At 43.3% G+C, this 122,852-nt stretch overlaps 1 protein-coding gene across 4 annotated transcripts; it reads right to left on the bottom strand.

Moving 5' to 3' along the window:
- Positions 1-20,390: 20,390 nt before the first annotated feature.
- On the bottom strand, positions 20,391-75,320 carry ipo8 (importin 8). 4 transcript variants are annotated; one of them, XM_067254639.1, is made up of 25 exons: positions 75,158-75,320; positions 74,440-74,521; positions 74,071-74,227; positions 73,696-73,854; positions 73,311-73,467; positions 73,085-73,174; positions 72,864-72,958; positions 71,516-71,600; positions 57,137-57,271; positions 56,944-57,043; positions 56,673-56,749; positions 55,563-55,679; positions 55,352-55,441; positions 54,876-55,041; positions 54,543-54,703; positions 54,268-54,393; positions 54,102-54,177; positions 53,630-53,755; positions 42,915-43,012; positions 41,938-42,033; positions 32,679-32,899; positions 32,250-32,455; positions 30,433-30,651; positions 21,269-21,398; positions 20,391-21,142 (listed from the first exon to the last, which is right to left on the bottom strand). In XM_067254639.1, coding segments are annotated over exons 1-25 (3,054 nt in total). In that variant the 5' UTR covers positions 75,242-75,320; the 3' UTR covers positions 20,391-21,141. The 4 variants fall into 4 exon arrangements, with proteins under 4 accessions (XP_067110740.1, XP_067110741.1, XP_067110742.1 ...); XM_067254640.1 differs by having other exon boundaries at positions 54,111-54,177; XM_067254641.1 differs by having other exon boundaries at positions 54,102-54,165.
- Positions 75,321-122,852: the final 47,532 nt, after the last annotated feature.

Here is a 122,852-nt window from a genome sequence, read left to right as displayed (position 1 = left end):
GCAAACTAGAAGAAGGTGACCCCAGGCTAGGTTCTGGGGCCTAAAATGGCTGACTCCTAACTGCGTAGGTAAAAATCACTACGCAGTTGATAAACTCCGCTTGGAACTGGTTTTCTCCAAACAGATGAGAATGTCTGGTGGGGGACTTGACTTGGCAAACTAAGTCTGAGAAAGGAAATGGTTTTCCTGGGAAAATAGGCTGTTATTGCACTTATTGCACAACAGCCTATGGTGAGGTCATCAGGCTCAAAAGGGCCTGTCAAGAAAGGGTGAGAAGATGAGACAGGGGGTAAAGAGTAGGGGTGAACGTACTGGGAGCTTTATCTCATGGGACCACTATCATTGCCAGTAGTGATCGGTGATGCTGAACCAGGCCCGAATTAGGAGAGATAGAGAGAGAAGCAGAGTCTGTTATGATGGGATCCAAGGACATAGGCCTGGGACATTAGAGGGGGAGTACTTGAAAGATGGGGGATTCAGCTGTTGAGAAGTTCAACAACATCCTCACTAGCCAAAGCAATGCACGCAAGGTGGAAGGGGGGTGAGGACAAGAAAGTCCAGAACTTTCCAGTATAGTGCCGTCATTATTGTGCAGGGCGGGGGATTATTCTCATTTAGCCTATAAAACATGAGTTTTGGGGCATTGGTCTTTGTCTTTTTCGTATGTCTTGTGAATGCGCTATTGCCTTGCCGAAATAAACCATCGAGCTGCCTTGAGCTGTTAAAAGATATTTAGTCTCTGACTCCTTTTTCTACTACCTTCTACGGACGTCTTGATTTCTACAACAATGTGAAAGAAGGTTGAAACTGAGAAACAAGGTCATACTGTTTGATATTTGATGCGTAATAAATGCCGGCTATATAATCTGAGTAAACTATTCTATATTTATTCTTCTCTCTCTTCTTTTTGAAAAGTTCCTTAGAAAGGCAGCACTTCACTTTACCTTATAATAAGTGCCCCTTACATAATTTGGCAAGCCAGTGGCCAAGAGGAGAAATTAGATTAAATTAGTATTTGTTTACATTGCCAGTTAAACCTGATTATACCTAAGTAAAAGAGCAAGAGAATGGAGTTAAAGCTCTAGTTGAGTTTGAGTCTGAAAAAAAAAAAAAAAAAACACTGCTTTTGCACTGCACCACAACATGGTATCTTGTACATTTGTATTTTTTGTAATATTTGTATTTTTATATTGTAATTTACGGCAACTTATATTTTATTGTATATTTAATTCTATTCTAATCCCACTTAGTACTGCTAGTTTATGTACCCTTAGTATAGTTAGTCCACATATTTAAATTTTAGGTATATGTTTATTGTATGCACCTTCCTGCCAAAGCAAATTCCTTGTCTGTGCAAACTTTCATGGCGAATAAATCCCTTTCTGATTCTGATTCTGAGGAATCAGTCATAGGACTAGCTAACCTCCCACGATATTGTCCTAGTGTTGGAGATCCTAACATTATGTGGCGTATAGATAGGGTAGAAAGTAGGTTCTACTTCTGAGAAATCCCTACTCACAAGGCGAGCAGAGCTCTTGCACTCAAGTAACAGCTCAAACTCTGATAGTGAGCCAGATTCTGATGACAGTAGTACCCCTTTAGTCCGTAAAGCACACACAAAATTTTACCCAACCCAACATTCTTCTCCTATAGTCACCACGAAAACAAGAAAACAAACTGTAACACAGTCAGCTCAAATCCACAAAGGAGCTCAGACAATGACATATTTAATCCACCTGAAGTACAGAGGATCATTGTAGAGCATGTTATTAAAAATGACAACTTTGATGCCTCAAACCAGGGATCTAAGTGACTTCGTCCTTTTTCAGGCAAACTTCCTAAACCCCCAAATGAAGCTGACTTTCAGACATGGTCTCTCCACGTGGAGGTTATGATTCAGGACAAAACCCCTGTTGACATGCAGCGACGTAAAATCCTAGAAATCCTGCTTCCACCAGCCTCTGATTTAATCAGGCAGCTAAGCCCAGATGCAGCTCCATGTAATTACGTGAAACTTCTTGGCTCAGCATATGGGTTAGTTGAGGATGGGGAAGAAATCTTCGCAAGGTTCTTTAGCACTCATCAAAACACAGTAGAGAAAGCCTCAGAATACCTGCAGCGACTACAGGTGCTGATCACTACAGCTATATGGAGGGGTGGCATTGCGAGAGCAGACACCAATAAACAGCTGTTGCGACAGTTTTGGCGTGGATGCTGGGACCAGCCCCTGATTCTAGCACTGCAATTAGGGCTTAAAACTGAAAACCCGCCCGATTTCTCTGACTTCCTGCTCCAAGTTAGAATGGAGGAAGACAGGAGAACTGCAAAGCAAGATCGCATGCAACGCCATTTAGGGAGCACAAAGCCCGGGTCCTCTTTGAATATGCAACTCGTGCATGAACCGCCTTTCTCTGATGGTGCTAGCGCAAATGTCCTCCAGACATACATCACAGAAACTGAAGCTTTACGGAAACAAGTCGCTGAACTAAAAATGGAACTCACCAAAAAGAAAGATCAAAGGAGGCAAAACCATGCTTACAAAGTCCAGAACTCAGCTCAAGGAACCCCCTCAGCGAGGATAGCCGAAATTCAAGCCCAAGAAACAGTGCCAAAATCCAGGCCAAAGGCTTGGTTCTGTTTCAAATGTGGCAATGATGGCCATCTAGCAAGACAGTGTGAGAATCCCCCAAATAAGCTGTTGGTGGATCAGGAAATATAATGAACTCAAAGCAAGACAAAATGAATGGGAAAGCAAATATGGGCATTTAAACTGGACAGGGAGAGTGGAGGGACTAACTGCACCCGGAAGAAAAATTGAACGTCCCACACAAAGCAAAGACACAAAAACAGTCATCTGTAAAACACATTCCCCAGCTCAGTCATTGGATGGTGCTCTCCCAAGAGGGTTGATAGGGCCAAAATGTACATCGCCTGTTGTAGTTGAAGGGGTTCAGTGTGATAGCCTTCTAGATTCAGGTTTCCAGGTTACCACAATTTCAAAGTCTTTTCATGAGAGTCACCTTCCACATCAGCCCATTTTCTCCATTCAAGATCTCTTAGACATAGAAGGTGCTGGTGGTCAGGAAGTACCCTATCTAGGTTATATCCAAGTCAACATAAACTTTCCAGAAGACATGATGGTAAAACCTGTAAAGATTCACACCCTTGCGCTTGTTGTGCCTGACCACAGAACAAACATGGATGTCCCCTTGTTGATAGGCACCAACACACTGGACCCTCTGTACGAAAAGTGTGCACCTATTCAGGATGATTGTGTAACACATTGGACCAAGGGTGGTCACCGTTCCCCACTTGTGAAACATTTGTATCACAGATTCAAAATAAATCAGCAAAATGGCAGGGTTGGGACTGTGAAGCTGCAGAGCAAAAAGAGTGTCATTATTCCTGCAGGAGACAGAGTGTCTTTAACTGGATACGCAAGGCACATCCCAGTACCAACCGATACACCCCTTATAGTAGAGCCCCCCCCAATCCAACTTACCTGCTGGGCTCTTGTTCTGTAGCTACATCATGACAAGCCCCCCATCTTCATCCTTCAAGATACCTGTTCTGGTGAAAAATGAAACCACACATGACATCAAAGTGTCAGCGGGTCATAGCATTGCAGAGTTATCTTTTCCTAAAGCTGTGTCATCCTTACCAGCTCATGACGACAAAGTCACATTGAGTGAACCGTCCCACCTTACTCCATCTTTCGTGACGTGCAACTCCATGCATGTGTCTGATTCTGGTAAACTCACCGTTGATTTTGCAGACTCTCTTGTCTGAAGAGTGGAAGGACAGAATCACCAGGAAGTTAAATTCGATGTCAGACGTTTTTGCATTCAACGACCTTGATTTTGGTCATACCACTGAGATCAAACACAGGATACGCTTTTCAGACCCATCTCCATTTAAAGAGAGGCCCAGACCAATCCATCCGTCTGACTATGAGGCTGTCAAACGTCATCAAACAGTGCGTGTCCACTGCAGCGACGCAAATCGCTTGCCATCGCTCGCCCTCCCACAGTTCACCACGCTCGGGGGCGTTTCAAACAGATTAATGTAGAATGTAGTTCTCTAAAGTCACTGTTGTAGTTGTCATGGCCAAGTGTGCAGACTTGGGTTTACGTACTCGCAACATCGATCAAAATACAACTTGTATACAAACTACAAAACTGTTTAATAGACATACACGTTGACAAGTGTAAAAAACGTTTTATTATATTACTCAAAGTCTCTGCTAATCTGTCGATACGATAGGGAGTTCCAGCCGGGCTAGCTAGCAAGTTACCACAGAACGAAGTTATGTAATGTGACTAGACTGAATTTGAAAGTACAAGCACCAACAACTTCGGCAACCTTGCGCCATGCATCGTTTTTTATTAACATCTCTGTACGAATACAGCTATGTATCGCATAGGACTGGGTAAGCAACCACACAAACGATTAGTTTCTCCTCCACCTTGAAACCTAGAAATGTTCACCATGGTTGCTACGTTACGAGAAACAAGAAAACACTCCGATTGGCCATCGCTAGTGAAAATCGCTCCTCATTTGCATAAAGTTGAGAAAATCTCAACTCGGTCGCATTGCGTCGCTACCCACAATGCACCACGCAAGCGATTCGCCTGGCTCCATTGAAAAAGAATGGAAAACATGTTGTCGCTTGCATCACGTCGCTGCAGTGGACATGCACTGTAAAGGAGCTTCAAGATGCGAACATAATACGTGAATCGGAAAGCCCCTTTGCTTCTCCAATTGTTGTGGTAAAGAAAAAGAACGGTGACATCAGGCTATGCATTGACTACCGAAAACTGAACAGACAAACCATCAAAGACGCATATGCTTTACCCAACATAGAAGAAGCCTTCTCAGCCTTGAACGGGTTCAAGTGGTTTTCTGTTGTGGATCTGAAGTCTGGCTACTATCAAGTAGAAATGGAGGAGGACAAGTGCAAAACATCTTTCGTGACACCTATGGGGTTCTGGGAGTTCAACAGAATGCCACAGGGAGTTACGAACGCCCCGAGTACTTTTCAGAGAGTAATGGAGGGGTGCATGGTTGGAATGAACTTGAGAGAGGTCTTGGTCTTTCTTGATGATATCATTTTCTCGACTACACTTGAGGAACATGAAGATCGATTACTCAGAGTTCTCCAGAGGTTGAAGGAATTTGGCTTAAAGCTTTCACCTGAGAAATGTAAATTCTTCAGAACATCTGTTAAATACCTCGGCCATGTTGTGTCTGCTAGTGGGGTAGAGACCGACCCAGCCAAGATACCTGCTTTGACGACGTGGCCTAAGCCTAATAACATCAAAGAGCTGAAGTCTTTCCTGTAATATCCGGCAAATCCAAGGAGATTCATAAAGGACTACTCAAAAATCGCAAGGCCTCTGAACGACTTAACAGCTGGCTATCTGCCACCAAAAAGGAAGTCAGCCTCCTCACATGGCAGCTCAACACATCTCTCAAGTGTAGATTTCAGAAGAGCATTTGATGAGAAATGGACATCAGCCTGTGAAGACGCATTCCAGACGCTCATTCAAAAGCTCACAAAAAGCTCAGATTCTTGGCTTTGCCGACCCGAAGAAGCCTTACGTTGTACATACAGACGCAAGCACTCATGGCCTTGGTGCGGCCTTATATCATTTACATTTACTTTTACATTTTAGTCATTTAGCAGACGCTCTTATCCAGAGCGACTTACAGTAATTACAGGGACATTCCCCCCGAGGCAAGTAGGGTGAAGTGCCTTGCCCAAGGACACAATGTTATTTGGCACAGCCGGGAATCGAACTGGCAACCTTTAGATTACTAGCCCGATTCCCTAACCACTCAGCCACCTGACTCCCCTATCATATCAAGAGCAGGAAGGCAAATTGAGAGTAGTAGCCTATGCGAGCAGAGGACTCAACCGCTGTGAACGAAGATACCCTGCACACAAGCTCGAAAAATCTTTAAAGTGGGCTGTGTAGCAGAGCCAACAGACAAACCACGTACCATCACACCTTTCCCCTACCCCCGACAAGGAGAAAGGGGGTTTTCCCCCTTGTCCTTATCTCCAGAGCAGGAGCTTCAAAGCTTCTGGCACAGCATGGGGTCAGAAGGTAGACCAAAATGGCCTTACAGTATGGAGACAAAGGATTTTAAGGAAGAACTAACTTTTCTGGATTTACAAACATATTCTCAAGGACTACATGGCTCATGGACACTATTTCAAGGACAGTAGTTGATGTGTTATAATGTATGCTTTCCCTTTAATGCTGTGTTGATATAATTTGATGTTTAACTTCCTTTCCTGTTATGATAAATCAGTCAATCTTGATATCAAAATGATTCTAATCTACAAACTAAAACATTTATTAATGTTGTATTGTTATATTTTGAAGTATAAGCAATACATGGACATTTTAAATAGCTGAACTCTGAAAAGTTATCAACCACTTCACACCCATACGTCAATCTCAGGATGGATGCCCAGGTGGGAGTAACTGACAAATCAAAGAGTTCACCTCCAAAAGGATACCCCCTTTCGCAAGGATTATAAAACCTCGACGCACAAGCAATCCTTGCTTTTTCGCAAGGATTCACCGGAAGTGTTCGCGACACATCTGACCTATCCTTCTCAATCAGCAACTCAATGGACCACTAGGAACTTGAACGAAAGATTCCTTTGCTCTAACCGTTTGACAACAACGAACGGAATTTTGACTCTTCTTCTTCAAACTGACAACAGTAACTGCGATATTGCTACATTTCTTACTTGTGAACATTGGCATATTGTGATTTAATTTGTTACGTTTGATTTTAGTTTGTTAACATACTCTCCCATTGTTCTCCAGAAGCCTATCTCTCCCTTCCCCCTCCCCACGCGCTCTCAACCTACCATCTTGCACCAACCCTCATCATAGTTTAGGACCTACTGTATATAGTTCAACTCAACTCTCGACTAACCTATAACTTCTCTGGTATTTGTTCATTATAATTACATTTCTTAAATAAATCATTGTTTTCCAGTTTTGATTTTAACATCCAGTGTAGAGCTGGAAAGAAGAACCAAGATGCAGACGGTCTCTCAAGGCGTCCACATCCTCATGACAAATACCAATCTGACTTCACATCTCAGGATGAGGATAATCGCATTCAACGCTTCCATGCCCAGTTTCTACAGGACGACAGAGGAGCTGACTTTCCATCGGATGCTGTGAAGGCAGTGTGTCAGAGGCACCAGCACATCTCAGCAGCAAGTACAGAGCAGGACTTCCAAACACCGGTACCAGTTGAATGTTTGGCAATTGAGGCCTCTGCCATCCCTGTAGGATTCTGTCAGACTGATGTACTCGGGTCATGTACGTTGCCGCAAATGTCACTTCAAGATTGGGCACGTGAGCAAAGACAGGATCCAGCCATCAGTAGAGTAATAGAGCTTGTCAAAGCAGGAAATCGACTTTCATACAGGTTGAGAGGCAGAGAGGTACAGTTGATGTTGAGAATGATGGAGCAGCTGGTTTTCTCTCCAATGAAGTCCTATACCAAAAGCGCATAAGTCAAGGTGAACCTTTCCATCAACTTGTCTTTCCAACAAAATACAGAAAGACAGCTCTAGAGAACCTCCATGATGCTGTCGGACACCTGGGTACTGACAGAACTTTGGACTTGGTTCGTGCCGGTTCTATTGGCCTCGTATGGCCATGGATGTGACTGAGAAAATCAGGACCTGCGAGAGATGCATACGGAGAAAGGCATGGGCCGAGAGAAGCGCTCCCCTGGTGAATATAAAAACAAGCCGTCCTTTGCAGTTGGTCTGTATGGACTATCTTTCACTGGAGCCTGATGGAAAAGGAACAAAGAACATCTTGGTCATTACAGACCATTTCACTAAATATGCAGTAGCGGTTCCAACAGCAGATCAAAAGTCAAGAACAGTGGCGAAAGCTCTATGGAACACATTTTTCATTCATTACAGATTTCCAGAGCGGTTGCACAGTGACTGTGGGTGCAGCCCAGCTTAGCCCATTAGCTTAGGACCTCAAAGTTCTTTCTTACTCAACACCAAAGTTCAGAAACAAAAGTCTGTAATCCGAAATTCTTCTTTTGAAAGTTTACTTAAAATGATTTAAGTAATACAGTATAAAATTCAGGATAATACTTTTCTAACAAGTTAACTGGCATTAGTGTAGGTAAAAAAGACTGTTGCTCCAAGGTCCAATAGCTTCTGACTGCTTCGCGGTGTTTCTTGTTCTTTCATATCAAATCAAACAGCCAATCAAATTACGTTATTCTTAGCGTCACTGATAAACTATCAATATTTTTCATTTCTACATTACACATGCAACACAATTTCTTATAGTTCTCATAAACACTATTCAATCTTAAATTCTCAATTTACAATTATTATTCAAAACTATTATTTCCACAGAAATGGCTTCAAAAGTGACCAAGGTCGCGACTTTGAATCAGCCCTGATCAAAGACCTATGTATGCTGCTTGGCATTAAAAAGACGAGGACAACACCTTACCACCCAAGTGGAAATCCTGTGGAGCGGTTTAACAGGACACTTCTTGAGATGCTGGGTACACTTGAAGAGGGAGACAAAGTGAGGTGGAGGGATTTTGTGCAGCCCCTTGTCCATGCATACAATTGCACTAAAAATTATACAACTGGCTATTCCCCTTATCATTTAGTCATTTTAGTCATTTAGCAGACGCTCTTATCCAGAGCGATAATCGCTGATGTTCGGTCGCCAACCAAGACGTCGACATAGCTTTTGGGCTGAGCCCTGAGGGAAGCAGTAAACTACCCCACTCTGAATACGTCAAGAAGCTGACGGAGAGAGTCTAACTGAAAGCTACCGACTGGCCACTGAACACAGTCTGAAGAATGCTTTATAACAAACAGAGATTTGACAGCAAAGTAAGAGAGTCCACACTGGTAGCAGGAGACATAGTCCTTGTGCGGAATGTGGGCATCAGAGGGAAGCATAAAATCGCTGGAGTGAAATCATATACACTGTTGTTAAACAGATCCAAGACTCCCCTGTCTATGTCATCGTCCCAAAACACACAAGTGGACCTGAAAGAGTTCTACATAGAGACCTACTTTTGCCATGTGGATTTTTCCCATCCACTGTCAAAGAAGTACATCCCAGGGAGTCCAAGTCCAGACAGAAACGTGATCACGCACCTCTTACGGTTGATGATGGAGCTGAAGAAGATGGAGAACTGTCTGAAGAGCAGGATGAGGTTGAGTATTACTCCCTTTATGACCAACCTTCGACTTCGACTATTGCCGAACAGGATAGAGGATTTCTACAAGAAGAAACCAGACTCAAGCAAAGGTCTCATGCAGTAGAATTCCCTGAAGAGGACACCTTGATGTAAAATGAGCCTCTCTGCAAGTCAGGAGGCTAATGTGAGTTTTGATGTGTCCACACTGAACCCTGCAGCTCCAGCATTTGAACATGAGGAACTTGGAGGCGATGGAAATAGTAAATCAAGTCAAGTTCAATACTCACCTGCACCTGAGATTGTACGAGCCAAAAGAAGTCCTCCTAATGTTCCTGCAATGGACATGAGTGAGCATTGTAGTCCTAGAAATGGACCACAAAATGGATTGGAGATGACAGAGGAAAGTGGAAATGTAGAACACACGGAGTCAGAACAGACAGAGGTTGTCTCCGAAGATGAGGTGGCATTGAGAAGATCCTCTAGGGATAAAATAGCTACCAAAAAGCTGATCTACCGCTGAAAACCGCTGACCTATCTGCTGAAAACCGTTTTTACAGCAGAATGATCGTGAGCTGAAGCTTAAAGATATTAAAGATAATAAGATAAGTTAAAGATAACATTGAAGAGCTAGCTAAAAGGTTTTTCCCACCAAACCTACTTGCTATGTATTGATGATATGTGTACTCCATAAGTGTGAAACAAAAACCCATTGGAGTTGAACGTGAGTTTAATGATTTGAAGCCATTCCATGCTATGTTGAAGCTATGTTACTACGTGATATGCTAGTGCTTAGGTTTCATGTATGTAGTGAATGCAAAGATTTAATAAGTTATATTCCCAGATCTTGTAAAGTTATTGAGAGATTAATTGAATATTGCCCTGCTATGGTGGTTGTTTTTTTTCTGGGTCCATGATTTGAGGGTTGGTTCCATTGGACGAGTTCGCCATTGGACACGTGCAGCAGAAGAGCAGAGGGCGTGCACGGTCATCTTGCCTGCAACACAGACTGTTTTCTACTCACCATTCCTTCATTGCATCATACAGATAAGAGCGAGATCTCACCACACAAAAACATACTACTCGGGTAGATGCACTTTGGTTTATTATTTTGGGGTTATTTCATCAAAGCTCTGAGGTCATTGTATTTTATTTTCTCAACTTATGTGAAAGAAGGTTGAAACTGAGAAACAAGGTCATACTGTTTGATATTTGATGCGTAATAAATGCCGGCTATATAATTTGAGTAAACTATTCTATATTTCTTCTTCTCTCTCTTCTTTTTGAAAAGTTCCTTAGAAAGGCAGTACTTCACTTTACCTTATAATAAGTGCCCCTCACACATGCATGTCCATCTTTATCCGAAGCGAAGCTAGAGAGAGGATGCAATGGGAAATTTCCTACAGAAAGCTAGATACTGCTTTAAATTGAAAACGGAGACGATCTTTTGATTAAAGACAAGTTCCTTAACCTCTGTCAATGTCACCAATAAAAAGTAAATACTCTTCAGTTACGAAGCATTTGTTTGTAGATAACGAACGATAGTTATTGCAGGAAGTACGTAGCTAGCTATGTGACCTAGTTTCGTTGTTCTATGGCAGCTATGATGACAGTCGTAGCGTTGTAAGCACTCTTCACTAGAATAACCATAACTTTAAAACAACATATCATATTTGTCAGCCTTGAGTAAAGACAAGTTTCTTAACATCTGTGTTCAATATCGTCAATTAAAAGTAAAAACCTTTCAGTTACAAAGCGTTTGTTCGTAGGATTAACGCCAGCTGCAGCAAACATTTACGCGACCCCGGTTTGGCTGTTCGTGACGGTCAACTATGAGTGTTGAACCTCGATTTTTGCAGATTTCTGTGAAACTTGCTAAAAGAAAAATGATCTAGTTAGATTATGTACACTTTAAGCTCAATGTACATACATTGTTTGGCCAACTTGGTCGATTGTGGAAAAAAGTCAAACCGTTTTTAGTTATGGAGAGCCATCGCGCTAGCTCTATTATGAGAGGAATTGCGTTTCCACTCATCACTTCAGTGGTCATAACTTTTAAACAAAATAGTCTGTCTTAAATCTGTCTGCTGTTCTGAACCACAAAATTACGCACGTTCTAACTTATCCTCTATCTTGTATTGAAAGTGGTAAAAAATTAGGTTTTCTGAAAATGTATTGCAGATGGAGAAGATTTGTCAAAATGGCTCTGTGAAATCGTCTTGACAAAGGATGATTTGCCTTACATAATCATACAAATATTTATATCATTAGAAAGTCCTAATTCTTGTCTTCAAAATGGTATAAACAGTTCAAGTATATTATTTGATAAAGTATGCAGACTTTATCAAATAAAGTTTGAACGGTGTTCCTAGCTTAAACGGTGTGAAACTAGTAAGCGAGCAAAAAAAGGGAGGAAAATTGATAATAAGTATGCCTTTTTTTTTGTCATTTTTTAGCAGACGCTCTTATCCAGAGCGACTTACAGTAAGTTCAGGGACATTCTCCCCGAGGCAAGTAGGGTGAATAACACAATGTTATTTTGCACGGCCGTGAATCGAACCAACAACCTTCTGATTAATAGCCCGACTCCCTAACCGTTCAGCCATCTGACCCTCTGTATGCAGAATAACAATAGTGTTTTTGCTTTCAGCAAACATTAAAAATTACAGTTCATAAACGGACCCATCTGCAACTGACGCAAGCAAGCACACCCTACAATTTCCCCAGAAATTTTACCCTCTCTAGTTGGTATTGAGTTATATGTTTGGTAATAAAAAGTTAAACTGGCAAAAACAAAAAAGTGTGTGTGTGTGTGTGTGGGGGCATCATAAATGAATTATGCTTAGGGCACCAAAATGGCAAGCAAGCGGCACTGCCAGTAATCATCCTCTCGTCCCCTCAGGGAACAGCCTCCACCAACCGCTCAAGGCTCGGCTCTGCTACTAGCCTCAACCAACCGCAACAGTTTTGGCTCTGCTACCAGCCTCCACCAACTGCATCAGGCTCGGCTCTGCTACCAGCCTCCTCCACTCAATTGGGCTTGGCTTGCTACCAGCCCCGCCTCAATAACATAAACATATCACTTATTCTATCGCTGGTGTGTTACTGAACTTGTGAATTTAATTATAACTTGTGTAAGAAATGGGTCCATATTCAACAATGGATAATCAAAGAAACTCTGACTTTCTTTTCAGTTTATAGGAGTTATGATCAGTGAGGCAGCATTTTTACCTTCATCATACGGACTAGGACCAAAGAATAGTTACAGTTTCTCAGTAAATGTGCAGTCAGTGAAAGAGTAGATTTTAGACCTAGCCTCCACATCATAAAAAGAGACCTGACCTTTCTCATAGTCCATAAACACGGGAGTCAGGTGGCTGAGCGGTGAAGGAATCGGGCTAGTAATCCGAAGGTTGCCAGTTCGATTCCCGGTCATGCCAACTGACGTTGTGTCCTTGGGCAAGGCACTTCACCCTACTTGCCTCGGGGGAATGTCCCTGTACTGTGTCGCTGTAATGTAAGTCGCTCTGGATAAGAGCGTCTGCTAAATGACTAAATGTAAATGTAAACACCCCCCACCTTCTGGGGCTTCTGTCTCAGGGAGAGGACAGAGGGGCCAGTAACTATATACTTGTTACCTGGACCAGGACTACAATCCAGTATCCAGACTCGATGTGATCTTCCCCATCCTGTTGATAGACTCTCTGACCACTCCCGTATCCCACCAAGTCTTCCCCTCAACCTGTACCTCATAATAGAACCTCCCTGAAGAGAAACCCTGCTTTCCCAGGATACAGACAGAATGATCAAATCTCTCTGGGTTGTCCGGCTGATCCTGCTATTATGTCTTCATCCCTCACTTGTTTCCCATCCTCAGACATGATGTGATTCGGATGTGCTACAGCGCAGGGTCCAGAGTCACATCCACGGCATACTATTTAATCTTCTTCAGTTTAGACTCAGACAGATTCTCCATCTCTTTATCGAGTGTCTCCTCCAGCTGAGACACAGCTGCCCCCACACTCAGACCACTGTGGACACTGATCTCAAACCAGTCCTTGGTGTGTGGAGGGGTGCCTTTTTTCTCTGCTGCTTTCTGCTTCTCCTCAATCACCTCAATAAGCTCAGCCTGGCTTCTCTCGATGGAGCACGCCAGAACAGTGAAGACCTGAATCAATCAATCAAACTTCAATCCAACTGTATTTGTATATAGCACATTTCTTGCCAGGAGGCAACACAATGCGCTTCACAGAGGGGAAAAGGGGGGGGGGGGGGGTAAGTGGGATACAGACACTTATGTTTGACCCTAGCTTTCCAGAGGGAAGCAAAAAAAAAAGATCACCGGGCCGGTATAGGAGAACTGTAAATATTCTTCCCTTACCCTTCTGAAATGAAACGATCGAGCACTCTGCTGGAGAATGTGAAGTGCCAACATATTTCAAAGAACACACAGTTCATTCATTCTACATCATAAGAAACACGACACGTTATACAAAAAAATAATAAATAAAACAAATAAAACACACAAAGCATTTAAAAGGAAGCTACTGGAAAATGTTGGCCTAACTTACCTGCCTAAATGGGCCTATATTGCCTGAAACACCATAAGACACAAACAGCATACAGTACATGAGAAACATTCGAAGGTAACAAACTAGTAGAGATGCTGTTGGCTTGTAAAGCCCACTCAGCAGCAATAGTAAAGAGACACAGATCACAAAGTATATCCTTGCGGCTGGCTTTTAAATCTCGCTGAGCAGAATGGTGAAAAGACACTGCAGACTACAATGTCCCTATCTATGCTGTTGATTTTTAAAGCCACAATAAATATCAAAGGTAGAGTAAAGAGGTATGACTGATGGGTCAGAATGATCCGAAGATAACACAAGGGTTAAGATCTAGCTTAAAGGTTTCCACAGTTTCAGCCATTCTTAGGTTCTCTGGCAGAGTATTCCAAAGGCTGGGAGCATAAAAAGTAAAAGCTGACTAAACACTGTCTTATATCTCTTGCTCTGCATCTCTCTTGCTGGTCTCTACTGAGTGTTTGATCTCCTGAACCTTCTCCAGTTGGTGATGGTAGATCGTCTGCTGCATATCTCCCCTCTGTCTTCATCAAAGTCAATGCTTTGTATGGCAACTTCATGTTACCAGTGTGCATCACTGTGTGATATACCTTATAGAGTGAATGAGTAAAGGCCGATATATGCTTCTGCGTTTTTCGAAAAACGGACACATGGGAACGCCCTCTACGAGCTCTCCGTCAGCCCTCGGAGAGCCCCGGAGAGCTCGACGTGCACCTCCTGAATTTTCTAACTATCCGTCGTAATTTCGGAGAGCTACGGAGACCCCCTTGGCTGTGATTGGTCAGTATTAAGAACCGCTTGCGTCAGGGGCGAGGGCGGGGTTGCCGTGATAAACAGGATGAACAGAATCCTTTGACCGCCATCTGAATTAAAATGTGACGAGAAATGGTCAGTGTAGTTGCTGAAAATGTGTTTGATGAAACGGCTAATTTGTAAATTTGCTCCGACTTCTCGATAACCTAGGTAAATAAACACTCCACGACGACTTACGAAAAAACGCCCATCCGTAAACGGAGACGCAGAAGTATATTTCGGCCTTTAGGGTGTGCTCTGTATGTGACAAATAGGGGAACATACAGTCAGGAGAGGTTTGTATGTCTCTCAGACTCTCCAGTTGTCTGTGAGTGGTGTACAGGGTGATGCACAGCTTTGTCTGCTCAGTGTTGACTGTTGTTGACTGAAGGAGAGTGCGGTACAGTCTAGGTGTGATGGTGAGGCTTGTTTACCTGATAAATGATGGTGAGGCTTGTTTATAAATGTTCAGTCCTGGTTTTGTGATGTACAGTGCTACAGTACAGACAGAGTACAGGGTTTAGGTGGGGTTGGGCACCAGTTGTATTGTAAGAAACATAATAGGTGCTAAGACCACTAAGGTTGTTATAGAGCTTCATAAATGGTGAAGCTAGTTCTGGTTATGGCACTCGAGCTGTGCGTTATGTCATCAGCTGATGTCACAAAATCACCTACAGGAATGCTAATTGAAGGTCCATGGCTTCCCCCTTAGAGGTCCCCCTTACAGGTCTGCATGTATTTACATATCCAGACACAAATGCCCACACATCATGCATTGCTATGTACTCCATCTCCAGCTTCTCCTTACTGTCTTCTGTATCATTACTACATGAAGCTATTGAGCTGTGAAGCCTTTTGACTTATAAAATCTACAGAGGGGAGGGAGATGGGTAAGAAAGGAGACATTTCGTCAAGGTTGTATGCCTTAACCCTTGTGTTATCTTCGGGTCATTGTGACCCCCCACATGTTGATACAACTTCACCTCATACAAAAATAAAGTGAAGCATTTTATTTTAACCGTCGAGCTGTCTCACACCACCCACAGCACGAAGGTTAACCCTTGTGTTATCTTCGGGTCATTCTGACCCATCAGTCATTGTGACCCACCGTCGTATTGCGACAACTTTACCGCATACAAAAACAAAGAGAAGCATTTTCTTTTAACCTTCGGGCTGTCTCAGACCCCCCACATTGCGAAGGTTAAAATATATATATTTTTTTTTTGTATTGGGTAAAATTGGGTAAACACAACGATGGTTCGTTGTGAACCTTTGGGTCATGTGACCCGAAGGCAGCACAAGGGTTAAAAGAAAAGCTTTTCATTTGCTTTTACATTTGCTTTTGTATTGGGTAAAGTTGTCGTTGTGAACCTTCGGGTCATTGTGACCCGAAGGCAGCACAAGGGTTAAAACGCATCAGTATTTGAGGAGACACTGCAGTGTTCTACACCATCAGGTTAGCTCAAGCCGTGAAATACTGAAAATGTTTGTCATACAGTCACACCATCAGTAAACACACTACTGTGACAATTCATTCTCTGCTTTTAAGTCATTCATTATTTAACAGGATTTGATTGAGAGATGAAGTTAGGAGGATCAACTGGAAGGTCAATTGTTTTATAGCTTTGAGGAAATGAAACCCCTCCTGTTCAGTTGACTTGCTAGATATAATTCAGCCTTGAAAGGGTTAGCTTTGTTCAGGACAGAGGACTGGGAGGGGACTAGCCTCTTGTCATTATCTCACTGAAACTAAACTAAAGTCATTCTAAACTCAGGGAACTCGTTCTACTTAGTTTAGTTAGTGTTTAGGTTGGATTATACACATATCAGAGACAGCACAACATAAGTACCAACAGGTGAGAACAAATATTCAATCTGACCTGATAAATGTAACCTCAGTTGTATACAATAATGATGTGGCTGTTAGACTGACTGTTACATGACTCTGTAGAACTAAGCTCTTCTGATCCTTGATATTCAGCTGTATTTTCTATATGCACGCTTTGGATTAAAGGTTCTCCTAAATTAATGGAATGTACATTTTATAGCAGTGTTTTATGTAGCATTTCTATATTGCACTATTTTTGTAGGCTATTTGTCATTTTATGGAAGTACAATTTATACAATTATACAGTTTTGTTAATGAGTTCATAGGTTCACAAGATTCATAAACTAACTTTTGGCTTTTTACTCGAAATGGCTTCCAGCAGCAGTCTCCTGTCTGAAGATCAGTTCCTGTGTTCTGTCTGGATGTGATCACAGATCCTGTCTTTACTTCATGTGCACACAACTTCTGCAAGGCCTGTATCACCAAGTACTTGGACAGCAGTTACCTGTGTCAATGTCCCATGTGTAAAAATACTTTTGATAAGAGACCAGATCGCTTTGTCAATACTTTAATCTCTGAAAGAGATATCCGACAGTGTTCAGGTCTCCACTGACTCTGGAGAGAAGCCAGGCTGAGCTCATTAAGGTGATTGAAGAGAAGCAGAAAGCAGCAAAGAAACAGGTGTGGTATCATGAGAGGCTAGACCACGGTGCGGGGTGTAGGGCAGTGCGTCAAAACCGGACAGAGCAGGCAAAAGTGGGTTCAAACAAAGAAACTGGTTTATTCACCAACAAAACAACGTAGGTCAGGAAGCAAAACATAAAAGTTACTGTGAACACAAAAAGTTGCTCTTCGCCTTGGATCCTACCAATGGATTCTCAACTTAAAGTTCTTCTGGCATCGACCTCTGTTTGTGCCAGGTACGCTCTCCCTCGCTTGGTATCTGTGTCCAGCCTTTTGTCCTCTCTCCCTCCCCCGCTTGAGCTCCCGCCTCAATCAGAGGACTGAGGCATTTGCACCTGTCGGCGTGGTGCATTCTGGGAGACGTACTTCTCCCATCAGCCATCTTGTGGCATGGTAGCCACTCACAGAGGGAAACATACCGCCCCTCTACCACACGTCCTCTCGTGATGCCACACAGGCTAAAGGGTTGATTAAAGATCTGGAGCAGGATATCACTGAGCTGAAGAGGAGAAGCACTGAGCTGGAGCAGCTCTCACACACTGAGGACCACCTGCTCCAGAGCTTTGCATCCCTGAGCACTCCTCCACTAAGCAAGGACTGGTCTGAGATCAGTGTCCACCGTGGTCTTGAGTGTGGGGGAAGTGAGGAGAGCTGTGTCTCAGCTGGAGGAGACACTCAATAAAGAGATGGAGAAGCTGCCCGAAGTCAAGCTGAAGAGGATTAAACAGTGTGCAGTGTGACTGGACCCTGATACAGCACATCCCCATCTCATCCTGTCTGAGGATGGGAAACTGTCTGACAACCCAGAGAGGTTTGATCTTTGTGTCTATGTTCTGGGAAAGCAGGGCTTCTCCTCAGGGAGGTTCTACTATGAGATGCAGGCTGAGGGGAAGACTGATTTGGATCTGGAAGTGGCCAGAGTCTATCAACAGGAAGTGGAAAATTACAGTGAGTCCTAAGAATGAATACTGGACTATATGTCTGAGGAATGGAGATGAGTATGAAGCTAATGCTGGCCCTACTGTCCTCTCCCTGAGACATAAGTCCCAGGAGGTGGGGGTGTTTGAGGAGGGTCTGGTCTATTTTTAAGATGTGGAGGCCAAGTCTCATATGTACTCTTAAACTGGCTGCACCTTCACAGAGAAGCTCTATCCATTTTTCTGTACCTGTCTGAATTATAGAGGTGAAAACTCTGCCCTTATGATCATCACCCCTGTCACAGATTGAAAAGCAAATACATGGTTTTGCTGGCGATAGTGATTTGGATTACAAAACATTTAGAATCAGTCTCTCTTCTTCTCTTATCGTGTATAAAGGGACTCTGACTTTGAAGCTAGTCTTGCTAAGACACAACTGACACGATTTGTTGTCATTCTGAAGTAAATGATCGCTCCTCTTATCTGAATGACAAGAAATCAGACCAGAATTTATGTCATACCGTTGGTGGATATGGGTCCAATTTATGCCTCAATCTATAAAGAGACCTTAAAAAAATCTTATCAATGCGTATTGATAAGATTTTAACGATTCCGACTCCTTATCAAATCCTGCTTATCGATTCGATTCCTTATCGATTCTCCCCTCTACAGCCAACTAGGTCTGTGCGTCCTGCAGCCCCCCACACACACACACATTCGTTCTAAACAAATTTCTCAAACTGGCTTTGACTGGCTCTGGAATGAGACAATACCTACCACCTCTAGGCCTATTCAGGCCTCTGTTTTCAAAACAAAATCTAGCCGGAGATAGAAACTTTCAGTTTCCTTGTGTTCAAGCTTCTATTACTCAACACCAGTAGGACTTACAGGGGTCCTAACAACAGGGGAAATAACTTCAGTGTCACCTTTCAAAAGAGACCATTTACATGCATGTACTCCAAATGGTTCAACAATAGCTTTCAATGTACTTTGGGTATGTTGTTTAGGCGTTTTCAGGCACATTTAACAGGACTATTAAAAAGTTAAACAATTAAAATGCTAAGTTTAATAATGGATTAAAAATCGATATGCTCAGATTAATAATGGGACACACGAACGTTTGCTGATAACACACGCTGCCCCGATAACGTGAAATGATCAATAAGATCAATACTAATGGGAGACGAATGCTGGAGCTAAAATGTATGCTTCAAACGACGGGACAGAAGATAATGTCGTAAGACGAAAACTGGATGTAAGACACCTCAGGTTAAGCTGGGTGGAAAAACACCACGATACAGGGTTGTCTTGACATTTTGCCTCTCAGTAGGATACTGAGAGAACATCACATATTTACTAAACGCTCACAAGAGATAACGAGAGGCACCCACGAGAACTCAGACCTTGTACGAGGAACAGAGGGCAGGGCAAACTGACATTTTAGGGGTTTGGGAGATGAACACACCATGGCCGGCTAAACGGCCATTTAGATAAGGGGCGTTCTGTGCACTATAAATGCTGTCTGTATTCAATTGTTGAGTAGGCTCTCTATCTTGTGCTCGGAGAGACCTAACCGTATGTGCCCCTGTACTTGATCAATAAAATCATTTACGTTTGCATCTGAAAACTTGGACCGACTCCCTGTTTTCATCCTTCGCACCTGTTCGGCTAAAAAGCTAGCCACCACAATAACTAGATCAACTACACACAACAAAGGCAAATTGCTTCACACAGTAACAAGTGGTCGTGATCACTTTTGAGCAGTTTAGCTAACTACCTTAGATAGTTAGAGATGAAGCGCGAACGTTAGCTGCACTGCTGCATGCATCGAACACATGACGTTCCGGTAACTTCATTCCATGCTGTGTGTTCAAATGCTTCTTCATATTTGTAGTATTTCCTCACTTTGACGAAATAGACTTTTTACACTCGTTACAAGTGGCGTTGTTGTCATTTTGTCGAGTGAAATACAACCAAACTTTAGAACGCTTCTTCCTAGTTGCCATGTTTGCTGCAGTCTGTCTGAATAAACTATAAAAGTTTGCGCATGCGCAACGGCACAGAGAATCGTTAACAGAATCGATAAGGAATTTTGCTAACGATTCCAAGGAATCGATTCACTGGGAACCGGTTCTAAACAAGAACCGGTTCTCGATACCCATCCCTAGATTTGAATCTATAGAGGAAGTAACAAAGTCTCAGAAAGACTGGGATGGGTGAAAGCCAGGCTTCCAGCATGATGTTTTTCCCATCTTAAATGTGACAGATCAATTATCTGTTTTGAAAAGGGTGTGGAGGGGCTGCAGGGATAGAATAGGTAACAACAGCAAACAGCTGAACACACCTTTGCTAGATGTTAGATGATTTTTATGACATTTCTTGAGTTAATTCAGAAACTGTTACAAAACAAAATGAAGACAAACAAAAAGAGAAGTATTTGTTCTCTAATGATCATAACCAGTGATCTTTCACACACTGGGATCAACAGATAGTGGACCTTTGACCTCCAAACCCAGCTACCATCTATCCATCCATCCTCTCAGCAGTGCAGTCTGCAGCCTGACAGTGTAAATGTCTCTGATTGTTGCCATGGAAACACACAACATATCTTCCTCACTACTGTGACAATGATAGAAAGTCAGGCTATAAAGACACAAAGATTGTATTTACAGTATCACACATACAAACACTCTGTCACATACACTCACCCTGTCACATACTGTACACACACACAATTCCAAAATCACAGACCAAAGGACTGCAAAGTATAACTAGAATAAATTGCTGGTCAGTGAGTTCTTTTTAAGAGTACACAAACTTGCGCAGCTAACACACACAGTCCTGTCTGGGGTGGAATAGTCCAGCTGTGGTCAAGCTTTTGAAGAGTGTGTGACATCCTGGTCTGGTGATGGAGTGGAGCGGTCCAGTCTCTGGTAAGTCTTTCACCAGTCTGGTTCTGATGAGGACATCCATTCTTGATGGAATCAGTAAAGTCTAGTTCTGGCTGGTCTGAGCTGGACTGAAGCAGTTCTTTATACTTTCCAGGATGAGGCTAGACCAGTTCTGCTGCTCCATCACACCTCCAGCCTCAAGCCATGCTCCTCACCCCTCTGAAACAACAAAGAGAAATTATCATGTCTTAGGACCAGAGCATGATGTCAGTCTCCTGTCTTATATTGGCTCATGGTCTAGACTCCTCTCTTCCCATTGATCCGTGGCCCAGTGAAGTGTCTCACCATTGGCCCTTGGTGGCCGTGCTCCTCCTCTGCTGGGACAGGCTGTAGATCTCCTGCAGCTGTTTCTTCTGGTCATCACTGAGTGGCGCTGTGAGTGACTGGTACCAGCCTACATCTGTACTCTGGACCCCTGCAACATGTACACTGGGTAAGTGTGTAATATGCGCAAGTGTAGGACAGGAGGGTATTCCAGAAAGCGGGATTAACAAACTGTGAGTCTCACCTGGAACCCTGAGTTAATTTACCCTAAAATGGTAAACTGTCATTTCGGTTGCAGAACAGCTGATTTGAATTTGTTAAGCGTGTGAATGAGGTCTGTAGCCAACATCAATGGAACTCCGTTACTAGTGTAGCACAGTCCACAGACAAAGCACGGTACCATCACACCTTCTCCTACCCCCAAACGTACAATCACCCCCGCTTGTTCGTAGGATTAAACTGAGGTGAACGCATCACTCTCTGATCTATTCCTCTCAATTGGCACATTCACTGAGCGCCCGGAACTTTGACGAGAGATTCCGCTTTCTATTCGTTGGACATAACGAACCTTTGACTCCTTCTTCAAACACACAAAAGTAACTGCGATTTGCAATATTTCTTACTTGTGACATATTGGCATGTTGTGATTAAATTGTTGATGTTTGATTGTATTTTACAAATGAGTTAACTTAACCCTTGTTAAGTCAGTTGCCCTTGCTCGTCCATTGTTACCAGAAAGGCCTACCTGTCCCTCTCTACCCCTCTACCCCTCTCTCTCTCCCTCCCCCCTTCACACACGCTCTACACAGCCATTGTGTTGCTCGCCCTCATTTGCATACAGCCACTGTACTACTCTGACTAACCCATAACTTATCTGGTATTTGTTCATTATAATTACATTTTCCTAAATAAAATCATTGTGTATAATATTCGCGTATCACTCACGCTATCTGATCTGCTCTACTTTCATAGAATTCACTACTTAAGATTAGACTGATTATTACGAAGGCTATTATTCAATATTATTCAATAAGGTTTCCTCTGTCCCTTTAACAAATAAGAGGTGGTGCCCCCAAGAACTACATACTTTATTATAAATTAAGTATTGCTAATCTTAAACGAGCAAACCCCGCTACACTAGCTTCCACCATGGCACTCGGCGACAAAAAATGTTCTACTTCACCCCACGTATTAACACTTCAAGTGTTAATACGTGTTTATGGTGAATCTGAGCACATATTCATATAATCATCTCTGTCTTCACTCACCACCTGTCTGGAGGAGATAAAAGTGTGGATGAAACACAACTTCCTCCAGCTAAACAGCTCCAAGACTGAGGCAATTCTTGTTGGCACTTCACATCAAATCCAATCATCCTTCATAACCAGTATAACCATTTCTGGCCATGACATTCCCCTCAACCCTAATCCTCTCCAAAACAATCTTGGTGTAAAATTTGACCCACAACTCACATTTGAAGCCCATATCAAAATCCTCTGCAAGATTTGTTTCTACCATATCAGAAATATTGCCAAACTCCATTCCACTCTCACCTTAGCTGATGCCGAAAAACTGGTCCACGACTTTGTCTCCTCCAGACTGGATTACTATAACGCACTTCTCATCGGGATCCCTAACAAAAGCCTACAGAGATTGCAGTATGTTCAAAACAGTGCTGCAAGGATCCTGATGAGAGTGCGGAAATACGACCACATCACACCCATTCTTCATTCACTTCATTGGCTTCCCGTTTCTGCCAGGATTGAATTCAAGGTCTCCCTTCTCACCCATCAGTGCATCCATGGAAATGCTCCCCTCTACCTGAAATAACTACTGACCCCTACAACTACATTAGATCCCTCCGCTCAAATTCTAATCGCCTCCATCTCCCCAGGACTGAGCTCAGCACCAAGGGGTGTCCGGGCTTTCTGTTCTGCCGCTCCTCGGATCTGGGATGCCCTCCCCGACCATCTGAGGGCACCACAAACCACTAAGACTTAAAAAAAAAAAGGACTAAAACATTTATAGCTGTAGTACGCTCTCAACGAAGGCAGTCGCATTTTCTTTCCCTCTCCTCCCCCTAACCTTCCCTGCTTGCTTCCCTGCTTGACTTCTATCGTATTGTCTAGTTATTCACGGAGAAATGCTCTGAAGTTTCAATCATTTGGATAGTTTTTGAAGATATTACTCAAAATCAAATACTACAAAAAGGAACAACCTGAGAGGACTGAAGCCCAAGGAGAACAGAAGTATTTTGGGCTGCCCTCCAAGACTGACCACAGGCAAGCAAACTAAAGCTTGTTCCCTGTAGAACTATGGCTTGTAATGACTGCAAACAACTTACTCAGGATAGTCGAACTGGAGCTAAGAGTCAGAACCCTCTTAGATATCAGAGAGACCGAAGACTTCATAGATTCCATGCTACCTAGCCCGGAGGCTAAGCTACCTGCCAATGAGCCACCCTTGGAACCAGCTTTCTCTCCACCGGCCGTTGGACCGGATGAGTCATGGCCTGCTCTCGGCGCTAAACCAAGGAGGCCTAGCGCTGCTTCTACCTTCATCAGAGATGGGACTGTCACCAAGGATAAACAGCAAAAAAAGTGAGGCAGAAACTCTTCCCGCATCACCTCTCCTCCTGTCACACTCAAACAGTTTCGAACCACTGGGAACTTTCTCTCCCTTGTGTGTGGAATCCAAGGCGAAGAGGCACAGGAGTGCTAGCCACGCAGCTAACAAACATGAAGGGCCCAGATCGCCGACACACCATGATGGTAGCTACTACACACATGCAAATCCAACACATCGTCGTCTGCTGCGACCGGGAGTCCCCCATTTCACTCCAAGCCCCTCTCGGACCACTCGGGGCGCTGTTCGACCCCCTATCAAGCCTAATCAGACAACAATATCACAGGATTATCAAGATCCAAGGTATGCTAAGACTACCCACAGCCCATCAACACTTAGAGGAGCTAACACTGCTAGCACTATAGAATCTACTGCTAGCACTAACGCAGTGTCTACCCTTGGTCTAGCACAAGGTCCTATCATTGCTAACCCAAATAAGATAAGAACTGGCCCCGCAGCTACTGATAAGGCAAACGTTAGAAATGCAAACACAACACCACATATGGCCACTATCTTGATTGGAGATGCCATGACAGCACATGTTAAACTGGCAAAGACAGAAAATATTTGTCTTAGCAACACATCTGTCGAGGAACTGTCCTCAGAGGTACAAACAATCCTCAACAATAAACCAAACAACCCTAAGATTATCATCCACACTGGCTCGTTTGATATCCTACACAAGAAAACTGGCACTGAGATACTTAAAAAACATTTCACCCAGCTACTGAACACACTTAACAGATATCAAGATGTATTCATCAGTGGACCGATTGCATGCTTTCGCAGAGGAAAAGAAGCCTTCAGTCGACTACTATCTTTCAACACATGGTTGGCATCTGTCTGTCTGACACACAAACTGAGATTTATCGATAACTTCAATGTGTTCTGGAACTGTGCAGACCGTTTTCAAGCTGACGGACTCCACCCAAACCGTAGAGGATCTCGACTACTAACAGCAAACATCAATCACGTGCTCCTGACCACAAATCAAGCTTCTCTCCCTATCCCTGTTGTGTCTAAGCTGACTGACGCATCCCAAACAACCTCCCATGGAACAGAACAGAACATTCAAACAGCCTCCTGCAAGGACATGGGCCCTGCACAGATCTGCACCCCCCGGATGAATTCCCTTGTGATGGAACAGCTCAGTGACAGAGACTTTCCCAAAGAAAAGCTACGCTAGGACAGCCACCATGCTATTTCATTGGACATACCGGTCATCATCACAAACAGAAAATGGCATGGTAAAATGCATGGTTACAAACCTGAAAGTAGTGTTAGAAGTCACAGAACTATCCATATTCTTCCAACAGATTTATCTACCCCTGTTTTATCTGTTAATACCCCACAGATGAAACTGGCCCTTCTAAATGTTAGATCACTAAATAACAAAACATTCCTAGTTAATGATCTGGTCAAAGAAAACAACTTAGACTGCATCTGTCTAACAGAAACCTGGCTAAACAATGACACGGCAACAGCAACTTTGATAGAAGCGTGTCCGCCCGATTACAGCTTTCACCAAGTTTCAAGGACATCAAAAAAAGGTGGAGGAGTCGCAGCTATTTTCTCCTCTAAACTGTTGTTCAAAATCACTGAGCTAGGTGAATTCACATCATATGAATATCTTGCTATAGAGCTAAAAACCGAATCAATACTTTTTGTTATTATATATCGGCCACCCAAGCACTCGCCTATCAATATTCATACAAGAATTCTCTGAACTATTATCACTATGTGTCACTAGATATGACAAAGTAGTTTTAAACGGAGACTTAAATATCCAAGTAAATAAAAAATCAGACCCAAGAACTATTGAGCTCTTAAATCTCCTTGACAGTTTCAATCTAACTCAACACATAACAGACCCAACACACCGGCACGGAAACACACTAGATCTAGTGATAACAACTGGACTAAATATCAATAATATTTCAATAACTGATCTACCCCTCTCAGACCATCATTATATACGTTTTAATGTGGAAATTATCCTAACAAAAACCAAAAAAGAATTCTTAGTCCATAGAAGATATTTAGATGATACAGCTATGATGACATTTTCTGAACAATTTGCTCTATATGAGCCGACTAACCATGATTGCTCTCTGAATGAAATGGTAGAGAACCTCAATGATGCACTATTATCTGTGTTAGACTCTGTTGCACCACTGAAAACCAAAAAGAAGTGCACAAGCAGAACCTCCCCATGGCTGAGAAATAAAAATGTTAGTGAAACGAAAAGAAAATGCAGTGCAGCAGAGAGAAAATGGAGGAAAACAAAGATCACTATCCACTACAATATCTACAAAGATACACTAACCACCTATAACAAAACCATCCGTCTAGCAAGGAGAGAATATTTCTCCAACATTATTACAGAAAATGCCAGAAATTCCAGAGTTCTTTTGTCCACCATTGACCAGCTGCTAAACACTGTCCCTGCCCCACCTCCATCCTCAGCAGTTAAATGTGAAGAGCTTGCTTTGTTCTTCAAGAACAAAATAACTTTGATCAGAGCGAGTATTATTAATAGTGGGGTCGAAACTGACATCAGTAGATTCTGCAACATAACCATGAGCACATTTACCTGTATCACACTTAGTGAACTTTCCAAAATTGTCAGCGAATCTAACTCCACAACCTCAGATATTGATCCTATACCCACAACATTCTTTAAGCGAGTGTTTGATAGTGTCTCAGGTCCGGTGCTAGAGATTATAAACACATCCCTTAGAACTGGCGTCTTCCCAGATGCCTTCAAAACAGCTGTTGTAAAGCCCCTATTAAAGAAACCCAAATTGGATAACAGTCTACTTGCAAATTACAGACCAATATCAAACCTTCCATTTATTAGTAAAGTACTGGAAAAGATAGTTTTAGTCCAATTAAATTCTTTTCTTGAAGAAAATAACATCCTGGAAGTCTCGCAGTCAGGTTTCAGGAAATATCACAGTACTGAAACTGCTCTCACCAAAATAATTAGCGACCTCAGACTAAACTCTGATGCAAATAAAGTCTCTATCCTTATCCTGTTAGATCTCAGTGCAGCATTTGATACAATTGATCACAACATCCTAATCAATAGACTGGAAAAGCTTATTGGGTTCGCGGATAGTGTATTGAACTGGCTGAACTCATATATCACAGGAAGGAAGTTTTATGTTAGTTTATGTGACCATAGGTCCAAGAAACATGTGAACTGCTACGGGGTTGCTCAAGGAAGCTGTTAGGTTCATTACTTTTTTCTCTTTATATGTTACCACTCGGCGACATAATCAGAGAACATAACATAGATTTCCATAGCTATGCGGATGACACACAACTATATATATCCACTGAACCCAACGATGCAACGGCCATCAATTCCATTACCAACTGCCTGTTGGCAATAAACAAATGGACGAATGATAACTTTCTTAAATTAAATGAAGACAAAGTCCTACTATGTGGCCCCAAATCCAAAAGATGCTTATTAAGAATCTTGGAGGCTTAACCCCCTGTCTTAAACCAGAGGTGACGAGTCTCTGTGTAATCCTGGACTCAGATTTGAATTTCAACTCTCACATTAATAAAGTGACCAAAACAGCTTTCTTTCACCTGAGGAATATAGCAAAGGTACGACCATTCATAAACCAAAATGATGCAGAGAAGTTAATTCATGCTTTTATATCCAGCCGGCTGGACTACTGTAACGCACTTTTCACTGGTCTTCCCAAGAAAACCACTGAAAGACTACAGCTCATTCAAAATTCTGCAGCTAGATTATTAACCAAAACTAAAAGGAGAGAACACATTAGTCCTGTCCTAGCTACTTTACACTGGCTCCCTGTTACCTTCAGAATTGACTTTAAGGTCCTTTTCCTCACATACAAATCTCTACATGGACAAGGACCTAGCTGCATTGCTAACTCCTTTATAAACTACACACCAGCTAGAACACTGCGATCATCAAATGCAGGCCTATTAGAGGTCACCAGAAGCAGTCATAAGAAGATTGGTGATTCGGCGTTTGTCAATTACGCCCCAAAACTATGGAACAAATTACCCATAAATATTAGGGAAGCAAACACTCTAGACATTTTTAAAAGACAGCTTAAAACCTACCTTTTTACCGAAGCATTTAAGTAATTTTATCTCAAAAGGGTTTTCCTACTTTTAAAGTTGTTTTCTCTCTTGAACAGAGATCTTATTGGGATTTTAATTTTTGTTTGAATTGTTTATCACTTGTATTATTGTTTTTATTGATTTTATGTAAAGCACCTTGAGCTACAATTCTTGTATGAAATGTGCTATATAAATAAAGTCTTACTTATTTACTTACTTACTTATTATTAGCAGATCTTATGAGTTTGAATGATCTAATTGTATTTTATATTGATTTTTTACCTTGTTTTATAATCTTAACTGTAGCACTGAGATTTGTTTTCAAATTAAAAAGTAGGGATGTCACGAGAACCGATACTACCGATACCTTCCGGTTCTAAAATGTCAAAACACAGACGATGCCCATTTTTTTGAAGCACCGTAGGCACCGTTAGCGACGATGCCAGTGTTAGCAGCATCGGTTCCGGAACTGATGGGGGCAGCATACGCTTCAGTGTTCCAGTATTTGTTGCACTATAAGCATTAATTGCACTTTATTATGTTGTTCTATGCTATATTGCACATGTTTTTATGTGTTGTTATGACATTTTGATATTTTTCAAGTATTTTAGACGTCTGAGTTCTAAATATTTCCGACGGTCCACACAGCGCAAGCTATTTATCCGAAACGGTACAGTAGCTAGCTAGCTTTCGTTAGCTTCCTGGCTAAATTAGCTAGCATAATACTCGTAGCAATTCTACTACTATGCTAGTGTTACTTGTTAAGGCCAAATTATACTTCTCGACGAATTGGTTGAATTAGCCTTCTCATTAGTACATTTTGAAGCCATATTAAAACGTTTGTTGCATAGTTTTTGCACTTTTTTTCTATCGGAAAATATTCAGTTGGAATGTTCGAAATTGCGTATGTGAGACCCGCATTCGAACGATCACATATGTGCGACGCTACTCCTTTACGGGTTAATAAAGAAGTTCAAGTACATGGAATCTTAGAAAACCCTTTTTTAACGTGGTATCGAAATCAGCATCGAGAATCGTGATCTTTTACTGGTATTGGCACCGACTACTGAATTTTTGGTATCGTGACACCCCTTATTAGGGTTAGCCCTTATAGAAATAAAATGTATAATATTATTATTATATTACGAAAAAAGCAACACAACTGTAGCAGCAAAGGAGAGACAATTGGCGTGGGAGACACTTACTGGCAGAGTCAATTTGAATGCAGTAACTTAGTCCATACCAACATTTAACCACACTGTCCGTTGATATTACAGGTGAAAAAGTGTAGGAATGGAATTAAATATCAGGTTAGGTGAATCCCATGGGTGCAAAGCGCACTTGGCAACAGCTTAATATGAAATATGTAAAACATAATACGAACAGGTCTATAATCTCATGATTGTAGCCCACATCACTTTGGTTTTAATTATATTTGACATGATACAAATTCAGTCAGTTTGTGCCTATTTCAACTTGTAGTAGCAGTTACCCCCAACTGAATGCTTTTCATCACAGATTATGTTGATTATGATCATGAATAAACATTGACTGCTGCATCCGAGAGGCCTACATGTACAGTAGCTACTGGTAGTTCTTTCCCCATTTACAGTCTTGTGTAGAATTGTCCATTTTAAATGTACACTGAAGTGATGAGAATAATGAATGGAAAAACAAATAGCACATTATGATTCTGTTGAACAGGGCATGGATGGCATTGCCAGAAAAGAGAGTCTATCAGCCTGCATAGCTGCACCCAGTGAGATGTTCCGTTAATGGCAGGTGAATTCTGCATGTAGAACTGTGGAGTGCACGTCCACGGAGTGCACGTCCACGGTCGGCTGAACCAGGAAAGGACACCCCATGTCTGCCAACTTTATCAGGCTCAGACAGCGGCAGGGGATAGGTAGAAATGCAGAGTTTGTTAAGGAAAACCTGCCAGCGAGCAGGTTAGGTTCACAGAATCAGTTACCATGGACACTGACCCACAGTTTGCGTTACCTCTCTTTCTGGAACGGAAAACCCAGAGTTTGCCTCATCTCAGGGGTTAACCATCTCAGGGTTTTCACTAAACCCGCCTTCTGGAATACCCCCCTGGTAGATTGTGTTTATGTAAGTCTATGTAAAATGTATGCATCAGTACTTCTCTGTGTATGTGTGATATGGAATTTTATGTTGTATATGTTTTAATCTGTAAGGCTTCTGTGTTCATTGTTTAAAGACATCCTGTGACCAGCTGCTGTTTACAGGAATGTAGGGGGATAATTCAGTTGAGATTAAAGGGTCAGTATTATCGGTGTTAATAAATACTTTGTTTTAATACGGTATATTCCACCACAGTATGTGGTGATAGTGTGTATCTGTATGATAGTGTGTTTTTATGATTGTGTATGGCAGTGTGTGTATGATAGTGTGTGTCAGTATGATAGTGTGTCCTCCAGGTGACTCACTCAGCAGTGCTGCAGTGAAGAACTGGTACTCATCCTCTCCATTGTCGTAGTCCAGGGGCGTGCTGTACTCCTCTAGGGCCGTGCCCTCCAGACCCGCTTCATCCCAGTAGTCCTCCTCATCCTCCTCCTCTTCCTCCTCCTGACCCGCCGGCCTGCTGACCTGCTGATGCATGGCCGTGCGTTTCTCATTCAACTCATCTTCATCACTGGGAATCTCCTCTGTTGGTGGAAACAACCCTCTGTTTTTGCACTACATAGACATGAAAGGTGTCAAATGCAGACTAGGGTGTGTTGTTACAGGAAACATATCTGGCTACATCCATGTCGCCCTGTTTGTTATACAGATGTTTCTCTGTTTTTGTTAGCTAGCTAGGCTAGTTAGCTTCCGGGAGATAGCTGGCTTGCTAGAACTGCAGACTAGGTCCTGCAGAACGAAAACACCATAGGCACAGGTCAGGTTGATAATGTCTTTTTATCGCTAGCTCAATACGTTTTCCTGCGATATCAACACCCTGAACACATACTTACTGAACAGTAGGACCATTTAAGCTAAGGTTGTCTGGGTTATTTGGGACAGAGTATCCTCCCTAGGGATGCGTATTGATAAGATTTGAACGATTCAGACTCCTTATCAATTCCTGCTTATCGATTCGATTCCTTATCGATTCTCTTATCGATGTTCCCCTCTACAGCCAACTAGGTCTGTGCGTCCTGCACCCCCCCACACACACATTTGTTCTAAACTGCAAACTGGCTTTGACTGGCTCTGAAATGAGCAAATACCTACCACCTCTAGGCTTCTTCAGGCCTCTGTTTTCAAAACAAAATCTAGTCGGAGATAGAAACTTTCAGTTTCCTTGTGTTCAAGCTTCTATTACTCAACACCAGTAGGACTTACAGGGGTCCTAACAACAGGGGAAATAACTTCAGTGTCACCTTTCAAAATAGACCATTTACATGCATGTACTCCAAATGGTTCAACAACAGCTTTCAATGTACTTTGGGTATATTGTTTAGGCGTTTTCAGGCACATTTAACACGACTATTAAAAGTTAAACAATTAAAATGTTAAGTTTAATAATGGATTAAAAATCGATATGCTCAGTTTAATAATGCAACACACGAACGTTTGCTGATAACACACGCCGCCCCGATAACGTGAAATTATCAATAAGATCAATACTAATGGGAGACGAATGCCGGAGCTAAAATGTATGCTTCAAACGACGGGACAGAAGATAACTAGATCGACTACACACAATAAAGGCAAATTGCTTCACACAGTAACAAGTGGTTGTGATCACTTTTGAGCAGTTTAGCTCTACCTTAGATAGTTAGCGATGAAGCACAAACGTTAGCTGCGCTGCTGCATGCATCGAACACATGACGTTCCACTTCATTCCATGCTGTGTGTTCAAATTCTTCTTCATATTTGTAGTATTTCCTCCCTTCGACGAAATAGACTTTTTACACGCGTTACAAGTGGCGTTGTTGTCATTTTGTCGTGTGAAATACAACCAAACTTTAGAACGCTTCTTCCTAGTTTCCATGTTTGCTGCAGTCTGTCTTCGCGCATGCGTGCGTGAACTTTTATAGTTTATTCAGACAGACGTTCGCGTGTCCCATTATTAAACTGAGCATATCGATTTTTAATCCATTATTAAACTTAGCATTTTATTTGTTTAACGGCACAGAGAATCGTTAACAGAATCGTTAAGGAATTTTGCTAACGATTCCAAGGAGTCGATTCACTGGGAACCGTTTCTAAAAAAGAACCGGTTCTCGATACCCATCCCTAATCCTCCCCCTCCCCTCACCATTCTGGTCCTCCTCTGCTCCCCCAGCCCTGGCTAGCAGGTCTGGTTTGTGGAGGAGGCGGGAAGCATACAGATGATTGAGCCCCAGGAAGAGGAGCAGGACGGAGGGCACAATCTGGGCAGCTACCCCCTCAACCACCGCTGGGCGGCTTGGGAGCTCCATCAACAAGCTCAACCCAATGATGCACATCTTACGGTCATGCAGCCTGGGGGATGGGGTGGGGGTGAGAGAAAGAGAGAGAGGGGGAATAGTTGAGCGGAAAGAAGGGAATGATCGAGAAGCAAGAATAGAGAAAGGTGAATCAAAGAAAATGCTTATAATTTGATTTAAGACCAAAAGCAATACTGTTGTAAGACACATTGTGCAAAACTTATGTATATCACTATAGTGAGGTTCAGGGAAAGCAGCTCTCTCTCTCCTGCCCTCACCCCAGGAAGAACTCTGTGTCGTTCATCCACTGGTTGACAAAGTGTGCCGTGATTGGCTGGGGGTTGTGGGGGAAGTGCATGTTGTCAAGGGTATGCATGAGGAGGGCGGGGTTGTAGTAGAGGGCGGCGATGGCCACCTGCAGACACATGGTCCGAAGCTCACTGGACTTGACCCCCCGTGTCAGCCGCTCCAAAACCGCTTCCACAAACAGAGGGATGACCTGGAGGGAGAGGGAGGGGAGGATGGAAGAACAAGAGAAGGGGAGGGAAAGAGGGAAGAAAGGAGAGAGAAAAGTTTTCAGATTATATCATGTATTAGAGTTAAGAGGCAGACCTTGGACACATAATTTATAGTGCTGTCAAACGATTAAAATATTTAATCTCGATTAATCACATTAATGTCACGCAAAAAAAATGTTAACATCCCCAGAATAGGGTTCAGAGGACATATACCAGATGTGTTAATGCATCAAAGATTTACTGAGATACAGATGTGCTCACATTTGTTGGTACCCTTATAGCTCATTGAAATAATGCTGAATTCCTCCTGAAAGCAATGACATTAATAGCTATTGCATCATGTACTCTATACTTGCATGCCTTTGGTATGTCAGAAAATAAAGTTAAGAAGCTGTGAAAGTAGATTAATTATTGCTCATTCTACATTCTGATTTTCCAAACCAATTTTTTTCTTTAGTCTCAGACTTTTCCAATCTTGTAAATGTATTAATATTATTTAAATGAAGGAAAGTAGTCACTGTGCCGTTTGACACGATTGTGTGCACCACAGTGAACATGGACCACAGAAAGCAAATTAGTTGTCTGAGGAGATCAGAAAGAAAATACACAGGGCTTGAAATTGCGACCATTTTGGTTGCATATGCTCCCTGCTCTACTGTTCTATCCAATGTTACATAACCAGTTAAACTTCCTCTTCACATTCTTAACTTTAATGCAGATTTTAGATTGGTAAACATTTGCCGTCAATAACGCATTGTCACCGCGCTCCGTTGTAAAGTGACAGGGAGCCAATTCGCGTTCAAAATTTGAAGAGGTGAAAAGACGATATGAACATTTTGGGTTGGGTGCTCCTACATTTTTGCTGGTTCTCCTAACTTTCAGGGCTACCAATAAAAAAGTCAATTTCAAGCCCTGATAGACAAGTATGGTAAACGTAAAGGCTACAAGACCATCCTCAACAGGCTTAATGTTCCCGTTTCAAATATTATAAAGAAGTTCAAGGTCCATGGAACTGTAGCTAACCTCCCTGTATATGGCTGCCAGAGGAAAAAGGACCCCAGATTAAACAGAAGGATAGTGAGAATACTTTATATTTACATTTAGTCATTTAGCAGAAGCTCTTATCCAGAGCGACTTACTGTAAGTACAGTACATTCTCCCCCCCCCCCCCCCCCCCCCCCCCCCCCCCCCCCCCCCCCCCCGAGGCAAGTAGGGTGAAGTGCCTTAGCCCAAGGACACAACGTCATTTGACACGGCCGGGAATCGACCTGGCAAACTTCAGATTACTAGCCTGATTCCCTAACCGCTCAGCCACCTGACCCCCGAGAATAGTAGGAGAAGAACCCAGGACAACTGCCAAAGAGATACCAGTTGAACTCCAAGGTGAAAGTACGTCAGTTTCTGATCGCACCATCTGTTGCTTTTTGAGCGCAAGTGGCCTCCATGGAAAAAGACCTAGGAGGACTTTTGAAAGGAAAACATAAAAAATCAATACTGGAATTCGCTAAAATGCATGTTGACAAGCCACAATCCTCCTGGGAGAATGTCCTTAGGATAGATGAGTCAAAACTGGAGCATTTTTGGAGCTCGATGTTCAAAGACAAAGAAAAATAGCTTATAAGAAAAGGACACCATACCATGCCTCAGGATCCCCCAGGAGGAAATGGAAAGCTTTGCTGGGACGTCTGAAATACCCTACTTAGCCTGCTGCCACTGCGACCTGACCCCGGATAAAGCGATGATGATGGATCTCTTCAGTGTTGTGGGGGTCAGGAAAAGTGCCTTTGCAAAGGCAGACCTGGATGGTGGCTCCCATCTTCAAAAAGGCGGACCGAAGGGTGTGCTCCAATTATTGGGGTATGACATGGCTCAGCCTACACTGAAAAGTTGATTCCAGAAAGAAGGGTTCCAACCGATTGTGGAACTGCGGATTCAGTAGGAACAATGTGGAATCCATCTTAGCCATGGAACAGTGGACCAGCTCTTTACCCTTGCAGAGTTGTTTAGGGAGTTTGACCGTCCAGTCTACATGTGTTTTGTGGACTTTGAGAAGGTTTTCTAACATGTCCTCTGGGGAACCCTGTGGGGCGCACTGTGGGAGTATGGGGTAACAGGGCCACTACTACGAGCCACCCGGTCCCTGTATGACCAAAGTGAGAGCTGTGAACAAATTCTCTGCACAAACTCAAAAACGGTTCCGGTGGGTATTTGACCACCAAGGTTGCCCCTTGTCTCAGGTCCTGTTCGTGATATTCATGGACGGAATCTCGAGGTGCAGCTGAAGTGAGAAGGGTGTCCAGTTTGGGAACCTCAGGATTGTCTCTGCTTTTTGCAGATGACGTGGTTCTGTTGGCATCATGGGACCGGGACCTTCAGCATGCATTGGGGCGGTTTCAGTGGCGGATCTAGAACATTTTACATGGGGTGGCAAAGGAGTGGCAAAGGGGTGGCAAGAGGTCTTGGCAGGGTGGCATGGGTAAACGGTACGTGGGAATCCCTATATATGAATGGCTTTAACAAAACAAACACAAAAATACTTTTAAACTACAGTAGATATTGTTTAATCATGCCCTTACACACTACAAGCATTTTGAATTCAGGAATAAGCCCAGTCAGGGCCGGGGGATTCTTTTTGCATCAGCTTAATCTTGCTAACTCCCTCCACAACAATAAATGATCGTTTAGGGTTTTATAGCCTAATAAGCTGTTCTTGTCTTTACTAAAATCAAAAATAATCAAAGGGCAGAGTGCTCTTACAAATCACGAGGGAGCGATTTGACTTTTGGCTAACGTAGCCTAAAACACTCACAGTTTTTGCTGATGCTGAATTGTCTTTAGCATAGGCTACATTACATTCATAACAAATGTAACTTCACATGCGTGTTTGAACTTCACCTTGGGAAACTGACTTCACCTTCAGAGGCTTGTGGGCAGCTCAGTCGCTCCAGTCTTTGCCGGGATGCAGTACTGCACCCCTGTGTGCGAGCCAGACTGTGAACGCCGCTCTGCACGTTTGATGCAGGGACGTAGCTAAGTATTTGAGGGGCAGAGAGCTAAGAATACATTTAAAATAAAATAAATTAATTGTTCACTTTCGGTAAATGTATTGTTCAGTTCAATGTTTTGAGAAGCTTGTGGACATAGTGGTGGTTTGTTTTTACAAGTAAAGTTTTTGGATCACCAAAGTTAGGGGGGCAGCTGCCCCCCTAAGCCCCCTGTAGATCCGCCCATGGGCGGTTTGCAGTTGAGTGTGAACGGCTAGGATGAGGGTTAGCACCTCCAAGTCTGAGGTCATGTGGTTCTCTGCTGGAAAACGGTGGATTGCTCACTACGGGTTGGGAGTGAGCTTCTGCCCAAGCGAAGTTGGGAAATCTTGGGATCTGGGAGTGATGGGAGGAAGAAGCGGATCGGTCAGCAGTGATGCAAGTGTTCTACCGGACTGTTGTGGTGAAGAGGGAGCTGATCCAGAAGGAGAAGCCTTCGATTTACCAGTCGATCTACATTCCAACCCTTACCTATGGTCATGTGCTTTGGGTAGTGACCTAAACAAAGAGTTTGCGGGTACAAGCAGGAAAATTAAATCAAAAGCAAAGTCTGATTTATATTAAATATGGAATAAATAATGGTGTATGCCAATTAGTTGGTTTCAAGTTATTTCCATCCATCCATCATCTGCCGCTTTTCCGGGGGGTCGGGTCACGGGGGCAACAACCTAAGCAGGGAGGCCCAGACTTCCCTCTCCCCGGCCACTTCCACCAGCTCTTCCTGGGGGACCCCGAGGCGTTCCCAGGCCAACGAGAGACATAGTCCCTTCAGCGTGACCTGGGTCTTCCCTGGGGCCTCTTCCCAGTGGGACGTGCCCAGAACACCTCACCAGGGAGGCGTCCAGGAGGCATCCTTATCAGATGCCCGAGCCACCTCAACTGGCCCCTCTCGACGCGGAGGAGCAGCGGTTCGACTCTGAGTCCCTCCCGGATGACCGAGCTTCTCACCCTATCTCTAAGGGAGAGCCCGGACACCCCGCGGAGAAAACTTATTTTGTCCGCTTGTATTCGCGATCTAGTTCTTTCGGTCACTACCCACAGTTCATGACCATAGGTGAGGGTAGGAACGTAGATCGACTGGTAAATAGAGAGTTTCGCCTTTCGACTAAGCTCCTTCTTCACCACGACGGACCGATGCAGAGCGTTGCATTGCATTCGGTTGCGAACCGCTCCAGTGAGAGCTGAAGGTCACGACCCGATGAAGCCAACAGGACCACATCATCTGCTAAAAGCAGCGACCCGATCCTGAGGTCACCAAACCGGACCCCCTCAACGCCCTGGCTGCGCCTAGAAATTCTGTCCATATAAGTTATGAACAGAATCGGTGACAAAGGGCAGCCCTGGCGGAGTCCAACCCTCACCGGGAATAAGTTTGACTTACTACCGGCAATGCGGACCAAACTCTGGCACCGGTCGTACATGGACCGAACAGCCCCGATCAGGGAGTCCGGTACCCCGTACTCCCGGAGCACCCCCACATGAGCCCCCGAGGGACACGGTCGAGCGCCTTTTCCAAATCCACAAAACATGTTTAGACTGGTTGGGCGAACTCCCATGCACCCTCCAGAACCCTGCCGAGGCTATAGAGCTGGTCCACAGTTCCACGGCCAGGACGAAAACCACATTGCTCCTCCTGAATCCGAGGTTCGACAATCCGACGGACCCTCCTCTCCAGAACCCCTGAATAGACTTTCCCAGGGAGGCTGAGGAGTGTGATCCCCTAAAGTTGGAGCACATCCCCCTTTTTAAAGAGGGGAACCACCACCCCGGTCTGCCAGTCCAGAGGCACTGTCCCCGATGTCCACGCGATGTTGCAGAGTCGTGTCAACCAAGACAGCCCAAGGCGGACCTCATCCACCCCAGGGGCCCTGCCACCGCAGAGCTTTTCAACCACCTCGGTGACCTCAGCCCCAGAGATAGAAGGCCCCCCCCCAATGTCCCCAGACTCTGCCTCCACGTCGGAACGCGTGTTGGTGGGATTAAGGAGGTCTTCAAAGTATTCCTTAGACCGATCCAGGACGTCCCCCATCGAGGTCAGCAGCGCACCATCCCCAGCGTTATTATATTATTTATTTTTTATTTTGTTACTTTTAATCATGTTGTTCCTACCTATTACAGGAAATACAGATAGGACAGAGGGCTATACATGGATTAATTAAATCTACAAACAAAATGCTCAGCAGTGCTGAGGGGAAAATGTCATTTCAGATAATTAAAAAGTACATATTAGGTTATATGTACAGTGGAGAAAAATAATAAATATGTACGTATACATAAATGAGTTTGTCAAATAGCACCAGTTCATCATCGTCGTCATCTGTGTCACTGTCAGCCATTGGAGAAGTTGCTAGTCTGACCTGCTGCCTTTTCCCATAGGGTTTTATATGGGGCCGCCTTGCTTTCTTCCCACTGCGGAACCATTTTTTCACAGCAGATTTGGCACATGCAGCAGCAGCTGCATCTTCTTCTTCTGGTCCCTCCAGTGAGATCATCATTAGGTCTTCCACTGTGGCTGTGTTGAGATTGATCCGCCAGTCAGTTTTGACTGACTGGCGGATCCTCTACCTTGGAGGTGGACATCGGCATGACTTGAATGATTTCAATTGTGTGGAGTATGTTGGGGAACTCCTCAGACCACACCCTTAGAATCTGTGCCCATAGTTCCCCCCACTTTAGACCTCTGTAACTCCTGTTGATGACCTTCTTAAGACGGGTCCACTCTGCCATTACGTTTTCTACAGTATTTCCTTGAAATGCTCTAGGAGCAGCAATACCTCCTCATTACCATACTCAGTCAGATCTTCAGGCCAGTGCTTAGGGTCCAGTTTACACATGGCCATGAGGATAGTGTCTGTTTGATACCTTTCATCCAGGCAGGCCACAATGTCATGGATGAGCGGCTCTCTGGAACTCTTCAATCTTTCCTCAGCATCTGCATAAGTGTCAGAAAGCGCTACACCTCTGTAACTACCACACCTACACTCCACCTTCACTGCTCTCAGCTTTGGGCCATCACCTTTCGCCATGTCTTTCAGCACCTCTTTGGAAGTCTCAATAGCCTCCACAGCTGTGGGGAGAGAGATGCTGTCTTTCTGGAACTGTAGAGATAGATGGGACAACTCACTCAAAACATCCATGTAAAGTCCTACATGGAGGAGGAATTCATTGGACTTGACCTTCTTGAGCCATCCTCTCACTCTTGCAGCATCTGCTTTCTTTATATCTTGCCGCTGATCACTTCCCACCTCAGTTAGATGAGCGATGACTGCGGGGGTGTTCGTCTCAAGTGCTTTAAGGGCTCTTCTGCGGTGATCAACCCATCTGGTCCCATCTACCCTAGTGGGTGTCAGGACAGACTCGTCTAGCAGTTCAGCCAGCTGGTCCAGCTCCTGTCTTCTTTTCCCTGACCCTCGATAGAAGGACTTATAGAAAGATAGGAACCCATCAATCTGAAAAAGGAAAACACAAACAAGGCGTTGAGAATCAAAGTCCCACAATGTTTATACTGTTGGCTTTAGGGTCCAGCGATGTTAATTAATACCATGTTTTTTATAATATGTTTTTTTATATCAAAAGTTAAAATTTCACACAAACCTCTTGATTGAAATATGTTCCCTGGAAGGCATTCTTACAGGCTAGCTGTAAACGATGAGCTAAACAATGAATGCCTATTAGCCATGGCATGTCCATTTTTAGCTTTGTGTAGATGCCCTGCCTGCAGCCAAAGTTAACTCTGGCTCCATCTGCTCCGAAACCAACAAGATGATCGGTCCAGTTAGGGATGCCCTTGGAGATTAACAGTGACCGGATGCAATGCAGGATGCCGTCAGCTGTGGCGCTCTCAGTGTCCTCAATTCTATTAGGATGATAAAAACACACAATGTAATTATTTTTTTTATACACCAAACAGAAGTTAGCCACTTCAGAGAAACCTTCTACCTTAGTTACCGGTACCCCCAAAATAGACCAACATGAAAGTTGTAGACTGAGGTGAAAGCGCTCAAAAGGCGCTGAAGGCAGCGCTTAAAAAAAAATCTATGGTTAAACTGGCCGACTATCAGGCCCTGTCACCTCAGGCCCTGTCACGGCTGGTCACAGTCCTGTGTGACAGGGCCTGACAGCCCTAGGCTATGACAGGGCCCGACAAATGAATGATGAAATGAATGAAGTTATCACTCACCATAACGATTGCGTGTTGCTTGGTCGCCTGGTGACGAAAGGCCACGTATTTCTTGATATTTTCACTCCCCTTGATGAAATCAGCTGGAGAATTTGCCTGTGCTGGATTGACGACTTTGGCAGCAACCCGTTGAGCACAAGATCGACAGGCTTTACAAAAAATGTGTGTCTTTTTCTCGTCATTTACCTCCACCCCGAGCCAATCTAGCTTCCATTTTTCTATGGTCGCTGGGTGAGTTAATTTAGTCTTTGGAACCAGAGATGGTAACGGAGACTGTGTTTGATTAACCTCAGGTGTCCTCACACTCGCAGGTCTGATCAAGAAGCGCTCCATTTTCTCTTTCTTTTTTGAGAACGTTCAATAATATACGCACACGCAACATAGGTCAAGGCGGGAATCCAAAACATTCTATGGCAGGGGTGTCAAACTCATTTTAGGTAAGGGGCCACATACGGCCCACTTTGATCTGAAGTGGGCCAGAGCAGTAAAATAATAGCATAATAACGCATACATAACAATATTTTACATTTAATCATTTTTAGCAGGCGCTCTTATCCAGAGCGTCTTGATGTTTAAATAATAGGTGAAGGTTTTTGATGATAAACCCTATTTTAAGGTCTTTCTACAATAAACTAGAAACATAAAGACCAAAAACTCAGAATCAGCCGAGCCGAGTGCACCAGCTGGGCGTACGCCTGGGTGTAACGCCGACGTAGAACTGAAAGTTACGATTAACTTAAAGTTACGACTAGTGCACCAGTTAGACTTAAGCCCTTTATGTGCTGCACCTCACCTGGGTGTACATTTTACGCCTAGTGGGGAACAGGCGTAAGTTGGAAAATCGGACTAATATAGGCTACATGGTAATTATAATGTACAACAGTTTGATCGCACATGCAGCGTGTCTTGTTTATAGGCAACATATGGAAAGGGCATTAAGGCGAGAAAGATTCGTCCGTCATCGCAAAATTCCACTGTTAATTTTATTGGTGATCGATTTCCAAGCTGATTGTTTCTGTTCGTGTTGATAGCCTATTATTAAATTTCCCCGTGAGCACGCTTCTATTCTGAGTAAACAACTCTAGAAGTTTTCTAATATCTCTATCAGAAATGTATTTTCTTTTTCTTTTGTTTTTTTAATCCATGGCTTGTTTTGAAGGGAGATTGGCCAGCTATAGAGTGCGCTTTGGATAGGCTCTTAAATGGGTTGCTTGGCAACGATCGACCCTTTCGCATTTTCAACAAGGACGTGCATCTTAAAACCAGGCGTAGCTACGACCGTGGTCTGTCAAGCTTGGTGCACTTGGTGTAAATTCAAATCACAAAGTCGGACGTAGCTAAGACCGACGTAGGAGTTAAGACCAACTTTTTTACTCCCAGCTGGTGCACTTGGCTTATCTGCCTGGGCTCTCCTCTGCTGAGTCCCTTTCTTTGTGACGCGTTTGCCGTCAAATGCGTCACAAAGCGAGCAGCGAGTGCTGCTGCCTGTGGCAATGAGTGTTTCTGCCTCCGGAGCAAACATCGCATTTAAGTTGTTTTTGAAGCAAATACTGGATCGATTAAAAAAATTACAAAACGTTTGTTTTTTATTTCTTAGGGGCATTTTTGCCCTCGTGTATTTCCGACGCTGCCTATGTGTATGTCTATGTGATTTATGTATGTATGTCGGTAAGGTGTATACGTGTATAAGCTACTGGATGACCTAAATTTCCCTTGGGATTAATGAAGTATCCATCCATCCATCCATCCATATGAGAACCTGGTGTTCTTGAATGTTCCATTTGTTCGGTCTCACCTGGTCGATGGCTCGACCCCGACACTGGAGGATGATGACCTCCAGCAGCTTGGCGGCGTGGCACTCTGCATCCTCCCCCGCATCACTGGTTAGCACCTGTGTGGTGGAAATTTGGAATACAGTTATAATGTGTGTGTTTTATATATGAGGAATGTGTTTTAAGGGAAGTCTAAAAGTTGGTTAAGAAGCTTGATACAGTGAAAGTTGATTCAACTCATTTGGTAGAGATGCCACCTGTAGTTTTATAACACCTAACTAGGAGACGTGAAGTCTAGGGACGGGAAGTCTGGGTGACCTGGGAGAGTTCTTGTCACCTGGGGAGGAAGAGATAGCTGGGAACTGATAAAGCTGCTCTGACCCTTCCTGTTGCATGGGTGGTGTTAATTAAATACTTGTTTGAAGTTGCCCACACAAAAGACAGTTGACCATTTGACTGATCAACTTCTGTGGCTTTAGTATCTACTGTTTTGGGGAGAGATGCCACATCAAAGAACTGTGGGACACTTGGTATGGAGTCAAACTGTCACTGAGCAGTGCTGACCAATCACAGAGTTTGCTACATTGATGGATTGACCATCAGAAGAACCATTTGATCTAAAGTTTATATAAGGTAGCGTTTATGATTGTTCTTCATCACTCTTGCGAATGATCTGTGGCTAGCACCTCCTTCGTTAGACTGATCACAAAGTACTTTGTTAAATCTTATGCTAATGTACAAGCTAAATAAATTAAATTGAAACCGCCATCTCTTGACTATTCAAATCTACACAGTGCCACTAGAATTATTCCACTACAACCTGACAGAGGTCAGAGGTCACAGACATACTTGCACGCACATTACAAACAGTCAGACAAACACTCTCACAATACACAAAGTAAATAAGAATTACACACAGACACACACACACATTAAAGAGACTGTCAGACACATGCATATATTAAGAACACACACATGGCCATACTGTGTAGGAACTCACCTTTCTGCACATGGTGTAGATTACCTCTAGGTGTTTGGGGTTGGATAGGAGCATGTCAGTGTCCACGGTAACATAGTTGTGCAAAAGAGGCATCATGTCTAAGAAGAAAAAAATGCACAACCTTAAACCTCATCATTATCATCACTAGCATCGCCATCCTGCCATTCTACCAGTCTCTGTCTCTATATTTGTGGTGACGTTAATACTGTACTAAGGTTTCATCTTGTTTTTGAATGCATCATTCCTAATAAAGAGCCAGTTGATTTCTTTCTAAAGTATTTTTAATAAAATTATTCTTCATGATAGCAAACATCTAATTTTGCTATCAAATGCATAGGCTTACCTCTGCTCTGACAGACTCTACAAATTGTATTTTAGAATTGATTTATAAAAAACTATGAATTCTCTTGAAAGTCACAATGAAATGATTATCTTAGGTGACTTCAGTAATAACTGGTGATTGTTTATTTGGTAGGTAGAAATTTAAACCTCACTCAGTTATAAATTCAGTAATCCGTAATACATTTACAAGAGTGGATTATCGGACTTCATCGCTGTTGGATTGGATACAATATTTGTCACAAATCCTGAAAAGATAACTCAATCTGTAGTTGTCCCAGATTCTTTCAGTGATCCCTCTGTTATATTTTGTGTCTGAAAAATAAAATTCCTCCTCCCAAATATATTACACTGAGACAATGCAAAAAATATTAATGTAGACTGTTTAATTCAATACCTAATTGATATAAACTGGGATACATTTCAGTTAATTCATTTTAAATTCAAGTAACTGCAGTGTTTCCCACAGATTACAAAGCAATTTGTGGTGGTGGTGGTGGGGGGGGGGTCGCCCCGTGTCTGCCCGGGGGGGTTCAAAATAATTCCTTCATTAATAATTCGTTACACATTACTTTATTATATTAAATAATATTAATAAAAAATTAATCACACGCCCAACCCAAAATACACACATTTAACACCCTATACAAAATTCACACCCCATTCAAGTCATATTTGCCAGAAACGGAAGAATAGAAATGTGTTCCCTTATCCTGAGACCTGCTTTCTTACATTTACATTGTCATTTAGCAGACGCTCTTATCCAGAGCGACTTACAGTAAGTACAGGGACATTCCCCCCGAGGCAAGTAGGGTGAAGTGCCTTGCCTCTGGGGGGCAAGGCACTTCACTTCAGATGTTTCCCCCGTGAAGTGCCTTGCCCAGGGACACAACGTCATTTAGCACGGCCTGGAATCGAACTGGCAACCTTCAGATTACTAGCCCGATTCCCTGACCGCTCAGCCACCTGACTCCTCTTTCTTACCTGCCTGTTCCTACATCTGATTGTCCACCTCACCTATTGCTTCAGCTGGCTCTCTCACAGCAGCATGTTGGATGCTGTCCTCCTCTCCTAGTCTTCAATGCCTAACGAATATCTTTCTCTCCCTGACCCTGTCTTTCTGCTGCCAGCTGTAGGTATGTAGCAATGCTATTGCTAAATAACTATTTAGCTGGTTGGCTCCATGACGCCGGTAAGTAGGGCACGTGAGATTGCTCACCAAAAGAACAAAGAGGAACCCACTTGTCTAGCAGATTAAGACATGTTATTAGGTACCTAGCAAAAAGTAACCTCAACTTTCCTAGACTTTAAGCTATGGTACTAATGCTGAGGGCTCGCTGATATCGCTGTCTGTCTAGAACGGCATATCTATGCGTCGTTGCTAACGTGTGCTGACGTTGTGACTGTGTGTCTGTATGTGAGAGAGACGCGTGAGTGACCGAGAGACCGAGAGACGGAGAGAGAGCAGGGAAAGGAAATGCATCTGAACGAATACGCTGCGTGTTTTAAATAGCGTAAACAAAATGTTTAAGATCCTGTAAAGTAAATTCCATGTTTTGCTTCTAAGTACATTATATACGTGTGAAATGAGTTCCTGAAAGTATGTGCAAAGCGCTAAAACTTTGTCGCACTGAAATGTGGAGTTAGACCGAAGAACAGTTTCTCTTCCGTTTTCAGATCAGGTTTTAATGGGCGGAGCCAAAAAATGCCCTATCTATGTCATTTCGCCCCATCTACGTTAGATCACTGAATGGCTCCTCCTGCTGTACTGTTATTGTAGCTTACATCAGCTAGCTAGCTAGCTTTAGGATGTCTCCCACCACCCGCAACTGAACTCCAGCTGCGCTGCAACGCCATTTAAGTTCCCTGTTGATAATGAAAGGAAAAATAGGTGGATAGATTTTGTGAAGACCCACGCTCATGGAAAGCTTCGGATAAACTCCAACAGCCGCCTCAGCGCCACTGACCATTTCACGGCGGACAGTTTTAACATGAACCAGATACAGACAGGGTTCACCAACACACGGCTTCTCTTGCAGTGCGGAACCGTACCGAGCATTGCCCCCCCGGCTGTTCATCCTCCGATCACACCTGGACCATCCACCGCCGCCAGCAGTTCATCACTCAGTTCTGTGTGCTTGTTATAATTATAATAGATAACCTTTCCAGAGGTATCTCTGCTATAATTAGTGCAAACCGCTAACTTGATATTAGGCTACTCGCTGTAGAATGATGGTATTTTGGTGAAACGGTAACCTAGCTAATGTGCTAGAAGTGGTTGGAGAGCTCACTGTCTGCTGTCTCTGCTGTAAATTTTTACTCCTGTGTTACAGCTCAGGGGAATATTTCATTTATATGCTTCTGTATGTTTCACTCATTGAACAAATACATTCTAATTCTATACTGTTTTGTTCGGCTTGACGTAGCGTTCATTATTTGGGTCGTAGGTAGCTTACTTGAGAGAGGCGGCGCCTTCCAGCGAGGGGGCCGAGCTTCAGCTCCTTCAGGCGACACGCCCCCCCAGTCTCGAACAGAGAAGACTGCTGATTTTATTACGATTTCAAAGCCTGATTTAACATACTTGGTGTTTTTTTTCATTCGAGTTTGGATGGGTAGTTAATAATACATTAGTCTGTGGTGTGGTGAACTTGAAACTCTTTTTTAATTCCACTTTACAGGATCTTTAAAAAGAATACCAAAACGCAATATGTGGCGGCCGGTGTTGATTCTGTTGCGCACCGCCACGAATTAGTGTATGTGTGGGAAACACTGAACGGATACACAAAATATATACATGCTCCCATGAAAAATATTAAAGGTAGACATAGCTGGATCAGCTAACATTGTATTAACCTTTTCAAGCAAAGGGATAAAACCTGGGCCAAATATCGTTCGTCTCAAGATTATGCGGACTGGTAAACCTATAGATTCTTAAAGAATTTATGTAAGCACAAAACATGGAATGCTGAATCTAATTACTATTTAGATAGCTTTTCTCATAACCATAGAATGTTTGGTAATTAATGTAACCCTATTCTCAATAAAATAAAAAGCTCCATAAACAACATACTATTCTTCAAACTTGTTCATTTTTATTTAGACAAATCTTGTCTACTGATGTTTTTCATTTGAGTTGAAATAAAGTTGTAGTGCTGGTAGAAACGGTTTGGAAACCAAATTTGTAAACTTTGTAATACTGTATGCTCTTGCAGATTTATTAAAATTAAACTGTTAAATTCCCCCAATGGAAATGTGCCAGTTACCCCTTTTCAATAGATGGAGACCCATTTCATGTGAATAATTTGTTCCAATATTCAATCAATCTGTTCCAATATTTTATCTCCTTTTCAATCTGGTTAAAAATGTATTAATACACAATTTAGTTCTTCCAAACTTCACTAGTGATGTGTTCCAAACACTTGATAGAGGCCAACTCAAGGGTGCAATTTTTTAGCGATGTTTACAAGACTTTTGATATGGTTGATCATTATCTTTTCTTTGATACGTTTCATTCTATTGGTTTACATCAAAATGCTCTCCTCTGGTTTGACTATCTGCATAACAGTCAACTTAGTTTTGTGTTTTGTTTAATATACACCCTTGAACTGACCCTGTTATGCTATTTTCTTCGGTCATACAAAGACCCCTTTCAACTAGTTGTTGAACAAATGAGTCCGTACACCACTTCTTTTTTCTATTTATATTAATAACCTACTTCAAATATACTCAAATTGTAAGGTTCATTTTGATGCTGATGACACTTATTTACACTTCTAACTCTGACATATTACAAATCCAGAATTCTTTACAGTCCTATTTTAATTAGGTCCAAAACTGGTTTCATAATAACAAACTTGTCTTGAAAAATAAGGCTTACAGCATCAGTGAATTTTTTTACATAAATGTGTTTACTGATATCAAAACTGCCTAAGTAACCAACTGCGATTGAACTAATGCGATTAACAAAGGCTGTGTCTACTACCGAGCACTTGTGCACTTCCGAGCACTCACTTTCAGTGCTTAAGGCGCTTACACTGACAGAACCAGCAGAATTCAGGGCACTGAAAGTACCTGGATGGCGCACTGCAAACGGTCAAAAAATGCAGTGTACAACAATGGACACTACTCGCCCTAAACGGGCACCATATTGGCTACGTAGCGGAAGAGGAGGAGCGCTTTCGGCAGCTTTTCATTTCATTTCTAAAATAATGGGGGACGAAATGACTCGCGAGCAGATTTGAGTCTGTCACTTCCGCCTTAGATTCGCGAATGCCACGAGCAGATTTGCGTCCGTCACCTCTGCCAAGTGGTTAACGTAAGTGTTCCATTTGAGAAAGCACTAATCAGCGATGGAGTGCACTACAGATGTAAGTGCACTGTATTGCAGTGCACTGTATTGCAGTGTACTTCGTAAAGTGTTCGGTAATAGACACACCCAAACAGGGCCGGAGTGGGGCCACTTTTCAGCCCGGGAGTTTCAGGCCCAAGACCGGCCCTTTTTTTTGTATACCAAACAGGGCCGGATGCAGCCTGCTTTGACTGGGGGTGCAGTGAACCTTTCTGGGGGGTACCATGATTACAGAAAGAGATCGTATAATCCTTTATATTGATACAATTTTTGAGACTGCTTAACGATCCGAGTGTTAATCAGGCCGGAGCCAGACGTTGTAAACATTCGGAGCTTTGCCCCAACCTAGGACTTATGGGTTTGATGTGATGCAAGATAGGGACTTCTACACTTAATGCGCGCACTGTGCGCGAGCGAACATTTTTGGCCATTATTTGAGCGCAAAATATTTTTTTTGCTTTATGTAAAATAAACAGACGTTTTTCAATTAGTAAAACCTTGTCTAGTGATGCCATCACTCCGGCCCCAATCCATCTATCGTTACGGTAGCGCCGCCCGTCCCAGCTATCGGTAGCCGATCTGAGAAAACTTTTTGGAAAAGACGGGCTATGGACCCAACCAACTCTATTTGGAAGGGGAGAACTCCCTCACATGGTACAACCCATGCAGAGGCTGAGGTGTCAGAATGCAGAACGTGTGTAGCCTACTTTAAGAGAAGATAGACTAACGTGACAAATGTCAACAAAAAAAAATCCTCGACCAGCCCAAAAGTGAAGCGGCCCACCGGCCCAATAGTGAAGCGGCCCACCGGGAACTCTCCCGATTCTCCCGATTACTCACCCCGGCCCTGCACCCAAAGGCATTCGCAATGAAATGAAACTAAGCAAGGAAATTAGGGAAATTCGCTTTTACAACTGATATTCAGCTGCTTTCAAAGGGGCTGGCTAGCAAACAGAACGACAACATAAAGTGGATATACTTTCAGATATATAGCCTAGATCCCTGAATTGTTACATAAATGTATGTGTTTACTGATGTAAAAACTGCTAGCACATTGCAAACGTACAACAATGTATGGTGAATTAGACCTACAATTATGACAACTGGCTCAACCATTGTGCATGTAATGACTTCTGTTATGAACTAGGTTAGACTAAATTTGAAGATATTTGTTCTGGTAAGGCAATTTAACAGAGGATCAATATAGTAAATTTTGATCCCCATAACAAGCAATTTTTTACTTAGGAAACAGCAGACATAAAATACCCGCCTTCAAGAAAGTTAACGCTTGTCAATGGAGCGATCCCAGACCCTCTGTACAAATTAAATGTACGAGGGTCTGGTTAGGACAGACCCCCCCCTCTCGGCTTGAGGCAACGGCCCCGGTGGATGTATAGGTGGTATTGTATTTCCGATTTGCTACCCGCCTCGTCCGGTCGTTTTTATTCTATTAACTCAAGTAAACATATCTAAATCCATCTCCGCCAATAATTTTTGTTCGATTCTCGAACCTGGCTCATACAACTAGCTTTTTCATAGAATAATTTTCCTGATTTTTGCTAAATTTGAAACCAATCCGAAATGGGTAAACTAGCACCCCATTTATTTGCTTACGTCAAGAAAAGTTGCCTGGAAACGTGCTCGCGGATACGAACAGGGGACGAGCACAAAAGGGAACATCCGCATCAACATCATCAGCTGATTTACCTGAGCTGAATGAGAACAAGGAGAAAGGACTTGATAATCTACAGTTGCCTACCTTTATTGTAGAAAGTTTTACAAATGGTTGCATACATACATGACGGTTGTTTGTAGATTTTATTTCCGTTATTTTAAAGCAGATTTAACCATTTTGTAATGAACGCTATTATGCTCATGGCATGACAAATGTAATTATAGCCTAATTAGTTATAATATCGTTGTGTAACGGGTGTGAACCTGTGAAACTCACTCCTCAGGTATGTAACAGGCCATCCGCATCAACGAATAGCTAGCTTTTCTTTGGCGTAGTTGGTAGTGGTCGCGCTTGGCAAGTCAGAGGTTGTGCGTTCAAGACCAGGTAGTCAGGTGGCTGAGTGGTGAGGGAGTCGGGCTAGTAATCTGAAGGTTGCCAGTTCCATTCCCGGCTGTGTCAATTGACGTTGTGTCCTTGGGCAAGGCACTTCACCCTAGTTGCTTCGGGGGGAATGTCCCTGTACTTACTGTAAGTCGCTCTGGATAAGAGCGTCTGCTAAAATGACTAAATGTAAATGTAAGACCAGCGAGTGGCGAACGACACCTTGTTGTGACGGAGCGTGGTTAAGTCTGTTACATACCGTCACAGTGGCATGTTACAGCATAATTATAGATTGTTGACATGTTATTCTGGAGCAAAGACGAAGATGAATAAATCATGTCTGATAACTACAATATTGTTATGGTCGTTATATTGTTAGAACTTTATGTCAATTAACATCACAACGATGGCATTAACAATAAGCTAGTAATAGTAAGCAACACTCATCATCATTATAATAGCAACATAGGTATAGGCTTCATTTAGCTTGCTTTGCCGAGCTAGAACAACGACGGAGCCAGATATTCAAGTTTACAGTTTCTTTAATCCGACACAATACTTAAGCAGTCAAACTAAAAACACGAAGCAAAAAGAACAAAGTATAGGCCCTGCACTTATAATACTACAGTACAAATAGTATTGATTTTCGTAAAGTTCACATGTATCTGCTTTTTGATCGGACTTGTAACACATTCTGACAGTTTTCTGCAATGCCTTAGCTGTAGCCCACAAGCTCGCAACTGGTTGTCGCAAAGTATGACGTGTACAGCTAGTTGCAAGCATGCACGAGTTTCGGAGCTAGGAACAAGCTTCTGCGCAAGACCGGATGAGTCGGTCTGGAAAGATGACGCGGTCCATTTCGCGCTCTTGCTTGCCTCACTGCGCCACTGAGCACTTTTCATAGAAATGAATGGGGAAGCCATCTTGGAAGAAATATCTAGCTGTGTCTATTAATATATAAGTCTTTGGGTTAGGACCAGGCTTCCTTCAAATGTGTTTGTTGGGTGTACTCAAGGCCTTTCCTGCGAGCACAACCATTGTTCTCTCTCATATATTTATTGGGTGTGCTCAAGCCTTCGACGAGCACAACCATTGTTCTGTTTCATATATATTTATTATTATTTATTTTCCCACCCCTAAAGATCCCTCAATATTTGGACTACATAGACAACGCCGGTGTCAAAAGGTTCGTCTTGTTAGCGATTGCGTTGCTTGTATTTTTATTTACGTTCCGTTTCACGGTTTAGGACCTTACAATGTTTCTGTGGCAAAAAGTGCCTTGTGTGCACAAAGGGAACTCAGTGCTAGCCTAGGTCACAACGTCAGCACACATTAGCAACGACGCATAGATACGACGTGCATAGATGTGCTAGGCTGGCTAGACTGTTGCACACTATCGTATCGTGCCATGGTGTACTAGCAGCATCATACATTTAAGCAATTCAAGACTTGCATGTACAGTAAGTAATTTAAACTCAAGTTTGTGTGGTGCGTCGCTGTTTTTCAATGCCACAGGCTAAACTTTGTCAAAAGAAACGTTTTTCACATCCAGCACATTCAAACAATCCTCTCAGTGAAGTTTGGCTAGCAACAGCAGCAGCTAGCTTGCTCGTAGCTCAATTTACCAAATGGTCGCATTTGGAATTTGTTACTGACAATGATCGCTTCCAGCAAACTTCTTTTGAATAAGCCATTTCCCCCTAAATAAATGTCAAGCTTATTTACGTTTTTGGGGGCATATTTTCAGTTAGGAGATGGTACTGTTTGAATCGCGCTTCCATCTGAAATACTGCCGGTGACAACGTTGTGAGAATAGCTTGTTTCAAAGGGGGTTCAGCTTGTTTCAAAGGGGGTTTGTAATGAATGAATTAATGTAAAAATTACAGTTCATAAACAGACCCATCTGCAACCAACGCAAGCAAGCACACCCAAATTGTACCCTCTCTAGTTTGTACATACTTGACTGAGTTATGCTTCAATTGCTCTTTATGCTGATGATATTGAATTAATTTATTATCCGGGTCATGATAACGAATCTTTCTTGTACAATAGCTGAGGTCTGGGGGTGTGGGTAGGACAGGATGAGCGAGCTGTGTGTATTGGAAATGTATGTTATGTAAAACTGTTTAGTCTGCATGTATACTATAATTTTGTATTTGTGTTTTGAAAATTAGATTCTACATCTCAAGGGGCAGTCCTTTCAATAAAGTCAAATACTTTATGCCCAGCTTCACCAAACACCAACCTCAGCAGGGCTCCAGACTAACTTTTTGCCTTGGTTGCACTGGTGCGTCTAACTTTAGGTGCACCAGCACAAAATTTAGGTGCACCCAAATTTTTCCTTGCGTCGCCACAATTTCAAAGTCACTTTTTTATCACGCTCCATATACATTCATATATATTATGTAAATGATCTTGACAAGAATAAGGTGTAGGTAAATACTTTTTTTATTTGAAGCACAATTATACTGTATATAAAAAATAAAATATTTTAAGTGTTTCACTGAGCTGCCAAATAAAAACATTTTAAGCAAAATAAAACATCAAAATAGAAAGTGCTACTGTTTAAAATTGCTTACCTGAACTGAGACCTAACATTTCATGGCTCATAGCGAGTCCCCCCTTGCTGTCGCATGCCCTTCAGATGGCCAACACCTGTCACACTCTCCCTAACATCAAAATCCTAGCTCTATGGGTTAGCTCCATGGCCCAGCTCCGTAACTTAGGGGTGGGCAATACATTTTTACAAGGGGCCACATGATAAACCTTAAATATGTGGGAGTGCCGCATCAACGATAACTTGAACTTAATCCTGCTCACTATTCATTTGCTCCCATCGTAAAAAGCAGTAAAGTATATATTTTGATTAGCTTCTACTGGTTATCAGAAAAATAAGGTTGGTGTAGGTCAAATAGGAAAAGACTATAGAAGTAATAAACAGTAAAAAAAAAAAAACGATCATTACATCAGTGTTTCATTTTATTTGTAACTAGTTAATCTTCACAACACTCAAAAGTTGTTTTGCAGTATGTTAAACTTTTAGCTTTTTGTATGTTTATACAAAAAGCAATACTTTTTTTCAGTTCATTTTGTTCTGTGAGAGTAATCCAGTGGGCTTGAACAAGTGCATCGAAATCTGTCTGAATGTCTGAGGTGGATATGCGAAGGACAGCTGACAGGTGATGATCAGGGTCTGCAGCTCAATGAGCAAACCACCAGCAGCCTGCGCCCACTGAATCAGTCAATTTCTTATTATGTCTGTGTTAGTTTTTTTTCTTTAGTCCCTTAGTGACGATTCAAATTGTAATCCTTCAAAACAGCGACCTGTTCTCCACAAACTAAGAACACAGCTTTGACTTCAGTAAACAGATACTTAGAAGTCCATGTCTTGCTAAAAACTACATTCTGTATCAACCTTTCGTTTTTTCATTTTAGAGGGCGAACCAACAGCTAACTATCCTGTCGATGAGGTTGCGCAAGCGCACATATGTAAATTGCCTGATCACTGTAGTCTTTCAGGACTACATATTTACTACCGCTCAACACATTTATTTAAATTTTTTGATTTACCTAACGCAGGCCGGATTGGGACAGCCCGTGGGCCGGTTGTGGTCCGCGGGCTGTACAATGCCCAGGTCTGCCATAACTGATTCTCTGGTGCTCAGGTCGTAATTTCAATCACACAGCACGGAGCAGTGCAGGCCTACAGGAATATCTGGACCACAGCCAATCAGAGGCAAAGACCCGCCCCATCTCTGTCTCTGATTGGTTTAGACCACGATATGATCCAACCATGAGTGTGAGTTCCGTCAAAGGAGAACAAACGCTTCGTTCGTGGAGAGGCAGCGGATGCGAGGAGGTTAGGTTCACCGGTGCGACCTAGGAAAAACTTTAGTCGCAGCCGTACAAATTTTAAAATGAGTACAAATTAGTCACACTCTAGAGCCCTGCTCAGTTGTGTATGTGTGTTACCTGTAAAGTAGTCGAAGCAGTCATGCTGGAAGACCTCGTATAGGACCCCTAGCAGCTGCCACATCTGGGGGGAGATGGTCTGACAGGTGAGCCCAAACGCCAGGGACAGGATCTCCTCATAGAACTCTGGAGGAGGTGGTGGGGATCGGGGTGTTGAAGTGTTACATAAGACCGTGAGAGTGCAGGTTGTGTACAGCCTGGACAGGTTGACAATGAACTGTGTGATTCACAAAAATCTTCCTTAAGGACAGAAGGTGCTATTAAGATGTGTGTGCATAATTCCCCTATTGTGGCCTCTTTCAATTCTTCCTCATACTCTTCCCCTCCTTCCTTCTTCCCCCTCCTCATATCACCTTCAGACATAATAATTAGTCATGGTTTGATCAAGCAGTCTCTCTGTATGTCTCTCTCTATCTCTCTCAGGACTTGACATATGTGACACACAAAAACAGAATGACGCGCGCACACACACCTGCCATACCTATGATGGGCTTCTGTAACACCAGACCGATGACCTGCAAACAGATCCCCTCCAACTGTTGAGTAATCTGAGAGTGAGACAGAGTGAGAAAGGGGGGGGGGGGGCAAGCCTGCTACAGTATCAAGAGAGGAGAGAAATACACCTGCTGATATCTCACCTCTTTGTGGTCCTCCATGACAGTCAATATAGTGTCAATGGTGCTGAGAATGCTCAGGGCCATGACAGTCTTGTCCTCACTCTCCTCATACTCCTCACTCTGTAGCACCTTCGTGAAAATCTCAGCCTGCATACACACACACAAAGAATACATATCCATACCACACACATACCTCATTCTCCTCACATATTTTATATATATCTGTTTTAGACAAAAACACACTCAGATAAGAGTGCAAACAAATACACACGGTTCAGGGTCTAGAGGACACTAACCAGGTTCTGCGTCATGTCCACGGCGATGACGGCCACTTCCTGGTTGTACTCACAGATCATCTTCTGGATGACGTTGGTAAGGTCGTCGTTCTCCGTCTCCTTCACAATGTGCAGCAGCTCCTGCATGATGGGTCGGATGTAGGGCCTGATGTAGACTTTAGCTGCAGAGACACAGAGAGGAATGGGACTTAGTGTGTGTGTTTTGGTCCAGATAGTAGCTAAGATTTGATACAAGGATGCTATTGGTATGTGCAATTAGCTGTCTAATGTAAGTAGTGTGTGTGTGTGTGCGCATGTGTTAGAAAGTGTGTGTCTGCTCGTACAGCCTCAGACCTTGCTCTTGGTTGCTGACTAGTGTCTGCAGAGCAATAGCAGCCTCCACTTTGACGGGCATCTCCTTGTCTGCAATCAGGTCCTGCTTGACCAGCTCCACCGCGTTTCTCAGCACCAGCTCATCATGGAATCGCAGTGGACTGAAGGAGTGCAGCACCCAGCATGACTGCGGACACCCCACCAAATTACTCATCTGCACACCCTATGGCTAGGCCTTAACCATTGCGACTGCTCAACTAAGTCCTGTCATTGTCTTTTGAAATTAGTGATCTGCAAAGCTGTCCTCCTGCCACCAGAGTGCATCACAGGGCTCCCTATTGTGTTACTCTGTATAAGAGAAACAGTAGCTTCCTTTTATAGAGCCTGTTTGACCGTCTGACCAGACCGACACACAGAAAGACAGACAGACAGAAAATGAAAGATAGATACAATACACAGATAGAGAGGTATGCAAAGCCAGATTGATGGTGTCTCACCCTGGCTCGTAGGTATCCCAGAGGAGAGTTGAGGAGGGGGAACACGTAGTTCTGTAACATCAGCTCCATCTGATCCCTGTATAACCGCTTCTGTAGAGACACAGGAGAGAGAGACAAACAGAAGAGAGAAAAGCTATTAGAGCTGGATACAACAGATAGTAGATAGTGAAAAGGGCAAAGGAGAGAATGGATAACACACACACACACAAACCTTCAGCAAGAGTTCTGCCAATGAGCCGATGACGTGCAACCCCCCGTCCTTCCTGCGGGGGTCAGTGGTGGGCTCCATCAGGATCTGGTGACAGAAGTCCATCATCTGGGGCAGAATCTGTTGAAGCAAGGAGCAGAGGTCAAAGGTGATCGGTGCCCTCACCGATCACCTTTGAAGGCCACAGGATGACTTTTTAAGTGGGGGAACATCTAGCAAAAAAAATAAGGGGAAGTACTACAGTTGAATAGGAAAAATAAAATCCTGTTCTTCTATCAGAATGAAACTTTACCACATAAATAAACCCAAAAATATAAGATAATTTTGTATTGTGAATTTTTGTTTTCCCCCCAACACAATGTTTAACAGCGATTTTCTCAAAATGACATCTAGCACACGTCAAGCTAGACAACTCTTGGCTCATAATATGTAAAGCCACACAATTTTACATACTGCTTTGTACTTGGAATATCTAGACATTTTCAGAGGGATTTTCAAATATATTTTGTCAATCTCATTTTATGTGGTATAGTATAAAAAAAAGAGGCAAAAACTTTTTTTGCACTTGTCAACATCATACCAACAGTAAAATATGGTGGGGATAGTGTGATGGTCTGGGGCTGTTTTGCTGCTTCAGGACCTGGAAGACCTGCTGTGATAAATTAATTCTGCTGTCTACCAAAAAATCCTGAAGGAGAATGTCCGGCCATCTGTTTGTGACCTCAAGCTGAAGCGAACTTGGGTTCTGCAGCAGGACAATGATCCAAAACACACCAACAAGTCCACCTCTGAATGGCTGAAGAAAAACAAAATTAAGACTTTGGAGTGGCCTAGTCAAAGTCCGGACATGCTGTGGCATGGCTTAAAAAGGCTGTTCATGCTCGAAAACCCTCCAATGTGGCTGAATTACAACAATTCTGCAAAGATGAGTGGGCCAAAATTCCTCCACAGCGCTGTAAAAGACTCATTGCAAGTTATCACAAACGCTTGATTGCAGTTGTTGCTGCTAAGAGTGGCCCAACCAGTTATTAGGTTGTAGGGGGCAATCACTTTTTCACACCACTGTAGGTTCTTAGTCCTAACAGGGGCGTCTCATAGATGGACTGTCCTCACCTCCTTCCTCTTGCGGGCGGCTTTGCACAGGAGACTCTGGGCCTCTGTGGCGGGGAGGGCGTGGTCATCGTACAAGTCTGGAATGCACACAGACCAATCAGTCTACAGAACCACCTGACTATGTCAGAGTGGTTCCTTGTCGTGCCAGGCATTCACCACCAGATGTAACACTACCTCTACAAACACACAAATGGATAAACGGTGTTGTGTATCCTCTTAGTTTGCCTGCCTGTCTGTCTGTCTGTCTGATTGTGAGTTTGTGATGACTTACTGAACTTCATACGGATGTACTCATAAGGGTCCTCCTGCCAGAGTTTCTCATCCTCATCTTTGTAGCACATGAGAGGGAAGATCACCTCCTGACAAATGGTCTGTAGAAAACAGGAGGAAACAATTCAGCTAACCAACACTCAGCTTAGAATAAGTCTACTTTTCAATTAGTATCGTGTGTGTGTGTGCCAGACCTGCATGTGGGGTTTCATGTGTTTCCAGGTGATGGAGTGGGACAGTCCCTGACGCAGGTAGCTGAGGGACTGTTGTAGGACGTGTGGAGTTACATACTGCTTCTGTCTGTGCTGGTCCAACACCTTCAACAGCACCTGGGTGACAACACACACACACAGAATCATCAGCGAGAATGTATTCAGCAGCTCACAAGGTGTTAAATATATGTGAAATATTAAAATAACAGTAAACTTTTATTTTGTTGTTGCTTATAAAATATACTTCCAGCACATTAACAATTTTTTCTACGTACAGACAAGACTTCTCTCACACTACTGGAGACAATCACTATACTACTCAGCCCAAGGAACTGTTTATGTTCCTGTTCTGTTAAGTTTGAATTATATTGTCCTGAGACAAATGTACAGTATTTGTCCATGCATAACTACTAAATACTAAAATAATAAATAGGTAATTTATTGATGTTTTCTAACTTGTTAACTAGCTGGATTTCTGCGTTATAATATATTATACGCATGTAATATAATAAAGTATGATATTGATTTTAGCTTGATTTAGCAATTGGTTTGTTCATAAATCCAATTATATTTTTACTAGTGTACAGTTCCGATGATGCAGTTGTGTGGGGTTCGGTTTTTCACTGTCTAGTATTTTGTTTTTAGGTTCTGTGTTCGGGCTGTCATTTGGTTGTATTGATTTCACCTGTTAATCGTTAGCTTGCCTAATTAAGTCGGGCCCTTGTTTCATTTGTGAGGTATTGTTTGTGTAACAACGTACTGAGCCTACAGATAAATAATATTGAGATTGTGTATAGAGCTTAGCCTTGTATTTTGTGACTCCGACATTTGCCTAGCACTTTGGATACTTTTGCCTTGTGGATTACCAACCTGTTTCCGTCTGACTAAGATTTTTGCCTTGTCCTTTTTGAGAAAAAAAAAAAAGAATAAAAACATCACTGTGTACCCTGCGTCTGGGTCCTCTTCCTTTTCTGGGATCTATCTGGGATCGTGACAGCAGTCAGTGATTAAGATGTCAATGAGACACACAAACACAGATTCCTTGAACTATATATAAGGCACAGTGCCTGTGATGCAGTCGCTGAGTAAGATGTCAGTGACGCACAAATTTCTGGAATTATAGATTGATGTGATGCAGCTGATGATGTCGTAGAAAAAACATCATACTGCTGTAATTATGAAGATGGGTAATGATTATGGATTTAATGAAACTTGTAATCACTTTTCTAGTACATGCTATATTATTGGAAACCAGATGCAAAGCTGTTGACTGATTATTGTTATCCCTAAACAATGGTAGGAGACATGAAGCCCAAAATATAAGGTTTAAATAATTAAAGGATGAGTGGGGGAGAGGAGCATGTGTATGCTTTCATAAAGGACCAGGATGCACAGCTATGACTTATGAGACATATTTGTGACCTTTCGCCCAGGAGCCTAGTGCAGCTGGCTGTTCAAGGTCAGAGTGCGCCAAAATTGGGAGAATTGTCTATGTAGGAAAGTACCTGGTTTGAATCCCCTGAGACAAGGGACGCTTGGTAAGATTACCTAATGTCTATGTAACCAACAAATATCGTAGCATATTAACATACAATGGGGAGAAGACTATATAAGTTAAATTGTCCGGAGAAAACTTCAGTCTGATCCCGGGATCACGCTCACATTCTATTGGGAATCTTTGTTACCCGAGAACCAATAAAACACTTTGCATCAACCCTGCTGAGTTCCAGTGCTGTTTTTAAATCTTGAGAATTGACTGAAGACGTACAGAACTTTTGTTTCATCAAATTGGCGAGCTACAACCAGGAGAAGTTTGAGAGATCCACCACGGGCCTGTGGGAGGAGAGAACCTCGGAACACGCCTTGGCCAAACAAATTTATAAGGTAAGCATTTTTTTTTTAATATATATATATATATATATAAATCTGCTGAATTCTGTGCGTTTCCGAGGTGTGGGTCCTCCCATGCAGGCCAGGTAAACTGGTACAATCTCTTCTTCAAAAGAACCTATTTCTTTTATTTTAAGTAATAAAACTATCAGAGCACTTAAACCCAGGTTTGATGCAAACATATTGTATGTATTTTGTATGTCTTGTACTGCTATGTCACATTCAACTATAATCTGCTGGTTCCTTGTCTGTCTAACTTTTGCTATGGGCTTGATTTGGCTTGCACTGACGGCGCAGCGCTTGCGTTTGTGTATATATAGTGTGCTTTCGTTTTGATATGTGGTATAGATGGTCTCCTGAGACAGAAGAAAAAAAGAGAGAAGCCTGTAGATCTCTGTGAGCCCGTAAGGCTTGACAGAAAAATGAACCACTAATAACCTTGGCACTCCAACCAGGGGAATAGTGGGGTTATCAGGGAGAGAAGCCCGAAAATTATCAGTAAATAGCCACACTGCTTCTGCCCCAGACAGAAAACCACATAGTTATAGATTAAAACAAGTGAACAGTTTTGTAAGCCAATGGAAAGCTCAACTCCAACGTTTCATGAGTTTCTTACATTCGAAAATTGTAGGATGTGCAAGTTGTGAATGAACATATCTCTGAACTATTGATATTTGCGGATGGCTAGAAACAGTTACAAGTGATCAGAGAAGTCTTGTGATTAATATAATCAGAAGCATCAGCGGTTCATTTCTCACAGACTCTTTCTTTCTCTCCCTCTCAGACACACACACATCTTTTCTCTCCCTCTCGAACACGTACATCCACATCCTTTCTGTCTTTGTCTTGTCTCTCCTTCCCAAAAAACCCACCCTTTCTGTCTCTCTTTCCTCTTCTCACACACACACACACTCATTCCCAGTTACACACACACACACACACACGCATCCACAAACACTTTTACACACATTTAAACTAACGTCTCATCACACACACACACACACACAACACACTCATTCTCATCACACACACACTCCTCCACCCACTACAAACACACACATTAACATCCTCTCTGTTTTTGTCTTGTCTCTCCTTCCCAAAATACCCCCCACCCTTTCTGTCTCTCTCTCTTTCTTCCTCTCCCCCACACACACACACACACACATCCACTCATTCCCAGTTACATATACTCACACACACACACATATCTACAAACACTGTTACACACAATCATCCAAATTAACGGCTCTCAATCACACTCACTCCCACTCATTCCCAGTTACACACACACACATACATCCACAAACACTTATAGACACACTCACTTAAATTAACGTCTTTCATCACACACACACACACACCCACCCACACACTCTCATTCGCACACACGCACACACATACCCACTCATTCCCAGACACACACACTCGCACCCTCTCTCCGTGTCTAGCTATTTCTTGTTGTTTTCTCCCTGAGTTGTGCTTGAGTTACCGAAGGCTCTGCGAAAAGAGCAGTGGCACCTGCCACAAGAGAACGACTATTTTCACAACCAGGAGCAAGTTTGTGTGCGTATAGAGAAGGACGCGGCTCCATAGAGAGACAGGAAGAGAGGCACTAGGGATTGTGTGTAATACTGACGGCAATCAGAAGTATCAGGGGACTGTGATTATTGTAAAGTACACACAGAAAAATATTAGCAAGTAAGGTTATTACAGTAATGAACACATTAAGGACCCCAGAGTTCCAATTTTGTAGACTGTGTGACACTTTACAGTAATAAATTGGCATACTAGACAACAGTGATAAAACACTACTTCTTATTTATTCTACTTTGATTAATGCAAACAGACACAGAAGTATTTTTGACAAAAACACACTTATTTACAAAAGCTGAGAAATAACAGAACGCTCAGCTGAAAACTTGGCAGAGTACCAAATCACAAATTCGGCACTAGAAGAGAATTCTTCCCTGACGTGTCTTAGCAGTAACACAATTGGCTTTATTCTACAGGTCCGGCCCAGGTTGGAGCAGACCACAGTAGCCACTATCCTAGCGACTTCCGGTTAAAAGTGCCAGTAGGGCACACAATAGTAGTACGGGATAGGCCAGCCACACATCCATCACTCAGTATTACCATTGTTCCCAGTGGGTTAAGTGGAGATAGGAAGGTGGGATTATACCACCAGACCTCCATAAACGATAGACAAAAGAGGCTGGTGTAGGACCCCAACTTAGCTCCAGTGAGCTAACTGGGACAACTAATGAGCTATTTTGTAGAAATTAAGGAAATCAGGGAAACGGACAACCAACCAGAGTTTCCCAGGTCCTTGGTCAGCAGAACACAACACATTTATACAGGGATCATTCACAGGAAAAAACAGTGGGAAGGCTTTGCACAGCCAGGTGACGGCTCCAGTGGAGGTAAAAAAAAAAAAAAAAAAACGCCACCCAGACAACAAAAAGTGAATTCAACAGTTCATGAAGAAATGGCATGCTCGAAATTCAATTTGGCCGAAAGGAGGATCCTTTGATTTAGCATGCTGTGAGGAGGAGGAGGTCAACATAAAGCCCCACAAATCTAAAGATTTGAAAGAAGACAAGGGAAAAGGAAGTGCTAAGTTGGTTTAGAAAGGAAGGACACAGACGCCAGCAGATGGCAAGAAATAGACGGAAAATACGAAGTGATGAAAGAACCCCCACAGTGCATGGCAACAGAGGGGTCGTGCACTCAAGTCATCACAAGCGACACACACGTGAAGAACAAGAGCAGCACTGGGCGAGAGATGGTGGAAGACTGGGGAGAAGATCCAACCTAAACGACCACCTAGAAGGGAGGGGAACAGAGGATCTAGACGATCCGATCCAGCAATGCCCACTGGTGGTAAAAGGACCTGGACAAGATCCCTTGTACGTGCCATGGTCGTTCATGGACATGATCGGCCTGGCAGGTAGACTGCCTACACTCACTGATGGAGCTAACAAATGGATAACAGCACTGGAAGAGAGCACAGTAGGGGTGACACTGGCTCTGGGAGATATAAAGGCTCTGCTAATGCACACGGCCGGAAAACAGATAACAGAAGAAGTTTTCCAAAATGCACAACAGCCGGAAACCAAGTGACCGGAAACCAAGTGGACAGCGTAGGGTTCAGAGATCCCCACAACCAAGTATGGGCAGAGCTAAGGAAACACTACCCAGAGAAGATGGATCCCTCTAAGCAAGATGGCGAAATGCTGAAAGACGACGAATGTCCATCAAAGGTTCTGCATGCTTTTCAATGCAGGTGGAGTAATGAGACTGGGAGTGCCTGGAACACAAACAACACAACACAGAGACTGTTTATGCTGATGGTGATGAAGGCAATTCAAGATGTACAAAAGTGTCTAGACGGTGTGGTAGGCCTGATGAGAATGGACTGGCCAGAACACGTACTCCATCACGTCAATAACTGCAGAGAAGAAAAACAGGAAGCAGAGGCTCAGGTTCCCGAGAACCCGACACAGGCCCCAGTGATGTTCCAGCCACCACCCCAACCTCCTGCTCCACCAGGACCAGCGCAGGCAGCACCAGTCTTTCCCCCAACTCTCACCCTGCCACCAATCCATGTGCATATTGGCTCGTCAGATCAACCCTGTACGGGAAAGGGAGGACCTTCGCAATGTGGTGGGAAACCCCGTGGGGAGAGGAGGACAAGGTCCACCCCCACAGCAAGAAGGACAAACACAATCCAACCCCAATCCAACTGACAATCAGCGACCACCGGCGTGCTGGGGATGTGGACAACAAGGACATTACAAAAGAGAATGTCCTACAAATCCGCCTGTGGGGCCAGCGGCAGGCTGGCAATAGAGGTGCCTAGAGAAGCCTGAGGGGAAAAAAATGTCGCCAGTTATCTCATTACAACCACGAGAAGAACCCACCATACCAGTTACAGTGCAAGGGCAAGAACATGCCTTCATGGTGGACACAGGAGCGACATACTCATGCATTGGAAGAAATGGCTTCAATCTCCCCCTCTCAAGTTCATCCATCCAAACTGTAGGCTTTTCTGGGAAAACACAAGTGATACCACTTACGGAGCCACTCACAATGCAAATTGCAGGAAAAACTATTGTAGCGCCTCTACTGTACTCAGCACACACTCCCATCAATCTATAAGGAAGAGACATTCTATGCATATTAAAAGCCAATATTGTGTGTACCCAAAGCGGCCTGCGAGTGGAGTTCCAAGAAGATCCCTCAGCGAATCAGCAAACCAGTGACGGTTGAAAAGAAACTACAATATGTCTTAAGTCCACTAATGAATGTAACAACACAAGATCCCCACAGCCAGACACCACCGCTAGCGTACTGGCTACAATTGGCACCACAAGAATCTTCACTGACCCAATCATGGGAAGAATGGGAGCCGTGGATCCAAGCATTAGTAGGGAAACCAAGACCACAACAGATGCCACTGCACTCTTCTTTATGACGAACATCAAGGTCACATGGACTATGCCAACTGTTGGATAGAGTTGATAAAAATAAAAATAAAACTGTCCTCTATCATCAACCAGGATATCTTTGTAGGCCCCGAAGGAGCTGCCGGAGCTATAACACTCCCACCAGAATTAAAAGAATGGTATCAAATACAGGATTCTGCCCCTATGTTACACATTAATTACAACTGAAGGACATAGATCTTATGAATCAGGACCAATGATAAAAGTAACCATACAGGTATTAGAATGGAAGCCCACAAAATAATACACATATCCCCTGACACACGTTATTATAGAATTTCAGGAAAATTACAACGTAGAGACAGCTGAGACAATGGTAGTGAATATAAAAACAGCAACAAAACTATGTAAATGTAAAATGTAAAAATGTGATGTCTACTCTCATGAATATTTGTTAGGACAGGTACCCCCAACGTTATGGTACCCTACCAGAGACAGTACCCTCTCCGACACCACGCTATAGATGGGATTAGACCCACTATTAAGGGTCTAGTGAATGCAGGAGTTCTGATAGAAACAGAAAGCTCCTGTAATACACCCATCTTTCCAATAAATAAGCCACACTCTAATGATTATCGATTGGTACATGATCTGCGGGCTATTAACTCCACTGGAGACTTTCCAAAGGCGATTGTTCTAATGCACACATATTACTTTCCAACATTCCGCCAGGCACAAAATGGTAAACAGTTGTTGACCTGTGCTCTGCATTTTTATGTTTCAGCACATCCAGACTCATGATACCTGTTTGCTTTCACCTTTGAAGGTAAACACAGTACTTAAACCCTATTACCCCAGGGATTCCTGGACAGCCCAGCTGTGTTTGATCAATGTTGGCCCAGGACCTGCAGAATCTGCAGGTTACCAGTACCGTTATCCAGTAGGCTACATAAAGTAAGTAGAGACAAGTTACAATTTTGTCAGATGACAGTTGATTATCTGGGCAGGCGGCTTAGTGGGGATAAGAGACAGAGAGCACTGTCACGGATAGACACCATAGCCAAGGCTTCGAAACCTCAGACAGTAGAGCAAATGCTTACCTTACTGGGAATGGCGAGATACAGCAGACCATGGATTTGTGATTATGCCCTCAAATCAGCACCTTTGCGAGCCCTTACTAGGGCTGCAGGGCAGACAAGTAATGCTGCTATATTGCAGTGGACCGAAGAGGCGGAGGGAGCATTTTTAGCTCTCAAAAGTGACATCCAATCCGCCCCCACCCTTGGCAATCCAGATTAATCGAAACCATTTCATCTATGTTGCGGAACGATCTGGATATGCTACTGCTGTATTGTTGAAAGACACGCCCATGGGGAAACAACCATTAGCCTATCACAGTACATAACTAGATAATGTAGAGGCAAGACTTCCACCCTGCTATCAGGGACTGGCAGCCGCTGTCTTTGCTTTTAAACAAGCATCATCACTGACAATGGAACACCCAGTAACTTTCTACACATCCTATCAACTATATGCCTTACTCACAAGCCCACGATTTGTTTTAACAATGGCCAAAAGGACTGGCTACGAGGTGATACCGTCTGCTCCAGAACTAAACATTCAAAGGTGTGGCACAGTGAACCCAGAAACTACCACACACCTGTGTTCATGTAACTTTGTTATTAAGGATGTGCATGGTGGTCACCATTACACCAGGGGGGTGATTATAGGTCACCTTCAAGTCGTAGGGGGGTCATCATATTTAGCAGCCACAGTTGATAGTGTTACGCGAATGCAAATAATGTGCACATTATAATGTTAGGAAAACATTTTCTGCTCATTTCACACATTCCAACAGCAGACGGACCATTTAGGCATCTGATGATAGACTATGTAGACAAGATGCAATGTATAGGAAGACTGAGATACATCTTGGTAGTGATCTGTCAGTTCAGTAGATGGGTAAAGGCAGTGCCAACTATTCCCGATCAGTAGCAAAATTCCTGTGCAGGGAGGTCTTTCCAAGATTCGAGTACCGACTGCCAAACATTTTTGTCACCGCATGAGATGGCTGCTGGAAGGCCCCTTCCAGCACCTAATTTACAAAGACCCATCAAAGGTCCTCCCCACGAAAAATTTGAAAGGGAGCTGCATAGCTACCTACTGCTCTTAACACAGATACGTAAGGTAGTGTTTTCAACAGGTGAAAGGTGTCACCAAGGAAAGGGAAGCAGAGATTCCAGAGAACCTGCAGATGGTTGCACCTGGAGATTGGGTCTACGTGAAGATGAACATGGAAGACGATCCCAACCGGCTGAATGACCAACAACCCAGACCGCCGGCAGAGACCCATCTCCACCAGCCCTACTGGTCCAAGCCCCGGTGTGGCCACCACCTTTCAGTTCACCATGACCATCACACCGGATCCAGCGGCTCGATGACCCAGGAACCACCAGGCTACGATCCAATGACCAACCACCACCTCCAGGAGTCCAGAGCATGGAAGTTGAAGCAGAGGATCCAACGGGACGAGAATCCCAGATGGAGACACGGATGAAGACACGACAAGCTGACAAGCTGCTCACCGGACCCTGGACCGCTGAGACCACACGGTGGATGGGAGACGTGTCACTGGCCAAGTTTAAGAGCCTCCAGAGACGAGTGTCCAAGAAGATATCACAACATTTCAATATTGCAAGAAGGAAAGGACGGGCACTTCAACAGTGGAGGCGTCGCTACAAGAAAAAGCGTCAGAGAGATGAGGTGATGGCATTTCAGCACCGGAACCAGGTGCTGACTCGCGAGAATGAGAGGCTGAAGATGACGATGGACGGCATTGGGGAAACTATCAACGCATGTACCCACTGAGCCCGCCATTACAAGATTATTACACCTTAAAGTAGTTGTACTCGTTCTCCATCCCATCACCATTTAGTGTAAGTCACAAAGTTTCACAGTAACACACCACTTATGTATTGCATGGAGCACTACCTCACTGTCTCAATTCATTCAAATTCAAATGTATGCCTTCTCCATGTTCCTGTTCCCCTTTTTTGTTTTGTTGTCACCATATTGTATTGTTTTGCTGTCATTGCAGCATTTATGTATTGATGTCATTGTTTGTTTTGTTTGTCTTGTATACTGTTCAGAGATGCCCTTAAAGTTTAGGCCCTCAGCACAGGGATGCAGGGTTATGTGGCATGGGTTATGTTATTGTTAACTGCAACTTACTTCTGCAGGGTACAGTAATGATGCATGACCCTGTTGCTTACTAGCCCATCATATGACCAACAGACCTTGTGTGAGAGATATCTGCAGTCATAATGGAACGTAACAAACACTTATGCTAATAAAACGGACCAATTTTAATATGAGTATTATGACCTCAGTGCTAAGCTTCTCAGTGTGGATGGTGGAGGAGCAGGAATGTACAGTATGACAGCTAGCGATGATTCGGTTTGTCTTATATACTTAGGTAATGATAAGAACAGGTGTTCATGTCGCATTATGAGCATAGTTAACCCTGATGACTCGCGCTGTGTGTGTCACTGGGGCTACGAGAAGTTTCTAATTACCCCAAACCCTTTTACTTAACACCCCGCTATGCGTTGCAATAAGCTGATAGCTTAATCGAGTTTTGGAAAGTAGGAAAGTCCACCAGGCCACCACAGTTTGGCTTCGCACATGATGACCTTTATGTATAAGATTGAAATTAATAATACCCTGTTCTGTATTTTTGATGGTTCTACTGTCACAATGCATATTTGGGAAGTGTATGATTTTGTTGCCTAAGGTGGTTTTGAAAGTTTTTGTAGTCTATCAGAACTTATGTTCTTCCAGTATTGTTTCTGTTGAATAATTACAGCAGTGTTTCCAGTAGGCGTTGTGATGGGACTTTGTAAGTCCCACAGGGGGGAATGTTGTAGAAAAAACATCATACTGCTGTAATTATGAAGATGGGTAATGATTATGGATTTAATGAAACTTGTAATCACTTTTCTAGTACATGCTATATTATTGGAAACCAGATGCAAAGCTGTTGACTGATTATTGTTATCCCTAAACAATGGTAGGAGACATGAAGCCCAAAATATAAGGTTTAAATAATTAAAGGATGAGTGGGGGAGAGGAGCATGTGTATGCTTTCATAAAGGACCAGGATGCACAGCTATGACTTATGAGACATATTTGTGACCTTTCGCCCAGGAGCCTAGTGCAGCTGGCTGTTCAAGGTCAGAGTGGGCCAAAATTGGGAGAATTGTCTATGTAGGAAAGTACCTGGTTTGAATCCCCTGAGACAAGGGACGCTTGGTAAGATTACCTAATGTCTATGTAACCAACAAATATCGTAGCATATTAACATACAATGGGGAGAAGACTATATAAGTTAAATTGTCCGGAAAAAACTTCAGTCTGATCCCGGGATCACGCTCACAATCTATTGGGAATCTTTGTTACCTGAGAACCAATAAAACACTTTGCATCAACCCTGCTGAGTTCCAGTGCCGTTTTTAAATTTTGAGAATTGACTGAAGACGTACAAAACTTTGGTTTCATCAATGACAGTTCTTCTAACAAAATGCACTGACCTAAAGGCTACTGAAATAAAGAATCCACTTTATATTGTCTGTTTGCTAGCCAGCATTTCATCCATACAGAAAACTGGTGATCAATTGGCTGAGCGGTTAGGGAATCGGGCTATTAAATCAGAAGGTTGCCAGTTCGATTCCCAGCCGTGCAAAATGACTGTAGCCTTGGGCAAAGCACTTCACCCTACTTGCCTCGGGGGAATGTCCCTGTACTTACTGTAAGTCGCTCTGGATAAGAGCGTCTGCTAAATGTAAAACCCTTAGAAAGAAGCGGATTCAATGTTATGCCAGCAGTCAGCCCTGCTCACCTGGCGCTATCGGCGTTAGCTACTAAATGACTATAGGCCTACCCCAAAAATATATTTGTGAATTGCCAATTGAAAGGTTGTCCAGCAAGTAAGTCCTCGTTTGATGAGGCCTAAAGCAATGAAAATCAGGCTGAACCATAGTGAGTTGTTTGTGTACACAACAACAATTTCAGGGCTCGACAATAACGATGGCCTGATGGCCCGGGGCCAATAGAAAGTAATGTCCGGACAGTTAAACTAGCAACTCACTGTCCCGATCGGGCCACTACAAAGCATTGATTGAAAAAAAAATCGCATTGTAAAACTTAACATCCTGCATGTTTTGCTATCTTCTAAATGCATAAATAAAAGCCGATTTATACTTCTGCGTTTTTACGGAGACGGAGACAGGGAACGCCCTCTCCGTCAAGGAACGCCCTCTCCGTGCCCCTCGGAAAGCTCTACGTGCACCTCCTGATTTTCCTGACTATCCGTCCGTCCATCATTTTACGGATAGCCCTTGGCTGTGATTGGTCCGTATTAGGAACCTCTTGCGTCAGGGGCGGGGTTGCTGTGACCAACGAGAACAAAATCTTTGACCGCCATTGTAAACATTCGGAGCTTTGCCCCAACCTAGGACTTATGGGTTTGATGTGATGCAAGATAGGGACTTCTACACTTAATGCTCGTGCATTTTTGGCCATTATTTGAGCACAAAATAGTTTTTTTAAGCTTTATGTAAAATAAACAGACGTTTTTCAATTGGTAAAACCTTGTGAAGCGGCCCACCGGCCCAAAAGTGAAGCGGCCCACTGGGAACTCTCCCGATCCTCCCGATTACCCACCCCGGCCCTGCTGGCGCGAGACACTTTTTTATTTAACTAAGATGCACTGTTTCGTCTGTCATGTTCCTGTCTAAAGCAGACAAAAGTGGATCTTTTTTTTTTTTTACACAGGCACCGACAATTTTCGAAAACAATCCCTGACCAGCCATGCTAATAGCAGCCAGCACCTGGGGTCTCATTTATAAACTAATTTATGTGTTGTCAAATTAATGAAGATGGTTTCTTAATGTTCTTGTGTTTTGTCTATTTGCATGTGTTTTCTTAATTTGCAGCGCGGTTGCACATGTCGGCCACCGTATTACGGGCATTCCCGTGATTGGCAGGCAGCAGGTTGATTGGCATGTCGGACTCGGTGAACACTACTGGTAAACAACCAACTAACAGCCTAACATATAACACACGTCTTTCTGTGTGGGTCGCTACACTATTTTTGTACTTTAACTGCTAAGATTCCTTGATGAGATACCTTATCAATCTATTAACATTACAAAAGATTAATACTGCAGTCAGATAGCTACCCTGTTTGCTATTGTATAATGCCTGTTTGAAATACGTATTTCAGAGTAGGGCTAGCCATGATCTAGTAACTTAAAGGCTGGTATTTTGATTGAAGATAATAATGGGGATATGTTTAAGATTGAGATTGGACTCAAATGTGGGTAATTGGATGTGTAGGCCTACATGTTATTTTTTTGCTTAGGGTTCACTTCAAACATTAAAAGAAAGGGTGAGATAGCAGACTTCTTCAAAAAGCTGAGCAAACAGGATCAGGTGGAAATAGACCCCAGTCCTTGCACCACCCCAAGACCTCAGAGCAGCTCCCTCCCCGAGGCTACAGGCACAAGGTCAGAACATACAAGGCAGTCAGTCACATGCCAAGTTTAGCTTGTGTTTGTAGGCCACACATGTAAGCCTACACAAAAGTTTTTTCCAGTTAAACCTCACTTTAAAATGTTGGTTGTTGATTCATGAGTGTTCTTTTGTTGATGGCTGTGGCATGTTTGTGTGAGTATACACTAATAGTTCTGTTTTAATGTAAAAGAAGGATCTAACCTCTAACCTGGATAGACCCAGATTATATATTCATGAAAACAAAGTGACGAAAGTCTCTCCAGTTTGTGAGTAGCCTACAGTACAGTGTGTGTAAGAAAGAAATGAGTCCCAATTCAGATGTAGAGACAGTCTATTCATAGTAAATGTAGAATTTGATTAAAGTAACCCAAGTGGACCATACTAGGCTACGGCTCAGGCTTAAGTGAATTTGATTTTATATTTCTCATATGAATCATTTACACTTCTTAGATGCCAGGCTAAGTTTACACAGACATTTTCAGTCTTGGTCTGTGGACCCCCTGAAGTAGCCCTGGCCACCCCTTGGCCACCTCATATATAAAAGTCTGGTTCTGCCACTGCTAAGCGGCTGGTTGACAATCCATCTACCAGGCCGTTGACCATGCTGGTCAGGAATTTAAATGCAGATGCCCATCGTGTTATTGCACGACTTATAACAACGGCATATCACGTAATTACGACGGGCCAGCCGTTTGCCTCGTTCCCCCAGGCTTTTGAACTGCAGCAGAAGAATGGTGTCGACTTGGGTGCTCAGTATCATACTGATGAAATGCTATGGAAACTTTGATATATTAGCATTGAGGGACCAGAGGTTTCACAGTTTCAGACAGAGTTGTGCAGAGATGGGTGTCAGGGGGAGAGAGCACGTCATGTTTGAGGTTAAAAGTCAATTGTTTTGCTGACTATTACCTTTTTATCACTAGAAATGTGATTTCATTTTTGTTCTTTTTTTATCCAGGATGTGTTTAATAAATGGTTAAACATGTTAACAGAATAACAGAACTTATAAGTCTTTGGTTTTGTTGTAACAATGATAAATTACAACTTTTGGAGGGGGGGGGCAGGGGGGGGCAAGTTTAAAACCCAGTGCAAAATTAGAACTTTGCACAGTGCCTGGTTTTCGAGATAATTGTGGGACAAAAACACAGACACACACTCCTGGCATTATTTGATGGTCCATTTAAGCAATGCCACAGATGGCTTCGCACTTGGGGAGAAAATTGAAGAAATTCAGTGAGGGATCCCTGCCTCCACATACACAGTACATAATGTTTTCTCATCAATTCAAAACCTAAAAAGCCTGTTTAATCAAACCATTCCTAGTTATTTGTCTGAATATGACATGAGAAATACAATGTGCAATAGAGAGTTTCCAAAATTCTGCATCAATTCATGAATAGAGGGTCCAGTGTAAACTCCTGGAATTATCACCCACATTGTACACTTTTCCTACCTGCTGTATACCCATGGCGTATGTCTTGAGGAAGAAATCCGCAAACTCAAAGTATTCCTTAGTCACATTCCCTGGGCTTCCATACCTACAAAACAGGAAAATGTTTTTGTACATACATCTCCAGGAAGCAAATTCTCTGTCTCCATTAGGGATGCGTATTGATACGATTTTAACGATTCCAACTCCTTATCAATTCCTGCTTATCGATTCAATTCCTGCTTATCGATTAGATTCCTTATCGATTCTCTTATCGATTCTCCCCTCTACAGCCAACTAGGTCTGTGTGTCCTGCACCCCCCTCACACACACACTCGTTCTAAACAAATTTCTCAAACTGGCTTTGACTGGCTCTGAAATGAGCTAATAACTACCACCTCTAGGCCTCTTCAGGCCTCTGTTTTCAAAACAAAATCTAGTCAGAGATAGAAACTTTCAGTTTCCTTGTGTTCAAGCTTCTATTACTCAACACCAGTAGGACTTACAGGGGTTCTAACAACAGGGTAAATAACTTCAGTGTCACCTTTCAAAGGAGACCATTTATATGCATGTACTCCAAATGGTTCAAGAACAGCTTTCAATGTACTTTGGGTATGTTGTTTAGGCGTTTTCAGGCACATTTAACAGGACTATTAAAAGGTAAAACAATTAAAATGCTAAGTTTAATAATGGATTAAAAATCGATATTCTCAGTTTAATAATGGGACACGCGAACGTTTGCTGATAACACACGCCGCCCTGATAACGTGAAATGATCAATAAGATCAATACTAATGGGAGACGAATGCCGGAGCTAAAATGTATGCTTCAAACAATGGGACAGAAGATACCTAGATCGACTACACACAATAAATGCAAATTGCTTCACACAGTAACAAGTGGTTGTGATCACTTTTGAGCAGTTTAGCTCTACCTTAGATAGTTACAGATGAAGCGCGAACGTTAGCTGCGCTGCTGCATGCATCGAACACATGACGTTCCAGTAACTTCATTCCATGCTGTGTGTTCAAATGCTTCTTCATATTTGTAGTATTTCCCCCCCTTCAACAAAATAGACTTTTAACACGCGTTACAAGTGGCGTTGTTGTCATCTTGTCGTGTGAAATACAACCAAACCTTAGAACGCTTCTTCCTCGTTGCCATGTTTGCTGAAGTCTGTCTGAATAAACTATAAAAGTTTGCGCATGCGCAACGGCACAGAGAATCGTTAACAGAATCGTTAAGGAATTTTGCTAACGATTCCAAGGAATCTATTCACTGGGAACCGGTTCTAAACAAGAACCGGTTCTCGATACCCATCCCTAGTCTCCATTCATCCTCAGGTAAGGTGATGGTGACTACGGGGCCTCACCTCTCAAACAGCCTGGTCAGGATGTGCATGGCCCACTTCTTACACTTCCACCACACCAGTTCCGGACGGTCATCTTCATCAACCTCCAATGTCTCCTACCACACACACACACAAACATAGACACAGGTTTCGAAAACATGTTCATACTATGAAAAAAACTACAAGTGGAAGGAAGAGAGAGATTGAAAGAGCAGAGCGCGAGTGTGTGTGAACACACTCACTGGAGGAACACTGCGGTCCATCACAGCCCTCAGTATCTCCATCCATTGAGTCATTATAGTGTTGTTGATAAGCTGGAGAGGCAGGGAGTACTGCAGAAAAGAACACACTCTGTTACACACTTACATCCACACTGTCAATGACACACCATGTCTCCCACAACGATGAAAGACACAGCCACTAGTTTAGAGGGGCTACCTAAAACAAAGAGATCTAACAAAGACACACCTGTACGAGTGCGTGGAAGATCTTGAGGATCTGTTTCTGGATGAGGACAGAGAAGATGGTGGAGTCTGGCAGCAGCTGGATTATGAGTTGCTGGATACGGGGTAGAAAGATCTGCATAGCTGCCAGCAACGGCTGCCTGTCATCAGCCTTCTTATACCTGGCCCACACACATACACATTGATCAGCATTATGCAGATCAGCACACACACACACACACACACAACACCCTCAGAAACAAAACACCTAATCAACCAACTACAACTATCTTTGATGACGACTACAATTCCCTGTTGTACCGTCATCAGTGGCCACCAGGCAGAGAGACGGGCACTAAGGAGAGACAAACAGAGCGGAGGAAGGGAGAAGGTGGAGAGGTGAGACTCACTCGTAGTTCTTGACGAGCTGGTACAGGGCCAGCAGACTGCCATACCAGCTGCCACTGTTCTGAGACTGCAGGTACACCCCAATCTTATCCACAATGGCTGTCCAGCGACCAGGGAAGTCGTGCTTTATGATGGCTCGCAAACACACCGTCAGCTGGGCCCTGAGAGATTGAGCGAGCGAAAGGGTCAGCTTCCTTGTCTTTGTGAGATATACCACAAAACGACAACATAACCTTGAGTGGTCGGCTGGTGTCATGTTTCTACAGAGCCAATATGTTTGGATCCCAACACTGGATGTTCAATGCACAAACACCACCACAACAATTGAAGTATAGCTACATTCAGATATCAGTCAAAGCTATGGAGTTACGACCTACCGTATGGACTCTGGGCACTGGATAATGCCCTCCACTATGTTATCTCGAATCTGCTGGCGGTCATTCTCATGGATGTTGAAGGGAAACACCACCTCCCCAATTGAGGGCTCGCGGTCCTGCCAGTACTGGCTAACCATGTTCTTCAGGTAAATGGCCGCTGAACAGGGCCGGCACACGGTGATGACATCACACACTGAACATCAGACGGTACTGTACACTACACACAGTGATAACTACTGGTACTGTCAACTACTTTTCACAAACGCTTACCATTTCATTACCACCACATACTATTTGCACATACATGTCTATTTAATAGTTTATGTCAAAGTCGACACGTAATTGAATATTTAATCTAGTCCTCTTTACCTGCTTGGCGTACGGGGAACTCTACCTGTTCAGACACAATAATCTGGAGCAGGGTGGGGGCAAAGTTGATGATCTTGTAAGACTGGAATACATGAATAAACACCTCCATTGAGTTGTGAACCAACATTTATAAGACAAGACACAGTGAAATCAACCAGTCAGCAATACGTTTTAAATCGAGATAATACAATGAATTTCTTCGAGTTTCCATGAATTGAGATGATCTGTTGGAACGCAAACAAAGTAGTCCGATTTGCAGGGTGTATATCAAATATTTCTTTTTGGGGCATGTCGTCAGAAATGGTAGCTCACTGCATGGGTAAGAGTGTCCGAGAGTATTCTCTTAAACCAACACACCCAGGAAACAACAACACTCGGTTGATTGATTGTGTTACTTGTTTAGCAACTCTACTTGCATATTCTGTTTATCAGTGACAATGTATCACATTATCCTCGCTCTGAACAATATCTGGATTGTGAAGCTGTAAAATGAATTACATCGTTCTACGAGGCACCAGCTTATGTTTCAGCGACGTTTTTCAAACAATTAATGACCAAATGGAAGCGCAAGAGCACGAAAACTAAACTGGGAAGGTTTGGAAAAGTATTTGGTTCTCGATGCTGGGCCCTACAATTATGATAACACGAACCCATTCTTAACATAAAGGATGTATGACAACCCTTTAACAAAACAAACTTATTTCGCTCAAACACCCACCTGATTGAGTTCATTTTCAGCCGCTATTCTGAGGTTGGGATCAATTGTCCCCTTCAAAGCCTGGATAATTCGATTGGGATCCATCTTTATTAGTTATACTGTCAGTTTTGCGCTTTCACAATCACATACATGTACTGGTCTAAATTTGACTAAGCGTTTTGGATGTGTTTACATTAGCCCCGCCCCATTTGACCGTCAATCAGCGGGCGGTGGACGTAAAGCAACAGCGGCGTTTTACGGTAGAACTTCTTCATATGCATCCGCAGGTAGGTGAGTCATTTACTGCCCCCCTAAGTGCTGGAGTATTATGACTGAAGACTGTATAATGATTAAAAAAAAAATTTGGATGTATTGTAGCCTACTTACGGTGTATAAATAGTATGCTTCTGTCAGCTTTAACTAAGCCATCCAATGTTCATGAGTGGTCAAAGAACCTGTAATGGTGTAACCTTGATTTTGCCACCAAATAATCAAAATCTAATAAAGAATATATTGTGCTTAATAAAGTTATGCATTGTGCTTATTAAAGTTCTGTCTTATGATCTGAGAAGTGTGCTCAGGCTTAAACATTGGGTCTCACACTGAGTGTGGGAAGCAGGCTGTTCTTTGTGTCTCTATCTCTTCATTTTCAGAAACAACCTTGAAACTGGGTGGAGATGGCACCCGAGCAGGTGGGACACGTAGGCAAGAACAACTCCCTGACGCACGAGAGAACAAGCTGAACCCTTTTTGATACTTGTGTTTCAAGCATTGTATATAATATGCTGGGGCAGGGAAAGATAGCCAGTTGGACTTCGTGAACCAGCCCAAACTCTGTTGCGGGTAGGGAAACGTAGACAACCCCAGAGCTCTGTACTTGTTGATTTCCAACTGCTGCATTAAAGCTGATATTATCGGACCTCTGCGACTCCAGACCACTCTTTCTAGAACACAGATTTGTGTCATTGAATACCATCATTACATATTGGAATAGACACATAAATTTAAGAATCCTTCACAAAAAATAACCGCATTGCGGTTTTATGCCTCCGCTAGCTAGTCAAGTTGACAATCCTCTCTGTCCAGACTTATGTAGTGTCGTCTAATGGTTAAGGAAATCCAAGCAACAGGCTAATGTGTCTTGCTGTAAAATGTCATTTTTTAGTAAGGAATTATCTTTGCGCAAAATATTATGTTAATACGTGTAGACAATGAGGTGTCCCTTACAAAATAAGTATATTAAAGTATACTATAAGTATACAAAAATGGATAGTACACTTTTAGTTCACTTTTGATATACCTTTAAGAAGTATGTTTAGAAAATAGTTCACTTTTGAGATACTTTTAAGAAGTATACTTAAATCAAATCAAATCAAATTTATTTGTATAGCTCTTTTTACACACAAGCATGTCACAGAGGGCTTCACATATGCCCATAGAACTGCCCCTCAACCAACCTAAACCCTCAAGGAAGACAAGGAAAAACTCCCAAAAAACTCTCAACAGGAGAAAAAAAATTGAAGAAACCTTGGGAGGAGCAATTCAGAGAGGGATCCCCTCCTCCAGAGACGGTTGGTGAGAGAGAGGAGCAGAACACAGGCTAAACATAGTCATACAGTGTCGATGGGTTTTTAAAACACCAAAATCCATTGTTCAACTTTATAGATGTAGGACAGGACCGGGAGACTCGCGACCAGGTCCAGCGTTGGCTGACCGACGACCAGGCAGGTGCTGACAACTCAAACCCCCCACACCACAAGGGATGTGTGTGGGGGGGGACAGAGAGAGGAGAGCAGGGATTAGAGAATGCCAGGAGCAGCTAACAGTTACAGTCATAATAGAATGAGATCCCCACCGGTCAAGTGTGGACTGGTGCAGCAATTTAACAGAGCAAAAAAAAGGGGAATTTGATGCAACCCCACACACCAAGACAGCGACAGCCCCCCTCATTTGGAACATGAAATCTGTTCCAGGGGAAGAGAACTCTAAAATAAGTTATACTTATAGAATAAGGATGGAAGCAACCCGTCCCCCGTTGCCTGCAACTAGTAACATACTTACCTGTAACAGTCGTAGAATTGACTAAACAATAACGTTTTTAACCTAATTTTAAATGTCGAAACAGTATCAGACTCCTTAATTGAGACGGGTAATTTGTTCCAGAGAAGAGGTGCTCTATATGAGAACGCCCTACCTCCAGCAGTTTTTTTCTTAACTTTGGGAACCACCAGATAGCCGGCATCTTGAGATCTAAGTGTCCTTGCGGGGCAATAGGGTGCAAGGAGACCAGAGAGGTACAGTGGTGCCAATCCATGCAGAGATTTGTAGGTTAGTAGTAGAACTTTGAAGTCAGCTCTGGCTTGGATAGGGAGCCAGTGTAGAGAGACAAGAGTAGATGTTATGTGATCAAACTTTCTTGATCTGGTCAATAGTCTAGCAGCAGCATTTTGCACCCGCTGTAAATCTTTTAGGTGGGTAATTGGGAGGCCAGAGAACAACACATTGCAGTAGTCCAATCGGGACGTAACAAATGCATGTATTAGTTTTTCGGCATCATCCTTTGAGAGAAATTTTCGTATTTTGGCAATATTGTTTGTTCCTGAAGCCGTAACCTTAATTACTTCCAAAACATTTTGAAGCCCTTTACTCTTATACTATACTAATAATTATCAATTGGCGTATTAATGGTAAAAAACGAAAAAGCTACTTGAGAAAGAAGCAGACAGAAGGGTTGCATTATGCATTTGAAGGTTATACTGTCAAACTGACTGAAGAACGAAATAACAACGTGAAAAAATGAAGATCGTGTGGCTCATTGGCTGGTCAATTCCCATGATGCAAGGTAGTAAATAGTGTTAAAATTTGCTGATAACTTTGCCGTTTGTTCGAAATACAAATGTAATAATAATAATACATTTTATTTTCCAAGGCGCCTTTCTCAGCACTCAAGGACACCGTACAGAGGTAGATAAAAAACATTAAAAGCAGCAGAAAAATTTGAAATACAACAACATTAAAACAACAGAAGGAAGCAGTGCAAATTACATTACGTGGAATAGGCAGTAGTAAAGAGACGTGTTTTGAGTTGTGATTTGAAATGGGGAAATGAATCAATATTTGGGGTGGTAGTGAGTTCCAGAGATGGGGAGCAGAGCGGCTGAATGCTCTACCCATGGTGGTGAGACGGGCAGAGGGGACAGACAGGTGTATGGAGAAAGAGGATATGAGGGAGCGGGAGGTAGTGGGACCAGATCAGACAAATATGGGGGGGTGAGGTGGTGGATGGCCTTAAATGTAAACAGAAGAATCTTGTATTGTATGCGAAACTGGACCGGGAGCCAGTGGAGCTGTTGAAGGACAGGAGTGATGTGGTGGATAGAGGGGGTGCGGGTTATAATGCGGGCAGCTGAATTATGGACCAGTTGAAGTTTATGGAGGGATTTGTGAGGGAGGCCAAAAAGGAGGGAGTTGCAATAATCTAAACGGGAGGTGACGAGACTGTCTACAAGAATGGCGGCAGTGTGGGGAGTAAGGGAGGGGCGGAGATGGTTGACACGGTTGATGTAACTTCATGAATTTAGTTTTTTTTATGTGTTTGCTTAGAATGTAGTGTTTTGGTGCGTGGTAATTGTCATTGTTGTTCTTGTTTACCATTGTAACCATGAGTTAAATGACTGTTATGTTTGATAAGAAGAGCTGGATTATTACAATGTGAGTGCATGTGCAGTAATTAGCTTATTTCATCTCATAATCTGCAGTGTCACTTGGCGACGGCCGCCATTCTCGTCAAGTCACGCAAGATCAGCGGCGTTTGAGGTGCCCCTAAACATTTAAATATATTAATAAATCCTAGTAAATGGACCTTTATTAAGTTTACTTCTTGATGTACTTACATTAATTGAAAGTGCACTTGAAAGTGTTCAAAAGTATACATTGAGGTACTTTAGGAAGTATACTTCATGAACTGAAAGTGCACTACATAGGTTACTTTAGAGTATTCAAAGGTATATTTTGAGGTACTTTACGAAGTATACTTCATAAACTAAAAGTGCACTACACAAGCTAATTCAAAAGTAAACTTCAAGTACACTACAAGTGTACTTTAAAATGTACTAAATGACCTAAAAAGTGGGCCAATTCACTTTACTTATTACAAAATAGTATAAAAATAAGTACACTGCTAGTATAATGCCCGTTGGGAGCATAAGCAACACAACGCACAGGTGTTACACCTGGTGAGACGCAGGAGGTGCCAGGCCCGGATTCACCCCATAGTGCCCAGAACCTCCTAGTGTTGCAAACTAATCCCTCAAGAATCAAGTCTGAACGTGTCGCTTTCATCGCTAACCCCTTCAAGTTCACTAAGGATTTGCTGGGGCAGGAGTGCAGTGGCAAACTGTCCTCCTCGCAGTTCGACATTACGTACAAGAACCCGCAAAAGAGCAGGAGTTAGGGGAGTGTAACAACCTCATGGAACCCCCTGAACCAGAAGTGCAGTTCGACATGTCGGAGCTGCAGCTAAAGGAAGTCAGGGAGGTTGTCTGCAAAGCAACGGAAAGCTCTGCTCCAGGACCAAGTGGCACTTCATACAAAGTGTATAAGAACTGTCCCAAACTCCTGCTGCGTCTGTGGAAAATCTTGCGAGTCTTCTGGAGAAGGGGGAGGATCCCTGAACAATGGAGAGTGGCTGAAGGGGTATGGATCCCGAAGGAGGAAAACTCCACTCAGCTACATTTACATTTAGTAGACGCTCTTATCCAGAGCGACTTACAGTAAGTACAGGGACATTCTCCCGAAGGCAAGTAGGGTGAAGTGCCTTGCCCAAGGACACAACGTCATTTTGCACGGCCGGGAATCGAACTGGCAACCTTCAGATTACTAGCGTTACTAGCCCGCTTCCCTAACCGCTCAGCCACCTGACTCCCTGCTGACTCCCAGCTAGACCAGTTCCATATCATCTCCCTGCTGTGTGTTGAGGCAAAGGTTTTCTTCAGTGCTGTTTCCTAACGGCTGTGTACCTACCTGGCAAAGAACACCTACATTGACACATCTCTCCAGAAAGGCGGCATTTCAGGAATGTCAGGTTGTCTGGAGCATACCGGTGTGGTGACACAGCTCATTCGGGAGGCCAGAGAGAACAAAGGGCAACAAAAGTGTTGTGGCTTGACCTGGCAAATCCATTCGGTTCCATTCTACACAAGCTGGTTCAGCTGACTTTGACGAAACATCATGTACCCAGCAGGTGTAGAGACCTCATCGCTGATTATTACAGCAATTTCAGGATGTGGGTCTCTTCAGGAGCAATAACATCCAGTTGGCACAAGGTGGAGATCGGTATCATCACAGGGTGTACTATCTCTGTGACATTGTTCTCCCTAGCCATGAACATGCTCACTAAGTCTGCTGAGCCAGAGTGCAGAGGGCCCTGCACTAATTCCGGACAACGGCAAACACCCATCAGGGCATTCATGGATAACCTCACAGTCACAACAGAATCAGTCCCAGGCTGCCGGTGGATTCTGAAGGGACTCCAGATCAATGGTGCTGAGGAAAGGAAAGGTGGAGGACAAGTTCCGGTTTAACATCACAGGCACAGCCATTCCAACTATCACAGAGAAGCCAGTCAATAGCTTGGGCAAGGTTTTTGACTGCTCTCTGAGAGACACAACATCTATCCAGTCGACCTGCACTGAGTTGTATGGCTGGCTGAAATCAGTGGACAAGTCAGGCCTACCTGGGAAGTTTAAAGCCTGGGTCTACCAACATGGCATTCTTCCCAGGATGCTGTGGCCCCTCCTTGTCTATGTGGTCCCTATCTCAACAGTTGAGACCTTAGAGAGGAGGGTCAGCAACCACCTCCGGAGATGGCTTGGGAGCCTGGCCAAGGAGCCTGAGCAGCATTGCACTCTACGGGAACACCAACAAACTGCAAGGGGGGAAGGAAGGGCGACGACTTGTTCAGGAGGAGGTGAGAGCAGCAGTGGAGGAGATGAGAACCTGCAAGGCAGTGGGAATGAAGCAACAGGGAGCTTGGACGAGATGGGAGAATGCGGTTGAAAGGAAAGTGACCTGGGCTGAGCTTTGGAAAGCCGAGCCACAACGTATCAAATTCCTCATCCAGGCAGTGTATGACGTGCTTCCAAGCCCGTCAAATATCCACACATGGGGCATAGCAGAGACACCAGCATGCCCACTGTGTTCCAAGCGAGGAACCCTGGAACACATCCTCAGTTGCTGTACAAGGGCACTTGGAGATGGTTGGTACAGGTGGACTTGACCATTGCTGAAGCCATCAGCGCAGGACTGGCGTGGGCAAAGCAGTTCCAACCCTCCAAGAAAACCATCGCCTTTGTCAGAGCTGGGGACAAGCCAACTCCTGCCAGAAGCCCGTTCCTTGGTCAGAGCCTTCAGTAGTTTAGGCATCGAGGGAGAGAGAAAGAGGAGAGCCATCCGCAGTACCACCAATGCGGCAGAGAGAGCCTCAAGATGGCTGTGGCTCAAAAGAGGGGAGCAATGGAGTCATGGTAGCAAGCTAGGCATCTGGACACAAGCTGAGGTCTGATCAGCCCCGGCTGGGTCACCTGGAGGAGCGCGTATGATGTTGAAAGACCCGAAACATCCAATGATTCCAGGAACTTCACTGAAGATGTGTCCAGATTAGGCATCAGTAGATGTATGTACACAGTGTAAGTACCATGATAATAGTATACTTTTAATTATAGTATAGTATACAAATTAAACTTGAAGTACACTTCTTTTTCGTAAGGGGTTTCATGTTTGCCGTTGTTATCAGATTGGAATGTATCGCAGTTTCTTAAAACCATGGGTTGTTTGTCAATCTGGATCTCTTCATCTTGGCAAAGCCAATTGGCCAACAGTTTTGTCAAGTTTTGTAGGCCTATTTGCAGATTAAATGAGAAACCTGTACAGTCATGTTTAGGGATGGGCAGTATTTATGATATATCTCATATATATATACATATGTATTTCAAATACGTATTTCAAATACAAAATCGGATTTTGTAATTTGTATTTGATAGGTTTGATGGATATAGCTTCATATTTTGTATAAAAATACTTGTTTTGTATTTTGCATAAAAAAATACTGTAAAATACTTTGTGACAAGTCTTCATGACGACAGCGTAAAAACTAGTGGTGGGCCATTATCGGCGTTAATGCGCTGCGACTCTTATCGGCGATAAAAAAAAATATCGCCGTTAATCTATTCTCAAAGTTGGGTTGGGAGCTGGGTCTATACTACGCAAGCTATGATGACTTTCACCTTGATATTTTAGCGCGGATGTATACCTAGCCGAATTGCACTGTAGGGGGCGAGAACGAGTCTTCGAACCTGTGTGTATGCCTTGTGTATGAAATGATCACATCAAACGTGACGTGCTAACATGGATGCAGCTATGAAAGTGCCTGGTTTGCTTCAGGGAAAATGTATTTTTAAGAAGCTTCCCAATGGAAACCTCGACAAGACTAAGGTTGTTTGCACCTTGTGCCATGCGGAATTAGTTTACTGTCGGAGTTCTTCCAGTCTTAAATACCACCTAAACGCAAAGCATCCCTTAGCTAATGCGGAAGATGCCGGGCCAAGCACTGATGCGCAGTCGTCGTTAAACTACGATGTTTGAGTGCAACCGAGGCAAGCCCGTCAGCACAGCTCTATCAGCCAAGCTAACTAATCTAATAAACAGTTAATAAACACAAGTAGGGCCTACATTTTATTGAACATAATTTATTTTCATCACCAATTATCATAGTAGAACAGCTTTCTCAAGCAGTTTGTGATGCATTTTGGAAACAGGAGATGAGCTCCTGGTCTAATGTGCCACCTGGCTTGAGAAACCCGTTCGCAAAGACTTACTTTTAGTCATTATTTGGGTAGCACACATATTCTGAATGCCTTCGGTGGAATTCAAATGAGCCATTTTAATCTATATTAATGGCAAGATTACAGTGAGATTAATCTAGATTTAAAATATTAATCTATGCCCACCACTAGTAAAAACAATGTTCACAGTTCCCGTGATGAAGTCAGTGATGCACACACACACGCACAAACACACACGTCTGGAAGCATAGATAGGGCACAGTGCCCGTGCTGCAGCCAGTGATAAGTTTTTCTCAGTGGCTTTGGTATCCACATTTCTCAGATCACAATTGAAATTCTCAAAAGTACTTCTTTCCACATCATTTTGTCACTGATGCACACCATAAAAGCATACTTTTTCAGTCTTTTGATCAAATTGCTGATACTCTGGTGCAAATGATTATGTAGCCTGCAATTGTCTGCTGTTTCCTACATGATCAATTACTTATTTCCTGGTGATTAAAATGTATTAACCCCACAAACATCTAGACATTTGTTCACGGTGCAGTACAGAGTGGACCCAAACGCAGCATAACATCTTTCGGAAACACTCTCATCCGTCAGCCTTACGTCCTTGGGTCCTGAGATGGACACCTGCAAAATTACAAATTTGCACAGCGCCCGGTCCCCAAGCTAAGTTTTCCCCACAAAAAAAAAAACACTTTAAAACTTGAACAGACAGAAAGACAGACAGAAATTCCTTGCATTATAGTATAGATGCTGCATTTGATTGGTATCTACTAAGTAATTTTCCCAGACTTGAGATCAGTGGTTGGAGTTGGGTTGACAAGTTTAGTTGCTACTTTATGATTACATTTCTAGCTACATAATTTTTTTTAAAGATATTGATCATTTAATAATTGTTGACAAAGTGCTAAAATGTTGAAGTAGCTGTTTAGTTGGATCATGATTTTGCATACCATTGCATGAGTGACTGCCTGACATGTTTCATATCATATTGATGATTAACAGTCAAATGAATAATTACTTAATTATTAATTATTAATAATTATTAAACAAGTTGCTATGAAAAGGCTTCTCCTACCACTGCTATGCTGACGACACGCAGCTGTACCTGTCGTTCCCCCCGACTGATCCGGGGATCTCAGCTAGGATCGAGGCCTGCCTCACAGACATCTCCGCCTGGATGACCAAGCACCACCTCCAGCTGAACCTAGCCAAAACAGAATTCCTCATCATCCCGGCCAAACCCTCCATCTCCCACGATCTCTCAATCCCCCTGGGATCAGCGACGGTGACCCCTTCATCCTCTGCCAGGAACCTCAGGGTGAACATGGGTGACAAGCTCTCCCTCACAGCCCACATTGCTGCGGTCTCCCGGTCGTGTATATTCACCCTCTACAACATCCGGAAGATCAGAAGATACCTTTCTGAGCATTCCAGCTGCTAGTTCAAGCACTTGTCCTCTCCAAGTTGGACTACTGCAACTCGCCAGTCTCCCAACATACGCAACCCGCCCTCTCCAGAGGATTCAGAATGCGGCAGCCCGTCTGTTCTTCAATATACCCAGCGTCTCCCATGTTACCCCGCTCCTCATCTCCCTCCACTTCCCATCACGGCCCGTATCAGATTCAAGACTCTGGTACTGACTTTCCGAGCGGTGAACGGGACTGCACCCGACTACATTAAGTCTCTCCTGCAGCCTTACACCCCCACCCGTCACCTACGGTCTTCTTCAGACAACCGCCTGGTGGTCCCACCGCTCAAGACCGCCAGGTCCCAACACAAGCTCTTTTCCTGTCTGGCCCCCCAGTGGTGGAATCAACTCCCCACCTCCATCAGAGACACTGACTGTCTCTCCACCTTCAAGAAAAGGCTCAAGACGCACTTGTTCCGGGAGTACAACGGTACTTAGGAATGGTTCGCTTGACCCGATGTTAGTTTCCTCAAGGATCACAATGACTCTTGCTTAGAGACTTGTTGCTCTTGTGGTTAGTGGTAACTGATTAAAAAATGTTGTACTTGCTGTGATATATTGTTTTTATTATTGTTGCTTGTTTTTTGTTTTTTTGACAGGTACACTTGCACTTATAGCGGTTCATGTTGTTTAATTGTAACTTGTTTAACTACATGCTCTTATGGTTCTTCCCTTTGGCACTTACTTTGGTTGTTCACAATGTGTGCTTCATGTTTTGGCTACTCGCAATGTTTTTGTGGCTATCTTGTTGTTATGATCAGTGACCTATGCACTTTGTAAAGCTCTCTCTTGGAAGTCGCTTTGGATAAAAGCTAAATGAATAAATGTAAATGTGTGTTCAATTTGGCTAAATGGTTTTGTCCACTGCACTTCCTCCACTGACCTCTTGATCAAGGCCAAACTTCTAAGAGTTTGTGATCAAATAAAGGCTAATAATATTGAGCATGTGTAAAAAAAGTTTTGCATCTGTAGAATTATTTTTAGCATCTGTAAAAAAGTTTTGTATCTTTAGAAATATTTTGTGTATGTCTGGGAAGGTTTTGTACATGCAACATCGACCAAAAACATTTGTACACAAGCAAAACGTTTTTACACATGCAAAATATTATTGGCCCTTATTGATCTCATAAAAAAGTCATAATGTCAAGAGTTGAGTAGGCCTATAAATACAATTTAAACCTTCGTAATTGTGGGTGACTGATACTTGTTTTATCAATTTCAATTTACAAGTAAATTTTGTACATTTGACCACCAAAATTCCAATCAGTTCATCCTTGAGTCCAAGTCAGGTCTGTCAGATTCTTAGTAACTCCCTCAAGGCTTCCTGAGATATTGCGTTCAGGAGAATGGGACGGACGTGAGGTCATAGTGCCCTTGACATTTCACCACCAAAATCTCGCTAATAATGCCAGGAATTGCAATATGTGTGTTTGACATCGACTGCGGCTGCATAAAACGACTGGCGAGTTGCTGCTTGCAGTTGGGGAGGAATTAAAAACAGCTCTGTAAAGTCGGACATTCCAGCGTCTCGTGGTTTGCTGCGTTGACGTCGGTCATGGCCAATCGAGTGCTGTTTGCTTATTTTATCGTTGACGAACTGCGTGGCCACAAATTTAATTGTTAACCAGTGCACTGAAATTTGTCATTTTATGTATTGGGCTATGTGAAACTCTTTCTCCAATCTGCAGATTGATAATACAAACTAATAACAAACAAATTAAATCAAATCAAATGTATTTGTATAGCCCTTTTTACACGCAAGCATGTCACAGAGGGCTTCGCATACGCCCATAGAACTGCCCCTCAACCAACCAAACCCTCAAGGAAGACAAGGAAAAACTCCCAGAAAAACTCTCAACAGGAGAAAAAATGGAAGAAACCTTGGGAGGAGCAATTCAGAGAGGGATCCCCTCCTCCAGAGACGGTTGGTGAGAGAGAGGAGCAAAACACAGGCTAAACATAGTCATACAGTGTCGATGGGTTTTGAAACACCAAAATCCATTGTTCAACTTTATAGATGTAGGACAGGACCGGGAGACTCGCGACCAGGTCCAGCGTTGGCCGACCAACGACCAGGCAGGTGCTGACAACTCAAACCCCCCACACCACAAGGGATGTGTGTGGGGGGGGGGGACAGAGACAGGAGAGCAGGGATTAGAGAATGCCAGGAGCAGCTAACAGTTACAGTCATAATAGAATGAGATCCCCACCGGTCAAGTGTGGACTGGTGCAGCAATTTAACAGAGCAAAAAAGGGGTATTTGATGCAGCCCCACACAGCGACAGCCCCCCTCGGTTGGAACATGAAATCTGTTCCAGGGGAAGAGAACTCTAAAATAAGTTATACTTATAGAATAAGGATGGAAACAACCCGTCCCCCGTTGCCTCCAACTAGTAACATACTTACCTTTAACAGAGTAGACAACGTAGAATTGACTAAACAATAACGTTTTTAACCTCATTTTAAATGTCGAAACAGTATCAGACTCCTTAATTTACATTTACATTTACATTTAGTCATTTAGCAGACGCTCTTATCCAGAGCGACTTACAGTAAGTACAGGGACATTCCCCCGAGGCAAGTAGGGTGAAGTGCCTTGCCCAAGGACACAACGTCATCTGGCACGGCCGGGAATCGAACTGGCAACCTTCTGATTACTAGCCCACTTCCCTAACCGCTCAGCCACCTGACTCCCTTAATTGAGACAGGTAATTTGTTCCAGAAAAGAGGTGCTCTATATGAGAATGCCCTACCTCCAGCTGTTTTTTTCTTAATTTTGGGAACCACCAGATAGCCGGCATCTTGAGATCTAAGTGTCCTTGCGGGGCAATAGGGTGCAAGGAGACCGGAGAGGTACAGTGGTGCCAATCCATGCAGAGATTTGTAGGTTAGTAGTAGAACTTTGAAGTCAGCTCTGGCTTGGATAGGGAGCCAGTGTAGAGAGACAAGAGTAGATGTTATGTGATCAAACTTTCTTGTTCTGGTCAATAGTCTAGCAGCAGCATTTTGCACCCGCTGTAAATTTTTTAGGTGGGTAATTGGGAGGCCAGAGAACAACACATTGCAATAGTCCAATCGGGACGTAACAAATGCATGTATTAGTTTTTCAGCATCATCCTTTGAGAGAAATTTCCGTATTTTGGCAATATTACGTAGATGGAAAAATGCAGTTCTGGTAATTTGCTTAATATGGTACTCAAACGAAAGGTCTGGGTCCATTGTGACTCCTAAATGTTTTTACCATCTGGCTTTGAGAGACTTTGACGCCGTCTAGGTCTAAGGTCAGATTGGAAAAATTATTTCTATATTTTTTAGGACCGAAAATTTGAACCTCGGTTTTATCCGAATGTAGAAGAAGGAAATGTGCAGTCATCCAAGCACTCAACCTAGAAACACATTTTTCCATAGCATGTGGAAATTCTCCAGACTTTATAGACATATATAGCTGAGTATCATCTGCATAACAGTGAAAATGTACCCCAGAGCTTCTAATTATGTTTCCTAAAGGCAGCATATAGAGAGAAAATAACAGAGGGCCTAGAACTGAACCCTGTGGTACTCCGTATTTTACAGTGGAGCTCCTGGATGAGCAGCCATCATAGTGGACATATTGTGATCTATCAGATAGATACGATCTAAACCACTGAAGTGACGTACCAGAAATCACAACATAGTTCTCCATACGTTCCAAGAGAAACTCATGATCCACTGTGTCAAAAGCTGCACTTAGGTCTAGAAGAACCAGGACAGAGATAGAACCCGCGTCAGAGGCTAACAGTAGATCATTGACTACCTTGGCTAATGCAGTTTCAGTGCTGTGGTGGAGACGAAATCCAGACTGGAGAGGTTCATAAAGCTGATTTGAGGAGAGGTGCTCAGTGAGCTGTTGTGCCACAGCCTTTTCTAAATTTTGGAGAGAAATGGCAAATTTGAAATTGGCCTGTAGTTGCTAAGACAACCTGGATCCAGGTTTGTTTTTTTAAGAAGGGGCTTAATAATAGCTTGTTTGAAATCGTTGGGGACTTGGCCAATTACAATAGATTCATTAATAATACTAAGCATGGGTAGTCCAATAATAAGGAGAAGTTCCCTACAGAGTTTGGCAGGGAGGGGATCGAGAAGGCAGCTAGTGGGTTTCGAGGAGTCTATCAGCTCGATGAACGCTTCCATAGAAATAGGGTTAAAGTGAGTGAGAGCCTCAACATGCAGCATGCTTGGTATAGGGGAAAGTTCAGTGTTGATGGCCACTCCTCCAGGACTAGTCTGTAGTTTGTCCCTTATTGCATAGATTTTTTGGTCAAAGAAATCTAAGAAATCATTGGGAGAGAGATCTGAACTAACACAGATTGTACTTTTCTTAGTGAGTTTTGCAACAGTATCAAATAGGAACTTTTGTTCTTACTAATCAACCTAGAGAAATATTCTGATCTGGACCTGATGAGGACTTGCTTGTACTCCATTAGGCTGTCCTTACATTTAGTCATTTAGCAGACGCTCTTATCCAGAGCGACTTACAGTAAGTACAGGGACATTCCCCCGAGGCAAGTAGGATGAAGTGCCTTGCCCAAGGACACAACGTCAGTTGGCTTGACCGGGAATCGAACTGGCAACCTTCGGATTACTAGCCCGATTCCCTCACTGCTCAGCCACCTGACTCCCTCCAGGTCCTTCCAGGCCAGGAGGAAAACCTCCAATTTAGTGGTACGCCACTTATGTTCTAGTTTTCTAGTGGACCTCTTGAGAATGCGGGTTTAAATATTTGCCTTTATTGACAGACTGCAATAGCCTACTATTGTTGAAGAAAGGGTTTTAGTCCGCTTCTTCACTAACCGAAGCTTAATTGAGTTCTGGTTGTATTATCAATCTGCAGATTGGAGCCGCCCCTCTCTTCATGCTGCCCCGGGCGGCTGCCCGGTTCCCCCGTGCCTTGAACCGCTACTCAGCGGATAATGCCCTTATGCATTACCCCATCAATCACATATTGGGGGGGACAGCTGTGGGACTTTCTGTGTTGGGGCATACACACATTTTTTAAATCAAAATTAAATAAAAGTCAGAGTCCGAATGTTTGTAATTGTATAACACAACAAGGCATTTTATTCCATCTGATCGTCAAACCAACGTATACTCACTCTAAAATGATTCTAGCCTGAATTGACTACAAAGTGGCCAGTGACCTCTCCCTACTGAGGTAACGTCAACCCAATTTTTGATATTTTTCTATAAACATATAGTGGCTATAAACATTTTGATTAAATTACTGTTAAAGGATTACAATATTCTAATATCAAGTCTTGAGCAATTATAGTCAAAGTCATGCACTAATGAGGGACAATGCTCTTTATTTTGTACAAATTTAAACACTACAGAAGTTACTTACTGTGGAAAGTAATTTGTCAATTTACTTTTTTTTCTCAAAAAATAAACCCTCTGATGACATGCTCAAGCCACATATTATTATAAATACACAGTTTGTAGGTCAATGTAGGCTTATACAGTAGGTTCTATTTTGTGCTGTATTTTAACTAGATTCTTCACACACTTGACACTTTATAAATCAAACACAGTTATACTTTTAATAACTTTTCAAGAAGGTTTATGAAACTAAATATACAGTACACAGTAAAGCCACTAAATACAGGCTATTAAGTCACAAGGCTACATTTAAATATTCATATGAAGATGAACCAGTGCATACTTTGTAACATGCCACCCTCAACACTTATGAAAATCATCCAAACACATTCTTGCGGATGTCACTCATAGCTATTAAGCTTTTGCAGACTTGTTTTCTATCAATTCTGTCCAACCTATCTCTGTGCACATGAAATGTTCACTGAAAATGTATTTAAATTTTCCAGACTGGTTAGAAAAGCTTCCTAATTCATTGACTGCGTTGAGCGAGTTCCTGACAACCAATAAAGCTGAAATAGTCATCTGAGCTAAGGTTTATGCAGTGTCGACCACAGTGGATATATGGAGCCAGAGGTTGCTCCCTTCTCAAGAGAGCCTGTACTGCCTGTACCTTGCCGGACATGTTGGCTGCACCATCGTAAGTCTACCCTCTCAACTGTGAGATGGGCAGGTTCAGTCGGAGCATTACTTCAGTGGCAACTCTAGCAATGCTCTCTCCAGTTGTGGAGTTAGTTTCATACAGCCCTACAAACTCTTCTGTAGGATCTAGATCTTCATCTAAATACCTTATACATATGCTCTTGCTCTATCCCAGCAATATCTTGAGTTCCATCAATGATCACAGAATATTGCACTACAGGCAAATGTTGTACTTCCTGTGCTATTTCTTTGATAATTATTATCTGGAGTATTTCGTTTTGGATCATTGGACTGAAATTCTGTTTCTCTGCAAGCCAGGAGACCAGCTTGGGATCATCCTCTGCCTTGTACTGAAGTAGCTGTTTAAAGTTTCCTTCATTCTGCTCATGACCTCTGAAAGCATTGCCCTACCTCGCCATATACTGTATGGCACCAACTATCTTCAAAAGGTTTTCCCTGGCTTCTTCTTGTTGTTTCTTTTGTGCACAACATAATCTTGCAGTGATTGGTTGGGCTTCATGTATGTCCGTGGTCACTGCATGTTTATGGTTCTGGCTTTTCCCATGATTTTAACATTTTTCAACAGCCTTCCTCCAATTCTTGAATCCAACATTAATAAATGCCTTTATAGTAATTTTTGGCTTCTTGCCTCTGAATGCCGTACAACAGTTTTTACTGCCTACAAAACTTCCCTGTGCTTTGGGCACAGGGCACTATTTTGTATCATAAACCGGGTGGTTTGAATCCTGAGTGCTGTTTGGCTGATTGGTACCTGTTGTATAAGAGACTGTATACCACAGGTATCATATGTTATCTATTTTTAATGCACTATTTGTTTTGGAAAGTCGTTTAGTACAGCAATGAGGCATCTCAGGGTTTCGTGAAATATGGCCAATAGTACACCAGAGCTAAATGCTGTATCCAGGCACTCGAAGGAGGTGAGGGCTTTTGGGGTGACCAGAGAGATGTGCCTGCTTGAGCGCAGGATACGTGTTGGTAAAGCGGAAGTAACCAGGGAGCATAGATACAGAGATGCTTTGCCTAACATACACTTATAAATTAGTTGGTACCAGAGAGATAGGTGCGGGATATGTAATGAGGGTCAGGCAATTAATGTATAGAGGTTGCAGTGGTGGGTATTATATCGGGCTCCGGTAGCAAAACAGATGGCGCCGTGGTAGACCACGTCCAGGGGTGGGGGAGAAGCCACCTCCCTGAAATGAGTCTCTGCAGGTTGGGATGTCTGAAGAGTGGTGATGGTCGGTTGATGATCTTGTCCACTTCGAAGGGCATTATCCCTTACGTATTCCATTACTGAGCCAGAGCAAAGTAGGCTAGTTTTTATGCATGTTGATAACTCGGTTGGAGCGGAATGTCTTCTTCTTTTGAGCTAATGGCAGATTGCAACGGAGCCATAGACTTATATACAGTAGACACAGCGAGTCTGCTCTTTAAAGATGGCGTCCCCATTCATTTCTATGGAAAGTGCTCAGTGGCGCAGTGAGGCAAGCGAGAGCGTGAAATGGACCGAGCCATCTTTCCATTTCCGGCTCGTCCGGTCTTGCGCAGAACAGTGGCTCGCCTTGTTCCAAGCTCCGAGACTCGTGCACGCTTGCAACTAGCTGTACATGTGGACTTCCGGGCAAGATGGCGTGTTGAGCAGCAACCCATATCTAAGGCTGCAGCGACCGTGTCCCAAAACTTTGAATTAGCACTTGATAATTGACACTTTTGAAGATGGAAGTATGTTGAAACCTGCCAAACTGATAATTGACGATGTAAGTAGTGTGATAACCCAGGAAACGTCGAGTTCAAATGAGAAAATGTCAAAAGATGCGGAAACACTGTTTACCACAACAGCGCCGCTAACCACGACTACGCGATGGATGTTAGCATGGCTAACAAAAGAAAAGATTCCAGATCCGCCCCCACAACACCGAGCAAGATTCCAGTCGGTAAGAAAGGTAAAAATTTGAATAAAGAGGCGAAGGTCTCCAACCTGACCATACTGGAAGCTATTCAAAGCATGGAAAATAACTTTGATAAGCAATTAGCACAACTCAAGGAGCAAGCTAAGCTGAGTATCTGTATGATTTCAAGCTTAGCCAAAGCGGTTCAATTTAATGCGGAAGTCAAAGAATGTAAGAATAAAATTAATGAACTGGAGTCGCATAGCGACTGCCAGTTCATTAACATACATCATATACCTTTTTGCCAAGATTGCTCCCGACATGGAAAAGCACCAGCTAGATGGCTAGATGCCATCGACATTGTCCACCGGGTTGGCCGAAAGGAGGGCGTCAAGAACCGACATGTGATCATTCTGTTTCGTCGGTCAAGAAGGAGATATGGCGCCAGAGGGAAGGTACCCCGGTATGCGAGGAGAGAGGCGTCCGCTTCGCTGAGATGCTACCACTGGAGGACTGGGAGGTGAGGAAGAAGCTGTGGCTGCAGATCGAGCAAGCTTGCCGGGAAGGAAAACATGCTTACTACCGTGGACCTCACGTATACATAGGGTCGACAAATTGGCTAAATAGGAGAAAAAGGTTGAACTTACAAACATAAAATGGGTGTAAGATAATAACATGGGAAACTTTATTTGTTACTTACAGCGTAGGACAACTTTTACAAGTTACTAATTTACAATTAACTTAACACAATGCATTTTGCTTCAGGAAACTCATTCTTCCGACTCGGATGTAAAATTCTTGACTGATCAGCGGGGTGATTGAATATTGCACTTTTTAAACTGAAAATTACTTTTCTTTTGTTTTCATGTTTTCTTTTCTGTCCTCCGTAGTGTGTAGGTCTGTGTTTAGTGTTCAAAGGTCCAGTCTTTCAGGAGCCCTAGAAATTCTCCCTGACCTAGTCATTGACAAGTCACCTGATGTTGGGGGCACCGGTACTTCCCTGAGGTGTTAACGGTTGCGTCGCAGCCGTCCTCCATCCGGGGTCTCCACCTCGTATGAGCGTGGTGTAGGTGCAGGGCCCACAACTGTCCCTCTGGTGCGTGTGGGTCCGATCCACACCTGCTGTCCAGACTGAAGAGGTAGCAGGGTTTGAGTGTGGTGTCTCCGGTTGAACGTTTGTTGCTGTTGCAGTTTCAACGCAGTGTCCTTTTCTTTGAATGCTTTGAGATCAGGCCACTGTGGTTGTAGCTGTAGCGGTGACACTGGGACTGGTGTTCTGAGTCTCCTCCCCATCAGTAGTTGTGCTGGGGAGGTCCTGTGTGCCAATGGAGTAGATCTGTAGGCCAGCAGAGCTTTGTGGAAATCTCCCTTTTTCTCTAAGAGAGACTTAACAGTTCTGACGACCCGTTCAGCCTCCCCATTGCTGCGGGGATAACGGTGGCTGCTTGTCATATGTGTGAAGTCATAATCTCTTGCAAACTGAGAAATTCATGACAGGAAAACTGAGGGCTGTTGTCCGTGAATAGCTCTTCTGGGCATCCATACCTAGCAAACACAGCTTTAAATCTTGCAATAGTCTGTTTAGCCGTTGTGCCTCCAGGTAGGGTACAAACCTCAATATAGCGAGAGAAGTAATCTATCATGACTAAATAGTTCCCATTCTGCCATTGGAAAAGATCTGCTGCGACCCTCTGCCATGGTCTGCTTGGGAGGTCAGTCGTGAGCAGAGGCTCGACAGGTGTTTGAGCTTCACGTGCACATATCTCACAACTTTCGACCATCTGCTTTACAGAGGATGTGATGCCTGGCCACCAGACAGATTTTCTAGCCCTAGCTAGGCATTTGTTGATACCCTGATGTCCCTGGTGAAGTCTCTGTAGGATGTCAGGTGTCATGTGTTCAGGGATGATGAGTCTCTCACCTTTCATGAGCAGTCCTCCTCCTTCATGCAGGACTGACCTTTCAGGCCAGTAGGGCAACAGCAGCTCATGCACATCTCGTCTGTGTTCAGGCCAGCCATTTGCAATGTATCGCCTGAGACGTTTGCAGGCGTTGTCAGAGGTTTGTGCGCTCTTAATTTGTTCCAGCTTTGTCGGTGTGGCTGGCAGGCTTTCTATTACACTGTCCAAGTAAGCTTTGCATTCCTTTTCCAGGTCTTGCTCCGCCTCCGTGGCTGTGGCTGGAAGAAGCACTCTGGACAGAGCATCAGCTGTTATCAGGTTTTTACCTGGGACATGGATGATGTTGAAATTGAATCTGAGCAGCCTTAATCTGAATCTGATAATCCTCGGCGGAAGGTCATCCAGTGCTCTGGACTTCAGGAGTGTTATGAGTGGCTTGTGATCTGTTCTTATAGTAAAATCTAGGCCGCTCAAGTATCCGCGCAGGCGCTCACATGCCCAGGTTGTAGCTAAAGCCTCTTTTTTTATTTGGGCATATCTTGACTCGGCTTTGGTCAAACTTCTTGAAATGAAGACGACAGGTCTCCACTCACCACCTAGCTGTTTTTGTGTTAAGACACCTCCTAGTCCATACGAAGAGGCGTCCGCTAACACCATGGTTTCATGGTTTTGGCCGTATTGGGCTAACACAGTCTCTGACCCTAATTCTTTCTTAATGTCCATGAACGCTTTCTGTTGGGGTGCTCCCCATGTCCAGCTGTTCTCTGTCTTCAATAGATCGCGGATGGGCTTTGTCAAGTCAGGCAGGCGTGGTGAGAATTTTCCTACAAAGTTCACCATTCCCATGAAACGGCGAACATCTGCCACATCCTTCGGCTCAGGCTTGTCACGGATCGCCTTTATCTTTTCCAGGTCTGCTCTGATGCCCTGGGAGTTTATGACATGGCCCAGAAAACGGACTTCTGTCAGTGCAAACTGGCATTTTTCATTCAGAGTGAGCCCAGACTCTCTGAATTTCTGTAGCACCCTGTGCTGCCTATCGTCGTGTTCTGCCCGGTCCTTTCCTGTGATGAGGACATCATCAGCATGACACAACACTCCGTCAATGCCATCAATCAGCTGGGAAATCCTCTTTTGAAAGTGCTCAGGGGCCAATGATATACCAAAAGGTAACCTCTTGAAGTAGTATCGGCCGTCTGGTGTGATGAACGTGGTCAACAGCATTGAGTCTTGATGGAGTGGTACTTGCCAAAAACCTGATGTTGCGTCAAGCTTTGTGAGGACTCTGGCTCCTTCCAGCTTGGCCAGCATCTCGTCCACTGCCGGTAAGATGTGTCTCTCTCTGATGACGCTCTCGTTCAAATGGGTTAAATCTACACAAATGCGTAGTTTCACCAATGTTTTCACAATAGGGACCATGCCTGCGCACCATTCAGTTGGTTCTTCAACACGGGTTATGACCTCCATTTTCTCCAGACGGTCTAGTTCCTCTTTAACTTTGGCCCAGAGTGGGATGGCTACACGTCATGGGGCAGAGAGGGCATAGGGTGGTGCATTGTCTTTCAGCTTAATTTTATATTCACCTTTAAGTTTACCTAACGCTGTAAAGACATCTGCGTAGGTTGAGCGGAAGTGCGTCTCTGCATTGTCTATGCTATGGAGCTGAGGAATCATCTGCAGTCTGCGAATGGCTGGCAGGCCCAATACATTTACATTACATTTACATTTAGTCATTTAGCAGACGCTCTTATCCAGAGCGACTTACAGTAAGTACAGGGACATTCCCCCGAGGCAAGCAGGGTGAAGTGCCTTGCCCAAGGACACAACATCAGTTTGCATGACCGGGAATCGAACTGGCAACCTTCGGATTACTAGCCCGATTCCCTCACCGCTCAGCCACCTGACTCCGCACAATAAGGGTGTGGTCAGGTCTTTCACAATGAACACCTCCTCCTCAATCTTTCTGTCGCCTCTCTGAATGACAGCATGCACTTGCCCTTTGACATCCAGAGGTTGACTGGCGGGGGCCCAGCAGAGGTCTGTGTGTCACTGTGTAGCTGCCGTATTTCTCTTGCGTGTATTCTGTTTCTGGGATAGCAGACAGATGCCCCTGTGTCCACTTTAAAGCACATCGGGCTACAATTTATGGTAAGCATTTCAGTCCATGTAGACGACTGTGGATTGTCAACAGCTCCCAAATAAGCCGCCACATAATCCTCCTCAATGGATTCTAGGTTTTGAGATGATCTGCACACAGATGCAAAGTGTCCCCTCTTTTGACATTTTTTACATTCAGCATCTTTTGCTGGGCATTCAGTCCATGTATGTGTAGGGGTTTTGCCACACTTCCCACACGGCTTTGGGCTGGTTGATGCAGGCTGAGCATGAAAACGGCTTACACGTTGAGCAGAATTTTCCTATAAGCCTGTCTCTTGCTGTTGTAAGACACTGCATCTATTTGCTCCGGTAAATCGGCTGACCGGAGAACAACTTGCTGCTTTTTCACCTCTTCGTGCTGCCTCACTTGAACTATGGCTGTAGCTAAATCCAATTTTGGGTTGAGCTGCATTTTCTCAGACAATTTGGCATCACGTATCCCGACAACAATCCTGTCTCGGATCATCTCATCACGCAAGACGCCATATTTGCAATGTTCAGCTAGCTTGTGCACTGCTGTGATAAAGTTCTCTGCAGATTCGCCAACTTCCTGACTTTGTTTATTAAACTTGGCTCGTTCAAAAATTACATTATGCACTCCTACAAAATGTCCATCAAAAGCATTTTTTACCTCATCATAGTCACCCTTACAAAAAAGAAGTATATTAAAGTATACTATAAGTATACTAAAATATGGATAGTACACTTTTAGTTAACTTTTGATATACTTTTAAGAAGTATGCTTAGAAAATAGTTAACTTTTGATATACTTTTAAGAAGTTTACTTAGAAAATAGTTCACTTTTGATATACTTTTAAGTATGCTTTGAAAATAGTTCACTTTTGATATACTTTTAAGTATGCTTTGAAAATAGTTTACTTTTGTAAAAAGTATACTTAGAAAATAGTTCACTTTTGATGTACTTTTAAGTATGCTTTGAAAATAGTTCACTTTTGATATACTTTTAAGAAGTATACTTAGAAACAGAAAATGGTATACATTTCTTCTGGAGTAGGATGTACATTTTCTATTATTATACAGCAAAAACAGTCAAAATAATTTTAAACTACATTACAGGTTACATTTTTTTATATCCATCTCATTCTAATTATTCATGTCTATGAAAATCTATTATGCATTGCACATTGAATCTTTTTTGGTACTGAAGCTGTAACCTTAATTACTGACAAAACATTCTGAAGCCCTATAATCTTATACTAATAATTATCACTGGAGCATTAATGGAAAAAAAGAAAAAGCTACTTGAAAAAGAAGCAGACAGAAGGGTTGCATTATGCATTTGAAGGTTATACAGTCAAACTGACTGAAGAACGAAATAACGACGTGAAAAAATGAAGATAGAGTGGCTCATTGGCTGGTCAATTCCCATGATGCAAAGCGGTAAATATTGTTCAAATTTGCTGATAAGTTTGCCGTTCGTTCGAAATACAAATGTAACTTCATGAATTTCGTTTTTTAAATGTGTCTGCTTAGAATGTAGTGTTTTGTTGCGTGATCTTTGTTGTGGTGGTTTACCATTGTAACCATGAATTAAATTACTGTTACATTTCATAAGAAGAGCTGGATTCTTCCAACGTTAAAGCTTGCGCAGAGAATAGCTTCAAAGCTTCACTGCAATTTCTTAGCTGATTCAGTTGAGAAATTGCAGTGAAACTTTGCAAGGGTCCCCGTTCTCGCTAAGTGATTTATAATCTGAGGCGTTTGAGGAGCTCCTGAACGTTATAATATATTAGTAAGTAATAGTAAAATTTTATGTATCAAGTTTACTTCTTGAGGACTTACATTAACTGAAAGTGCGCTTAAAAGTATTGCCCAGTATACTTTGAGGCTCTTTAGGAAGTATACTTAATGAACTGAAAGTGCACTACACAGGCTACTTTTGAGTATTCCAAAGTATACTCTGAAGTACTTTAGGAAGTATACTTTATGAACTGAAAGTGCACTACACAGGCTACTTTACAGTATTCAAAAGTAAACCTTGAAATACACTATAAGTGTACTTTAAAGTGTACTAAGTGACCTAAAAAGTGGGCCAATTCAGTTTACTTAGTACAAAAATAGTATATAAATAAGTACACTGCTAGTATACTTTAAGTAACATGATAATAGTATACTTTTTATACTAAGTATACTTACAAAATAAACTTGAAGTATACTTCTTTTTTGAAGGGCATTTTGTTTATCCTCAGCCAACTGCAATGAGCTCAGGATATCGTCAGCTTTCTCACCCATTGTGTAAATGAGAGCGTTCACCTGGTAAGCTTCTTTTTTTTTTCAATCCAGAAGCAAGCCTGAAGCATTCAAATCTTTTTATCCATGCGGCCACGAGCTTGGCTGGAAGTCGGAAGGGTCCCGGTGGTGGGATGGTCAAAATGTGATCCATGCTGTGTGCTGTGTGTCAAACTTTCTCTCTAACTCCACACCGTCTTCACTCTCCTTAACTCACTGTTAAACTACTCCAACTAGTTGTCTGTACCTACAGACTCTGTCGCGGGTTACAAGCTTCTGACACCATGTATTGTGCCTATATACTCGGTATTCAAGGACACAACCATCAGGATGCAACTCGACAACTTTTATTATCCCCTTCTCCCACGTATATCACAACGTCATATATGGTGCGCCATCACCTGGCCGTATCCGGCCACTACAGCTAACAGATCCAGCCACCAGTGAGTGAACTTAAAGACACTGGCCGTGCGTCAAGTTAAAAGTCCGGCTGGGACAAGAGAACTTTCCGCCGGCTCTACACCTTGGACTGGTGGTGCAGCCTGACCGATCCAGTCCCTAGTTTGGTCAGTTCCTGATTTTTTTTATTTTTTTTGGACGCTTTTCTTTTCTGTTTGTGTGTGCCAGCCTGCTTGCCTAGACAGGTGATAGCATTGGGGGTGGGCTTTATGGGAGTTGCAGGTAGAGGCTTGGTGGTCCTTAGTGCACGTGTGAAGACTGAAGTGCTGTGTGCTATTTGTGTGTAGCTATCGGTGTTATTGGTGCCTATACGATTCTTTAATCCTGTGTGCGGGTTACACTTTAATGCCCGGGAAACCTTTGCTGTGTGCCTTTGCTGTGTGCCTTTTTGGTGTGTTATCTTTCACCCTAGTTGTAAAGACCTAGCCTTACTGTGTGACCACCATTAGCCATTGGCCCTCCGCTAAACCTGATCAACTAATGATCCTGATCCTAATCAACAGAGACAGGGTTTTTTTGTTTAGAAAAATAATTACACTTTTATTTTAATTAATAAAACACCCCATGATTACCAATTTAGCAGAGATTCCTTGCCTAAAGTTGGTTCGCTCGTCAGGTTCGGCGACAGAAACACCTGCCAACTTGATGTAGGGATAAGTGACGCTGTATATCGATGGATCTGGACAATGTTAAATGTATCGTTAATGCCCCACAATTTCATGTTTCAGATAATCCATCTGAAATACCACAATTAAGTTTGAGTATTGCAGGAAAAATAATTCCCTTTCTGGTTGATACAGGAGCCACAATCTCCTGTATGAGGAAAACAGATATTGATTGTCCTCTGAGTAAAAATACTGTCCAGTCCATCGGCATCAGTGGTAAGCCTCAGACAGACCCCATTTCACTTCCATAGGGAGTCAGGTGGCTGAGCGGTTAGGGAATCGGGCTAGTAACGTCATTTGGCCGTGCCAAATGACGTTGTGTCCTTGGGCAAGGCACTTCACCTTACTTGCTTCGGGGGAATGTCCCTTTACTTACTGTAAGTCGCTCTGGATAAGAGCGTCTAAATGACAAAATGTTCCATTACAGATTTATTTCGATGATTCTAAATTACAACATTCTTTCATTGTTAGCGCAACTTCTCCGATGGCATTATTGGGAAGAGACTTATTGAGTAAATTGAATGCAACCATCTTATGTTCGCAGGATGGGATCAAGGTCCACATACCTCCGAATAACGCTTATCAGCTTTTTTCCAGTAATGTTCAGATACACCACATAGCTAAATCTATTTTAGGAGATGTTGAGACTGTGAAAACATCTACTGTAACCCACCCCAAATCTGATGGTTGTGTTCAGAACTTTTAAGCAGGGATGATGTTATTGTGTGATCAATATTTGTCATCATAATAGGACATTTTGTATATTCATCCAAGCTAACTTGAGTTAAAGTAAAAATATTCTATCTAACTCTATTATAAATAAGAAATAATTTTCAACACTTTTCAGTATGGAACGCCGAGTTAGTCACAATTAAATAAATAAATATGGCTATGAAATAAAGCCTGAAATTAAAAAACATGGCAATAAATATATAAATATAGAATCATATAATTATATAGCTGAATCCATTTACCTACATAAATAAATAAATACATTTATTTATTTCAAAATGAGGTTTTTGAAAAAAACAAAATTTATTTATTTCATGGGTCTTTTATTTCCTAATGCCACATTTATTTATTTTTTGAGACTTTAATTTCCTAACGCCACATATATTTCCGAGCACCACATTTATTTCTGTGCTGTATTTATTTCCAGTCTCACATGCAAACGAGAGGGGTTATCTTCAGACCAACGCAGCTGCACAAGATCGAAGGCAGATAGGGACACCTAGATTCGGTAGATGATGGAAGACATTAGTCGTGTCAGAGATCGCATGCTGGCCTTATAGATCAAATTGATCAGCATGGCTTGTCAGGATATATTATTTTGGCACACATTGTAGATTTTGTAGAGGTACTTGGGCGGATAAGTGCTCTACAGAACATAGACATTGAAGTCTTAAATAGTTTGAGACTTATCGAGCACTGTGTTCGTGTACAAGATGTACAGGTAGTGGGGTGTGATTAGTGTAAATTACTTCACAACCATTTCCTACGGTTGCAAATGTTTTATGCTTTGTTTCCTGTTTTTTCCCATTTTATATGGTATTTACTTTTATTTTGAAATTATTGCGTAACAAGCTGCTGCTAGGTGCTTTAATCGGACGTACCTGCAGAAGAAGAAGAAGAAGTTTGGAAAGATAGCGCTCACAGAATATTGAAGTTTAATAAATACGGAGAAAGATAAAGATAATTAATTAGCAGTACAGTATATATTAGAATATTTAGAAACTGGTTGATGAGGGAACACGTTTTGTTTGATTAATATGTCTAAGTTTAAGTTCATATTTCATGTTTGTAATTTGTTATGCGCCAATGGTGATTGCTAATGAAAACGCGTGTCGTGTTTGTTGCTAGCGATAAAAGGTTTATCGAAAGGTAATGGAAGCACATCATGTAAGAGTCACTAATGTCAATGTATTTGTATCTGCAGCTCTTACGGTGTGTTCGCAAAAAAAGTGTGAATAAAGTAATTGTGAATCATCAGTTAAAGAGACCATCTTTTTAACCGGGGATGCAAGCAGAGCTTGACCTGAAGCTCAGCTCAGAGCTTCACCCACAGGGTCCCAGTTAGAGCGCCTCCAGCAAGGTACCACCGCCAGGGGTGCAGATGGAATTTTTAAACTGGGGGGGACCAAGCTGTCACGTTGTGTCCTTGGGCAAGCCACTTCACCCTACTTGCCTCGGGGAGAATGTCCCTGTACTTACTGTAAGTCGCTATGGATAAGAGCGTCTGCTAAATGACTAAATGTAATGTAAAATGTATGTCAATCACGCACCAAAACTTCATGCCCTCTGCAAATGTTTTATTTAAACATTTGTTGATCTCAGCAGGTTGTAAATTATTACAAATATAACAATGTGTATGAAGTGTATGAAAACGGAAGTATAAACACTTAAACAACAGATTTACATAAATAAAAATAAGTATAGCTTACATAGCATGAAATGCGAAATGAAATTTACACTTTAAATTAAATATTCTGAATTCCCTCTGCAATAATAAACCAAATTGATGAATAATAAAAAAAAAAAGCAGACTCAATAGGTCCCAAAAACTTCTCTCCTCCTTTCATTTCCCTGAAAATATTGCTGGGCAATATCTTGTCTGTCCAGTTTGTCTTGGTGAATATGGCACACAGCAATGCCATTGAGCCTTTTTTGGGTCATGGTAGATCGCAACCATGTTTTCAGTCTGCGTAACGCACTGAAACTGCTCTCTGCCTCCGCAGATGATATGGGCCCCACAATTAGCAACCTTACTAGGGTCTCTACCTGATCAAACAGGCCACGGACTTCAGGGAGCATTTCTTTTAAAGCATGCACAGCATCTGCAGTTGTGTTGACCTTGTATTTGTTTTTAAACAAGGCCAGTTGGACTTTCAAGTATTCTCCATTCAGTTCAGGATATTTGCGAACTGCTGCATCGTTTGTGTTGAGAGTCAGGAGTGAGTTTTCCAGTTCTTTTAATGTTTGAATGCCTGGTTGCCTTAACCTCTCAGTGATTTGTGCATCTACTGTATCTAGGACACGGTAGAACTCTGGTCTGTAAAAATCCACAGCTGATCCAGGTGTGTATGCAGGACCTTGACCAGAAAATCTTTTAGGGGGCCTATGTGTGCGTGGTAGAACAATGGGCCCTAGAGACAGATTGTCACACTTGTCCTCTGCCTCCTTAAAGATCGCCTCAAAGTGTGTAGTGTTTCTTTTGGATTTCAAGCTGTCTCGGACAAGGGAGACTGCAGACAACATGCCCTCTATTGTCTGAGTGTTTTTCTGGAGAGACGCGTTTAGAACCTCTAGTTCACTGATCACATCTAAAGCAAGCAGAAGTCCCAGTACAACACCACCCTGTTGCAGTCGAACACATAAACCCTCTGCCCGGCTTGCAGACTCAGAATGACTTTCAGCCATCTCATCTAGCGCATTTAGCACCATCCCATAATGGCTGACAACAGCACGGATAGCAGGTGATCGCACAGTCCACCATGTGGGACATAAAGGCCTGATGGACACAGCTGGCCCTTCCCCTTCAGCTGCAACAATGGCTTTAAACTTGTCTTTCAGTTTACCAGACTGCCCAAAAAATGTGCCAAGGTCATGTATCCAGTCAAGTTCATTTCGCACAACATTGGAGGCTGAGCAAGCTTGTTGTGTAACCAAATTGACACAGTGTGCTCCACAGTGTACATATGGTGCTAGTGGCTGTGCTCGCTGAATAACAGCCTGTGCACCTGAGTGCTTTCCAGCCATATTTGAAGCCCCATCATATGCCTGACCTCTGAGGCCCGATATTGGCAAATTCAGGGCCTCGTAGCCAGGGATATTTCTCATACCATGCTTTTTGGAATGTCAGTGTCCGCTCTTTGAGCACTTGTTTTGGCAAAACTTTAAGCTTAATTTATACTTCGGTCGCGGACACTTTTGAAATGGTCGCCGACGAAAATAAAAAAGTGTCGCTCAGGCTGCTGCATTTATACTTCGGAAAACAGTCGCCTGTGCTCAAGGTTCGCGTGACGTAAACAGAATCATTTTACCGTTACATTCATAGCTATGGTTACATTGTTAACGCTTTGTAGCCTAGGTGATCAATCGGAGAAACTGGCAATTTAAATTTTTCACTATGTGACGACATTCGCGCCAGTAGAAATTTCTCCTGGTCGGCGACCTTTTCAGAAGTGTCTGCGACCCAAGTATAAATTGGGCTTTAGGGTCAGGTTGATTTGGCTTTGTGTATGTCATTATCATGTCATTGTCCTCTCCCTCTGTGTCCCATCTTGTCCCTCCTTGTTCTCTCCCTACTTCTTCTGTCTGTATTTCTTCTGTCTCTCCTTCCTCAAGCTGTCTTTTTCTGCTGTGGCTGCCCCCTGGCTCTCTCGACTGACTAGGGCCTGCCTCACTGTCATTAAGAATTGTCTGCAGGCCAGGAGGAAAATTTTAAAATTTTAAATCTTGTAATTGGAGTTAAAAGTTGCTTAATAATAATAATATTAATAATAACCTAAAAACTTGTTATTTTACATTTAGCCTACTTCAGGTAAGTGCAAATGCCTTCTTATTATTGTCAGACTAGCTACTACTCTACATTACAAAATGAATATCTGCCATTACAAAATGAATATCTGCCACATCTGGGGAAGTCAACAGGCATATATTACTTACATTGTTTGGGTTTTGAAAAAACGCTGTGATTGTTTTATGCTTCTTCATTATTGCTACAGGCACAAACCAGCTAGACTAGCTCCTCTTACCCACCCAGGGGTTGCCTGCAGGCCAGGAGGAAAACGTTAACATTTTAAATCTTATAATTTCAGTTAACAGTTGCTGCTTACTAAAATAACGTCATACGTAAAATAAAATAACAACATTAAAGATATTCACCTACAGCTAGAATGCTGTTATTTTACATTTAGCCTACTTCAGATAACTCCAAATGCCTTCTTGTAGTCAGACTAGCTACTCAACATAAAAAAAAAAAAATCTGGGAAGGTCAACAGGCATAGATATTTACATCTTTTGGTTGTGATTATTGTTCCTTCTTTAGGTAACCAATTCGATTTCAAGTTGTATAGTGCGATCTCGTGTTGTAAAATTGTTGTGTAAAATTATACTGGTGGCGCGGCTAGCATTCTCGCTCTAGAATGACTAGCCAGGAACATCTCCATGACAACCAGCATAAAAGCACAAACGCCGGCTCCAAAAATACTTTAAATAAGCATAATACACCTTTTTTTTTAAGTGTTGTAGAAAATCTGAATACTGAGCCTCAAGAGTTTCGAATGAAAGTGCACCTTTTCTGCGCCACGTCCTCGCCAGGAGGACTACGGCTTAAAGCAAGAACGAGACACTGTTTCCCCTTGCTTCACAGTTCATGCTGAAAGATTCTACGTAGATGACGGTGTAACAAGTACTTCAAGTGTAGAGGAAGCCATTCAGCTCGCAAAGGAAGCTCAGACAATCTGTGCATCAGGTGGCCTTAGATGCACTGCTCATAAACTGCAAGTTTATGAGCTATAGTTTATAACAACAAAACAGTGTTAGAAAGTATTCCTCCATCTGAACGTGCCACTCCAAAGCTGGCTTGCGACCTAGCCTTTAATGACTCTAAAATGGAAAGAGTGCTAGGCATCCACTGGCACATTGAGTCTGATACACTCAGATTTCGCTATCGCCCCAACAACCAACATGCCACAAGGCGTGGCATCCTATCAACAGTAGCATCTCTTTACGACCCACAGGGATTTGTTTCCCCCTGTCGTTGGAGATTGATTATGGAGATACCACTGCCCTCCAGTCTGCCAGAGCGGCTTCCAGGTCATCCGTCATCATTCTGCTGGACCTTTCTGCTGCGTTTGATACGGTTAACCACCAGGTCCTGCTCGCCAGACTTTCTGAGATGGGAATCACTGGCACTGCACTCCAGTGGATCTCATCCTACCTGTCGGGAAGATCCTACCAGGTTTCCTGGGGAGGCAAACTGTCAGGCCCTCGCCAGCTCTCCACTGGTGTCCCACAGGGCTCCGTCCTTGGACCCCAGAACGCAGCGGCCCGCCTGGTCTACAATCTACCCAGACGCTCCCATGTTACCCCGCTCCTCATCTCTCTCCACTGGCTACCTAGCATGGCCCGTATCAGATTCAAGACCCTGGTATTGACCTTCCGAGCAGTGAACGGGACTGCACCCGTCTACATCAAGTCTCTCCTGCAGCCTTACACCCCCACCCGTCACCTACGGTCTTCTTCAGACAACCGCCTGGTGGTCCCACCACTCAAGACCGCCCGGTCCCAACACAAGCTCTTTTCCTGTCTGGCCCCCCAGTGGTGGAATCAACTAAATCAGTGGTAACTGATTTTAAAAAAAAATTACTCGCTGTGATATATTGTTTTTATTATTGTTGCTTGTTTTTTCCACAGGTACACTTGCACTTATAGCGGTTCATGCTTTGGATAAAAGCGTCTGCTAAATGAATAAATGTAAATGTAAATGTGGCAAGGCAAACTAGAAGAAGGTAACCCCAGGTTAGGTTCTGGGGACTAAAATGGCTGACTCCTAACTGCATAGGTGAAAATCACTGCGCAGTTGATAAACTCCACTTGAAACTGGTTTTCTCCAAACCAAGGAGAATGTCTGGTGGGGGACTTGAATTGGCAAAATGAAGTATGGGAAAGGAAATGATAGTATGAGGAAAATAGGCTGTTATTGCACAACAGCCTATGGTGGGGTTGTTAGGCTCAAGAGGGCCTGTCAAGAAAGTGAGGAGGAGTGAGTAAGGGGGAAGAGAATTGGAGAGAAGTTACCAAGAAGTACGTCTCAAGGGACCACTGTCATTGCCAATAGTGATCGGATATGCTGAACCAGGCCGAATTAGGAGAGATGAAGAGAGACACAGAGTGTGTTATGATGGGATACAAGGCCATAGGCCTGGAACATTGGAGGGGGAGTACGAAGAAGATGGGTGATTCAGCTGTTGGGAAGTTCATCAACATCATTACTAGCCAAAGCAATATACGCAAGGTGGAAGGGGGGTGAGGAAGTTAGGTTACAAGAAAGTCCAGAACTTTCCAGTATAGTGCAGTCATTATTATGCAGGGCGGGGGATTATTCTCATTTAGCCTATAAAACATGAGATTTGGAGCATTGGTCTTTTTCTTTTCCTGTATGTCTTGTGAATGCGCTATTGCCTTCCCGAAATAAACCATCGAGTTGCCCTGAGCTGTTGAAAGATATTTTGTCTTCGGCTCCTTTTTTACTACCTTCTACGGACGTCTTGATTTCCCCAACAAGTGGTGACCCCCGACAGATAGCAACTACTTCAACAAGAAACGGGTAAGTTATCTTATCTATGCTATTGTTGAAAGTAAAGGCGGTGACACGTTAATGAAGAAAATGAGTGGAGAATGTGGTCTTTCGTCAAATCAACGAGGCTTGTATGAGTGGAATGCATGTGCAATGTGTGTAATTATGTTGTTTGTCTGTAACCAAATGAAATATAGACCTCTAAGTTCTTTCAAAGACCAGCTTAGAGAGGCTTTGACACCAGATGAAGCTCTGGGGGGTAGGGAGAGTAGCGACCAGTCTGGGCAGAATGATCTGCTGAGATGCTGAGGGAGCCAGGAACTGGCGCGCTAGACTATGATCTCTGTATAGTCAGGCGTCAGCGGTAAGATCTGTCTGGTTTTGCACACACACACGCATACACACACACACACACATCTCTCCCTCCCACATCTTTTTTCTATTTTTGTCCTTTTTGTCGGAACTGAGCGAGGTTTCATGGAGGTCTGGTCCAAAACGCATTCTGGTGAGACGTGACTTTGTCAAAGGGGGATTTGACCATTCGGTAACCCAACCGATGGCAGACACTTTCTGGCTTGGTCAGTCTCTGTATGGACCTAGGATGCTGGCGGACTGGTACCTTTAATGAAAGAGTTTTGCACCATGAGGGCTGGGCTGCTACTTGCGGGTCGGGGGTCTGGGCAGGTGCGGATGGTGGTAAGGTGGTTCGGTGGGAGGCGACGGGACAATACCGGAGCTAAACCTCTCGGGTCATCATGTATCCCTATGGTGCAGCTACTATCGGACTGGTCTAGATTCCCCGACAAACCCACCTAAGGTGGCCCAGTATGAGGAGGCGCTGACTCGGTGCGTAGCGCCAGAGAGCCAACTCTAAACCACATGGGCAATTCTCCCTGACCAGAGCTCTTCTACTGCTGGTTTAAAAGATGGGCCAAGCAGGTGAAAAACATGCTGAGTTTTTTCTTTTGCTTTACACTCTTAAGTTCAACTCACATTCTGGCTCTGAGGGAGCATTCATTACAAAAGGCTGGATGTCATGTTGTCTTGGAACATTCCGATCCACAGGAATTTGAGAGAAGTGAGTTGCTAAAAAGTTAGGAGAAGCATTGAGGCTTCAGGTTTAACTGACTAAACCTCATTACAAATAAATCATCAGAATGACCATGGCTCATGACCATGGCTCAGGAAAGATTGAAAATTATGAACAGATATACAGTCTGAAAGGGGCTGAAAGAAGAGTATTTTTCCAGTAGCAAGGGAAGGCCGGAAAGCACCCTCGATTTGCCAGTACGTGTGTTTTGTTGTAATCTTGTCCCTGGGGAGGGAGGACTGTGGAAGAAATTGGGATTTCCTGTGTGCTTACATTAATCACTAATCAATAGAACTAGTCATTGGATACTAGTTAGTACGTTTATCATGTAAGCTTGCTATTAATAACAGTATATTGTGTCTATGTGTCAGGTTAATAGATGTTCGGGGTCAGGAGAAAGTACTGGCTAAACGGTCCTTGTCATGACTACAAGGAGAGCTCCAACTATGAACTCTCTAGTGTGAGAGTTGTTATGTGTTGGGAGCAGTGAATCTTTTTCTCTGAGACTGTTGTAACGTCATTCCTGCCTGACTGTCACAATCTATGTTTACATTCTTGTGCCCTATAAAAGATGGTCCTCCGGCTTTCGGAGCGGAGAGAGACCTGGTTGAGACCTAAGCTTGGTGTTGTGTTGTCATTTATGGTCAGAAGACTGGTTTTCTCTCCCAATCTGCAGATTGATAAATACGTATTAAAATCCAGAACTCAACTGAAGCAGAACCCGTGGTGCACAAAACTAAAAGGTAAGGGGATCCTTTTCCAAAACCCCATTCACGGACTGCTTTATGCTTGGTGCGCCTGCTGTCCCTCTGCGATGCTGGTAACGTGAACAATTTAAGAACCTTTTATTGTGACGTTCAGTTGGGAGCCTGGTCTTAGCAGACCAGAGTCTGCTAGGCAACAGGAGGAAGATAATATTAGAGTTTTGGTTTAGTAAATTTGGGTCATTAATTGGCTTGCTATTTTTACTTTGTCTAGGTCAGAGTTGGCGAATTCTGATAGCGTACAAGAACTCTGGTCGCGTGAAGTATTTAAAGAAATATGTAAAAATCTGTATTCTTGATCTGAGGCAAAGGATCTGTTGACAGAGAATACGGCCCATACTCTTGACCTGGGAAAGGGTCTGTTAACAGAGTGTATGGTTTTATATATACAGCCAGGGGTGAACCAAATGTATATGTTACTTTTAAGATGCATGTTTAAAGTTGTTTTGTCTCTTTTGAACAGAGATCTTGTTGGGTTTTTATTTTTGTTTGAATTGTAACTGTATTAAGTGTTGTTTTGAGTTTTTCTTAAAGACCAAGCACAGTAGGTGGGCGGTCATAATGTATTAGGGTCAAAGGCTTTATGCGAGAGACTGACTTTTAAGGGTAAAGTGTTTTTAAACAAGTTAGGGATACTTTGACAATATAGAGGGACAGTTAGGTTTTTACTGACAAACTTGGCTTTAAATGATCAGCGAGGGACACAATAAAATACTGAGGGAAAGATAGACTGGCAGTTTATGGATTAACTCGTCTCTCTTAAGCACGAATTGTGATTATTTTGTTACTTATGAGGTAACGGAGTTGAGGAAATTATTGTATGCGCGTTCCCAAAAGGGTTGGGTCTTTGTAGGCGCGTCCCATGATCGAGCGCCGGAGGGCGAGGATAGTATGGCTTGAAAAAAGGCCATATTTGTAGTTCACTACCACATGATATTGTAGTTATTTTTATTCTTCAATATTGTGACCGTTTTACAGTGCTATGTGATTTTGTGACTATATTCTAAAGTGCTGTGTGATTCTTGCTGCAGTAAATCATAAGAGTTGGCTACATAGCCTACCGTTATGAGATTTGTTACAGATACTTTGTATTCAGATACATTGTAATTCAGTATGGGTAATTTAGCTTCCACTACGAGAACGATAGAGACGTTGTTACCTGCGAACAGTCCAGCCATATGTTTGAGCTACATGGAATTCAAGCAGTGTCAAGCATTGAGAAATGGCATGCGTGGACTAATCATGAGGGAACGTTTGACGTGAAAATTATCGGAGAGTCTAAAAAAGCGGTTTTGAAAGACAAGGAAACAAGTGGGAAGTGTAAACAATTTGTCAGCATTTGATCCTTTAAGGCTAATAAAATACTTGGAAGTTTATTATGGGTTTATAAGCAGGTAATGCCTGTGTTATACATCCTGTTGTGCCTAACCCTGTTACGATACTTAGCAAGTAACCTTGTTACTTTCTTGCTCTGTGAATGACTATTGTTTGCTTTCTTCTCTGTTCCCATTGCAGAAGAGAGCCAGTATCTGCTTGCATTCACGTTTCGCCAGGTCCACTATACATTTCAGTTCTATCACAGGGGTACACCGAATCACCTACGTTGTTTAGTCAAGCATTACGAGAGGACCTCCAGGATGTCACTTTAGCACCCGGCTCTACTCTGGTGCAGTATATTAATGACCTTTTTGATATGTTCTAAGAATCTTGCCTCCTGCCAACAGGACACTATTGCTGTATTACATGCACTGGCTGAGAAGGGCCACGAGGCCTCAAAGGCAAAAATGCAGTTATGGTCTGCGGAGGTCAAGTATCTGGGCCATACACTCAAAGGTACAGAGCGACTATTTGACTCCTGATAGAGTGGAGGCCATCCGATTGATACCGAAGCCTAGAACACCAAAACAACTCAAATCTTTTCTAGGTTCAGCCGGGTATTGTCGTCAGTGGATCTTTGATTATGCTGTGTTGGCTAGACCTCTCCTCGATTTAATGAAGGGCCAGACTGATACTCATTTGTTGTGGAACATTGAAGCTGATAAATCATTTGTATCCCTCAAGCAGGCTTTGGCCCAGGCGCCAGCTCTCGGTCTGCCAGACTACAGCAAGCCATTCACACTGTACTGCCACGAGGCCAAAGGGTTTGCCCAGGGTGTACTGACCCAGGAGCATGGTAATCTTAGGAGGCCTATCGCCTATGTGAGTTCTTCTTTAGATACTGTGGCAGCAGGTTTCCCCCCGTGCTTACGAGCAGTCTGTGCTGCGGCAACATGTGTAGAAGCAACTACAGATATAGTGCTGGGGTCGCCCTTGGCAGTGATGGTTCCTCACGCAGTAAGTGCTCTTCTGTTACGCACCAAAACTCAACACCTGTCAGCCACCAGAGCCACAAAGTATGAATTGATTTTGTTGACTCAAAGTAACATTACGATCCATAGATGCTCCCCATTGAATCCAGCTTCATTGTTGCCCACCCCTGATGATGGTGAACCACATGACTGTGAGATGGTTATCGATAAAGTGCTAACACCCAGACCTGATTTGTTTGACAACCCTATGGATAATGCTGAACTTGTGCTGTACGTAGATTGATCTTCGTCCCGAGCATGGGATGGCTCCCTAAACTCCGGATATGCGGTCTGCACGGACAGTGAGACATTTGAATCTGGTAAACTATCTCCACAATGCACTGCACAGCAGGCAGAGTTGTTTGCATTGACAATCAGAATCAGAATCAGAAAGGGATTTATTCGCCATGAAAGTTTGCACAGACAAGGTATTTGCTTTGGCAGGAAGGTGCATACAATAAACATATACCTAAAATTTAAATATGTGGACTAACTATACTAAGGGTACATAAACTAGCAGTACTAAGTGTGATTAGAATAGAATTAAATATATAATAAAATATAAGTTGCCGTAAATTACAATATAAAAATACAAAAATACAAATATTACAAAAAATACAAATGTACAAGATACCATGTTGTAATGCAGTGCAAAAAGCAGAGTGTTTTAAGCAAGAAGTCATTTGAGTCAGTGTGGTCCCTTGGCCTTGTTGAAGAGGCCAACAGCGGAAGGGAAGAAACTGTTTTTGTTTGAGGTATTGGTCCTGATAGACCGCAGCCTTCTGCCGGAGGGGAGTGACTGAAACAGGGAGTGTCCAGGGTAGGAGGAGTCGGCCACAATCTTCCTCGCTCGCCTCAGGGTCCTCGAGGTGTATGTTGTTTGTCAGAAGGCAAGGTTGTAAATATTTACACGGACTCGAGGTATGGATTTGGAGTTACTCATGATTTTGGTGCCATATGGCGAGAAAGAGGTTTCATTAACTCCTCAGGTGGAGCAATCAAGAACGATAATTTGTTATCTGCAATACTACTACCGACAAAGCTAGCTATTGTTAAGTGTGAGGCTCATACTAACAATACAGATGATGTTTCAAGAGGAAGTTCTAGAGCTGATTTAGCAGCAAAGGCTGCGGCCAAATCCTCTGATGTGTCCCAGGTCTCTATTTTTTCTGTGTCTCAGCAACCGGAAACACACACTCCCTCTCTTCATGATGTGGCGGACCTTCAAGCCGCTGCTGATAACACTGAGAGGGATGGTTGGTTATCCGTTGGCTGTGTGAAAGATCCAACTTCGGCAGTGTGGAGCCACCCCGACGGCCGCATGGTGGCGCCACGTGCATTGTTCCCTTGGTTAGTTCGCATGGCGCACGGCTGTGCCCATACGAGCAAGGGGGGTATGGTCTCAATAGTAAATACTGATTGGTATGCACCTGGTTTTTTTCCACAAAGGCTGAGCAACATTGTGCTCAGTGCCATACCTGCCAGCAGCATAATCCCGGAAAGGGACCAAAGAGAAGAGACGCAGCCCACCCGCCACCAAGTGGTCCTTTTTATTCATTTACAAATTGATTTTATGCAGATGAACAAGTGTTGTAATTTTGAATATGTACTTGTAATTGTTGACATGTTCTCGAAATGGGTAGAAGCCTACCCATGTCGGAAAGTTGATGCTACCACGATAGCCAAGATTCTCATTAGAGATGTGATCTGTAGATATGGGACCCCCACAGGACTGTCCAGTGATAGAGGTTCACATTTCACAGATCAAATTGTTCAGGAACTTTGTAAAGCGCTCCAGATCAACCAGCATTTCCACTGTCCCTACCACGCACAGTCTGCAGGGGCAGTGGAAAGACAAAATGGAACTTTGAAAAACAAACTAGCCAAGATATGTGAAGAGACTGGCCTAAAATGGCCTGATGCACTCCCACTAGCTCTTATAGCCATGAGGTCCACTCCCCAGAGGAGGAATGGACTTTCCCCATATGAGATCGTTTTAGGGAGAAAAATGAGATTGCCTGTCTCTCCCCCACTATCATTGAAACAGCTGGATATCCACCAGATGGATGATACAATGTTAAACTTTAGTTTTGCCCTAACTAGAGCAGCCAGGCTTGTGCATTCACAGATGAAAGCTGCCCGCTGGGGAGCCATGTCATCCCTATCAACCGGGAGACTACGTGTAGTGCACAAACGGAGGACTGCCCTCTCACCGAGATGGACCGGTCCATACCTGGTTTCTCTTGGTGACTCACACAGCTGTGAAAGTGGAGGGTCGTCCGACATGGATCCATGCGACACACTGCAAAACGGCCCCTCCACCGAACAACACGGTGGAGGGTCCCAACTGAGAGCCAGGGGCCGGTGGAGGAGCAGGTGCACCTCCACATGGTGCCTGCTCCAACTTGTCATTTGTCTCATTCCCACTGGGTTACTCCTCCAGGAGTACACCAAGGTGGAGACCCGTTCGCAGCGGCTGATCCGGGAGCAGGTTCCAGTCCAGCGGACCAATTTGAGCCAGAACCAGGACCCCGCCATCCAGCACTCCAATCCAGGGGCGCCGAGAAGGAGGTCCCAAAGAGCACCCACCCGGAGGTGTTGAAGACGTCGAAAGGTGAGTCACATGTGGAGAAAGCCAGAGAGGGGCTGCTGTTGCTACCATGCCTCTCTCCCCCATGTGTGATTCATGAAGCAGATGACAGAACCCAGAACGGGGACGAGAGGATGCTGTGTTTCAAGGAAACCGTGGCCACTGCCTGAGCTACGATGAGAGATGAGATCCAGACATACTGACGCACACACCTGACAGACATTTACTGATACTGGACGCACCAGTCCACAGACATCGCATACATGAGCCACACCGAGAGTCACTATTGCACGCTCCCAATTATACTGATGTGAACATTGAGATTCATCATAAAGCACACATGAAGAACAATCTGTACAACAACACCTTACCGTGGACGGGAAAAATGACTGGACGCAGCATTAGAGGGGACAGGCCTTGCAGGGTTTGTGGTTAGAGTCCCAAGCATTCTGGAGGTTATCCAGGGATCTGTCCCTCTGTCAATGGCTGATATGTGTAAGGTCAAGAAGTGGCCTTGTGTAGGGTTGGATGTTACAAATGTGACTGTTCTGTCGAATGAGTCAGTTATCTCTTGAATATGCCCCACCTGCATGGTTATGTGTATGGCACAGTGGTATAGTGAGAGTGAAAAAATACATGTGAGGATACGGTTTCTATGTATGCTCACACTCTACTGGATGATTTGTAAGTTCAATTGTATCTGAGTTCAATGTTACTTGTCCTGTATACAATTTGGGCGGATGACATAAATTCCTGATGTTGCTAACTATGTTATTCCTTTAGCATACTACAGAAGATGTAGTATATGGTTGATTAAATGTTTAAATAATTATGGGAAGGTATTTGGAAAAATACATGTAACCACACTGTGGTATGTATGCTAACAGCCTGTTGCATGATTTGCCTGTTGCAGATGGACCTGTAAGTATAAGGGCATCACCATTTTGGGTTCCTCGTGCAGCTAACAATGGCACCATGTGGGTATGTGGTAAGAGTGCTTATTATTTCCTGCCGGCCGACTGGTCAGGAAAGTGTTACCTTGGGTTTATTGTAGGAGCCCTCAGACCTGTAGATGGGTTGCCCCTGCACCCCTTTCCCAAACAATGGTGGCACCGCCACAAGAGAAGTATTATTAATGCAGATGCTAAGAAGCTGGGATCACATCACGTGGATTCAATAGTACACAGTCATTTTTCACGTTTTCAGCTGCCATTCTCCCTGTGTATGGTGCTATCACTGCCTTTAGAGATATTAGGAGCTTAGCAGTAGGGTTGGAGTCCATTGGTAATGAGACAGCCGACGCCTTAACTGCGGTTGCTTCTGAGATGAAGGCCATGAGGCAGGTAGTGCTACAGAACCGAATGGCACTGGATTATCTGTTGTCAGCTCAGGGAGGTACCTGTGCTGTGATAGGTCATGACTGTTGTACTTTTATCCACGATGAATCTGCAAATATCACAAGTATGGCTGCTCACATTAAAACATAATTTCAGCTTTGGGGGATCCTGAAGCTTGGAATTGTGCTGACTGGCTGACTTCCTCTGTGGGGGGGGTTTCTTTTTCGACTATCATTCAAATGGGAATCACTGGATTGGGCATGTTAATTGTTGTTGTGCTGATTGTGGTTTGTGCTTTGAAGATGTGTACTGCCTGCTGTGTACAGTGCTGTGCAGTAGGCTCTCAGTGAGATTATGGTAGCCCAAATCAAGCCACAGACAAAAGCAAGCAAAAATGAGGATTACTGCATTGCCCTGAGAATGATTGATATGTCGGATATGTAATCTCAAGTACCAAGTGACTATTTTGCCAATGTAATAAAGATGGCCATTTGCCTCCTTCTATTTTCCAACTGATATACAATGCTGTGTGCAATCTGAATAGATCTGTCCTTAACCACAGATCGGTGAACAATAATTAAAGATAGTGGTTACTTTATTACTTTTATACTGTTTGAAATAATCTGAATTTATGAACAGTGTTTGATCTATACCATGCTGTGTTGAGCTCATGAGAGCATGACCCTTGGTTATGTCCAGGAGAGAAATATGCCTCTGTTTCTGGTATCATTGATAAACTGTCATAATGCTGTTTTCTTATGAAGTGAATAGCTATAAGCTAGTTCTTTTGTGGGGTCCTAGGGGGTGCCTGTGTTACTAGGACGAATCGGAGGTCACAATATCACCAAAGTGTATAATACCATGCAACTTTGAACAAGGAAAATAGAAGGAGCGTTAAGGTCATTTCTGGGTGCCCTAGCTAGAGAGCTTAACATTATGCTATTCACTTCATGGACTTTGTACTTTTCACCTGATGGGGTACTACCTAATACTTCTTCAAATCCTTTAATCATGTATGCTGTGCTGAGTAGTAGCAGATAAAGTATTGTTTGATTGTTAAGGTTTTGAAATGTTATGAAACTTGTTTGTTGTGTTGACGTTAAACGTCAAAAGGGGGGACTGTGGAAGAAATTGGGATTTCCTGTGTGCTTACATTAATCACTAATCAATAGAACTAGTCATTGGATACTAGTTAGTACGTTTATCATGTAAGCTTGCTATTAATAACAGTATATTGTGTCTATGTGTCAGGTTAATAGATGTTCGGGGTCAGGAGAAAGTACTGGCTAAACGGTCCTTGTCATGACTACAAGGAGAGCTCCAACTATGAACTCTCTAGTGTGAGAGTTGTTATGTGTTGGGAGCAGTGAATCTTTTTCTCTGAGACTGTTGTAACGTCATTCCTGCCTGACTGTCACAATCCCTCTTTTTTCACAATCACAAAAAAAGAGGGAGCAGGGAGGTGGATCCATGCGTTCGAGGAAGAGACTGTGGGCCACCTGCTGGCCGTTGGTGACATCAAGGCCATCCTGAGAAAGAGCTTAGGAGTGGGGGAGATGAGGGAGATGCTCGAGGGGAGCCCACTCCACCGGCTGACCCTCACACAGTTACAGGATGGGGATAACGCCTACCGTCCGGGACTGTGGCAGCATCTTACGAACAAGTTCCCCACTCAGGTGAAACTTGAGCTCCTCACAGGAGAGCTCCTGGGAGACTCTGAAACTCCCTTAGCTCACATTGCTAAAACCCTGAAGATATGGAGGACTGAGCTGGGAGACAGCCCGGAGAAGGATGCACTCCAGAGAGCCATGTTCAGGCAGAGTGTGATCAACAAGCTCCCAGCCCAGGTGAAAGGGCGACTGATGAGGTAATGGGTCTGACATCAATGACTTTTGCTGAATTCTCTGATCATGTGGTCCATGCAATAGAAAAGTTCAGAGAGCATGATGCAGAGATGTTGGAAAAGGACAGAAGTGAAGTGAGAAAGCTCACTCAGATGCACTTGAGACAGTAGTATCCAACCCACGCATCTAGTTTGCTAATGTGCCGCGATGACCAAAGTACTTTGTCCAACACCATTCTTATGTATATCGACATGCTTATTGTGGGCTCAGTCATGATAGGACAGGGCCCCGAAGATCTGTAATCTGAGTTTATAAATAAACACGAAACCTCCCTACAGAAAGTGCAATACTGACAAAAACAGAAGGAGCACCTGGCAAGAAGGCTTAGAACTGGCACCAGAGCATGTTAGCACCACTATGGGACATGATCCTGCTGTCGGCCAAGCAGACCTGGACTGGCGAGGGTGAGGAGGCATTCGTACACCAGGCACCTGCAGTGACCGTACCCGACTACACCCAACCCTACCATTTGTATGTATTAAGCCGCCGTCACTATCCCACTGCTACGTTCACACAGGTATCAGGGGAGGGGGGTAGGAAACAACCCGTACATTTACATTTACATTTACATTTAGTCATTTAGCAGACGCTCTTATCCAGAGCGACTTACAGTAAGTACAGGGACATTCCCCCCCGAGGCAAGTAGGGTGAAGTGCCTTGCCCAAGGACACAACGTCAGTTGGCATGACCGGGAATCGAACTGGCAACCTTCGGATTACTAGTCCGACTCCCTCACCGCTCAGCCACCGTAGCTCACTAATCTGTAGTATTGTCAGAGTAGAGAGGAAGTTCCCACTATGATATCAGGGGTGGGTAGCAGTCGAAGACTTTCTCAATTAAATGTCTGAGAGAGCCATTGTCATCATTATGGGGCATGGGATAATGACGCATACACATCAATTGCCAGGCCTGATCGAGAGGGGTGAAACTTGTACTAACCGAACTGAGCATTAAAGCATACTTCGTTATGTTGAGGTATCCTGATGTAGTAATAAGAGCATGCACCACTGAAAATCCAGCAGACAGCATACCATGTCCGCATGAGGATGAGCCTCATGATTGTGAAACACAGATCGCAGAGTATGCTAAATGAAGATCTGACCTGAGCGTAGAACCGCTCGCCTGTGTTGATTAAATGTTGTTTATAAATGGGTCCTGTTACAGAGAATCGGAGAGGCTGGGAGCTGGCTATACAGTGGTGCAGATGCATGAAAATAGGGTACCGATCGCGATATTGTTTGAACCATGTTCTCAACAGTGGTCAGTTCAGTTGGCGGAGCTGCTAACACTAACTGAAACATGGAAAATGGCCCAAGGTAAAATAGGAGCTATATTTACAGATTCTGCCATACCTATGGGGTGTGTCAGATGTTTGGATCCCTCTGGGAAACCAGGGATGCATACAAACTAGAGGATCCCCCATACAACACCATGCCTAGGATATTTCTCTAATCTTGGCCATGATGTAACCACAAAATAACTATGGTGAGGTGCAAGGCACACAAAAAGTTAAAGTTTTAGAGACTATTGGTAACGGGATGGCAGAGGAGAGGGCAAATTAGGCAGCGAGGGCCACCCCCACTGCTGTCATGATGACAGGTGTAGAGTTGACGGCTGAGGTTACTCTGCTGAGAGTCATGAATCAGCTACTACAGCTGAGAAACAGTTATGGGGTGAGAGGGGGGCGGTCAGAGGACCTGACAACCTTTGGAGAGTTTATGAGGGATTAATTGTTAGGGATTAATTGTTGATTTATTGTCTCTTATAATCCTCAATGCGCATGGTTAGGCCAGGGCGCAAGGGGGGAGGTATATTATAAGAAGGTATATTATAAGGGAAATAAAATTAGGATTTGTTAAGGAAAAAATGAATTCAAACAATAATAAGTCAAAAGAAGCCACTATTGGGGAAAGGAAAAACAATATGACTGTTTATTCCAAGTGTTCCAAAATCCCTGACTTGATAGGAGGACCAAGTTGGAGGAACCAGATCTGCACTGATTCTGGAAAATCTCTGTGCTGGAGGGCCGAGGCATAGTTAAAGTCAGAGACACCATCAGTCTCTGCCAGCAGACCAGGCAATGCAACTGCTGGAAGCCATGCAGGCTAAAGAAACAACTGCCTGATGACTAGTGACTAGTCCCCCTTCAAGGTCAACGAATGGCTCACTCGAGCTGGTGCCCGGAGGAACTACCAGGCCAGCCAGTTCCTGGCCATCAACTTCCATACAGCTTGACTCTTCTTCTACCACGTTGTGGCTGGAGGAGGAGGTGGAGGTTAGTGAGAGCCAGGGGATTGTAGTGGAAGAAGGAATGCACAGCAATGTTTCTATGAATGTATAACTAAAGTAATTTCTAATGCCAACCAGTACAAGTAACTGAATGTAACTTTAAAACCTACCAATGGAGGTGTAATTGGAAGGCTTATGTCAGTTTCAGTCTGGATATCACTGTGGCCTGTGAGGAGAGAAGGTAGTGAAGAGAGAGAAGTAGTGAAAGGAGGAAATTGGGTGGACCAAGAGGAGGAAAGAAAGGATTGGGAAGTGATTGAGGCGACAGTTTTCAAAACTAGGGACGGGGTGGAGAGACCGGCCAACCGTTATGAGGTGGATCAGTTGTTTGGGGAGGGGCCAGTAGCAGGCGTACGGGCCAGGGAACGGCCGGAGGAGCATTACCATCTGGAAAACTGTATTACATCTGTTGTCCTCCTGCTGATAGATAGCCAGCCCCAGAATAGAGTGTGTGAGCTTCTGGCAACGTACACTCGGTCGCTGGAAGGAATTACGTTCCTCACCCTCAGGACTTTGTCTGATACCTGGCGATGGTCGGCCTCTGTACAATCTCCTATGTGTGTGCCACTGATGGAGGCCGGAAGGGCTATAGTGGTAAAGGGAGAAATAGGATGTTATGAAGAAGAGTGTATGATAAACCGAGAGTTGAAGCCATGGTTGAGCAGGAAGGAGGCGTTGTATTATTGGCCCCATGACATACCTCAGGCTCAGGGAGAGGTAGGCAGAGATGACTACTGTGAGCTACCATTGCCCCCCAGATCTGTTGAACCCATACCTGGTGGAGTTAGGGTGAGAAGGTAGGTTCCCGAAAGGGGGCTCCGTATGTTCCGACGTGTCCCAGTGGCGGACCCAGCAGACACCTCACTGCGTCGTGCCGTAACTGTCACAGCCGGTAGGGATAGGATTTGTGGGTTTGTGCAGGACGATGTGGAGACCCCCCATGGCATTAAGCTGATGATTGATGGCGCCCTAGAGTGTTATGAAAAAACAGGGGAGTTATATGTGGGGAAGATTCCATTACAGAACTGCGAATATGTGTGGCAGGTAGACGCCAACTGCACCAAGCTAACGGATGGAATAGCTAATAAGACCAAGGGGCCCCCCGGTCCTTAGTGACCTTTTCCTCCCACGTGTCCCTATCATTTCCAAACGCAAGTAGTAGCTGATCATTTCTGGCTATGTGAGTTCGCGATGGGGTTGAAGGCGACCCTCCCTATCGGGTGGGGGGGAAGATGTGCTCGGGTACAGGCTGTAATGGAGATTGTCAAATTCACTAGGCCCACCGCAGGGGAAGGAAAGAAAGAGGGGAGCAGTAGAGTAAGGAGAGGATATACCCCCGGAGTAGTGATTGATGCCATAGGTCAGCCCCGAGGGATCCCTGATGAATATAAGGCCAGAAATGAGCTGACTATTCAGAAAATGCCCTGCTAGCCCTTGGGGAACAACTGTCAGCCACCAGCTCCATGACATGGCAGAATAGGCAAGCCCTAGATTGGATTCTAGCTGAGAAGGGAGGGGTATGTGCTTACATTGGAGAGTTATGTTGTACCTACATTCCTGACCACACTGCAGCTAATGGAAGTTTCACCGTAGCTATGGTCAAGCTACAGGAGCTAAGACAGGAGGTGCAGGAGAATGCTGGAAAAGGGACAGATTGGTTCAGATGGTTGGGATTAGAGTGGGGCTCGTGGATTCTCCAGCTCGCAAAAGTATGGATGATTATTGGGGTAGTGTTAGTGCTATTTTATTAGTAGTGATGTGCTGCTGGATTCCTATCTTCCGTTCCGTTGTGGACTCCAAACTCGCCTCCAGCATGGCTGTGGTTCACGCCCTGCATTACACATCTAACCCTGACTCTTTCCCCAAATTGAACTCTGCCCTGGAAAAGAAATATGTTAACCCGTATCCCACCTTGAATGGGGTAATGACAGTGAAGTACAGGCTGAAGGATATCGGGCCCCGGAGGGGGGTGAAGTTTGAAAGACAAAGAGGCCTCATCTACGGTCCACCGAACTGCGAGACTCAGGTTATGCATGACGACCCGTTTTGATTGTTTTATTATTTCTTTGATTTCTATATGCACCACATTACAATACAGTTGACTGTTTTTTTTTATATTATGCACAGTTGTATTGTATTTGGCACGTGTGAGAGGGATTGGCCCTCTCATTGCCTAGGACAGGATTTCACGGTTTTACCCTATGAAGGTGGTTTGAATCCACATGGTTTTAGTCCAGAAATCTTGTGCACAATCAAATTTTGGTTTTGACCAAGGTTCTGTTAAGTAACACACGACTGAACCACCTGTCAGTTGGTTGGTCTACATCTAGAGAGATTATCTGAATAATAATCTGATTTTATTCTGCTTGAAACCATATATCCCTCACGAGGGTTTTTAGTTAGTGCCTGAGCATTGTTCCAAAATGTAGTGTGGGAAAGGAAATGATAGTAAGATAGAAGACACAGTCATCTTTGTTGTTGCTTTGTTGCCCAAAGAATTCATGAGTTAATGTTATTAACCTCAATTCAACAGGAAAAGTAACATTGCAACTCCGTATAGCCCTGCACTTTTGTAATTATTCTTAGTCATTAATAGATAATTGCTTAACACCTCATTCCTCCGGTGTGGTCTGCTGTCCGTGCCGACGATTTCTTCCTTGAGTTGAAGCCTTCTATGGTCAGTTTGCGCCTTCCTTGTTTTCAAATGAAAGCAACTTCGGTGGCGGTGTGGGGAGGGTGGATGGAGTCGTTTTCGTGCTGCATTTACTTGCATTCGGATATTAGAAATTCGCTCTCGCAAATGTCCGATGAGCCACAACTTTTCTTTGTTTTCAAAGCTGCCAACTGGGGTGGCAGCTGGGGTGGCAAGGCTATTTTTAGGGTGGCATTTGCCACCCCATGCCACCCCGGTAGATCCGCCCCTGCTTGGTACTCCACTTCCCATAGGAAAATATATATATATGAGTCCTATATTTACTACTTGATTGAACTACAAGGTTAAAAACCATGCATATAAATGGTATCACACATGGCATGTCCCAGCTAGCAGAATAAATAATTCAATGTACAAATACAAGCATCTCAATTCAACATATTTACTGTCTTATTTTCTAGTGTTGACTATATCTACAATCTTGCATAGGCCAACAGCTTTCCAAGACCATGTTTGCAATCTCATGATTCTCACATATTGGCCACAAATGACATTGTGACAAATGACAAACACATAAGTAATGAATACCCCATGTCTTCAACATGGAATCATTGTTTCTGACATGAATAATCAACTCTACTTTAATTGATGGTTGATCAATTATACTCATTATGAGTGTAAGATATGTCAGATGACATCATGATATCATGATGCTCCTGAACCTCAT

Source organism: Osmerus mordax, chromosome 17 (genome assembly GCF_038355195.1).
Source record: "Osmerus mordax isolate fOsmMor3 chromosome 17, fOsmMor3.pri, whole genome shotgun sequence".
NCBI classification, from domain to species: Eukaryota; Metazoa; Chordata; class Actinopteri; order Osmeriformes; family Osmeridae; genus Osmerus; species Osmerus mordax.
This window is presented reverse-complemented; position numbering and strand designations above follow the sequence as displayed.

What these genes read in the sequence shown, in the direction of transcription:
- ipo8 (XM_067254639.1), bottom strand. Translation starts at nt 75,241, where the DNA reads ATGGATCCCAATCGAATTATCCAGGCTTTGAAGGGGACAATTGATCCC. An exon ending in ACGCCATGGGTATACAGCAG is followed by an intron (nt 57,272 to 71,515) that starts GTAGGAAAAGTG and finishes GTTGTCACCCAG; the next exon opens with GTGCTGTTGAAGGTGTTGGA. An exon ending in TGGCAGAACTCTTGCTGAAG is followed by an intron (nt 55,442 to 55,562) that starts GTTTGTGTGTGT and finishes GTGTCTCTACAG; the next exon opens with AAGCGGTTATACAGGGATCA.